Here is a 121120-nt window from a genome sequence, read left to right as displayed (position 1 = left end):
AGGTTGTATTTCCTGAGAATGCTCAGGGGACTGAATCTATCTCAGCACCTACTTCTGTCCTATTATCACAGTACCATCGAGAGTGTCTTAACCTATAGTATATTATCGTGGTATGGGAGCAGCTCTGAAATGGATAAAAAAAGCTTTACAGAGGATACTTAAAATTGCCCAGAATGTTATTGGGCTCCAACTACCAACCCTGGATGAGATCTTCACGTCTCGCAGCTTGAAGAAGTCACACAATATCCTGAGAGATCCCACCCATCCTGCTCACAACTTCTTTGAACTGTTGCCTTCGGGCAGAAGATATAGGACAATGAAAACACGAACCACACGCCTTCTGAATAGTTTCTATCCAAGAGCTCTGATTGCACTAAATAATGATCTCAGGGCCAGTTGCAAGAAATAGCAAGCAGGGAGTAGGAAGGAATGAGATAGGTTTTAGGTTATGTTATGCCTTTAATAGGTTATGTTATATTCTGGATTATGTTATGTTTTATAGATTATGTCTGAATAGGATGAGAGTGTTGGAGATACGTGCAAATGTGTATGTGAACCCGGTCTTTGGGTGTTTGATTTTCGTTGTTGTGTATACTGTGTATATACGGACAATGACAATAAATTTATCTAATCAAATAATCCATCTAATCTAATTTGGGGGAGGTGATGACGTTCCTCCCCCCCGACATCATTTGCATAACAATACCCCTGCCAATGCCTAACCACCAAAACCAGAAGTTGTGACGTTTGCTACAAGGTAGGCGAAAAAACCAAGTGGCTTCAAAATACAGCCAATTAGCCAAATGGAAAAACTCCTACCAGGCCCCTTGCGGCGACCAGCCGAAGCCCATAGCAAAGTCTAAATGCAAACCTAGAGGGCGGGTGGGTGGGAAATGCTGCTGCTGCAGGAAAGAAAAGGGGGCGAGTCAGGGCTGCCCTGACCTTAAGTGCACCCGGCAAGCCCTGCCCCCAGCGCCATCCGATTGGCTGGCGCTGTGGGTGATGAATATTCATGAGCTAGGGGAAACCCTTAGTCCCGCGGGGCTGACGCCAGCCCCGCGAGATTGTAGTAGGGGTCGTGAACCCGCAACCCCACCCGCTCATTAGGTCGGGAGTGGCTTTAAACCACAGAGCCTAGGACTTGTCAATCAGAAGGTTGGCGGTTCAGATCCCCATGACGAGGTGAGCTCCCGTTGCTTGGTCCCTGCTCCTGCCAACCTAGCAGTTCGAAAGCACATCAAAGTGCAAGTAGATAAATAGGTACCGCTCCAGCGGGAAGGTAAACAACGTTTCCATGCACTGCTCTGGTTTGCCAGAAGCGACTTAGTCATGCTGGCCACATGACCCGGAAGCTGTACGCTGCCTCCCTTGGCCAGTAAAGTGAGATGAGCACCGCAACCCCAGAGTAGGCCACGACTGGATCTAATGGTCAGGGGTTCCTTTAGCTTTACCTTACACTGATTATTGCTTTCATTTGATGGATCAGTGGTCTCGTTAGATAGTAAAATTCATTTTAAATTGCTGTTTTAGGGGTTGTTTTTAAAAGTCTGGTACAGATTAATCTGTTTTGCATGACTTTCTATGGGAAAGTGTGCCTTGGTTTTGGAATGCTTTGGTTTTGGAACAGACTTCCAGAACGGATTAGGTTTGAGAACCAAGGTACCACTGTATTAATTTTGTAAAAAGCTCTTATTGTGATTTATATGGAAATCGTACAATTTGGTTATGCACTTTTTGGTGTTTTGTTTATTGCTTATGATTATTTTTATTATGTTGTCATTACAACTAATTCTTCATGTGGTAAGCCAAACATCATGGTTTGAACTTGGAAAGGTGGGATACAAATATATGTATATATGTATGAGTGTATTTGCTTCACTAAGGAGCTGCAATAGGTTAGTGAAAAAGTCATTTGTGTGTCTGAGTTTGTGTTTGTTGGCATGCTTTATTCCATTGTAAACAGACAGATCTTTGCAGCTTTTCCACAGGAGAAGCTTGTGCAGAGGGCTCACTGGAACTTGAGAAACTAAACCCTTCTCCTTGCTATGCTGTTATTCTGTGTCCAGCTCTTTGTTTGTTGGTAGGTTTTGTCGCCGGCCTATAGAGCAAGATGAGCGCGTAACCCCAGAGTTGTCCACGACTGGACCTAGTGGTCAGGGGTACCTTTACCTAGGTTTTTTCACAGGGGGTTGTCCATTCAGACATGCAGCTTACTCCATCCCTTGACAACTTGCCATGTTACAGTGTAGAATAATTTTTGCATTTTAATTCTGCTGGTTGCAAAAATAAAAATAAAGAAATGAGAATGTCTTTGCTATCATCATTAGAGCCTATTATAATCTTCACTATTGTTATTGCATAGAATCACAGAATTGTAGAGTTGGAAGGGATTCCAAGGATCATCTGCTCCAACCGGTTGCAATGCAGGAATCTCAGCTGAAGCATCCATGACAGATGGTCATCCAATCTCTGCTTAAAAACCTCTAAGGAAGGAGAGTTCAATACCTTCTCAAGGTCTCTGTTCCACTGTTAAACAGCTCTTACTCTCAGAAAGTTTTTCCTTAGAATCTTCTTTTGCATAAGGGGGCATGGCTTGCCACGCAAAGGTCTTCTACAGACATCCTCTTGAGAGTTTGCTGGTGAGAAAGCTAGTGGGTAGGGGGAAAGCCAATTGGCTTCCTGCTAGGGAAGCCAATTTGAGGGGTGCTAGGGGTTTTTCTCTACTGGTGCTGCTGGGACCATCACTTGCCTTGGAAACCTGCATTGGCAAAAGGGCCTCGTAATGTCATGGGGTTTTTGTCTCTCTCCAAAGAACACCACCTGAGCAATGCTCACAGCTACCCTTTTAAGTTGAGCTGGCGTGAGAGCCTGTTTATAATGTGGTGCTTAGAACAGGGATGGGGTCCATTTTCCAGGCAGAGAACCACATCTCTCCATGAGCAGCACTCCCGGGACCATCTTTGAGTAATGGGTATAGCCACAGGCAAAAGCAGGTGGAGCAAAGATCAGGAGTCTTGCCTTTGTCAAATGGGGTACATTTTAGCGACACAAATGGCAGGATCATAATAAGCATTAGGAAGAACTTACCCAACCTGATGCTTTGAGATTCTCAAAGATTTCAACTCTCATCAGCCCTAGCCAGGGTGGCCAGTGGTTGAGGATTATGGGAGTTGGAGTCCTTTGGATCACATCTGTGGATGCTATAAGTAGTTCAAACCTTTTTCTTTGCTGAATGGGCTGGATGCAGCTCTATTGCTACTATTACTGGTGCCTATTAAGACCCTTTCTGCAGAACTCAATATTTTAGTATGGCAACACCTACACTTACCCGCTGAATTGCAGGAATTGGAAGAAGAAAAGGCTAAGGAGTAAAGCCTGCACAAATCCTGAGTCAAGTCCCTAAGACATTTGGATGGTGCTCTGTACGCTTCCCTTTGGATGACATCAGCAAGGCCGAGGACGTGGGTCTTCCCATCTGGGAGCCCAGGACCTCCATACACATTGCCCAGGTTTGTGCCACAGAGAGGTCAGTTCCATGCTGATAACACAGTGGTTTTACTTCACCCCCGGAAGTGCACTTCATTGTCTTTCAAGACAGATGGATGCCCACAGCAACAATTATTTCTTACATTTTCTAGCTACACTGCCTGTTGCAATTGAGTTCATCATGGCGGGGAGTCTTAAGCTACTCAGTTCCAGACAACCAGACAACCTCAGTTTGAATCCCTTTCTGCAGTGAATGGCAAGCAAACACAGGAACTTCAGAAACACCAACCTTGCTTTATTGATTTTTTCCCAGCAACAGGTACAGCAGAGGTATGATACATCCCATGATACATGACATCATTTTTGGGGAAACTTCCACCAGGAGAAATCAATCAAGCCATCATCAGTAATGTTTCCCAATTCAAGAGATAATGAAATGGGTTGAAACCTCAGGTGTTATTCAACCCCTGGGTGAAGGTGAATGGGTGAAGGTGTTAGATGGTATCCTGTCATGCAAAGGTAACATTCCCATTTGCTGCTTTGCAACCTTTGTCACTGACTAACCCCACTTTGGGCTCTGGTTCTTACTGTCAGACATATGAATATTACCCATTCTCTGTCAGTATTGCTGAGAAGATTCCCAGAGGATTTTTCCAAGCAAAATCTGCCCAACAACCATTGACAGACACTGGATAACATTCTCCTGATTGGCAGAATATTTCCTCCCATTTCTCTCTCATGAGAGCCCTCTGTCCAATTTCCCTCAAAACTAGCAGACTTGATGTTCAGAGGCAGGAATCTTCAGCCTGCCAACTCTGCTCCATTTGGATTTAAAATTTAAAAGAAACCAATAGCAGACTAGAGGAGATGACTCTAGTTGCAAATTTGAATTTCCAAAAAACAAAGTAACAGATCCTGACTTTACTAAATATTGAGGGGAAAATATCAAATGAAGGAATTAGAATCTGAAAGAGAAAGACAATGATTAACATTTTTCTTAAACATATCATTTCCCTGATTATATGCATGCAGAAACAAATGCATGCATTTAACAATTTTTCAAAATGAAAAAGAAAAGCCCTCAGAGAGAGGTGCTGAGAGATTTTGTTGACCCCTAAGAGCAGATAATCAAAACTGGTGCTGTTTTACATGTTTACTTCTGCAACCATAAGCATACAGCTAGGAAAGGGTTGCATCATACTCTGCATAATTTCTATGTAAGATCAATAATTGTAACTATTGGGCCGGCACTAAGGCGCAGTCACTTGTAGGCATTTGTTTTCCAGCAGGAGAGGACAAAGAGGACTCCTCTGTAGCCAACTAAATATTCTGTAAATTGAAAATATCAGAAGCCAACCACTAGGAGCTTTATGGCTTCTGAAAATTTCCACATATGCCATCAGTTATAGGGCAGGTAACTTTTGGAAATAGATTTGTGGGCTGAATTAGGACCTGTTTTAAGCCAAATTTGGCCTTTGGGTTAAAGAATAACCCACCACTGGCTGAGGAAGTGGCAGTCCCAGAAGTGCACCCCTTTTTGTTTCAGGCCAACTACCCACAAAATACTAGGGAAAATGAAGTGATTCATTTTTGGCATACCCCAAAACTGGAAGAGCTGCCCGGTTAGAAAAACCACTGCAGCTATCTTTCCATAGAATCCAGGATCTCAAAAGAGGTTTCGTTGCATTCAGTTGTCAACCAATTCTGCCATACCCCACCTAAAAAGAAATGGATGTTCAGTCCATTCTGATTCTTGGAGCTTTAGAATTTAGGAATATAGGGAACTGTCTTATACAGAGTCAAATTGTTGATCCGTCCAGCTCAGTATAATCTACACTGGGCATATGCAGACTGATAGCTGCTTTCAAGGGTTTCAGAGAAAGAGTCTGCACCTGAGACCTTCTGAATGTGAATTATATGTGTTACCATTATGCTTAGGTCCTTCTCCAAAGTAAGGAAAGCAGGTAAAGAGAAACACAGATGGTGAAATACAAGAGCCTGGACAGAGATAATTTTAAAGTACCATAAACCAGAGGAAAGAATTGGCAGCCTATTGGTATGTTATTTAGGGTTAAGCAGCTGCCGGTGGCAATGGGACATAAGTAGGTGGGTTAGAATTATCAGTAAAAGCCAGGTCACGGCAGTACAATACGTCATCCTTGCCAAAACCCAGCTTGTATTGCCAGAAATAAATGTTGGTATTTGGAGGCAGAGTGAAGCTGACTTTTTCAGAGACATCAGTTGCATCGCTCCATGTTTCTTCTGCGCTGTCAATACTTTTCCCGCCATATTGAGCTGACAGGGAGAATTGTGCTGCCAAAAGTAATTTGGTGAGACCTTCTGCCCCAACTGTAACAGTCGAAGATACACGCCAGTTGCGTTCCATGCTGTGCATCTCTTTCTTCGCATATCCAACCTTCTTGGTAATTTGCTGTTCCCAAGCAACACTTATTTTGGCATCATTTCTGACAGTTTTGACAGACTGCCATACACCAAATGCTTTACCATGATTTATAGACACGCCTCCTGGGAGGAAGTTGAGCACATTAGCATGGAAGGAAATTGTGGAAGGGTTTTTACCCAGCATGTCTTCGACTCGGTAAAACTCAACTCCCCATTTGTTATTTGGTTTCACAAGGTATATTTTGTCCTTGATTCCCCAGTAATACAGACCGTCTTTGAGAGTTGCGTAAATAGTAGATTCAATGGCATTTTGGTCTGTCTGCATATTGGTGACACGGCGGTACCACCCCCTCTTCTTGAATATAATGTAAAAGTACTTATCATAGGAGAAGTAATGGTCTCCGTTTTGGCAGTTGCGATGGAGAGTGTAGGTCTTACTATCACCGTCAGTGTTCAGGTTGGTTACTCGGCGGTAAGAGTTCCCCTTGATGATGTAAAAAAAGTCATCCTTATCGGCCAGATAGTGGTCTCCACCACGGACAGAGTTGTGCAGACCAAATATCTCCAGGTCTTTCCCTGCATGGAAATCAGTAGATCTCAAGTAGCAGCCCAGGTCAGAACGGACAATGTAATAATACTTGTCCACACCACAGAAATCAATTCCTTTAGTTTTGCTCTTGGGAAGTATTCCATGGACCTCTTTAGAAGGAAGAAAGAAATGGCTAGTTAGTTCTCTCACTTGGTTAATTGTTGTTCAGCGTCCTTGCACCAACATACCCCAATGCATATTTCTTAGAGAAAAACCTGTTTTTGCATCTAGTTACAGCAAAAGCCAGTCAGAAATTGACTCACCTGGTATAAGTCAGGCAAAGATGATATTTCTCTGCCATCCTCTAAATGCCCTCCTGCGGGACACTCCATTCTATTCCGTCTCCTGTGTGCTTTCCATTCCCCACATCCTCAGTCAACATTCTATGGCAATTCAGCAAGCTTAGGACTCACTGTGTTGTTTTCCCTCCCAATTAATTACACCAACCCACACATTCCTGTTATTTGTACTGTGAGAACGTTGGCTATTCTGTCGGCCTCTTGATATTTTCTGATTATTGTGCACAAATTGTGCTATTTCGCTACAGGAACCATCACTGCTTGATATTTTTTTATGAAATAGCAGTCTAGAATTTTTTAAAATTCAAAAAACCTATATAAAATTTAAAGGCTTTCCCCCACCCCTGCTCTAGACACTAATGTTCTGTTTAAAAGAAACCATTACCAAGCACATACTCACCGTTTGGAGCTGGGGCTGAAAGCCCCTGCTCACATATGCAGACCAGGAGGAAGAAGAGGATTTGCTCCATCTTTCTCTTCTTAGTGCTCTGAGGCGCTGCAGCCATTTATTAAATAGCAGGTGTGAGGGGCTGTAGAGGTGGGTCCTGAAAGATCCTGGCTAATCACATGGGCACATAACACACCTGGTCTTGTGGATCCAGATGGGCTGCATTTCCTGGCTGCTTTCCAGATCCAAAGGTATGCAGAAGTTTATTGCAAGAGGGCAGACAAAGAGGACCCTCTCATAGCAAGCATACCTCTGTTTAAGGCCAAGTTGGAATGCTGAGAGTAGCCTCCCACAGAGCATCCATGGGGTTGCCCCTTGATATTTCTGCATTCCCCACTAGTCACATGGGAAATGTTGCCTGTGGTCCCTTGCAGATGACCTGTTTGTTGTGCATACATTCTCTCTTGCCTCCTTCTTCCAGAAGGGTGATGGCCCAATGGCAGGGAACCTGCACTACATGCAGAACAACCCAGGTTCAATACCCAGGATCTTCACATAGGGCTGGAATATGTCCTGTGTCATCTAGTTACTTACGGTAACTCACTGGCTTAAGGGATGGGACATAGATATGCATTGCATAATTAATTCACTTCTTCATGAACTCAAGTAATCTCAAGTCACCTGGCTATGGTTCTATGCACCAGTTTTCACTGACAGGCATCTGTTGGCCACTCTGCGAATAGGAAGCTGACCTATTGTGGTTGATCCAACAGGGCTCTTCTGATGTTCTTCACTGGTTTAATAAATAATAAAAGGGGGAAAAAACCCAGCCAAAGACCAGATCCTGAAAATGAGAGACAAAGCATAAAGTTGTAAAATCAGTTGCGAGAAAGCAGGGAAGTAAAGCAGGGAAATTTCAGCAGAAGGTAGCAAAACTAGTTTTTTTTATGAGTGGCTCATGCTTAAGATTGATAACCTTTTGAAAAATGTATGTTGCAGTTTGAGGGGATGTCCCTCCGTTGACCAATAAAGTCATCAATGGGGCAGAGATCAAGTATGTCATTAACACATTGACCTGCACAGGAACATATACCAGACCTTCATGGTTGCAAAACAATTCTGCCAGATTTAATATAGTGTTAAATCTGGCAATGTGAAGCCCCCTCTTTCTTTAGCATCGGTCAAGAATTTATATTTTATTCTTGGTCTCTTCCCCTGCCAGATAAATCTAGAAATATCTTTTTGCCATTCCTTGAGGCTTCCTGTGCTGCTGATCACTAGTATTGACTGGAATAAAAATATCATACCTGGCAATGCATTCATTTTTATAACTGATATTCTTCCCCCAAAAGAGAGATTCATCCTTCTACAAATTTCTAAGTTTCTCTCTATTTCTTTCCATGTATTTATGTATCTGTCTTTAAATATATTAATATTTTCGATGTCAGTCATACACCCAGATATTTAACTTTCTTATGTATACCTATATCTGTAAATTGTTGTAAATCCTTTTTATATTGTTCTGTCACATTCTTCACCAAGGTCTTAGTTTTATTTTTATTTAATTTAAAGCCTGCTACCTGTCTGAATTCTTGGATCCTCAACAGAACCTTTGGTAAACCATTCTTATGGTCTTCTACAGTAACCACCAGGTCAGACCTTAACTGTTAAGATGGGGTACATCAATCTGGGAATGCCGCCCATCTAAAAGAAGGAAATCTCTGATCCTAAACCTCTACTGCCTCTACTGCAGGATAGCTTTGTGGGAAGAACAGGCTAAGGAGGAAACCCTACACAAATCCAGAGCGGAGTCCCTAAAACAGTCTGAGGCTGTATGACAACAAAGGCTCCATATTCGAAGCCAGAACAGATTTTTCTCCAGGAAACAAATTGCCTCTTTTGCAGGCTTTTCCATACCTCATAGTAACTACCACAATTTGGGTGGATAAGGCATTGGGCTGGATCCTTAGTCACATGGGTACACCATTAGAGGGATGCAGGGGAGATGACTCTGTCCATGAGTCCACGTGGGCAAATACACCTCTCCCAATGGCAGCCTGTGGAGGGTCATGGCACCCAATACATGTCGGGGGACGACGACTCCTGAACACGAGGCCGACCACAAATATGTTTCCTGTAAGGTAGCAGGCAAGCTGCCTGATGATGGCTACATGCCCAGCCCTTAGTCAAACCTACAGTTTTCAGTAATCATTAAATCGTGGCCTAATACAACCCAATACCAATCTCTGTGTCCATTTTTTAGGTACTCCCTGCACCGGTTTCCAGAATTTTGAACACTAGTGTATAGAACTTTAAATGACTTTAAATGAAGAACTATATATGTATATATAATCAAAGGTCCTCCCACCCCTGCACTAGACGTTCTTGTTCTGTATTAAAAGAATTTATTACCAATCCATGGCTGATCATCAATATTAATATTCACCCTTTGGATTTGGGGCCGATAGCCCCTGCTCATATAGGCAGGCCAGCAGGAGCAAGAGGATTTGCAACATCTTTCTTCCCCTTAGTAAGCAGAGCGGCTTCAGACCTTGCATAAATAGCCACAGTGAGCGGCTGTAGAGATGGGTCATGAAAGACCCTGGCTAATCACACGTGTCCATACCACACAGGGTCTTGTGGATCCAGATGGGCAGCATCTCATAGCTGCTTTCCAGATCCAAATGTATGCACAATTTTATTGCAAGAGGGCAGACAAACAAGACACTCTCATAGCAAGGATACCTCTGTTTAAGGCCAAGCTGGAATGCTGAGATAAGCCTCCCGCAGAGCATCCATGGGGTTGCCCCTTGATATTTCTGCATTCCCCACTAGTCACATTGGAAATGTTGATCGTGGTCCCTTGCAGATGACCTGTTTATTGAGCATACAGTGGTACCTCGGGTTACAGATGCTTCAGGTTACAGACTCCACTAATCCAGAAATAGTACCTCGGGTTAAGAACTTTGCTTCAGGATGAGAACAGAAATAGTGCGGTGGCACGGGGAGGCCCCATTAGCTAATGTGATACTACAGGTTAAGAACAGTTTCAGGTTAAGGATGGACCTCCAGAACGAATTAAGTTCTTAACCTGAGGCACCACTGTATATTATCCCAGTGCTTCCTATTTCAAGAGGGAACATGGGTCAGTGGCTCAGAACCTGCATGATGTGATCAACCTTCAAACACTGAGGCTGCTGAACCAACACTTGAACACTTGGTCTGGAGCAGAGTTGTGGGGAGAGGGGTTGTTGCAGGGGAAGGGGTTGTTATTGATTTTTTTTGTATTTTTTAAAGCTCTTATTATGATTTATGTGGAAATCGTTCGTTGTGCATTTTTAATGTTTTATTGTTTATGACTACTTTTTAATGTTGTAATTGCAAAATTTAGTCATGTTGTAAACAAAACTGTGTGTGTGTGTGTGAAAGAGCGAGAGCGAGAGAGAGAGAGAGGTACTTTATTCAGTTCCAAACAGACAGATCTTTGCAGCTTTTATATAAGTTGGAAACCACCAAGAGTGGCTGGGGAACCCAGTGAGATGGGTGGGGTACTACTAACACTAATGCTATCACTTACAACAACAACTACTACTACTATTATTAATCAATCTACAGACTGACCAAATGGTGTCCAAAAAGGGATATGTGCATAAATGTATTGCTCAAAGGACATCAGTGTGTAATCTCCAGGCTGGTTCATCATTGCTCAGAGTTAAGACACATGCTTTGCATGCATAAGATTCTAGGTCCATTCCATGCTATACCCACTTAAAGGATTTCATATAGGAGACTGGGGTATGATCCTTGTTTGGGGCCATGAGCAGCTGTTGCTAGCCCTGCCAGGGAAGATAACGCTGTGATGAGCCATTGGTCCAACTCAATGAGATTTGTGACCTTGGAGTGCTAACCTCTACAGTGCCTTCCAATTGAGTGAATCTATGGTTAAAGCTTGGGATGTAGTAAAGAAGAAGTAAAGAAGAAGTTTGATAGCTTGTCATGCTAGTTGGGGAAACCTAGGCTGGCATACTCTTTCATAAGGCAAATATAGGTGATGTGATGCCCTGGGAATAAAACAGTGGTGGTTCTTCATAGCTCATCTCAGTAATGACAAGGGAAAAGCCAATGGCAAGGAATTGCTATCCTGCCATGTGCAGCGGTATTGCTAAATGAACACAGCTTTCTTTCCCTCATCCGATGGGACAGGCAAGGCAAGGAGTCTTGGTGTGAAAAAGAACAGCCTAAAGTTCTGAATGAGGCAGAAGGAGAGGGAGAGAGGGCAGAGCTTTGGCCTGTGTGAGCATGTGATGAGAATTGAGCAGAGTGGGTTATGGCTATTGGAGTGCTGAAGCTAAGTTTCTCGATATAAAGAATGCAGATGGATTAGATCCATGGAACAGCTGGTTGAGCATACTGTCCTTACAATGGCCAACTGCACTTCCCATTATGGGAAGTCCTCAAGCAGGACCTGAGTGCAACTTGGGTGTGATCAACCTCTGGAGTAAATGCACAGTGTGCATGCTCCCCTCTCAAATGTATATAGAAATGAGGAAACCTTTTCCCCATGGCCAGCCTTCTGGCCTAACAAAAGCAGGCAGTACCAGACCAGGAACACATGCACCCATAGAGGCATAACATGCATACATGCGTAACACGCTTCACACATCATGTACTCCCACAAGCCTCTATCCATACATACAGCTGAACGAGCAATCACTGAGCTATGACCCTTTTGCAGACCCCCATAGGAATTCCGCAGTCACTTTGAATGCTTTATGTTCTATACCAATAGAACCCATAATCAATCCTGGTTGCTCAATACTCACTGTAACCCTCAGCCTATAAAGGAAGACCTGGAGAAGGAAGAGAATTTACAATATCTTTCATCTCTGTGTCAATCAGTGAGCCATTGATTCAATAGCTGAAGTGAGAGGTTATAGAAATAGGTCATCAAGGGTCCTGGTCAGTTACATCTGCCTGTAACACATAAATGTTTGTGCATTGAGATGGGCAGCATTCTATAGCTGCTTTCCAAATCAGGAAGTTTTTATATGAAGAAGGCAGATAAACAAGACCCTGTTATAGCAAACATGCTAATACCAACCTGGAATGTTGAGCTTTGTCTCCTACAGAGCAGCTATATCATTACCACCTGATCATCAACCTTCTCCATTAGCTGGGAAGGACAACTAAAGAGGATTATTTAGAGAACAGGTGGGGACCACTGTCAGGTGGGAGTTGCAGGTGGACAGAGCTTTCCCACTGCCCTGTCTGAAATGGCCACAGAGGCTGGTCAGGATTGTGATGTATAAAAAGGAGCAAGACCAGAAAGCATGGCAGAGTTAGGAAGCTGCTGTTGACTACCATGAGGATCTCATAGGCATATGTGTCCACACAGCCCAGCTTGATCAGTTCTTGGGATATCACAGAAGTTGTCCAGGACATTGGGCCCACAGAAGTTTGCATAGCCCTATTGTGCTCTGTCCAATTCCCAAGCAGCAGACCTTTTTATCCCAGTGCTTATTCAACCTCATTCCCAGGCCTCCTACTCATTCTTTTCCTTTTTTGCAACCCCCTTTCCACCTCCATTTTCACCTTCACTCTTTTTTACTTCTCTACCTTTCACCTTTCTCTTCTCAATTCTCTCTTTCTGTGTGATCACCATCATTTCCATACCTTTTCCAGGTGCTTTTTTTCTAAAAAGAAATGTTTAGGGGTACTCTCATTTTTCCTATCGTATTGAAATACTGCCCTTCAATGAGACCAAACTTACATTCACAAAATGTTTAGGGGTATGTGTACCCCTCCGTTTCCCCAGAAAAAGCACTGCCTTTTCCTATTCTGCAGCCCCCTTTGTATACACAACCCATACTGATATATGTTGCTCATCTTTAATATGAGAATCTTAAGAGCAAGCTGTGACTTTGCTTATTCAGATAATTTTAAGTTCAGTTGATGGATGTTGTATATATGTGGGCGTTTAAAATATCCTTTCTAAATTACTACATTGAATCTAGAACCTCATGTTAAAGACAATAAATGGTATCAGGAGTGATGTGAAATAAAGTGGTGATTTTAAACTGTGCTTTTCTTCTAGAAAGAAAGGTGTTGATACTTCATAACCTGGAGAATCCCCCCCCCCCAAAAGCCCTGGCTTTTAAACATGATATATTCTACTCAAACATCTTCCAGAAAAAGCTATGCAGAAGAGCAGTTCTGGGATAAATGATTCATGCATACAGAAGTGAATCAAAATTATTCCCTTCCCTCGGAAACAAATGAAAGCTAGTCATATTCAATCATTTCAATTGGTTTACTCTGAATGGGAACAACATTGGGTTTGGCTTTGGTTTACTTACTTTCTTATTCCCTGCCCTCTCTCCCAAATAAACCTATTTTATGACACACTGAGATAATTTCTTCAGTGAGCTGGCAGCTTAGAAAATATTTTTGAATGAATGAATAAAAAAACCCTGTTTCTTCCCCCCTTTTACAGGCTACATGGGGCACCTAAAAGAAAACCACACAAGAATAAATGAATTCCTCTTGATGGCCATATCCCCAACATGGGAGTCCCAAGCCATCCTCTTTGTGGTCTTCCTTCTGGTTTACACAGCTACCATAGTAGGAAATGCTGACAGTAACTTCTGACCTTTGACTGCAAACACCCATGTATTTCCGGCTTGGGAACCTCTCCTTCGTGTACCTTTGCTACTCCACAGTCACAACCCCTAAAATTCTGAGTAATGTTCTCCTGACAGGCAGAATTTTTCCTCCCTTTTCCACATAGGAAACTGAAGTATATCTAATGTTCTCTTCTCTTTATTCATTTTCCTCTCAAATGGGACCCCTTTGTCTCCCTGAAATCTGGCAGACCTGATATTCAGAGGCAGGAGTCTTCTGCCTGCCAACCCCATTCTGCTTCAAATCAAAGAAATCAATAGCAGAATAGAAGGAGGGACACTAGATGTAAGAAATAATGATATCCAAAACACAAATTAATGAATCCCAAATAATTGAAAAATTGATGGAAATTATGAAATAAAGGAATTATGAAAATATTTTAAAATCTGAAATAGAAATAGAATGATGAACATTTTTGTATTCTTTCTCTGATTATTTGTATGCAGAAACACAGAGTGGGTGAGATTTGCTGTGAGATTTAGTCAAGCCCTAAGAGGAGATAATCCAAGACTGGTGCTACTTTACATATTCACTTCTGCAGCCATAAGCATGCAGCCAGGAAATGGTTGCCTCATACTCTGCAGGATTCCAATGTAAGATCAAAAGTGGTAAGTATGGACCTGCACTAAGGCTCAGTCCCTTGAAGGAATTTATTTTCAAGGAGGAGAGGGCAAGGATAACTCCTCTGTAACCAACAAAATATTCTGTAAAATGAAAATATCAGAAGCCAACCACTAGGAGCTTTTTAGCTTGTCCATATATGCCATCAGTTATAGGGCAGGTAACTTTTGGAAATGGATTTGTGGGCTGAATTACGACCTCTTTTAAACTGAATTAGGCCTGTAGGTTAAAGGATCCCCACCGCTGACTGAGGAAGTGGCAGTCCCAGAAGTGCACCCCTTTGTGTTTCAGGCCAACTACCCACAAAATACTAAGGAAGATGAAATGATCCATTTTTGGCATACCCCAAAATGGAAGTGCTGCCGTAGTAAAAAAACCACTGCAGCTGTCTTTCTAACCTTTGGTTAGAATCCATAGAATCCATGCTCTCAAAAGAGGTTTCTTTGCATTCATTTGCCAACCAAATCTGCCATACCCCACCTAAAGGTAATGGATGTTCACTCCATTCTGCTTTCTGGAGCTTTAGAATTTAGGAATATAGGGAACTGTCTTATACTGTGTCAGACCACTGATCCACCCAGCTCAGTATTAGCTACAATGGGAACGGCTGGGCCTGTTGGGTGATGTAGTTCAGAAACAACTGCAGAGAACCAAAGTTTCCCCACACCTGGCATATATAGACTGATAGCTGCTTTCGGTAGTTTCAGAGAAAGGGTCTGCACCTGAGGCCTTCTGAATGCAAAGTATATGTGTTTCCATCGTGCTAGGGACCCTCCCCAAAGTAATGAAATTTGGTAAAGAAAACTCCCTGGAAAAGACCCTGATGTTGGGAAAGATGGAAGGCACAAGAAGAAAGGGACGACAGAGGATGAGATGGTTGGACAGTGTTCTCGAAGCCACAAACGTGAGTCTGACCAAATTGCGGGAGGCAGTGGAAGACAGGAGTGCCTGGCGTACTCTGGTCCATGGGGTCACGAAGTGTCGGACACGACTAAACGACTAAACAACAACAACAACCAGAGAAAAGAATTAGCAGCCTATAGGTATTTTATTTTGGATTAATCAGCTGCTGATGGCAATGGGACAAAATCAGGTGGCTTAGAATTATCAGTAAAAGCCAGGTCACGGCAGTACAATACGTCAACCTTGCCCAAACCCAGCTTGTATTGCCAAAAATAAATGTTGGTATTCGGAGGCAGAGTGAAGCTGACTTTTTCAGAGACTTCAGTTGCATCGCTCCATGCTTCCTCTTTGCTGTCAATCTTCGTCCCACCATATTCAGCTGTCAGGGAAATTTGTGCCGTCAACAGTAATTTAGTGAGACCTGCTGCCCCAACTGTAACACTCGCAGCTACTTTCCAGTTGTGTTCCATGCTGTGCATCTCTTTCTTCTCATATCCAACCTTCCTAACAATTTGCTGTTCCCAAGCAACACTTATTTTGGCATTATTACTGACAGTCTTGACAGACTGCCAGACACCAAAAGCTTTACCATGATTTATAGACACGCCTCCAGGGAGGAAGTTGAGCACACTAGCATGGAAGGAAAATGTGGAAGGGTTTGCGTTTGAAAAGTCATCCATTCGGTAATACTCAACTCCCCATTTGCTATTTGGTTTCACAAGGTATATTTTGTCCTTGATTCCCCAGTAATACAGACCGTCTTTGGCCTTTGGGTGAAGGGGTTTCTGAACGACATCTAGGTCTTCATGCATATTGGTGACACGGCGGTACACTCCCTTCTTCTTGAATATAATGTAAAAGTACTTATCATGGGAGAAGTAATGGTCTCCGTTTTGGCAGTTGCGATGGAGAGTGTAGGTCTTACTATCACTGTCAGTGTTCAGGTTGGTTACTCGGCGGTAAGAGTCCCCCTTGATAACATAAAATAAGTCATCACTATGGGCCAGGTAGTGGTCTCCACCACGGACAGAGTTGTGAAGACCAAATATCTCCAGGTCTTTGCCTTGATTGAAATTAGTAGATCTCAAGTAGCAGCCCAGGTCTGAACGGACAATGTAGTAATACTCGTCCACACCACAGAAATCAACTCCTTTAGTTTTGCTCTTGGGAAGTATTCCATGGACCCCTTTAGAAGGAAGAAAGAAATGGCTAGTTAGTTCTCTCACTTGGTTAATTGTTGTTCAGCGTCCTTGCACCAACTTACCCCCAATGCATATTTCTTAGAGAAAAACCTGTTTTTGCATCTAGTTACAGCAAAAGCCGGTCAGAAATTGAATCACCTGGTATAGGTCAGGCAAAGACGATATTTCTGTGCCATCCTCTAAGTGCCCTTCTGCAAGACACTCCATTCTATTCCGTCCCAGTGTGCTTTCCATTCACATACCTCCAACAGTCAGTCAACATTCTATGGCAATTCAGCAAGCTTAGGTCTCACTGTGTTGTTTTCCCTCCCAATTAATTACGCCAACAGGCATACTTCTTTTTTGTACTTTGACATTCTGTGGGCCTCCTGATATCTCCTGATTATTGTGCACAAATGGTGTTATTTGGCTACAAAAGCTTTGACATTCACCTTTGAACATGAGAAACTGTGTGATTTTTTTATTTTTTTAATGCTATGTGTCCAACCGGTTACATTTGCATCAAACACTGCAATGATATGGGGAATACTTGTAAAAATCTACCTCAATATACACTAGTGGCCAAAATTGTGAAAAACTTTATGAAAACCTGTACTGTATTTCTTAGCTTTGATGGCTATAACACCAGTCATTTTTACATAAATTTCATAAACTTTATATATCATTTGAAAGAGAATCTAATTCAGAATATAATGCAGCAAACTGTATTGAATTAAATTTATTCTGAGGACTGATGAGGCCAAACCATTCATCTTTCGTAGTGATGGAATAAATTATGTATAAAGAAGAATTGGAGGAGGTTTGTTTCCTGGATGTATTGTACAGTAACTACAATGAAGCATCCAGTCAGTGTTATAGTCTGGGGTTGTAGGACAGCAAAGGTGTGGGCAGAATCTGTGTGATTAATTCTACTCTATATGGCAAATTGTTACAAAATACCATTTATTGCGGTTTTCGGTATAGAACTTTAAACGACTTTAAATGGAGAACACTATCTATATCTATCAATATCTATATCATCTATCTATCTATCTATCATCTATATACACAGTGGTACCTCGGGTTACATACGCTTCAGGTTACATACACTTCAGGTTACAGACTCTGCTAACCCAGAAATAGTACCTCAGGTTAAGAACTTTGCTTCAGGATAAGAACAGAAATCGCGCAGCAGCAGCGGCGCGGCAGCAGTGGAAGGTCCCATTAGCTAAAGTGGTGCTTCAGGTTAAGAACAGTTTCATGTTAAGAACAGACCTCTGGGATGAATTAAGTACATAACCAGAGGTACCACTGTATATATATATATTCAAGTAGGTTGCCGTGTTGGTCTACCTAAAACAACTCAGTTGGCCTCTACGGTGCTACTTTATAATTTTAAAATTCTAATAAAGGGATTCTTTTAAAGACTTTCTTAGATCATATAACTTTTTTGAAGACTTGATTTTTTAAGGGTATTTGTAGGTTTTTAAGAAGTGTCTTTCTAACTATCTCTTTTAATAATTACACACACACATACACACACACACACACACACACACACACACACACAATCAAAGGCCCTCCCACCCCTGCACTACACATTCAAGTTCTGTAGTAAAAGAATTTATTACCAATCCATGGCTGATCATCAATACTCACCCTTTGGATTTGGGGCCGATAGCCCCTGCTCATATAGGCAGGCCAGCAGGAGCAAGAGGATTTGCAACATCTTTCTTCTCCTTAGTGAGCAGAGCGGCTTCAGACCTTGCATAAATAGCCACAGTGAGCGGCTGTAGAGATGGGTCATGAAAGACCCTGGCTAATCACACGTGTCCATACCACACAGGGTCTTGTGGATCTTGATGGGCAGCATCTCATAGCTGCTTTCCAGATCCAAATGTATGCACAATTTTATTGCAAGAGGGCAGACAAACAAGACCCTCTCAAAGCAAGCATACCTCTGTTTAAGGCCAACCTGGAATGTTGAGATTAGCCTCCCGCAGAGCATCCATGGGGTTGCCCCTTGATATTTCTGCATTCCCCACTAGTCACATTGGAAATGTTGATCGTGGTCTCTTGCAGATGACATGTTTATTGAGCATACAGTGGTACCTCGGGTTACAGATGCTTCAGGTTACAGACTCCACTAATCCAGAAATAGTACCTCTGGTTAAGAACTTTGCTTCAGGATGAGAACAGAAATAGTGCAGCAGCAGCGCAGTGGCAAGGGGAGGCCCCATTAGCTAAAGTGGTACTTCAGGTTAAGAACAGTTTCAGGTTAAGAACGGACCTCCAGAACGAATTAAGTTCTTAACCCGAGGCACCACTGTATTTTATCCCATTGCTTCCTATTTCAAGAGGGAACATGGGTCAGTGGCTGAGAACCTGCATGATGTGATCAACCTTCAAACACTGAGGCTGCTAAACCAACAATTGAACACTTGGTCTGGAACAGAGTTGTATGGAGAGGGATTGTTATTGATTTTTTTTTAAAAAAAGCTTTTATTATGCTTTATGTGGAAATCGTTGTGCTTTTTTAATGTTTTATTGTTTATGACTACTTTTTATGTTGTAAGTGCATAATTTATTCATGTTGTAAACAAAAGTGTGTGTGTGTGTGAGAGAGAGAGAGAGAGAGAGAGGGGGGGGGTACTTTATTCCACACTAGTCACATTGGAAATGTTGTGGTCCCTTTTAGATGACCTGTTCATTACACACACATTCTCCCAGTGTCTCATATTTCAAGAGAGAACATAGGTCAATGTCACAGAACCTGCATTATGTGTAGAAGGTCCCAGGTTCAATCCCCAGCATCTCCACATAGGGCTGGAAGAAACCTATGTCATCTAGTTATCTAGCTATAATCTACTGTACTTGGTTCACACATGGAACACATATATGCATGATATCATTAATTCACGTTTTCCAGAACTCAAGTAATTTGGCTGCTGTTCTAGGCACCAGCCTTCACTAGCCTCCAGATATTTTGGATTCTAACTCTCATTAGCTGTGATGGGAAGAGTTGGTGGAAGTTGGAGTCCCAAGCATCTGTAGGGAATCGAGTGCGTGAAGGTCCCTGTACATTCTTATCTGAGAGTAAGACCCATTGAACTGAATAATACTGACTTCCATTCCCTTTACGGTAAGCCTGCAACAAGTGCATTTAACAGATGCACATTCGGCTTAATTTGCTTAGAAACAAATAAAATTAACACTTTAAAAGAGGGCAGAAAGGGGTGGGTGTCTGGGGTAAAGAGGCTGGCCATCCTACCTGCCATTGCACTCCATGTGCGTTGACTGTACATGGTTTTGATTTTAAGTGTGACCCCCAAAACTCCTGCATAAGTTGTGTGCTTACTGTTCCTTTTAAAAGAAATCACTGAAGTGTTTTGATGTGTTTATATATTTAAAAAGAAACTTACAAACTGCATTCATTTGTTTATTATTTGATGGTAATTTTGGAAAACCTGTTACAGGGAGAAGAGACTCATGGATAAATTGAATGAGTTTTAAGATTACTTACCAGAAAATGGAGATATTAACAAAGAATATGACAATATAAGATCAAAATACTTTGATGGAGAATATACAGATTCAAAATGAGAAAATCGTAAAATACTTGGGTATTAACACGACAAATGCAAACTGAATATTGTTTAGAAATATGTTAAGGCATGGGCTGAAATTTTTAAAAGATACTTTAAGATGGGAGAAACGAAAATTGTCATTGCTAGGTAGGATTTATGTGATAAAGATGAAAGTTTTGCCTAGAATGACATTCATGTTTATTTTTACTATGGACACACCATTTAAACAATGGCAAAAAGACATATCTAAGTTTGTACGGCAGGTGGAAAAGGCACAAGCTGAACTCCAACTTATGCAAGATGCAAAGACAACCGCAGGATTGGGCTTGCCTGATTTAAGGGTGTATTTTGCAACCTGCTGTTTGGTATTGTTGAAAGGATGGGTGACACTGAGAAATAAGAGACTTTGGAATTAGAAGGACATGATTCAAATTTCGGATACAATGGATACATGTGGTATAATAAAGTAAATGTGGACTTTAGGAACCACTTTATTAAATGTGCTATATTAAGAATCTGGAATACATATAAAGCTAGGTCAGTCACTTTGAATGATTTATCTTCTATTGCAATGGAACCCATAATCAATCCTGGTTGCTCAATACTCACTGTTTGCAGGTGGTCCTAGGGGTGTGGCTGTAACCCCCAGCCTATAAAGGAAGGCCTGGAGAAGGAAGAGAATTTACAGCATCTTTCATCTCTGTGGTAATCAGTGGGAACAGCCATTGACTAAATAATTGAAGTGAGAGGTTATAGAGATGGGTCATCAAAGGTCCTGGTCAGTTACATCTGCCTGTAACACATAAATGTGTGTCGATCGAGATGGACAGCATTCTGTAGCTGCTTTCCATGCCAGGAAGGTTTTATATGAAGAGGACAGATAAACAAGACCCTGTTATAGCAAACACGCTAATACCAACCTGGAATGTTGCTCTTTATCTCCTACAGTGCAGCTATATCATTAGCCCTTGATCATCTAGCATTCTCCATTAGCTGGGAAGGACAACTAAGAGGATGGTGTAGAAAACAGGTGGGAGAACTATCAAGAGCTACTAGAGTGAAACCAAGGAGACTGTAAAACTGACTATAAAAGAAGGGAACAAATAACAGTGGAAGGTTATAACTTCTAGTGGTTTTCTCACTTACAACTAGTAGAGACATTTAAGTTGTCTTTGGAACAAAGTGAGATGGATTTTGAAATTTAACTGTAAGGATGATGAACAAGTTGCTTCTAATATATAAAAATATTCAAACTTCTGTTGAAATTTCAAATGGAAGAGGAACAAGTTAAAGAATGTATGATTAAATGGGCAAAAACCCCTTTGGTTATAACATAGAGATGGAACAGTGGGGACAGTTAAAATGCACATTGTGCTATGACTTGAAAGAGAACAAGGAGGTTTAAAAAATGCTTGGTGAAGGTTTAAAAAAGCTAAACAAATTGAATACAAATACACTGATACGGAAGATTTTGGAGATTAATATCCAACTGAAAGCAGTAAAGGAAAGGGCGGAAATGGTAAATGCCGAGATCTGAATCCAAAGTCCCTGATGTTTAGGGAGCACCCACAGATTGGCTGCCTACCTAAAAACAGGGTTTGAATGAAGGCAGGGCCTGAGGCGACCACCTCAGGGCAGCAGATCTGACACCCAACTCATAGTGCTACTCCCACTTAAATCTTCTTCTGGCTGCAGCCCACCGCTCTCCTTCTCTGGCCTTGACTTCCAGCTCAGCTTCTGACTCCTTCTTGATCAGAGGCCCCTGTGACGCAGCTACGTTGCTTGCTTTTCACCAAGGTTGGAGAAGGGTGGCAGCTGAAGGATGAGGAGAGGGAAAAGCCAAAGCCTACACTTTGCCAATGCTGATCTTCAACCCCACTACTTTTGTGCTCTTTCTCTTCCGCTTTCTCCCTCTTTTGGCAAAGATCCCTTCTTTTCTAGCTCCGTGCAAACTTTGCCTCCCCTCTTTCCCACCCCCAAATGCAAGCTTTCCCTCCACTCTTTTCATCCTCTCCATGCTAACTCCCCTTCTCTTCCTTTGTACTGAAAACTCCTGCTGCTACACTACTACTACTACTACTACTACTACTAATAATAATAATAATAATCAAGCTGCAGGCTTGCCAAGTCGTGTCTAGAAAGGGCTATATGCATAAACGTATTGCTCAAAGGACATCAAAGTGCAGTCTCCAGGCTGGTTCATCATTGCTCAGAGTTAAGGCACATGCTTTGCATGCATAAGTTTGTAGGTCCATTCCATGCTATACCCACTTAAAGGATTTCATATAGGAGACTGGGGTATGATCTCTGTTTGAAGCGATGAGTAGCTGTTGCTAGTTCATGGCTGATCTAGCCCTAGAATCATAGAATCATAGAATCATAGAGTTGGAAGAGACCACAAGGGCCATTGAGTCCAACCCCCTGCCAAGCAGGAAACACCATCAGAGCACTCCTGACATTTAGTTGTCAAGCCTCTGCTTAAAGACCTCCAAAGAAGGAGACTCCACCACACTCCTTGGCAGCAAATTCCACTGTCGAACAGCTCTTACTGTCAGGAAGTTCTTCCTAATGTTTAGGTGGAATCTTCTTTCTTGTATTTTGGATCCATTGCTCCGTGTCCGCTTCTCTGGAGCAGCAGAAAACAACCTTTCTCCCTCCTCTATATGGCATCCTTTTATATATTTGAACATGGCTATCATATCACCCCTTAACCTCCTCTTCTCCAGGCTAAACATGCCCAGCTCCCTTAGCCGTTCCTCATAAGGCATCGTTTCCAGGCCTTTGACCATTTTGGTTGCCCTCCTCTGGACACGTTCCAGTTTGTCAGTGTCCTTCTTGAACTGTGGTGCCCAGAACTGGACACAGTACTCCAGGTGAGGTCTGACCAGAGCAGAATACAGTGGCACTATTACTACCCTTGATCTAGATTCTATACTCCTATTGATGCAGCCCAGAATTGCATTGGCTTTTTTAGCTGCCGCGTCATACTGTTGGCTCATGTCAAGTTTGTGGTCAACCAAGACTCCTAGATCCTTTTCACATGTACTGCTCTCAAGCCAGGTGTCACCCATCTTGTATTTGTGCCTCTCATTTTTTTTGCCCAAGTGCAATACTTTACATTTCTCCCTGTTAAAATTCATCTTGTTTGTTTTGGCCCAGTTCCCTAATCTGTCAAGGTTGTTTTGAAGTGTGATCCTGTCCTCTGGAGTGTTAGCCATCCCTCCCAGTTTGGTGTCATCTGCAAATTTGATCAGGATGCCCTTGAGTCCATCATCCAAGTCATTGATAAAGATGTTGAATAAGACCGGGCCCAAGACAGAACCCTGTGGCAGGGAATATAATGCTGTGATGACCCATTGGTCCAACTCAATAAGATTTGTGACTTTGGAATGCTGACCTCTACAATGCCTTCCAATTTAGTGAATCTAAAGCTTGGGATGTAGCATACTCTTTCATAAGGCAATATATAGGTGATGTGATGCCATGGGAATAAAACATTGATGGTTCTTCATAGCTCATCTCAGTAATGACACGAAATAGCTATTCTGCCATGTGCAACAACATTGCTAAATGAACACATCTGTCTTTCCCTCAACCCATGGGAAAGGCAAGAAGTCTTTGTGTGAAAAAGAACAAAGTTTTGAATGAGGCAGAAGGGGGGGGGGAGAGAGAGAGAGAAAGAGCAGAGCTTTGGCCTGTGTGAGCATGTGATGAGAATTGAGCAGAGTGGGTTATGGGTATTGGAGTGCTGAAGCTAAGTTTCTTCACTTAATAAGGACAAATAAAGACTGCAGCTGGATTAGATCCAAGGAACACCTGGTTCAGCATACTGTCCTTACAATGGTCACCCACACTTCCCATTATGGGAAGTCCTCAAGCAGGACCTGAGTGCAAATGGGTGTGATCAACCTCTGGAGTAAATGGAAAGTGTGCATGTTCCCCTCTCAAATGTACATACAAATGAGGAAACCTTTCTCCTCATGGCCAGCCTTCTGGGGCCTGCATGCAAGTGGGCCTAACATAAGCAGGCAATACCAGACCAGGAGCACACGCACACAGAGAGGCATACATGCATACATGTGGCACACACTCCACACATTATGTACTCTGACAGGACTATATCCACACATACAGCTGAAGCAACTATAATTGATCTATGGCCCTTTTGCACAGACATCCATAGTAGTCACTTTGCACAGACACCCTGCAGTCACTTTGAATTCTTTATGCCAATAGAACCCATCATCAATCCTGGTTGCTCAATACTCACTGTTTGCGGGTGGTCCTAGGGGTGGGGCTGTGACCCCCAGCCTATAAAGGAAGGCCTGGAGAAGGAAGAGAATTTACAGTACAGTATATTTCATTTCTGTGGTAATCAGTGAGAACAGCCATAATAGCTGAAGGTCATCAAGGTCATCAAAGGTCCTGGTCAGTCCCATCTGCCTGTGACACATAAATGTTTGTGGATCTAGATGGACAGCATTTTATACCTGCTTTCCACATCAGTAAGGTTTTATATGAAGAAGGCAGGCAAACAAGACCCTGTTGGAGCAAACTTGCTAATACCAACCTGGAATGTTGAGCTTTGTTTCCTACAGAGGAGCTATATCATTAACCCTTGATCATCAACATTCTCCATTAGCTGGGAAGGACAACTAAAGAGAACAGGTGGGAAAACGTTTCCATGCCAGCTTTCATATTCCTCCCTTTTAGGGGTCCTGTGTCAGTAATGGGTGCTAGCATAGGCAAAGAGTGCATGCAGACATGGATGTGACTCTTAACTTTGTGCAGCAGCTTACAGTCCAGCCATGTAAATGTCATCTGCCCTATACAATTAAAGTAGTTTCATACCACTATAAACAGTAATGACTCCCCCTCCAAGAATCCTGGGAACTATAGTCCATTAAGAGTGCTTAGAGTCACTAAGCGACTCCCTCTCACAGTGACAATTCCCTGGGAAGATGCATTGATTGTTAAACTACTCTAGGGACTGTAGCATTGCTTGTCTTGATGAAGCACAAACCTAACCAACAAGGGCCAAGATTGGTGCGGAGAGGGAGGAATAATGGAAGTGACACTGTGCAAGCAACTAACTAACATTAAAACACAGCCAAAAAAATTTATGTTGTTTTATTTTTTACAATAACGAATAGGATTCAGTAACTTGAATAGAATGAAAAAGGGTTGGAAAACAAGCAAAAAAGTTTGGTAGAGTACGGTGCTTGTATGATAAACTAAAGAAAGACAAGTTGAACAGATAAATAAGGATAGGACTGAGATTGATGGGGAAGAGGAGGAAACAGGGCAGGTAGAGTACTGAAGTAGGAAGGACAAGCTGCTCCGATGCTTTCAATATGATTACAGTGGTACCTCGGGCTAACTTAATTTGTTCTGGAGGTCCATTCTTAACCTGAAACTGTTCTTAATCTGAGCTAATGGGGTCTCCCGCTGCCGCCGCACCGCCACCACACGATTTCCATTCTCATCCTGAGGTAAAGTTCTCAACCTGAGGTATTACTTCCAGGTTAGCGGAATTTGTAACCTGAAGTGTTTGTAACCCAAGGTACCACTGTATATGCATTTCACAAGCAAAATGAATGCTCATAAGTGGTGCTCCATTTGTTTGAAGTCAGATTGGTTATGATGTCTCTTAAGTACAACAGTTCCTTTGACACATCTGCTTCCTTTGAGGCACCGGGAGGAGTCTACAGTTGAGCCTCAACTTCCTCATGGCTTCCTTTACCTCTTGGTTCCTCAGGGTGTAGATGAAGGGATTGAGGGCAGGTGTGACCACCACGTAGAACACAGAGGCCAGCTTGTTGGTGTGGGAGCTAGTGAAGGGCTTGAGATACACAATAGCACAGGGCACGTAGAAGAGGCAGACCACTGTCAGGTGGGAGCTGCAGGTGGACAGAGCCTTCCCGCTGCCCTGTCTGAAATGGCCACAGAGGCTGGTCAGGATTGTGATGTATGAAAGGAGCAAGGCCAGAAAGCATGGCAGAGTTAGCAAGCTGCTGTTGACTACCATGAGGATCTCATAGGCATATGTGTCTTCACAGCCCAGCTTGATCAGTTCTGGGATATCGCAGAAGAAGTTGTCCAGGACATTGGGCCCACAGAATGGTAGGTGGGCAATCAAGACCATCTGGATGGTGGAATGAATGAGGCCCCCTGCCCAGCAGAGCATGAGAAGCCTGAGGCAGCACTGGCTATTCATGATGACTGTGTACCTTAGTGGGTGGCAGATGGCCACATAGCGATCGTAGGCCATGAGGGTGAGGAGGAGCATCTCTGCACCACCAAAGACATGGAGGAAGAAGACCTGGGCCATGCAGCCCCCATAGGAAATGTTATGGCCACAGTTCAACAGATCTGCAGCTAGCTTTGGAGCAGCAACTGAGCTGAGGGACATGTCAGCAAGACTCAGATTGATGAGAAATAAGTACATGGGGATGTGTTGTAGCTGTGTCTCAGACATCACAGTCACTATGATCGACAGGTTGCCCAGAATGACGATGGTGTAACAGGCAAACACCATGGCAGAAAAGAAGATCTGGGAAGGGTGGGAGGCAGAGAAGCCCAGCAAAATAAACTCTGAAATCGTGCTTCCATTCATGATGAGGGTGATTCTAGTAGAAGAGACAGAGAGAATTGGCACAAGGTGGTAATATTCCTTCAGCCCATGTTCATAGGGACAACCCAATACATTTTGCTGCCTGATGGGAAGGACATGAGGGCACCCCCCATTCCATAGGCAGAATCTGACTGAGCTGGCTGTTGAATCTCGTTTCAGCACTGGTGGTGGGGCAATATCTTCCACCAAATCTGAGGGGTGCAGGAGAACTTAAGAGATACGGAGCAGGAAATGTAGGGGACTCAATGACGATCATAGGGTAGAATGAGTGCCATGCCCTTTCATCAGGCTGTCTCACTTTGCCTTATGGGAGGACCGGTCCTTAGTCCTATCTCTTCTGTTTTATTCCCAAGTTACTGCATGCAACAAACTGTCTCAAAGTGATACTCATCTCTTTAAGAAAAAGACTCTGTTTAAAACAGCACTATACCTGAATTAGGCAGATTAATGAGTTTGCTGATTTACACACCCCACCCACATACAGAAACACACTCCTTTTGTTTCTGCTATGCATAAAGAGTTTGGGTAAGACTATAGAGTGCAGAAACCCAGTCCCTGACAGTAGAATATCACCTTTGGTATGCCACTAAGCATTTCAAGCATATATTTACAGTATTGAGATCTAGAAACTAGATTGTGAATGACAACTGAGAGTTTTCAGGATGTCAAGTTCTGTCTCTAGCAAAATTTTGGGGTGCATACAACTAAGACTATCCATAATATCGGGCACAGCAATGACCAGATCTGGCTTCTTTATTACTGGAGTTTTAGATGCAGATAAAAGCTTATCGTTTTTTTGTTTTTGGTTTTAAAAGGTGGGGATTTATGTATTTTTGGCAAGTGAGTTACTACTATGGTAGAAATGGTGGTGTTCTCTTCTGCTGTCCATAAAGCCCAGTTCTATTCATGTTTTCTCAGAAGTATGTCTCACTATGTTAAATGGACCTCAGCTCAAAGAAGTCTGCATAGTCCTGTTGTGTTCAACAACACTTTGGAATTTACATGCTAAGGATTCTACTGTTATCATTCTTCTAGTTTTTCCTATTTTTATTAATTGTGTTGGTCTTTCTTGCTTGCAAGTCACTTTGGGAGCTGCAAATAGAAAACAGATCCAAAATCTCATTAACAACAACTTAAATTATGACTACGAATTCCTTATCATCATCATCATCATCATCGTTATAGATTTATAAACAATCCTGCATCATAAAATCTCAGGGTTGTTCACAGAGTAAAATACAGGGTAAAAACAATAATAAAGAAATAAAAATAAATTCCCATTGCAGGGTCAAGGAGAAGAGACATAGTCTGCAATCCTAAATCAATTTACCACAGAACTCAGCGGGATTTACTTCTGAACAGTATTGTGCTGATAACTATGATAACAAAATGACTGGATGCAAGAGTCATGGCACTGCTAGAAATAACTACCGTGGTCACTTTCATAACAATAGAAGGCAATCCAGTGTCCATACCTCCTTCAATCTCTGCTATCAACACACTATTCCAAGGCAATCCTGAATTCTCCAAGTTTTGTGATCTTTTAAAAGTATCTAGGTTGGCACATCCAGGTGGACAAAAGGAGAAAGAGAGAGCGGGGGGGGGGGGTGAGGTTGGTTGGATGGATGGTTGGATGGTGACTATCTCCAGGATTCATTTGTGGGGATGGATGGTGGTGAGGAAAAACTGAGAACCTGAGTGGGGTGGTGGTGGGAATCCTCCATGCAATTGTGAATATTGAGAATATGAGTAAGAATGAGCACTTTCCTCAAATTTTTCCCAGACCATTTTGAAGCAAAGAGGTGGCATATCTCGGAGTTTCCTTTTATATACTCCTCCTGCAACAGATGTCTTTGGTTCCCCAACCTATGTGAATAAACATGGATTAACTCTTCTTGATGCTGCTAGCAGCCTAGAGAGAGTGTACTGGCTGCTGTATGGTCCCAAAAGGGGTAATTAAAAATCGAAGAGACTTAGAAGCTGTTTTAAAAGATCTTATCTGCTGCATAATATGTTGGGCTTCCCCTGCCCCACTTGGGAGAAGATCTGATGCTAGTAAATATTGGTGTGTTTTATTTGTTTTGTATCAGAACCCTTCAAGGGTCTCCAATGTTCCCATCTCATCTTCACAATAACTCTGTGAGCTAGCATGGCCCAAGGACAATAACCTACATAACCCAGTGGGCGCAGCATGACTGAGTTGGGATTTGAACTCATATCTCCCTTAAGAATGAACCAGTGAGATGTGATGGAGGTTAGTCCATGAAGAGGAATGGGGCACTGTCCCACCAACCACAATCTGCCCTCAGCCAGCCTCCACATGCCTCCCTTCCAACTTCACAATGAGTCCAGGCGGGCACTATCTGTTGGCTTCCTCCTTCATAGTCTCCATGTAGACCCCAGGGACTTCCTGCTCCCATCTCTTCTACTGTCACCTGCCAGATTATGCATTTTCTCAGAAGTGGGAAGGGGGGGGGAAATCGTCCTCCGCTTAAAAACCCAGATGACTTTAGTACAGTGGTACCTCGGGTTACATATGCTTCAGGTTACATACGCTTCAGGTTACAGACTCCGCTAACCCAGAAATATTACCTTGGGTTAAGAACTTTGCTTCAGGATGAGAACAAAAATCATGCTTCTGTGGTGCAGCAGCAGCGGGAAGCCCCATAAGCTAAAGTGGTGCTTCAGGTTAAGAACAGTTTCAGGTTAAGAACGGACCTCCGGAACGAATTAAGTACAGTGGTACCTCAGGTTACAGACGCTTCAGGTTACAGATGCTTCAGGTTACAGACTCTGCTAACCCAGAAATAGTACCTCGGGTTAAGAACTTTGCTTCAGGATAAGAACAGAAATCGCTCAGCAGCAGCACAGCAGCAGCAGGAAGCCCCATTAGCTCAAGTGGTGCTTCAGGTTTCAGGTTAAGAATGGACCTCCAGAACGAATTCAGTTCTTAACCCGAGGTACCACTGTACTTAACCCAATGTACCACTGTACCAGTCTCAAGAGGATGTATCCGATACTGCCCCATCTCCAATGTATTGATCATGACATATAGTGGATGTTCAGGTTGCGAACATGATCCGTGCGAGAGGCAAGTTCGCAACCCGAGGCATTCGCACCCCACAACACTTCGTCTGTGCGGGTTGTGATTTGGCGCTTCTGCACATGTGCAAGCGCCGAAACCCGGAAGTAACCCGTTGCGGTACTTCCAGGTTTCGGAGGGTCCGTAACCTGGAAATGTGTAACCCAAAGCGTCTGTAACCCACGGTATGTCTGTATATACAAATAAAACCTTCAAACTTGTTATTTCATGACCCTTTCTTCCAGGCTGTTTGATGTGTTTTCAACTCTGCCATGAATTGCATTCAGCAACACTCCAATGAAACAGTAAAACTGAGCAATTTAATAAAGCAGTTATGATCAAGATGGCAGCAGCGTTATTTTCACTAGCAGAAATGGAGCTCACACATACTACTTCAAGGAAAGGGCTTCCTTCAACATTAGTCATACTCAGAGGGGACCCATTGAAATTAATAGCCCTAAGTTAGTCATCACTATTAATTCCAACAGGTCTTTTTCAAGTATGACTAACATTAGATGCAAAGCAAAATGTTTGTGCAGTGTCCCTCCTTGATGCTCAGGTGGGAGCATTCAGAAATTTTCTTTCTTCACCCTGTCATCCAGAATTTTACCATCCAGCTCATGGGTATGGAACTTCAGACCTAGGGGCTAAATGTGGCCCTCTAGGCCTTTCTGCCTGGCCTTTGGAACGTTCCCCCGGCAACACACACCTCCTTAGGCCATGCCCTTCACTTGCTCTGCTTCATGCATAGAATGTTTTGGCCTGGCAAGAATGCATCTTTGAATTCTGACAATGCATTTTGGATGCCTGGATGGAGGATAGAAAGGGGTCTGTGAGTGTGTGTGGAAACTAACCTACCTTCAGGGCTGGAGTCGTAGGCAAGTCAGCATGAAAGACACAGGGCTTTCTTGTCAGTGAAGCTAACTTTTTATTCAAAGAAATAAAGAATCATGGATCCAATGTGTGGATGGGGAAGGGTCATGATCAATGGTGGAGCATCTGCTTTGCTTGCAGAAGTTCCCAGGTTCAATTCCCAGCATCTCAGTGTAGACAACACAGAACTATTTAGACCAATGGTCAGACTTTCTACAAAGCAGCTTTCTATGTTCCTGAACAGTTGCAAGCCATGCCACATTTTCCTGTGGGTCTCATTTGTTCTTGATGTTTTAAATAAATTGGAGACTGTTTTCAGGAGATGCATTCCCCATCTGCCCACATTCCTTGAGGCCTGCACATCAGCCATATCAAAGCAGTCTGATGTAACAAGAAGTCAGTGATGCAATAGGGGCTCCTCTGCCTTTGTTACCTACCTGCTTGCTCTGCCTGCCCTTGAACCACACAGGTGGTAACCCATGGGATGTCCTTGTGCAACAAATTGGATGAGCCCCCTGCAATAGAGGTCTATGAATCCTCTGTGAACACCTAGCGACCTTTCCTGAAAATTATTGACAAAGGTGTCAAAACTCCGGGGAATGCTTGCTACTGTTGAATGCCCCTGAGGGTAATTAAAAATAATGATTCAAGAATTTTTGGGAAATATTCAGCTCCAAAACAGTTCAGCATGTGCAAATATGGAGATTTGAGAGATTTCCCTGTTGGGGCACCATATATAGCACCCTTCCAATATACCTGAGCAGGCCCACCCTCTTTCTGAACCACTCTTGACCTTTCCTGCATCCAGTATTTTTTACCATGGGTTCCTTTTGGATTTGCCAGCTATAACATCTAACCATTTGTAGAAGCATGGGGAATGAATTTTCCCCCAACCATTGTGTTCAGAATAACGTTATGAAAATAGGAAGCTGTCTAACTCTAAGCCAGACCATTTGTCCATCTTGATCAGTATTGCCCATGTTGATATGGCACCTGCTAACCAGGAGCTGCCAGGGATTGAACTAGGAGTTCTACCTATCTATTGCATGTTTGTGATGCAGAGATACAACAGAAACGGTTTCCAAGAAAAATAAAACTAATCCAGCCAGTATTTTTGGTGTGTTTTTTTTTTGCAGGGGGGATATAATAGTACTTCAACATTCCCAGTTTCTTTAAATACGTTCTCTCAATTAGAAGGAAAATATTGATACTGTTTTGATTTTATTTGTTACTTATATTTATTCTGCTTCCACATCTCATTTAAATTTTGCTTTAGAAGAAATCCAGTGACAACATATGGCTATTGTCCTAATGCATATTGAAGAGTTGCAGATAAAGCTTTAAGTTAGACATCTGGAATACATATTGGCCCAGTGACAATATTTTAATGACTTTTCTTTTTCACAGAAAAGATTCTGTGAGACATGGAGTAAAGATGAGGGAGAAATTTGGTTTCGCTCACATTTTAATGCTCCTAATTTGCATTTACCAAAACAATACATGAACCAAAACACAGCTCTCCTTTGAAATCAATACTTCTCCAAATGTTGCAATGTAGTTCTTGAACCAAAAACATGTGTGCAAAAATGTGTACATTCATGAGAATAGCATATAAAAATGTATTTTATTAAGCTTCCAAAAATGTACATATTAAGAGAAACTAAAACTAAAACACTGACGAATTATTGTGAGGGCTTTGCAAACTTATATGGGAATGTTGTGAAAAATGAGGAACTGAAAGGAACCACAAATAACAGATTTGTTCATCCCTAGAATGTAGAGAACTTGGATTGGAGCCAGACAAAGTGAATCACACTTCAATCCTACTGATATTAATGTAACTAGAACCAAACCCCAAAAGTTGTAAATCCATATTCTCATATTAACTTTCCAGTTAACATTACAATTTCATAATACTATATCAGTAATAGTTTCAGATGTTTATTTTCTTCTTGTTACTCATTAGCTGCTCTCTTCTGTTCAGTTCAGGCCTCAAAAGAATTATGTATACTTTGGGGGAAAAGATGCAGCCCAACAATCCAGCACTGGAGGCCAAGATGGAGAAAATTTCTGCAGCCACCATGTATTTCCCTTTGGTGCTTAGATAAGCTGGAACAAAAGAGACCCACACACTGAAAAACACCAACATACTGAAGGTGATAAACTTGGCTTCATTAAAAGTATCCGGCAGCTTCCGAGCAAAGAAAGCTACAGTGAAGCTGACAAAAGCCAGCAATCCCATGTAGCCAAGAATATAGTAGAACATGTTGGCTGAGCCTTCATCACATTCCACTATGATTTCTTCAGGCAAGGAGTGCATGTCCAAATTTGGGAAAGGAGGGTCGGCACATAGCCATATCATGCAAATGCTTGCTTGAATACCTGAGCAGCAGAGAACAAGAGAGACTGAAAACTGGTTCCCAATCCATTTCCTTATCTGGGATGTAGGCTTTGTGGCCATGAAAGCCAGAACCACAGTAAGAGTTTTTACCAAGATGGAAGAAATGGACATGGAGAAGACTACTCCAAAAGCTGTTTGTCGTAGATAGCAAGTCAGCAACTGGGGACGGCCAATGAATAGCAAGGAACAGAGGGAACAGAGCAGGAGGGAGATGAGAAGAGTGTAGGTGAGGTTCTTGTTGTTGGCTTTGACGATGGGAGTCTTCCTGTGTTTGATGAAGATTCCAAGCACCAGAACTGTGGCTGCAGAAAAAGTCAGAGCCAAAATAGCCAAGCTGATGCCCAAAGGTTCAACAAAAGATAGGAAGTGTAGATCCTTTGGAAGGCACCCATTTTTATTGGAGTTTGGATACAGAGCTTCTTGACAAGCGAAACAGTCATCCATGTCTGGGGGGTAGAATGGACAAAGAAACAAAGAGATATGATCTCTTTACATGCCATTATTGTTTTATTCCATGCTGAAGGAAACAACTAGGTTTTCTTTCAAAGGCAGAATCCAACAAACTCATCTGATCAGTGCAAAGATTTACTCTTGCACAATGGGATTTCCACCTTCTCTTCTCCCTGGGTGTGCCCTGTAGTTTCCTCAGATCTGCTCCAGAGGGTTGTGGGAATTCCCAAGTTTTGATTTAGGATGCATGGGGAGGAGGGAGGATGGGGTAAGTTCTATGGTACAAGCATAAATCTTTACGCTAATTGAACATGTCAGATAATGTGCAGCATCTGGTTATGCCTATACAATCAGCATGAAGCATCATCATGCGGCAACTCCCTTGGAGATCCTTCAAAATGCAGGTCAGAATCAGAACAAATAAAGACATAGCTTTCTTAGAATTATTTCTGAACTGGCTTTGAGCAAAGAGGAGTCTGACCAACTAAAGTATATGCCACAATACATCTGTTAGTCTTGACATAACCCAAAGATCCTGCTGTTTGTGCTGACAGAGGGCAATAAACAACAGAATTATTAAATTCTAAAGGCAAATTATGATTCAGTTATCTTCTAAGTGGCAGAAAGTATAACAGGCAAATGGAAAATATGAAGAAATCTCATTGTTTTTCTGTTAAAGGTAAATTAAGTGTGTTCAAGTCCATGCAATGGGGCGAGCTCCTGTTGCTCTGTCACAGCTCCTGTCAACCCAGCAGTTCAAAAGCATACCAGTGCAAGTAGATAAATAGCTACCACTCCAGCAGGAAGGTAAACAGCATTTCCATGCACTCTGGCACTTGTCATGGTTTCCCATTGCAGCAGAAGCAGTTTAATCATGCTGGCCACATGACCTGGAAAAGCTGCCTGTGGACAAATGCTGGCTCCCTTGGCCTGACGTGAGATGGGCACTGCACCCCATAGTCAGGTTTGACTGGACTTAACCATACAGAGGCCCTTTACTTTTTTTTTTAAAGGCCTGGGAGTCCCTACCTGTGTTATAAAGTTTGTTGGAACCTGTTATGAGACTTTATGGGGAAGGATGGGAAATAAATCAGGAAGGGTGGGAGGAAGAATTGAAATCAATCAGAATTGAGCTATTTTGCTTATCCTACTATGTTTTTCTGCACTGAGCATTGCACATCCTACCCTTGTTGTCAGACATCTTCCCTTTTGGGCATGGAACACAATCATAGCAACAAAATGGCTGTCCTTCCTTCTTTGTTCTTCTGTAGCCTGGATGGCAGTTGTCATTGCACAAAGAAAGAGGCAGAACCTACACACACACACACACACAGAGAGAGAGAGAGAGAGAGAGAGAGAGAGAGAGAGAGAGAGATTGTATTTTCTCTTCTAGGGAGGGACCATAGTTTAGCACTACACATTGGTACATAATGAAACCAGGTTCACTTCATGGCATTGCCATTTACAAAGATGTTGTTCCTAGCTGGAATCCACAAATAATAAAGAGCAGAAAGTTGAAGATCAGGACCACAGACAGCTCCCTTTAAATAGATATGCAGGTTTAGGCTGCATATGAGAACTGCCTAGAAGCACTAGCCTGGATCTGACTGAAACTTTATATCAGGGGTCTGGATTGGGACCTCCTTCAGCCTGCATTCCTTTCTGGGCAGCCTTCTGAGGGCCACATGTTGTTGGTGGGTGGAAACTTTGTTTAGCTTTGTACAATGCACACACATACCAAGTTTTCCATGCTTCATCCAAACAAGGGGCCTTATCAGAGTTCAATGGCACATTCCAGCCAAGCAGAAAACTGAAGTAGAGCCAGTGAGCAGGTTGGGTTGGAGAAAGTAAGCTCCAGAAGCCCCAATTAGCCCCTGGGCCTGAGATTTCCTGCCCCTATTAATAAAGTCCTGCAGAAAGAGAAGAAGACAAACAGGAGGAGGAGGAGGAGGAGGAGGAGGAGAAGTTTGGATTTGATATCCCACTTTATCACTACTCTGAGGAGTCTCAAAGTGGCTAATAATCTCCTTTTCTCCTTCCTCTCCCACAACAAACACCCTGTGAGGTGAGTGAAGCAGAGAGACTACAAAGAAGTGTGACTAGCCCAAGGTCACCCAGCAGCTGCATGTGGAGGAGCAGGGAATCGAACTTGGTTCACCAGATTACGAGTCTACCACTCTTAACCACTACACCACACTGGTGTTGATAGCCTCACTGGATAGTGCCTGCTTGGATATTTCAAAGATTTTGCAGTTTAATATGCAGATGTAGACTCAAACAAGGTTAATGAGCCCCCTTCAGCACAAGGCTGAGGTGATCTAGCACAAGGTAACAAATGATGCTTCATGGCTTGGAGGGATTTGAACCTGGGTCTCCCCAGTCCTGGTCTAACACTCTCATCACAACACCATGCTAGCTGGTGAAAAGCCAGCCACATTCAAGTTAAAATGAAATGTCTAATACATTAAGTTTGTGCTCACAAATCACTAAATACCCCCCCCCCAAAAAAAAGCAAATTGAAATGTATATCATTATTTTTGTTAAGGCTTGTTCTTCGTATGAATTCAACAGGGAAAAGAGCACAGACAGATCCTGGAACTGTTGGCAAGATTCATATGCGCATAAAAACATTTTTGCAAGGGTTAAGTCCAGAGATTCAAGGATATTGTATAGAATTTACCCAGCATTCTCAATATGCCTTAGAACTACTTTGATATCCTACCTGATTATACGCGCTGTGCCAAGTGATAATATCCTCATTAATAGTGAACTCTCTGCCTGGTGCTTGGGAATCCATCCTTCCTACCTTCACTCTTTTAAAAGATTTGTTTGGGAAAGTAACCCAGTTTATAATATCAAAGCCAGCTGTCAACACACCATTCTCATTGAAAGATATTGTGTCCCCAGCACTGTTATTAAATGAGATTGTCTGAAGAAAAGGGTGAAGCTAGAATGAAAGTGAAGAAGGCAAAATATAGATGTTAATGGAAAAGGGCATGTGGGACACACTTCCCTACTTGTCATGTGATACCACTTCATGACTGGATTACTAGAATGCTGTCTCTGTGGAGCTGCCCTTGGGCCTCCTTCAGAAGCTCCAGCTTTTGCAGGATCCAACAGCTGAGGCTGCTGATGGGGCAGACATCTGCTAGATCATCTACACTGGCTGCCTACAGGTTTTCAACCCATATTCAAGGTTTTGGGTTGATATACAAAGCTCTGAACTACTTGGACCCTGGATACCTTGAGGACCTCTTGTGTGCTTATATACCAACTGAGATAATCCTGAGGAGCACTGTTGAGTCTTCTCTGTGTTACACTGGCCCGACTGATCTTAACTAGAAGTTGAGCATTTACTGTCACCAGTCCCATCTGCAGAACACTCTTCCAGCTGTGATCAAGCAGGCACTCTCACTTTGGAGTTTCAGGCACCTCTTGAAGATCTTTTTAGGCTGAGAGGGCTTTGCAGCCATTTGATTCTAGTTTTAACCTTATCTATGTTATTTATGTGACGCGGGTGGCAGTGTGGGTTAAACCACAGAGCCTAGGACTTGCCAATCGGAAGGTCGGTGGTTCGAATCCCCACAATGGGTTGAGCTCCCATTGCTCGGTCCCTGCTCCTGCCCACCTAGCAGTTTGGAAGCACGTCAAAGTGCAAGTAGATAAATAGGTACCACTCCGGTGGGAAGGTAATCACCGTTTCCATGCGCTGCTCTGGTTCACCAGAAGCAGCTTAGTCATGCTGGCCACATGACCCGGAAGCTGTATGCTGGCTCCCTTGGCCAATAAAGCGAGATGAGCGCCGCAACCCCAGAGTCGGCCACGACTGGACCTAATGGTCAGGGGTCCCTTTACCTTTACCTTTATGTTATTTATGTATTTATATATTTAATGAAATTTATATACTGCTTGATTGTACAAAACGTCACATGGTATAATGCTGTAAACCTAACAGATAGGTAGATGATAGAGATAGGTAGATGATAGATAGATAGGTAGATGATAGATAGATAGATAGATAGATAGATAGATAGATAGATAGATAGATAGATGATAGATGATAGATAGATAGATGATAGATAGATAGATGATAGATAGATAGGTAGATGATAGATGATAGATAGATAGATAGATAGATGATAGATAGATAGATAGATATAGATAGATAGATAGATAGATAGATAGATAGATAGATAGATAGATAGATGATAGATAGATAGATGATAGATAGATAGATAGATGATAGATAGATAGATGATAGATAGATAGATAGATAGATAGATAGATAGATAGATAGATAGATAGATAGATGATAGATAGATAGATAGATAGATGATAGATAGATAGATAGATGATAGATTAGATAGATAGATAGACAGATAGATAGATAGATAGATAGATGATAGATAGACATGGCAGTCTAGAAATACTTTTATAAATAAATAAATGTTCACATCCAAAATGGTGTAGCTATTTTGGAGGGCATTAATTACCTGCCATGTATGCAGCATTTCAGACTCCATCATAGCTCCATTGGCCACTGCTCTGCATTTGGATCTTGAGGAGTGCATGGAATGCAAAGCATGTGCTATGGCATACACAGCATTATAGATGCTGTAGCTCTGGCCAGTCATGCTCATTTCAAATAAAGGCCCAGGAAGGTTCTCCAGTTGTTCCTCCCCTGTGCAGCGTACCTCCATATCCTCTTCTCCAGAACCTGAAAGTAAACAGCTGAATACCTGCTCCCAGAAGACTCTAGTAAGAGTATCTCTTCTTGTTGAGTGGGGATTTAGACTTTGAAGGAAATGTTGAAATTCAGTCACCTCACTGGAGTGAATTGCTAAAGACAAGGCACCATGGAACAGATCTGTGTCAAATGCCCTTTGAAATGTCTGTAATTCAAAACTCCAGTGGGCAGTCATAATCCACACCTTGCCAGCATACACACCTCCCATATATGTCTCAAGAGATAAATAGCAGTTCAACCCAAGCATGGTCTGAATGTCTGCATTTACAATAAAGACACTGAATGTGGTGGTCTTACTTAAGAAAAAGATCTCATTCTTTGTGATATCAAAGTCGTTCACCATGTCTGAAAAGTATTTCATGATGGGTATTCTGTAAGTCAAGGCAGTGCAGATGCCATTCAGGGAAAGCTTTGCTATCAAGTTCTGCAAAAAAGTTTCACCTTTATCGTCAGCCGTTGCAATGAGCCCGACCCAGTTCCACTGGAAATGCAGAAGTAGTTGCACGATCCCTTCATACTGATATGCTTCATTGGGGACCATTTGGTATAAGAAAGGGAGCTTGGCTCGATCATTCACTGTTGGAGCAAATAAGCTATAAGTGACCTAAGAAAAACAAGGAACGGAGTGTGTGTTTTCAGCTGGGGTAGAGATTGTTTCACACTCATCATCACACACTCATCTTCACTAGGCAAAATCTCACATTAAAAGCCTGCTGGAATTGAAATGTTTCCAGTTTCTTTATGACTGAAATACAATGGTACCTCAGGTTACATACGCTTCAGGTTACATACTCCGCTGACCCAGAAATAGTGCTTCAGGTTAAGAACTTTGCTTCAGGTTGAGAACAGAAATCGTGCTCCTGCGGTGCGGCAGCAGCAGGAGGCCCCATTACCTAAAGTAGTGCTTCAGGTTAAGAACAGTTTCAGGTTAAGTACGGACCTCCGGAACAAATTAAGGACTTAACCCGAGGTACCACTGTACAGGAAAGGGGAAACCTCAGAAATCCTAAGAGGGGTGCTCCAGAGCTGCATCTCAAGTTCATTCACTTAAGGCAGGGGGCTGGGAAACTTGTACATCACAAAAAGTCCATATTGCCTTCTGGGCAAAGTTCCATGGGCAACATACCGGTGAGGGCTGGATCGAGAAGCAAAAGTGTGAGAAGCAATGATATATATTCATATATGTCATTGGGTTTATAAATGCAGTTACTTGATATATGTTTTATTGTATTGTGGAATCACTTGGAGATGCTTTGTAGGAAGCTATTCATAAATGAAATGAAACATCGCCACCACCAACAATTTATCTTTGTAAAATAGTCTACATTCTTCACACACTCCTTTGTCCTCCATCCAGGAAAGGAAGAGGCTTTGCCAGAGTCATTTGGACAGCACATACCATTTTAAAATTGTTTTTGTTCATGTCTTATTGTTGCATTTGTAGTCTAGCTGTAAATCACTTTGGTTCTTTCTGCCAGAGTTCAGTGAATTCCGATCTTCCCCCACTCATGGGAGACAGCCAAGGAAGGTAGACAAAGAAGCTCTGACCGAGTCTTTATTCAGTATTCACAGCAAGAGGCATAGGTATGCTGACTCTTAGGTTAATGGCATTGCTCCAACTGTGCTCCTCCCCCCTCGCTTCTGAGCAACAGCACTTACCATTACGGTGGCCAACAGGGGCTAATTGTCTCTGAGTCCTTTGTTCTTCCACTTTCAGTGCATGCCAGGTTATGGGAGAAGGGGGCTCAGGAATGCTTTCCAGTGATAATGTATCAGCTGGCTGCTCTGTCTCTGTCTCCCCCTTATCTTATCCCTACACCTCCCAACTCTTCTGTTCACCTCTCTCTGATCTGTGACCTTCCTCAAACCACTGCTGTAAATAAATACTGCCTTCCTCTTCTCTGGAAGGTTCAAGAGGAGGGGGGACGATCTCCACCACTCCTCCTCTTTTTTTTTTTATAAATTTTTTAATTGATTTTCCAAACACATAATAAAAGACATACACATTACAAAACAAAAACATACCCAACATTAAACATATACCGACTTCCCCATACCTCCCTTTCGCTGCATCCTTATTCCGAAGTTCTTTAGCAACCCTTTAATCAGTTTATCTACTGTTTCCCTTTCATTAAATTTCTTTAAACTTAATAATTACCGCTGTATTTCTCTACTTCTTACCCCTTGACATCTCAACACTCCTCTATTTTACAACAGTTTTTAAGATATAATTTAAACTTCTTCCAGTCCTCTTCCACTGTCTCTTTCCCCTGGTCTCGGATTCTGCTGGTCATTTTTGCTAGTCCCATGAAGTCTGTCACCTTTGTCTGCCATTCTTCCAGAGTAGGTAGTTCTTGCATCTTCCAATACTTTGCCACAAGAATTCTTGCTGCTGTGGTAGCGTACATAAAAAAAGTCCTATCCTTCTTTGGCACCAGTTGGCCAACCATGCCCAGGAGAAAAGCCTCAGGTTTCTTAGGAAAAGTCCATTTAAGGACCTTCTTAATTTCATTATAGATAATTTCCCAGAAGGCTTTAATCTTTGGGCAGGTCCACCAAAGGTGGTAGAAGGTACCTTCCGTCTCATTACATTTCCAACATTTATTATTGGGCAAATGGTAAATTTTTGCAAGCTTGACTGGGGTCATGTACCACCTGTAAATCATTTTCATTATGTTCTCTTTTAGGGCATTACATGCCGTGAATTTAACACCAGTGGTCCATAACTGTTCCCAGTCAGCAAACATAATGTCATGACTGATATCCTGTGCCCATTTAATCATAGCTGATTTCACCGTTTCATCTTGTGTATTCCATTTCAACAGCAAGTTATACATTCTAGACAAATTCTAGAATTTGTCCACCACTCCTCCTCGGTCCAGTCCCCCTCAGTCCAATCCCTGACACTTTCTTTTAGTGGGAAGTGCTGTATAAATTTAATAAACCTAACCTAAACTAGTGATGAATCCCCCATATACCATGCATGTGACCTACCTGTGGAGTCTTGTAAGTGCCTAAGATAGTGGCTATGTGGAGGGAGGTTTCCAAGTCCAGCCCCCCAATGATGGTTACCATCTTCTTCTCAGTGTCACAGGTGTAGTTGGGCACAATCTTATCCTGACCGCAGAGAAGCTTCAAGGTGTTCTGATAAGTGATCTTTGCATCAAAGTAGTTCTCATAGACATGGAAACCCAAAGTGATGTTGGGTAAGAGCTCAGAGTTCTCACTGATCTCCTTCACAGCAAACACCAAGGAGATGACATGCTGGTAGTTCTTTGGCACTGATCTGCAAGAAGAATCACATGTCAATTTTTGCTCTCTGTGAGCCCCTAAAGAAGAAGAGACAAAGGTAGAAACTGCCATTACCAAACCGAGCAGTCTTAGTGTCTATATCTTAATCAGCATTTGTTTGTTTGTTTGAACAATTTTGATACTGCTTAACGCTGTAATTTCTGAGCAGTGTACAATAAGGTTACAAAATGAAATGAAAAGTAACCATAAAAATGATATTAAAATACCCACTGATTATTTACTTATTTATTATTTAAAGTCTTCACTGGGGAAGGAGGCTATCTAATTTCAGTAAAGAAGAAGTTCCAAAGAACTGGGTCTACAATATTGATTACACAGCTTCTGCAAAACCATGGATAAAACAATAGCAGTGTCTGCACCAAAGACCTCAGGATGTAATTTAGTCCCACTCCCAAAGAACTGCTGTCTCCAAGTGCCTTTACTTACGCAAGTCCCTCTATCTGCTTCATTTGGGGTGGTCCATTGAACATTATGCTATCTGAGAAGAATAAGAGTTGAGAAGCAATTCCACCAATGATGAAGCTACTTGGTTGATAATACTGGTGCTGGATATGGACTGGATTGTCAAAAGTGCACATTGACAGATTTGCCTTACTGTATCTTTGAGGCTGAATAACTAGAAGGAACAGGAAGAGACCAAGCATTCTGGGGGGCAAACCCCTTTCTCCTGACAATAGTCCTGCAGTTTCCAACACAAACGTCACTGAGGTAGCAAACCTGCACCTGGGTTAATCATTTCACCTTCTGGGTGGGAAATCACATGGAAAACTATCAAAGGACTTGCCCACAAACTATAAAGCATGGAGAAAAAACTTCCAGAGTCCCTCCCCACCCAGTTCTGTATGGCAAAAGGACATTTTATATAAGCCTTCAGGATTGGTTATTGATGTTGACTATGATCTCTCCAAAGTCTGGTGAGAACCGCCAAGATTGGGAGTGAACAAGATGGGGAGTACATTCAGATAATTACAGGATTCATAATCTTCTCTCCAGAGGCACACTGTGTAAGAAAACATGTTTATCTAAGTATGCTGCATCTCTTCTCTCGGAAGTGACAGGAGGGTCACTTGTGCTCAGTTTCACTCAATTGTACCTTAATGTCCTTGGATGGAACCAAAGAGGAGGTGACCATTTCTGGAAGCATATGTTACATTGCTCACATTATTGATCCCCTTTGGGAAGAGGAACCCGTGGGCCACCAGATTTTGTTGGACTCCAACTCCCATCATCCCTGACCATTGTCTACACTACCTGAGGATGATGGCAGTTGGGGTTCTCATGGAGGGCCGCAAGTTTTCCATCCCCACTGTAAGGCTAGAGTCAAATGAATCAAGATTTCTGAAGTATCAACAGTGTTCATGTTAACTATTCAGAGGTGTGAGTTGATGTATCACAGGTTTGCCCCCACTGTCAGAATGGCCAGTGGCTGTGGGTAAATAGCAGCAAGAGAGTTATTGGCTTCATGTCCTGTTTGTAATCACCAAGGGAAAATAGAGTGCTAGACTAGATGGGCCGTTGGTTCAATCCAGTAGAATTGCTCTTACATTCTTAATCACATCAATTCACATGGTCCTAGATGTCCAAAAACCAGTGTGATGGTCATTCTCTCTGTTGCATGTCTGATAATAAAAATCTGGGACTCCAATTCAAAGTCCAATACTTAATATTAAAAGACCTAAATGGCTTGGCACCAGGAGACCTGAAGGAACACCTCCTCCTATATATACCTCTTTGGACCTTATGCAGTTGGTAAACCAGGGAAAGGGCCTCCTTTGTGGTGGTGCACTTTTTGGAATGCCCTTCCCAAGGAAAGACATATAACCTGGCACTGGGGGTGTTAAGTTGTGGGTGAACATATCAGACGACACAGCGATTCTTCAAACAGCTCTTGTTTATTCACAGGCCAGGACAGAACTCCACTGAAGGGCTCAGTCAGCCTGCTTCTATAGAGCTCCAGTACCACGTTACTGTAACAACTTTCTAAAACTATCCAATCACTTTCAACCATTCATTTGCATAACTATCTACAGTATCCCCCTGCTGGTCCAGGGTGAGAACTTCAGTACATAACAGGGCGGACAATGAGAGCTTGTTCATTAAGGACAACTGCTTCATTGCAGAGGGATAACAGGTGGCGAGAGGAATGTTAAACCGTCCCTCCCTGCACATTGTGGTCCCAATAAAAAAAAGTCCCTTAATACTTAAAAAAGAACCAAACATATTCCATGTTTTCCTTTTAGCAAAATATGTTATTTGACTTTAGAATGTTTCTCATCACACAAGGTACAAATTGTCTCCATTGACAACTATGGTGGTTTAGGATGATGCAAAAAGTCTTGTACATGTGCAGAAAATGAGCTTTCTGACACACAGAATAATGCACCCTCCCTGTACTCTTACCCTCTTGAGGACATGAAGTTCCTTTCACTTCCTATCTGCAAATGAGCACCGCACAGTCACAAATTAATAATTCCCTTTGCAACAAAGCTCTGGGATATGGTGTCACTAACTTCTCATGAACTATTAATTCATTGTGCTTGTTTCCTTTGCCTTCAGAAGTGATATATCAGCAGCCACAAACCTATTCCATCTTGGTGGAGTCTCTGTGTGGTGGGACCAAGAAATGTAACAGCTCCACACTCCTAAATGAACCTGCAAGTTAGATTGAAGACCACTAGGACAATGGAGGTAAATGCCTGCAAACCAAAGTCAATTAAGGCATTCTCATAGCTTACTACAGCATTTTGAATGGCTGTGCTAGTTGCTGAGGCTGTTGGATAGAATTATTGTCTTGGTAGACCTTGACCTGAAGCAGCAAGTTAAGAGAACCTGAGTAAGCACTCTTGTTTTGTAGACTTAAAATATGTAGGTGGGAGTCGTGTGTGTGTGTGTGTGTGTGTGTGTGTGTGTGTGGAGCTGTGTCATATAAGACAGGTGTTAGCCCATCTCTGATGTAAAACAATACTTTGTTGAATGGACATCCAGGTGGCATGGCAAGGTGAAACCTGATGAAGTCAAGTAGTTTGTGTATTTATTTATTTGCAATTATTCTATACTTCCAAAATGAAAAAAAATCACAGCATAATAGCATAAAATCAACAATAACATTACATAACTACAGTGGTACCTTGGGTTAAGAACTGAATTCGTTCCAGAGGTCTATTCTTAACCTGAAACTGTTCTTAACCTGAGGTACCACTTTAGCTAATGGGACCTCCCGCTGCTGCCGCACCACCACCACCACACAATTTCTGTTCTCATCCTGAAGCAAAGTTCTTAACCCAAGGTACTATTTCTGAGTTAGCGGAGTCTATAACCTGAAGCGTCTGTAACCTGAAGTGTCTGTAACCCGAGGTACCACTGTAGGAGCGTTACAAATGCTTACTATGTATCTTATCTGTCAATCAAATTGCTACTTATAATCAATGTAGTCATGATGCAGAGGTGTAGGCAGAAGTTCACCCCTCTTTTCTTTGTTTTAAAAGAAAAACAACAGCAACCTTAACTCCACCCTTCAAATTTTTATTTTTATTTTTTAAAGATAAGATAAAACTTTATTAGCATTAGCCAATGGCCATATCAACAGTAAAACATTACAGTATATGCAGAAAAGGAAGTTTGTTATAAGAGCACAATTTAAAGTCCTGAATCAGCCGTCAGTTAGTGGCCCTTATTCTGATTGCCCCTGCTATGAACCTAGCCACCTTTGCTGTTATCTGCTCATTTTGATCTCATAGAAGAAAGGACATTGTGGCAGTGGTTGAGCGCCCTGAGATGCTTAGTACGAGTGGGGTGATGATTTCGTTCCTCAGGTCTTTGTAGAGAATACAAGACAGGAGGACGTGTGCCGCTGTTTCGGTGCTACCATCTCCACAGGGACAAAGACGTTTCTGAGGCAGGATCTTTTGGAATCGACCCTCAAGTACTGCAGGTGGAAAAACATCCAGTCTTGCAAGTGTAAAAACACACCTGTATTTTGGGATAATACGTTTGTGCAGATATAGGGCCTGAGAATCAAAATGGAGAGGTGGAAAATGAACATACCAAGGGCAGATTTCCCTTATAGTGGCCAGGTTATTCTGATGCTCAATATTTCTTGGACATTGACCAGTTAGACTGTTTGCTTTAGTAGGGCCCATAGTGAAGCTTTGGATAGATGGTTTTAAGCCAGGTACTTTTATGGGAGTCTTGAAGTACTAGGGATAGTAAACCGGGAGGATTTGAATTTAGGCGGAGCCAGAAGTTAAGAGTTCTTTGCCAAGTCTGTACTTCTACTGAAGGGAGACTTGCCTCCAGTCTCAATGATGCGTTTGGGACGCATGGCGGTACAGAAAAAATCTGCCTTCGAAACTTTGATTGAACAGCTTCCAAAGTGCTAAGGTGGTTATCAGTCCAAATCTGAGCCCGGTATAATAGCTGTGCTAGGGGTTTAGCTTGGAAGACTTCTAGGGCGGATGGTATTTGTTTGCCACCCTTTGTATGGAAAAAGCGAGTCAAAGTCTTGGCACTTTGGGATGCTTTTTCTTTTGCACATTTTTGGTGTGCTCCCCATGACCCCAAAATATTTTGGAAGATAAGGCCAAAATATTTGAAAGCTTTGACCTGTTCGATTGGTTGATTGTCCATACGCCAACTGTGGGGCCTATATTTTCTTAAGAAAACCATAAGTTTGGTTTTCTGATAGTTTACGACCAGGTGTTCTCTCTGGCAATACACTGAGAATTCTCTTATCAATCTTTTTAGGGCTATTTTTTGTTTGGGATAAGAGGACCACATCACCAGCATATAATAGTACAGTGATTGGTTCTGAGGCCAGTTTAGGGGCATGGAACTCTGGAAATGTTAGGCACTGGACCATGTCGTTTATGTATAGGTTAAAGAGTGCTGGAGCTAAAATGCATCCTTGCTTGACTCCCTTTGTGGCTGGTACAGATCCTGTAAGTTGGCCATTTGTAGAGCAACGCACTTTCCGCACAGTGTCTTTATAAAGGCAGTTAATCAGATATAATAATCTTTTGTCTATGCTTGAGGTGTTCAGTTTAGCCCATAGTCTTACTCGTGAGACTGAGTCAAAAGCAGCTTTCAAATAAACAAAAGCAGCATACAGCACACCGTGAGATTGCTTGGCGTACTTATCTATGAGGTGGGTTAGGACGAAGCAATGGTCTATAGTAGATCTGCCTTGCCTGAATCCTGCTTGCTCTTCCGCAAGGATAGCCTCACATCAATCCAGTTGATTAATTTATTGTGGAGGTGTTTTGTATATAATTTACTAACTGTAGGTAAGAGGCTGATAGGTCTGTAGCTGGCCGGATCCGATGTGAGTGGCCTCTGATGTGGCACAGGGCAAATTTATCTTTCCCTCTGTCTCCAATATGAGCATAGCAACCTGCCTTATACTGAATCACAGTATCACCTTGTGGCTCAAGGTGCAAAGCAGATGCTCTACCATGGAGCCCTGACCCTCCCCTTAATGTTCAGGCTGTGAGTGTCATTGCTTATGTAACCAAAATAGCACCACTCATGAGAGGGAGGTACCAGAAGGCACAGAGTAACTTCAAAATGTTCGTGGCATTTTCGAAGGAAAGTATTCTAACGGAAGCGGACCCCAAAACTTCCCAGTGAGAACTGACCATTGTCATGGAATGCCCACGTGAAAAGGGAAAATATAAAATGGGAGAGGGGTTGGAATGAAGTAGAAACACTGGAGATCTAAATAGCAGCTCTGCCCACTGCAATTTTGTTGCAGTTCCTATGTTTTAAGAATGAGAGCAAAATGAGTACAGTGGTACCTCCTGTTATGAACTTAATTCGTTCTGGAGCTCCGTTCTTAACCTGAGGCGTGCTTTTGCTAATGGGGCCTCTGCTGCCACTGCACGACTTCCACTCACATCCCAGAGCAGAGTTCGCTATCCAGAGATTTACTTCCGGGTAAGCGGAGCTCGTTACCCAAAGCATTTGTAAGGAGGATGGTATGTAACCCAAGGTTTCACTGTACCCAGAAATACCACCAGCTGCATACAGCCCACAATGTGATACTTGTTTCCTGACAAACACACATCCAACCAATTCTATCAAGTTATAACTATAGATCAGTGGTAGAGTATCTGCACTCAGGAAGCTCCAAGTTCAATTCCCATCATCTCCAGGTAGGACTGAGAATGCCCCAGACTGAAACCCTGGACAGCCACTGCCATCCCATGTGGACAATACGGAGCTGAATGGTCCAATGGTCTGGACTGATATAATGCAGTTTCTCGTGGTCCTATCAAAATGTGATAAAACGTCCACAACATCAATGGAACAATTTTTCTTTATTTAATTTTTTCTTCTATAGCTTTTATTGATAACTATCCTGTATTCTTTCAGAGTCCCATCAGTGGGGCCTCAGCACACATGATGGAAGGAGAGAACAACACCACTGTGAGAGAGTTTGTATTTCTTGGGCTGACCAGCAAGCCAGAAGTGAAGGTCCTCTTGTTTGCTTTCTTCTTGGCTGTATATGGCACAACCATGCTGGGCAACCTCTTAATCGCTAGCCTAGTGGCTTATGCACCTATCCTCCATACCCCTATGTACTTCCTCTTAGGAAACCTCTCATTCCTTGATTTCTGCTACTCTAGCATAACTGCTCCTAAAATGTTGGTTGGTTTCCTATCAAAGACCAACACCATCTCTTATGTGGGTTGCATTTGCCAGATCTTCTTCTTCCACTTCATTGGCGGCATCAAGATCTTCCTTCTTGTCATCATGGCCTATGACCGTTACATTGCCATCTTCTGCCCATTGCGCTACATGGTCATCATGAATGGGGCAGTGTGTGGTGCCCTGGTATGTGCCTCCTGGACTGGTGGCTTTGTCCACTCCATCATCCAAGTGGCCATTATTACCCAGTTGCCCTTTTGTGGCCCCAACAAGCTGGACAACTTCTACTGTGATGTGCCACAGGTGGTCAAACTCGCTTGTACTAATACGTTTGTGGTGGAGCTACTCATGGTGTCCAACAGTGGCCTCGTGACTTTAATGTGCTTTGTGGTATTGCTTGTGTCGTACTCCATCCTTCTGGCCAAGCTCAGAGCAGGGTCTGCACCCAACCGGAGCAAAGCTATCTCCACCTGTGCTTCCCATGTCACTGTAGTGACCCTGATTTTTGGGCCTTGCATCTACATTTACATCCATCCCTTCCACAGCTTCCCCATGGACAAAGCCATCTCCGTTCTCTATACTGTCATCACTCCCATCTTGAACCCTTTCATTTATACCCTGAGGAACAAAGATTTCAAAGTTGCATTAGAAAAGCTCAAGGGAAAGAAGCAGAAGAAATTGACTCCCTGACAGACTTTGAAACTGACTCCCATTTGTATTGTGTATGGTTTCTTCACCATTCAAGGTGAAGCTGTGTGCAAATGACCATGTTGTGGAAATCAGACCATGGGAGAATCATTTGAAGCATATGCAGGGGCATCGCTTTATTTTCTGATATGCGTATCAGGAGAAAAACCTTGTACACCTGTGCCATAGGCGTTCTGAACATTGTAAGTGCAAAATATTTATACAGAAGTTGACATACGACAAGCACACAAGTCACTTTCTCAAATATACTGGAAAATTACAAAAGTTGAAAGAAGTTACTAAAATAGGTTTGCTCAGCAGCTTTCTTAGTGTTATGTGACAGTTTATAGTTATCCCCATCCTTTGTTTCATACAAATGTTAACTGTTGTGCGGAGCAAAGTTGATTTGTCAATTATCCAGAAATCTAGGCCTTACTGATTTCTCCAGCAACCTCTTGATTTTCTGCACCCTGTTTGGGGGGAGAGAAATTGGGGCTGCCACACCCCAGAATTTTCTAAGAGATAGGAAAGCAATTCTTTAATGTTTTCTCAGGGTTTGGGGGCCCTCACCTTTCCAAGTGGCACTAAGAAATAGCTCCCTTCTTGTTTTCCTGAGGTTACTTGTTTTCTACCACTGCTATGGATAACAAGTACTTGCACACCACTTTGCATCCACCACAATTTCCCAGACCTAGCATCTTTCCAGGGAATTGTGTGTTTGTAACAACATACAAAAAATTGCTACACAAGCAATGGCATTCACAGCCTGAACATTAAGGGAAGGGTTGCGGCACAGTGGGAGAGCATCTGCTTTCAAAACTGAAGGTCCCTGGTTTAGTCACCATCACCTCTAGGTAGGGCATGGAATGATTCCCTGCCTGAAATCCTGGACGGCTACTGTATATTACTGTACAATATTGTCTATGTACATCAATGTTGTAGGCAAAATTGATGGTGCCAAATATTTGGAGAATTTCAATGGCTCTCCTCTGAGCCAAACAAAATGATGTAATTATTATTAATAATACCAGTTCACTGGAATGGTTTACAAAAGATGAACAGGTTAAATCTGTAATGATACACTGAGTGAAAGATTTTGAGTATGATACACAATTTGCAGCATGGGAGAAGTTATGGAAATGTGATTTTACATTTACAGCAGGTTGTACATTTGAAAGAAAATTATATGAAAATGATGTATCGATGGTATCTAACTCCGAGTAAATTAGCAATAATGTATAAAACAGGATCAAATATGTGTTATGTGCAGAAATTCCAAGGGAGCAGAAAAGATTATTTATGTACACACTGATGGCTGTGCAGATGTTATTAGCCCAGAGCTGGAAAGAAGACAGAGTCCCTCCCAGAGAAGAATGGCAGATTAAGTTGATGGACTATGCCAGAATGGCAACAATGACCAAAAGAATCAGAAATCTGGATGACCAAGGCTTTAATAAGGAATGGGAGAAATTTATAATTTATCTTAAAAACCATTGTAAATGGTTAGTGGGATTGGAATAACACTTGTAATGTAACAATGAACTACGGACATAATGGAGATACACAAATTTGGATTAATATAAAAGATGCAGAAGGAAAGTATTAACAATAATACTACAAAAGGGAGGAGGGAAGTCCAAGGGATTCTTGGGAATCTTGTTTTTATATATTATGTTATTATGTGAATGTAAATATTAATCTGGAAAATTAAATAAATAGATTTTTAATATAACAACAACAATAGTAACAACAACAACACTACAACTCCATGTATGTTTTTTGTTCCAAGGTTGAGATAGTTGTGCTTTTTTAAATTTGCTTCTGCATTCCATTTTATGTTGTATTATACATTTCTGTTCTTCTAGGTTTTTATTACTATTATTATTACTGTAAGCTTCCTGGAAAACTTGGTTTCTTACATACCATAATTTTCCATGTATAAGACATCCCCATGTATAAGATGCCCCCTGTTTTGGGGGATTCAAATTTAAGAAAATGGGGGGAGGTGGCACATGTCACAAAATCCACCTCTCGTCTGTCCCCATTCCGCCAGAAGCTGCCAATGGCCCGCCCAATTGCTGCAGTGTCAGCCAACCAACACCGGTCATTGATGCAGCAACCAATGACATGCCCAATAGCCACTGACAGCCACGGCAGAAACCAATCAAACGTCCATCCTATGCACTACCCATGTATAAGACCCTCACTTTCTAGCATAATTTTAAAGGAAAAAAACTTAGTCTTATACATGGAAAAGTATGGTGTGTGTATTACTGTATTATTAAGAAACAGATGAACCAACAGCAAGCCACTCTACCTCCCATTCCATCTTAATCCCAAACCAAGCAGCTCCTGCTGAAATCTTAAACTACCAGTGCAAAAGATAAAGGTAAAAAAGGTAAAGGTAATCCTATGGAATCCTATGCAAAAGAGTACAACATTGTATTTTAGGGGAATGTACGTGTAAAACTGCATCTATTGGTGAAAAGAACATCGAAAAATACATTACATATTGTTAAAAAATGCATTACAGGTTGTTAAAAATGTGTTTATTTGGTAAACTGTCATTCCAATATATGCATATATGTATGGGGGAAATGTGCACTAAAATGCTGGCAAATTTCTGTTGTGACTTTTTTAAGGGTAGTGGTGGTTGTGAACTGTGGAAATGTGTGGAACTGAAATTAACACTGGGAAAATGAGAAACTGAGGGAAACTGAAATTGACAGATTTTTCAATCCCTACATAACACTGACAGACAGTGTGGTATAGTGGTTAGGACCTGGGAGACCATGGTTCAAATCCCCGCTTGGCTACAAAGCACACTGCATGACCTTGGGCTAGGGCCTGCTCCTCAGCCTAACCTACTTCACAGGTTTGTTGCGATGATAAAATGAATCAGACAGGGAATTCTTGGATGTTGGCCTATCGCCTTTCTCATCTCCCACTGTAACTATCAGTAGCCAGGGGAGCTCCTCAAAGTTTTTTCCTTCTGAGTAGCCCATGGGAAAACCCAAGTTGCACTTTTAATAATTCCCCTTGCAACCTGCATGTCGCCCAGAAGTCGCTCATGCTCTCTTGGGCCCCAACCGATCCAGAACTTCCAAGCCCATTAAGGGCATTGCATTTTGTAGATCAAATCATATGTTGCTAAGAAGATGCTCTCTCAGGTAGAGCAAATGCTGTGCTGGTGGAAAGAAGTGGCTTCACTTTAGCTGGTAGGTGCCATGCAGACTTAGGAAGCAAGAAATACCTCTTTGATTTCAGAAATTTATTTCTATAGCACTCTGCAGAATTGATGCTAGGACGTACTGTTTTTAATTTTTCTTGGATCGCCCCACACTAATGCGAGTTTTGTCTGAAGTAGGTCAGAAAAAGATGTGTGACTAAGAAGTGAGTATGGTGTGTGTACAGTATTAGTCAGGTATGACTGAAGGCTGACGATAGATATTAGGATGGAAAGAAATCATGGAGCAAGAATGTTGAAACAGCTGACTAATGGATGAGAAAGGACCAAATGAGAGGAGAGTAATAGGTTCCTATTTCAGCCAATTTGCCTGAGGTATTGAACACATCCTAAATAAGCTAAACCAGGAATGTTTTGAAATAACTGAGCACAGAATTGTTAACATTGGGGAAACCGTGAAACTGAAAGAATATTTGTTTATTTCACATTTATTTCATGAGTCGTCCAAAGAGTTTGTGGGAGCTCTCTTCTCTCCCATGTGAGGTCGTTTAGGAATTAGCGAATTCAACCCAGGCTTCCCATATTCTAGACCATTCATCCTCAGCCCAGGATATTGCTGGACTCCAGTTCCCAACAGCATCAGTCAGCATAGTCAATGTCCCAGGATGGAGGAACTTGTAGTTGTGCAACATCTAGACGGCACCTGGTTGGAGAAGTCTGTTTTCAACTGATGCTACGACACTGCTGAACTATTTGCTGTTCACCAAGGAATATATAAATAAGAAAATACTGAGAAAAGGAATGAGGTGTGAGAAAACCCACCAGTGTGGTGTAGTGGTTAAGAGCGGTAGTCTCGTAATCTGGGGAACCGGGTTCGCGTCTCCGCTCCTCCACATGCAGCTGCTGGGTGACCTTGGGCCAGTCACACTTCTTTGAAGTCTCTCAGCCCCACTCACCTCACAGAGTGTTTGTTGTGGGGGAGGAAGGGAAAGGAGAATGTTAGCCGCTTTGAGACTCCTTAAAGGGAGTGAAAGGCGGGATATCAAATCCGAACTCTTCTTTATAAATCTCTATAGACATGTAATTATTCTTGCAGCAAAATCAACCAAGAGTTTTGTGGCACATTAGAGACTGATACATTTATTATGGCATAAGCTTCTGCAGTCTTGAGTTCATGGAAGCCTATACCATAATAAAAGTGTCAGCCATTAAGATTGCACAAGACTCTGTTGTTGCTTTTAGGAAGGAGCTCTTACGGGGGTGTGACAGAGCGATGCTTGTGGAAGTGCTGCAGCTCAGTGACAGAACATCTGTTTGCATGTAGAAAGTCACAGGTTCAGCCCCTGACATCTTCAGATAGGGTTAGGAAAAATGGACCTTTCTGAAAATCTAGAGAGCTGCTGCCAGTCAGATGGACCTTTGGCTCCTGTGTTCAAGTGACAGCAAAAGACACAGAAGTAATCTCTGTTGTCTAAATACAGGAATAGCCAACATGGTGCTTTCCAGGTGTTAGACTTTCAGCTTCTATCATTCTTGACTACAGGTGGAGTTATAGTCCAACTACATCTGAAAGGGATCACATTGGCTGACTTAGAACATCTTCCATGAGGTCCTCAATATCAGGCTTGCCACTTTAATATAAAGATTTATAACCCCTGCCCATAGGAAGCTGCTCAGAGTAGCTTACAAATACTTTTCTGTTTTAATGTCACAGCTGCTGCTTTGATGAAAGGCAGACACACTCAGCACCACTGCTCTTCTCTGCCCTCCTACACACAATGACACCCAAGGGTGCCAACTTGAATAAAATGGTGGGGGGAGCCCAGGTAAGCCCCACTCATGAGATGCAGTGCACAAGCACCATTTGAATGGCAATGCCCATCAACTTGGGAGGGGAACTGAAAGGATCTTGGCCTCTAAGAGTTGGCTCCTGTGATGACACCAGCTCTCTCTTACTTTCCCTTATATTGGTAATTTGTTTGAAAATGTAAAGTGGAGCTCTAGGGTGAAACACCACTAAAAAGTGAAAATGAGGTTTATTTGGTGTGGTTGGCACCTAATCAGGTCCTTGGTGCATTAAGGAACAAAGGAAGCTGTGTTATGCTAAGTCATAGGAACACATAAATAAGAACAAAGGAAGTTGGTGCTGTCTTCTTTATGTCACCTTGAGTTCCTGTCAGGGGAAAAGGTGGGATATAAACATAATCATAATATGGGGTGGTGTGTGTGTGTAAAAAGACCAGGGTAAATTGATCTACTCATGTGTCTATTTATTGATCCAATCACTCACCCATCACTGCATAGAAAACAAGAGATATATGATCTATTAAAACATACAGAAAATTATAATAAAAGCAGCACAGCACTCATCCTTTCCTTAAAAGCAGTCAGGTATTTTCCTATTCCTGACTGCTTATTATTCCTATTGGAATAATAAAGCCTTCACTTGCAGGGAAGGAAAGAGCCAGTCTAACTTCTCCAAGGAAGGAGTTCCAGAGTCCTGGAGCAGCCACCGAGAAGCCCTTCTTTAATTCAAAGGTTAATAATAATAATAATAATAATAATAATAATAATAATAATAATAATTTATTATTTATACCCTGCCCATCTGGCTGGGTTTCCCCAGCCACTCTGGGCAGCTTCCAACAGGAGATTAAAAAATACATTCAGATATCAGTCATTAAAAACTTCCCTAAACAGGGCTGCCTTCAGATGTCTTCTAAACATCATATAGCCGTATTTTAAGCTGTATTTTAATTAACTGGTTTTTTCTTTTTTTCTATTACATTTTATTGTAATTTATATTCAGTGTTAGCCACCCTGAGCACAGCCCTGGCCTAGGAGGGCAGGGTATAAAAAAAAGTTGTTGTTGTTGCTGGTGGTGGTTGGTTGGTTGGTTGTTTCTTTGACATCTGATAGGAGAGCATTCCATAGGGTGGGCACCACTACTGAGAAGGCCCTCTGCATTGTGCCCTGCAACTTCACTTCTCGCAGTGAGGGAACTGCCAGAAGGCCCTTGGAGCTGGACCTCAGTATCCGGGCTGAACAATGGGGGTGGAGACGCTCCTTCATTATTTCCTCCTCTTTCCCCACTGCTCTTTCTTTCTTTTCTGGTCCCCCTTTCCTATCTAGGTGCAGATCACTTAAACTTCACTTGAGGTATGGAGGACACCACAGCAGTGGCCAAACTTAGGTTGCTGAAGTCTACCCACTTGGAGGGTCTGAGGAACAGCACCCAAGTGACTGAGTTCATCCTGACAGGACTGTCACATGAACGTGGGGTCCAGCTTTTCCTCTTTGCCCTGTTCCTCACTTTCTACATGATTGTCCTGCCAAGCAATGTGCTGATCATCATCACCATCCGGAGTGACCCTCATCTCAGCTCACCCATGTATTTCCTATTGGCCAACTTGGCATTCCTGGACATCTGGTATTCTTCCATCACTGCCCCCAAGATGCTAGTTGATTTCTTGGCTGAGCGCAAGATCATTTCTTTCTGGGGCTGCATTGCTCAGCTCTTCTTCCTCCACTTTGTGGGGGCCTCTGAGATGTTCCTGCTCACAGTCATGGCCTATGACCGCTACGTTGCCATCTGCCGTCCCTTGCACTACTCCACTATGATGGGCCGGCGCTTGTGCATCCTACTGGTGATAGCCTCTTGGGCTGGGGGCTTTGTCCACTCTCTCATCCAAGTTGTGCTGATACTCCGCCTTCCATTCTGTGGACCCAATGAATTGGACAATTACTTCTGTGACATCACGCAGGTTCTTAGGATCACCTGTGCCAACTCCTTTGCTGAGGAGATGGTCATGATATTCAGCAGTGGCCTCATCTCTGTGGTCTGCTTTGTGGCCCTCTTGGTTTCCTACGTCTTCTTGCTCACCATGCTGAAGAAGAACACCACTGGTGAGTCAGCCAGCAAGGCTCTCTCCACTTGCTATTCGCACATCACCATAGTCATTTTCATGTTTACCCCTGCCATCTACATCTATGCCCGACCCTTTGATGAATATGCTCCTGACAAGGTGGTCTCTGTCTTCCACACAATAATCTTTCCACTCCTAAACCCCATTATTTATACCCTCAGGAATAAGGAGATCACCACAGCTATGAAGAAGGTGGTCAACAGATACCTCCTGTGCAAGGAAACATGAGATCAATAGAATGGTAGTCATCCTGGGGCCTTCCTTGCATGACCAAGGGTGAGAAGATATGGTCAGTTTTAATAAGGAAACATCACTAGGAAACACCATGGCTTTCCAGTGGCTTCTTTTGCTTATGATTGATCTCCCCAACCCCTTTCTGCCTCTACACATTCACACTCTTACATGATTGAATTGAAATACATCTATATAAAATATTCTATTCAATTACCTCTTGAATAGTCATTTCTTGACTTACGCTGAAATTATAGGAAAATTCTAACTGAAAATGGCATATTTTTTTTGCATTAAAGCTGATCATGTAAATTCCAACTAAATTCTAGTGTGCTCTATAACAAATTTATTTCAAAGACTCCTGTGAAATAAAATTTTAGAAGCAGTCTTTTAAAAAAATCTAACAAATTATCAGTTGCCTTTCAACAAGTACATGGGATAAAATGCCTGTAAGTAAATTATATTAAAGATGTACATGTTGGTTAAGTGAACTATTAATAAGCTCTCTCTATTGTTCTACTGAGCTCAGTTTCATGGAGTAAGCTTGTTTTTTAAATGGTGTCAACGTCCTTAAGCAGTGTGAAATGAAGAAATCTTTTCAATGCCAGAATACAAAACCCTGCTGTGAAATAATAAAAACTGAGATGTCTACATTACCTGAGGCCTGCTGGAGAGTTTGCATAATGAAATTAAGATACCACAGACATTACACATTATGCCTGGAGAATGTACAAAATGGTCTGACACATGCACATCCGTCAAAGTCTGTTAGAGAGTATGCCTAATGTCTGGAGAATGTATAAGATGTAGCTGAGATATGCATGTCCCCCAATATGTATGGGAGAGGAGTACACACAATTTCCCATTCATGAACAGATTATGTGCATATCTTCCATGTGTTGTACAATGACTGGTAGTTGTACACAAATATACATTATTGCTCAATAAAAGATAAAGGTAAAAGACCCCTGGACGGTTAAGTCCAGTCAAAGGTGACTATGGGGTTGCGGCGCTCATCTCGCTTTCAGGCCAATGGAGCTGGTGTTTGTCCACAGAAAGCTTTCCGGGTCATGTGCCCAGCATGACTAAATTGCTACTGGCACAATGGGACACTGTGATGGAAACCAGAGGGCACGGAAACACTGTTTACCTTCCCACCACAGCAGTACCCATTTATCTACTTGCAGTGGCGTGCTTTCAAACTGCTAGGTTGGCAGGAGCTGGGGCAGAGCAACGGGAGCTCACCCCGTTGTGGGGATTTGAACCGCTGACCTTTCAATTGGCAAGCCCAAGATGCTCAGTGTTTTAGACCACAGTGCCACCCGTGTCCCGTGTTGCTCAATATACATTGCCATTAACATATATATTGTGAAAGAAGAAGAAGCTCGGGATCCAGTCCATAAAAGTGCAATAAGACCCATTTTTCTACATGACAGTGATCTGCATCAAGTTGTTCACGGCATAAGAAAGTGCCAGAACAATCTCCTCTTCTCTGTCTGCTGCTTGCCTCATAAACCCTCACCACTGTTTAATTCAGAAGGTGGAATTACCAGCTCAACACACGCAACTCTACTAAGTTTCCTTCCTCCCCACTTAGAAGCTTAAAGTGCAGTGCGTTCTGCAAGCAAATAAATGTTCTTATATGTCTTATCATGCACATCCAGTTATCCTAGCCAAATGTCGTTTCCCCAATGTGAAAGATGAACCCGTGAGCAAATGGGCTGAATGGCTGGTGTGGCTGCGCCTTGAGCAGCAAACCACGCCCCCACCAAGCCGCCTGATTGGGTGCTCAACCAGGGGCATGGCACGCCAGCCATGTGGATGGGGCAGGGGGCGTAATGCCCCCTGCGTGATGCGGAAATCGTCTCCTGCCCACAACACCTCCCCTCCGGAAGGAGGAGAGGCCTTTTCACTAAGCATAAACCTCTTCACAGGGTTGTTGTGATGATAAAATTGGGCAGGGCAGGGTGGGGGGAGAACCACAGAAGCTTTCCTAAGGTCCTTCGAGGAATGGCAGGATCAAAGTTAAATAAATAAATAAATAAATAAATAAATAAATATCCATCCCTGGTAGGGATAGGCAGACATCAACCTATAATTCAACACTTCTAATGAAGAGAGAGTCCAGTGCCTTCTAAGGAAGGCTGCTCCACTGTTGCACAGCTCATACTATCAGACAAGCCCCCTCCCCACCTTTTACTTGGAATACGTTGGTTTGTATCCTACTCTCCTGAGCAGCAGAAAACAAATTTCCTCCAACTCGGGCAAGGGGAGCTCTGGTTTGTGGGTTAATCTTGGCCTTCCAGGGGGTCCAATGCCCACTAGGGGTTTATCCTGTAGCTGAATCCAAGTTAAAGATTTGTTCTCTGTTTCCCCTGTTCTTTCCTTCTCTATCCTTCCTTCCTTGTTTTTCTTGAATCAAATTTTAGTCTGTAAGCTCCTTGGAGGCAAACGCCTGTTCTCTTTCATGATGTGAATCACTGTGTACAATGCTGATGAAACAAAACAATTTCTTGTAAAACAAGGAGGCTAATCCACTGCACAAATCTACTCCACTGGGTTTAGTGAGTTCAGATCAAATCTAAACGGGGCATGAGGATGAATTTGCTGTGCTTTGTAGATGGTGACAAGTTCTCAAAGTTTGTTTCCTTTGCCTCACTGGGGACACCAGAGCCAGATGTCAGAGTGGTAACTTTGGAAACAAACTCCCTTTGTAACAATGATCATCCAGCTCTTGAATGCCCATAGCACCAGTTTACCTTGCCAAGATCTAAAGGGATAAATCAAGCATCCTCTTCATTGTCCCATTTTCCATCTGGCATGGAGAGTTCAAAGTCATCAAGCAAAACCGGAATGCTGATTCTGAGACTGAGATTGGATCAGCTGTGGAAAGAAGTTCTCTGTGCAATCTTCAAGTGACCTCAGAGTGAGTGAGTAAGGGGCAAGTGAGATGGATGGGGCTGATGGGGTAGTTCAGATTCAAATTTGCTAAAAAAATTTACCCCCCTTCAGACACGAGCTGAGTTGCAAAGAAGGTTTAGAATCTATATTTTAATTCAGACCTTATCAATGCTATGCCTTTCACATGCTGCTGGATTAAAGGCAGCCCTCTTCAGTGAAGCTTTTAATATTTGATAAATTATTGTATTTTAAAATTTTGCTGGAATCCACCCAGAGTAGCTGGGGAAACACAGCCAGATAGGCGAGGTATAAATAATAAATTATTATTATTATTATTATTATTATTATTATTATTATTATTATTATTACTTCCATCATCGCTGACCATGTGTTGGCTGGGTTGGTTGGAGTTGATTAACATCTTGACAACATTCCACTGGCTATATCTATTCAAATTCTCTACCGTAGGATATGGGAGTGATAGATGATTTTGAGTTCAGAGAGGTCAGGCAGAGATTCTGTGGATTGTGACCATTCCACAATTCTGTCAATTGTCTACTGGTTCCTGTAAGCACAAAATGCTTTGCTCCTCTGTTTTCACCTTCACCTCATGCTTGCCTCACATTTTCTACAACCTCTCTTGCACACAAACCACTGCAAGTATCTCTTGTATCTTCCCCCTCCCAAAGACTTCAACATCTAAGCACTGTTTTCACATTCTGCCCAACTCCCATTCTGTATACCTTTCTATGCCAGTGCTTTCATATTCAACCTCATTCCCATTCCTCCTACTCATTCTGGGGTTTATTTTTTTTTGGGGGGGGCGTTGGCAACCCCCTTTCCACTTCCATTTTCATCTTCATTCTTTTTTTTAATCTCTCCACCCTTCTCCTTTCTCTTCTTAGTTCTCCCTTTCTGTGTGATCACCATCATTTCCATACCTTCTCCTGTTCTGCAGCCCCCTTTGTGTATACAACCCATACTGATATATGTTGCTGAGAATCTTAAGAGCAAGCTGTCACTTTGCTTATTCAGATAGAGAATCTCAAGTTCAGTTGATGGATGTTGTGCACATATGGATGTTTAAAATAGTCTTTCTAAATTACCACATTGAATCTAGAACCTTATGTTAAAGACAACAAATGGTACCAGGAGTGATGGTAGTAGATACAATGGAATATTAGTGGGCCTTGTATCCTTTATCTTTCCCACACGAGGCAACTGAGAAATGGAAGAGGGAAAAGTTTAAAACATCAATTTTCACTCTTCTTCATTGGAAATTCATTGGACTAGATGATTCTCTGAGTCCCTTCCAGCTCCACAGTTCTATGATTCTTTGATTCTATAACAGCAGATGTTTGCGCAAAGCAATGGTGAAGAGACACAGAACAGAAAATAGCAGTTTTAAATAATGGAAATGGTCTGAGCAAAGTGGGAAGGAAGGACAGAAGAAAATGCAGCAGCAGCAACAACAACAGAGGTTTGAGTAAATAAGGGATAAAGGGATCTGAAATAAAGTGGTGGTTTTAAACAGTGCTTTTCTTCTAGAAAGAAAGGTGTCAGTACTGCATAGCCTTGAGTACCCCCAGAAAAAATCCCTGGCTTTTTAACACGATATATTCTATTCAAACATCTTCCAGAAAAAGCTATGCAGAAGATCAGCTCTGGAATAAATGTTTCATGCATAGAGAAGTGAATCAAAAGTACCCCCTTCACTTAGAAGCAAATGAAAGCTAGTCATGTTCATTCATTTCAATTGGTTTACTCTGAAAGGGGGAAAAATGGGTTTAGCTTTGGTTTACTTACTTGTTTCCTGTCCTCTCTCTCAAGGAACCTATTTTATGATGTTTTAGCAATTTTATAGCACACTGAGATGATTTCTTCAATGAGCTGGCAGCTTAGAAAATATTTTTGAATGAATGAATAAAAAAATATGTTTCCTTTCCCCTTTTACAGGCTAAATGGGGCACCTTAAAGAAAACCACACAAGAATAAATGAATTCCTTTTGATGGCCATATCCCCCACATGGGAGTCCCAAGCCATCCTCTTTGCGGTCTTCCTCCTGGTTTACGCATCTACCATAGTAGGAAATAGTCTTATCATGCTGACAGTGACTTCTGACCTTCGACTGCAAACACCTATGTACTTCCTGCTGGGGAACCTCTCCTTCGTGGACCTTTGCTACTCCACAGTCACAACCCCTAAAATTCTAGTGGACCTTTTGTCCAAAAAGAAGAGCATCTCCTTTGATGCCTGCATGGCCCAGCTCTTTTTCCTCCATTTTGTGGGTGCTACCGAGATGTTCCTTCTCACCATCATGGCCTATGACCGGTATGTGGCTATTTGCAAGCCTCTGCACTATCCCAATATCATGAACAGGCAGCTTTGTAGCTGGCTGGTGGTAGCCTCTTGGACTGGGGGCTTCATCCACTCCACAGTCCAGTTAGTCCTCACTATAGGGCTTCCCTACTGTGGGCCCAACCAATTGGACAATTTCTTCTGTGATGTCCCACCAGTTATCAAGCTGGCCTGCACTGATACCTACGTCACTGAACTCCTCATAGTCTCCAACAGTGGCCTCATCTCAATCAGCTGCTTTGTCATCTTGGTGGCTTCCTATGCCACCATCCTGGTGAGAATCCGCTCCCCTGAGGGACGGCGCAAAGCCCTCAATGTCTGTGCCTCTCACCTAATGGTGGTGACATTGTTCTTTGGTCCTTGCATCTTTATCTACGGTGGGCCCTTATCCACTATCTCAGTAGACAAGCTGACCCCTGTCCTGTACAATATCAATATCATTACTCCCATGCTGAATCCATTGATCTACACTCTGAGAAACAAAGATGTTAAGTCAGCCATAAGGAAGCTGACAGGGAAGGAAACAATTTCTGATGGGAAGGTAGACATGTGATTCCCTGGATTATTACTTATAGAGACCTTCACAGCAGCATAGTTGGGTGTAGCATGTAATTGGAGAGTGTTGAAAGCAACCATTTTTGATAAAAACTGGACTGATCTTTAAAAAATGTGCTTTGGCACATTTGAAATATGAATTAAGTACCCATCATATTCTTTTTTAATGCTGAGGAGTTAGTAAGAAATCTAATTAACAACAAGAACATTAGGAACCTACAGGCTTAATCAGCAAGTCCTTTATCAGTAAGGAGGCTTCATTTTTAAAAACCATTATTATAGCACTATGGTTTTCATTTCCTATGCAAAAGCCCTGCTAGCTTCTGCTCAAATCCCTATTATTACTGCCTGACTGTAATGTAGATATCATTGGCAATCAAATAAAAAAGGGGTTAAATGCATGTGAATATAACCTGTAATTAAATAAACTTAGTATGTGTATTAAACAAAAATATCAGTTTTTGATATATAACATTTAATAAACCTGATAATGTGATATTTTAAGTTGCAGAACTGGGAACACTCTTGAGTCCAGAAACATATTTCATTGACACTACCAAAGTAATTATTTTTAAACAACCACCCTACTCCAATTATTTTGGGGACATGACATGCATGGTCTTTAACCCTTTCTCCCCACACTATGATTCTGATCCAGCTTGCCTGTTCTGAACATGGAAGGGGAAACTAGAAATCACTTTCTGTGAACCCCTTAGATCCCTATGCCCTTCTGTCACCTATCCTGTAGCCAAATCCAAGCAGGTGCTACTGAATCATTTACATGCTCTTTCCCTGTTTATCTCTCTCTATCCTTCCTTATTTTAAACTGTAAGATACTTGGAAGCAGAGCTCTTCTCTCTTTCATGTTGTAAAGCACTGTGGACAATTATGGTGCAACAACATCAATTCCTTTCACATTTTTAAATCAAGGTAAAGGTAAAGGGACCCCTGACCGTTAGGTCCAGTCGTGGACGACTCTGGGGTTGCGGTGCTCATCTCACTTTACTGGCTGAGGGAGCCAGTGTACAGCTTCCGGGTCATGTGGCCAGCATGACTAAGCCGCTTTTGGTGAACCAGAGCAGTGCATGGAAACATCGTTTACCTTCCTGCCAAAGCAGTACCTATTTATTTACTCGCATTTTGATGTGCTTTTCAACTGCTAGGTTGACAGGAGCAGGGTCCGAGCAACGGGAGCTCACCCCATCGCAGGGATTCGAACCGCCAACCTTCTGATTGGCAAGCCCTGGGCTCTGTGGTTTAGACTCTTAAAAACTAAGGAGTAGTCCCTTAAAACTATGGAGTAGGTTCCACCGAGATTTGAACTCGGATCGCTGGATTCAGAGTCCAGAGTGCTAACCATTACACCATGGAACCTTACACATGGCACATAATAAATGCCACTTAAAAGCAAACTGTACTAGGGAGGAATTTCTTTTACAAATTCTCAAATTCTTTCCCTCACTGGAGATATCAGAGCAGTAACTTTGGCAAGAAACTCCCTTTGCAGCCACAATCATTCAGCTCCGCCATACTCAGCATATCAGTTTGCCCTGCCAAGATAAATCAGAAAGTCTTTTCATTATTCTCACTTGCTGACTTTCAAAGGCATTGGATGACACTGGAATGCCACTTCCCACTCCCCAGTGCAAGATCTTAGTGGCTGTGAAGAGTTGTTCCCCATGTAACCTCAGAGTGAGTAAGGAGAGAGCAAGTGAGATGGACAGGGCTGATGGGGTAGACATGCTCTAAATTCACCGAGCAATTTCCCCCCTTAAAACACGAACTAGGCTGCAAAAAATGTTACAATCTGTCTTGTAATTCCCAGATAGGTGTCCTCCAGATGTTTCTGAACTACAACTCCCATCACCATTGACCATGTTGTGTGGGATTGATTGGAGCTGGGGATGAATAAGCCTTGGGCAACATCCCACTGGCTGCCACCAATTCTCTATTATAGGATTTGTGACTATAGCTACTTTTGAGAGATTTTAAGGAGGGGCATTTTGCATCTTGTGATTGTTTCATAATTCTTTCAGTTGTCTAGCAGTCCTTATCAAGCACAAAAGCAGGGCTGGCATTACCATTGGGCAAAGTGAGGCAATCACCCTCAGTGGCACATGTTGGTACCATTTTATAACTTGCTTTGGGTTAGGTTTTGTGAAAAAAGCAGCTAATTAAAGATACTTGTGATGGTGGTGATAATATTACTGCTATGAGGCAGCAGCTCTCTGGTTTTCCTCTCTCAACACCACAGACATTCTCCAAGATTGTTGAGGCAGACAAAAGCAAACCAAACTGGAATGAAAAGTATTTATAGGGAGTTGAAAGAGGAATCTCTGTTTGTGCTTTTTCATTCTTCTGGAATTCTTTCATTCTTTTTTGCATGCTTATATATTTGAAAAGTCTACACAACCTGTTAAACCAGATTGCCTGTGTCTAGTTCAATTTGGAAGGCGATCTCTAGAGGCTTGCTGACATTTTCCAATATATGTGTTTATTCAGAAATATATAGGCTAGATGCAGGTGAAGCTGTATCCTAAATATTCACCCAGACTGTCCAGGTCCAATGCACCTCTGTCAGGTTCCTGAGGAGCTGTCCAGCACCTCAATCACTGTTAAATCCCAGAGCCCCAAAGTCATTTCTCTGTCCCTCTGTCTACCCCACCCCCTTCTTTCTTTCACCGACTGCAGTTTCTTTTCTCAGACAGATTCTTTTCACCATTCTTAGCTGTGTTGGAGAGTAGACAGTGTGAGCCCACATGATTTATTCGAGGGGAGGTTAGGTAACATTGCATCAAGGAAGTGTTAATTCATATTTTTGTCCATCCCATAGCACAAAAGTGTAATATTTTTTGGAGGCATGTTTGTTGCACAAGACATCCTAATCACCTGTAAATGCACAACCTGAATTTGCTGGCATGTGATTGAATCCTACCTGAAGATGGTGATACTCTAGTAGTGCCCAAAGAGAGATTTTACTTCTTGGCCATTCAAAGGGGCAGCTATTGATAGCAAGCAGCCACACACACACCTCTCCACAGTCAAATGAGACATTTGGCATTTTTTCAGGACTGATAAGGCTTTATCCAACAGCTTTTCCTGGTTCCACCAACCATCTCAAGTCCAGCCAGCACCACAACCCCCAGTGTACGATATAGATAAATATTAAAATTTATTGATGCAGAACTACTGATGCTCTCAAAAGTTAAAGCAAATCCTGGTACATAAAGGATGCAATTCAGTCTACCCTTTCCCTAGTCCAAGTCCTATTGAACACACCAGATTTGATCTAGACTGACAGTGCAATCCCATCCATATCTACTCAAAAGTAAGTCCCATCCACAGGCATGCATATTTTAACTGTCCCTTCATATTTGCTTGACCTGTATATTTGTAAATAAAGACAAGTATTCTAAAATGAAGATTTATTTTATTTTGTTATAAATATATTTATACACTGTTGTATCATAGAAATTTATCATAGTGGTTTATGATAATTTAAAATATGAACCATACGGTAAAATCATTTTACAAAATAAAAACAAGTGAAAAGCAAAAGAATAAAAAACACAGGAATGTTGGCAATCAAGGAAACAAATTTCTGATGGGAAGGTAGACATGTGATTCCCTGGATTATTGCTTATAAAACCTTCACAACAGGAGCGGAGACGCGAACCCAGTTCACCAGATTACGAGTCTACCTCTCTTAACCACTACACCACACCACTCTGTAGGCAGAGTCTTGGTCTATTCAATACTGCAAAGCACCATGAACACTGGTGTTGCAACACTGTGGATTGCTTTCAGATTTATAAAGCAAGAAGGTGGTTGCAATGTACAAATCCATTCTAATGAACTTGCTAAGTGAAGATTAAAGGAAAACTGGGTTGAAGAAGAATTTCCTTTGCAAGTTCTCAAAGTTTACTGCCCTTCTCTCACTGGGAATACCAGAGCAGTAACTTTGGAAAGAAACTCCCTTTGCAACCACACTCACCAGCTCCTTAATGCCTACACATATGTGCCAAGACTCAAAGAGATAATTAAATAAGACTTTTCATTGTTCCCATTTGCCAGCTTTCAAAATCATTGAGTGACACTGCAAGGCCACTTCTCACTTCACACTCCAAGATTTGATTAGCTGTGAAGAGATGTTCCCTGTGCAACCTCAGAGTGAGTAAGGAAGAGAGTGCAAGTGAGACACACAGGGCTGATGGGGTAGACCTGATATAAATTTGCTAACCAATTTCCCTCCTTCAGACACAGACTAGCTTGCAGAAAAGGGTTAGAACCTGTCTTGTAATTCACAGCTAGCTAATGTGTTCTCCAGATGTTTCTGGACCACAGCTGCCATCCTTGAGCATGTTGCCTGAGACTGATTGGAGCTAGGGTTGAATAAACCCTGGGTGGCATCCAATTGACAGCCCTGTTCTAATTCTCTGTCATAGGATTTGTGATGATAGATGCTTTGGGGTTGAGTGATTTTAGGGGGAGATTTTGCATTTTGTGATTATTGCATAATTCTCTCAATTGTCTTGTGATGCTTGTCAAACAGAGAAGCAGGGCAAAGTGAGGCAATCACTTGAGGTGGCACATGGTGGTTTCATTTCAAAGTTGCTCTGGGTCACATTTCGGGGGGGGGGAGCCAAATAATAAAGGATAATGGTGGTGGTGATAATGCTGGGGATGAGTGAAGAGCAACCCTGTGGCTGCTTCATTTCACACACCACATCCAGTCCCCAAGATTGTTGAGGCAGACACAGTTGAATCAAACTGAGACAACAAGTACTCATATGGAGCAGAAGACAATTAGAAAGGAGGGTCTGTGATTCTCCTATTTTCTTCTCTCTGGGATTGGGTTTATTTCTCTTTCTACAAGTATGTGTATTTCAAAAGTCTGCCCAGCCTCTTGAACCAGGTTGCCTGGGTCTAGTTCCTGTTGGAGGGAGATCTCTAGAAGCTTATTGGCATTTTGTAATATGTGTGTTTATTTGCAAAAATATAAGCTGAGCATAGGTGCTGGAATAGCTTAAACACCCTAATAGACTGTCAAGGACCACTGCACCCGCCAACATCAGGTTCGCAGGGAGCAATCCAGTACCCCCCAAACCCTGTTAACTCTCGAGTCCCAAATTCATCTCTTGCCTTCTCTCTGTATATGTTTTTCCCCTCCAAATGCAGTTTCTCCTCTTAGGTAGGCATCTCAATTGCACAATTCTTAGCTAGGGTGGGGAGGAGAGCTTCTGGGCACTTGCAGAAGACCTGTTTATTGAGCAGTCAGCCCAATTCATTTGTAATTTGGTTAGGCAACATTGCATCAAGGAAGTATTGCCACATACTTTCCTCTGCATTTTTCTTATCAGAGAAAAAGTTAAATATTTGGGGGGGAAGCATGTCTAGAGTGTAAGATTTCCCAAACAACTGTAAATGTACAATCTGAATTCGCCATAAAGTAACTGAATCCTACCTGAAGATGATGACACCCTGAAAGGGCCCACAAAGAGATCTTACTCTTAGATATTCCTTGGACCACTATTGCTATTGATAGCAATCTCCCAATCACCTTATTAAAGGAGACATTTGACATTTGTCAGGACTAATAAGGTATTATGTGACAGTTTTATTGATTTCATTAGCTCTCTCTTATCCCCATTCCCCACCCCCAATGTACAACATGGACAGAATTTTAAAATGTCCTGATGCAGAACTACCTGGGTCCTCAAAATGCAAGGTATAATTTTATGACATAAAGTTTGCATTCCAGTGCACACTTTTCTAGGACTGTGGTGTTAATCATGTTTGCTAGAGTTACTGAAGATATCTTTAAAACTGCTTCATTAGGAGAGTGCTAAATGATACCCACTGCCATCATGAGTGATCATTAGAAGAGTTTTCTGTGTAAGGAACTGAATACAGTGGTACCTCAGGTTAAGAACTTAATTCGTTCTGGAGGTCCGTTCTTAAGCTGAAACAGTTCTTAACCTGAGGTACCACTTTAGCTAATGGGGCCTCCTGCTGCTGCTGCGCCGCCACCACACAATTTCTGTTCTCATCCTGAAGCAAAGTTCTTAACCCGAGGTGCTATTTCTGGGTTAGCAGAGTCTGTGACCTGAAGCGTCTGTAACCCGAGGTACCATTGTATGCTGTGAAAATTTAGTGAAGAAGGCATCCCACTACTAATTGTGTTAGCCTATCTGTAAGGGTGCTTAGAACAAGCGGTGTCTTGGCTCTTATTGATGCTTCTATTGGTTTTATGGTATTAATTAGACTATATACCACCTTACTATATTACGTATGAAAATGCTGTTGATGAATGTGTAAATAAAGAAAACAGAACTTGTTACCCTTATCCTGTTTAAAGCCCTGAGTAGTTCCAGGGATGTAGTCCTTAACTGGATCTAGTTTCTATTGGAAGTTACTAGAGGTTTATTGGCATTTTGTAAAACTTGACTTTGTAGTTCCCTAGCCAATTGTGGAGGGGCAGACCTTGGTAATCTTTCATAATAAGAGGCCTTTATGAGGCCACATTTGGCACCCCCAAATATATATTATTATTTTGCATCCCCTCAAACTGATATAGAAATGTAGTGAACTGGATGCTGCAAAAATGGGAAATTGCTAAAATGAAATTGACAGTTTTACCAATTCCTACACCTTGTATACACCTTGACATTCTGGAGACCAGATACATAAAATGATTGAATGGACAGACAGAGAGATATTACCCAGTATACCTAAAATGTTGTTGCTATTGACATTCAACCTGTGAAACTTGGCAGTCCCAGGCAATTGCTGTTAGTGTCCAAAAGCTTACACCAGTAAATGACTCCAGTCACCTATACAGTATGTGTAGCGTGTATGGCAGAAGAGTGGGGAAATAAAAGTCTTCAGATATTGATCAACTGTATCTGGAAATTCAAATGTTCACATGATTTTGAACTTTGGGCCTGATATTGGACTTTTTGAACTGCAGGGATAATGAGTGTCAATTGGCAATTATGCTTAAAAACCACCTAGAAGCCCCATCATGGGTCAAAGAAACCAGGCAGGAGTCAGGGGTGGCAGGACTAACAGGGCCCTATAATGTATTTATTATGGTTTTGCCAGGAAAGGAACAGCTTGGCCACAGTCGTGCAAGCCTTGGCAACTTCTAGAATGCATTATTGCATGGGTAGGCAAACTAAGGCCCGGGGGCCGGATCCAGCCCAATCACCTTCTAAAGCTGGCCTGCGGATGATCCGGGAATCAGCGTGTTTTTGCATAAGTAGAATGTGTCCTTTTATTTAAAATGCATCTCTGGGTTATTTGTGGGGCATAGGAATTCATTCATTATCCCCCCCCCCCAAATATAGTCCAGTCCCCCACAAAGTCTGAGGGACAGTGGACCGGCCCCCTGCTGGAAAAGTTTGCTGACCCCTGCATTATTGCAATGCACTCTATGTAAGGCTACACTTGAAACTGCAGCTAGTGCAGAATGCTGCATCCCAGCATTTGGCCAGAGCACCTCCTTATTAACATACTACAATGGTGCTGAATGCTGTGCACTGTCTGTCATTCTATTACTAGGCCCGAATATTACTGAGCTAACCAGGCATTATCTCAGCTCCCCATCAGACACCCAGAAGAAGAAGAAGAAGAAGAAGAAGAAGAAGAAGAAGAAGAAGAAGAAGAAGAAGAAGAAGAAGAAGAAGAAGAGCAGCTCTGAACAACTGCAAAGCATAGTTCGATCCTTGCTTACATCCTATCAGTGATGGTTTTTCTGTAGACACTAGTCATTCTTATCTGCTATACAACAACAATTCATTTAGGAATCTGCCTTAGTCGGTAACTAAAGTCATCAAAAGCAGGGGGGAAGGATCACTTTAGCAGTATTTATAAGGATGGGGCAAAATGTTACCAGCCTGAAGATGGTGAAGAAGAGGAGGTTGCGGCCAAAAATAAGAAGGTGTTTCGGACAGTTTGTTTTAAGTATGAACACTGAGCACATTCTACCCTGATTTAAGTTGCGTATATGCCATCCAGATTCTAGGTCCAACTACACACTTTAAAAAGTCCCTTGGAGGTAACAGTATTATTGTTAGTGAATAAAGTGCTTAAACAACCTGGATCCAGGTTACTCAAAGTACCAAATTTTCCCTAGTGTACAGGTTAGAACAGTATAATCACTTGGCCAAGCCTTCCTGACTGTTCCACAGTTATCTCCTGTTGATTTATTTTCTGTACCAACTGAAAGTTTTTATGGTAATGGCTACTTGTCCATCTGTTGATAATATTTTTAGTTTCACCAAGCACTTATAGAGAATTGATTAGATTCAGTCTTGATAATCTGATCCATGTTTTGTGATTTAGGGTTGAATTCAATGGTAGTCCTATTCAGGGTAGAGCCAATGAAAATGGCAGACCATTCATTTGAATGGCTCTACTCTAAGTAGGAATAGCATTGGATACAGCACATATTTAGTTAGTTAGTTAGTTAGTTGGTTGGTTGGTTATAGCTTGCCATTCCCGCCCCCCCCCCCCCACAAGCAGCCAATTTTATATGGTTTTCGTTATTTTATTTTCCACCCCCATGATCTGTTTTAATGAATTGGCCACTTATCAATATTCTTATTAAATAAAGAAATAATTAAAAATGCTTCTTTCCACTTTTGCAGGCAAAATGGATCACCTGAAAGGAAACTACACCAGAGTCAATGAATTCCTCTTTGTGGCCCTTTCTCCAACATGGCAGTCCCAAGCCACCCTCTTTGTGTTTTTCCTCCTAGTCTATGCAGCCACCCTAGTAGGAAACAGCCTGATCATGCTGACAGTGACCTCAGACCCTCGACTGAGAACACCCATGTACTTTCTGCTTGGGAACCTCTCATTTCTAGACCTTTGCTACTCCCATGTCACAACCCCTAAGATGTTGGTGGACTTTTTGTCTGAGAAGAAGAGCATCTCCTTTGATGCCTGCATGGCCCAGCTCTTTTTCCTCCATCTCTTGGCCGCTGCTGAGATGTTCCTCCTCACTGTCATGGCCTATGACAGGTATGTGGCCATTTGCAAGCCTCTGCACTATCCCAATATCATGAACAGGGAGCTCTGTAGCTGGCTGGTGGCAGCCTCTTGGACTGGGGGCTTCATCCACTCCATGGTTCAATTACTCCTCACTATAGGCCTTCCCTACTGTGGGCCCAACCAATTGAACAACTTCTTCTGTGATGTCCCACCGGTCATTAAGCTGGCCTGCACTGACACCTACATCACTGAGCTTCTCATAGTCTCCAACAGTGGCCTCATTTCAGCCAGCTGCTTTGTTCTTTTGGTGATCTCCTATGCAACCATCCTGGTGAGGATCCGCTCTCCTGAGGGACGACGCAAAGCCCTAAATGTCTGTGCCTCCCATCTAATTGTGGTGACATTGTTCTTTGGACCCTGCATCTTTATCTACACTGAGCCTTTATCTGCTATCACAGTAGACAAGCTGACCCATACTCTTTACAATATCAATCTCATCACCCCTATGCTGAATCCGTTAATCTACACTCTGAGAAACAAAGATGTGAAGTCAGCAATAAGGAAGCTGACAGGGAAGGAAACGATTTCTGATGGGAAAGTAGAGACGTGATTCTAAAGACCTTCACAGAATATCCTCCAAAGAAACTATCTAAACAGCCATCCATTTGCTTTTATGGAGAAAGGTGGATGACAAATTTAAATAATGACAGCAGCAACAACATACAAATGTAACCAGCAAATGCTTAATCAACAATGACACTTCGTTTTAAAACTGATATTATGGCACTTTGGTTTTCTTTTCCTATGCAGAAGCTTGAGATTGAATCACAGTTATTACTCCCTGACAATGATGAAAACAGCCTATGGAATCAAGTAAACAAAGAGATCAAGCACATGAAAATATAACATGAAATCAAATAAACTGAGTATGCATATTTAATCAAAATATCAATGTTCAAATAAATAACATTAATATACAGGATAATACAATGGTGTAGTGTGTGTGTGTGTGTGTGTGTGTGTGTGTGTGTGAATGATATGTTGTATGTAACTTAAAAATGTGATATAGTTGGTGAGCTTCTCCATAGACCAGAAGACTAGGAGTGGCTCTGCAAATATTTTGGGGTGGGGTGGGTGAGAGAGTCAGCAGTGAAATCTGAAGTGGGTAACATAAAGACATACAGACATAATTTTATTTGTAGCATCACAATGCTTGGATAATTGTCAAGGTTTAAACCCTCCCACCCAGCCCAACTCTGTGATGGAAAATAATGGCAGAGCCCTAACCTTCATTATTTATTTGTAGCATCACAATGCTTGGATAATTGTCAAGGTTTAAACCCTCCCACCCAGCCCAACTCTGTGATGGAAAATAATGGCAGAGCCCTAACCTTGACATTTTCCAATTTGAGTAAAGTGGAAAAGGAAGGCAAAGAGAACAAAGGAAGCAGTGGGGAAATCCATTTAAGGTATAATATGCAGATTGACTCATGAGAACAGTGTCATCAATAAGCTACAGTGTTAACCCTCTCATGACTGATTTCATCTGGCAAAGTTACAGAGGTGGAGGCTTAGTCATTGTTTCAGAAACTATATCTCTCCCCTCCCCCCCAATCACTCTCTCTATAACCAATCCTCACTAGGGGACTACATTTTTTTAAAGCCAAAACCATTTATTCTCTTTATCCACTTCTGTCTGTATCATTCTGGTTTGTATCTCACCCCAAAAACCCACCTGTCCTGCCCATTTTTCCCTTCAGCTATGTGGTTCTCTGGCACCACCCTCAGATCTACTTCAACCTCCCTGTACCCCACTCTCTCTAAGTTGCAGAGCAGTGAACTGGATTGCTATTAGACCTTTTAAAAATTATTTATTTTTCTGCCTTCGCAGATACTGAATGAGTCCCACCTCAGTCAGCCCACAATTTTATTGATCACAGAGATAATAAATGAATTTACGATAGTTCAGTGCAAAGGAGCATATGGTTTCGGTTACATACTTAAGATATGATTTCGGTTCATGTGAACATTCCTACCTACTCTACCATTCTAAATATATCCAGGCTAAATATACACTCACCATTTGTCCCAAAACCATGACCATTAATAACACCAACCCCACTCTATCTCACTAATGCTGCCACAGCTCCCCAAACACTTGACCCCACCCCATGAAACTCCAACTACCACTGTTCCTTTCAACTAAAACCCACCAGTAGTCAATTTCTCTATCTAAATTCTTATCCGGATACTATTTACTTCCAACTTTCCAAGCACAATCTCTCCCTCTCCCAGCCTAACACCTTAATTGTATTATACAACCTGAAAAAAGAGACAATGCACACACTTTTGTAAACCAAGTAGATCATTAATAAACATTACAGTGGTACCTCTGTTTACATATGCTTCAGGTTACATACGCTTCAGGTTACAGATTCCGCTAACCCAGAGATAGTGCTTCAGGTTAAGAACTTTGCTTCAGGATGAGAACAGAAATTGTGCTTCGGCGGTGCAGCAGCAGCAGGAGGCCCCATTAGCTAAAGTGGTGCTTCAGGTTAAGAACAGTTGCAGGTTAAGAACAGACCTCCGGAACAAATTAAGTACTTAACCTGAGGTACCACTGTATTTGAAATGCACTGCACTGGCTTCCAGTGCATGTCCAGAAAGAAAAAAAGAAAGAAAGAAAGAAAGAGAGTTTGGATTTGATATTCCGCTTTTTCACTACCCTAAGGAGTCACTACCCAAAGGAGTCCCAAAGCAGCTAACAATCTCCTTTCCCTTCCTCCCCCACAACAAACACTCTGTGAGGTGAGTGGGGCTGAGAGACTTCAAAGAAGTGTGATTAGCCCAAGGTCACCCAGCAGCTGCATGTGGAGGAGCGGAGAGGCAAACCTGGTTCACCAAATTAAGAGTCCACTGCTCTTAACCATGACACCAGAAAGAAAGAAAGAAAGAAAGAAAGAAAGAAAGAAAGAAAGAAAGAAAGAAAGAAAGAAAGAAAGAAATTATACTCACCTATATATTTAGCAAAATATATATACTATCACATACTAGTTTACTGTAATTATTCTAATATTTACACACTTTCATTTATATATACACCAGAGCACCACAGGCTCCCACTCCCGTCAGTCCCAGGAGGTATGGCCAATGGTCATGGATGATGGGAGTTGAAGTCAATACAGCATATAAAATGTCAAACATGAAAAACAAGAAGCTGGTTGCAAAGTACAAATCCACTCTACTGGACTTCAGTGCAAATTAAAGGTAAATTGGGATGAGGAGGAATTTCCATTAAAACTTCTCAGAGTTTTCTGTCTTTCCCTCATTGGAGACATGAGAGCAGCAACAGCGGAAACAAACTCCCTTTGCAATCACAGTCATGCAACTCCTTAATGCCCAGAGCACCTGATTGTCTCGCCAACATCCAAATGGATAAATTGAGATGTCTTTTAATTGTTCTCATTTTCTGGCTTGCAGAGAGCATTTGATGTCATTGAGCGACAATAGAAGACCACTTCTCACTTCTCATTCCAAGATGTGATCAGTTGGGGAGAGACATTCTCCATACAACTTCAGACTGAGTAAGTAGAGAGCAAGTGGAATGAACAAGGCTGATGGGGGAGACCTGAAACAAATTTGCTAACCATTTCCCCCCTTCAAAGAAAAACCATCATGTCCTCCAAATGTTACCAGACTACAACTCCCCTTATCATTGACCATGTTGGCTGGGACTGATGGGAGTTGGAGTTGAATAACATTTAAAGGGCATCTCATTGGCTATCAATGTTCTATTTCTGTTATAGTATTTGTGGTGATATATGCTTTTGGGCTGAAAGATATTAGGGGTAGATTGTGATTATTCCATAATATTGTCAATTGTCTCCTGTCAAGCACAGAAGAAGGGCTGGCCCTACCATTAGGCAAAATGAGGCAACTGCTTCAGGTGGCCAACTAACTCAGGATAATAATAATGGTGATTATTATTATAATGATGATGGGAGGTGGTAGCAGCACCCATCAGTTATCTCCCTGCTTTGGAGATCACAGCTGTGTGCCACACAGCCTGCCTTGCAAGAGTGAAAGAACAACCACTTTGCATGCAGAAACTCCCAAGTTCAATCCCTGGCATTGCCAGGAAGGGTAGGGAAGCCCTAGAGAGCCACTGCCAATCAGTGTAGACAATACAGAGCCAGATTGACCTATAGGTCTGAGTCAGTACAAGGCAGATTCCTATCTTTCTATGCAGTCACTAAAGTAGTCTGCTGTCATCCGGTACAATGAAGGAGGATACTCTCCCATTGCCAGAGTCAACTGCTAGCCCAGTCAGTTTGATTCAGAGAGAAAGCAAGACAGAGAGGGACACACATAGAAAGCAGAGAGTGACCTGTAAAACCATAGCAACACTCTAGAAGTACCAAAATAGCAAAGTCAAAGGTAACTATGGGGTTGCACATTGCTTCAGGCCAAGGAAGCTGGTGTTTGTCCACAGGCAGCTCTCCAGTTCATGTGGAGAGCATGACTAAATGACTTCTGGTGCAACGGAACACCGTGACGGAAACCAGAGCACACAGAAACACTGTTTCCCTTCCCGTCACAGCAGTACCTTTACCATAACCATGTTAGAGTCCTGACTGTCCCCAAAGGTACCTGATCCCAAAGCAAGGGGCTTTGAATTCTTGTTGTCCAGATATTTTGGACTGCAACAACCATCACAGTACAGCCATGCTTACCTGAACAGACTGGGATGGTGGAAAATTGAAAACACCATGAGGCTAGGAAAGGCTGCCTGAGAGTGTTTCGACACTGAGTCTCTGACTTATATGGTTGTAAGTAAACACACACATTCCAAAATGATATCAACTTTCAGTGACTTTCTTCTAAAGGAAATCAAAGCTGAATAAATGGTACACTTCTCAAAATTCTCACTACTCAGGGGCATGAAGTGATTGTGACAAAAGGAAAGGAAATGGGACAAGATTTTTGATATAAGCAAAGTTAAACCAAGCAGAGACAAAACATTCTCACAGGGAGCTGAAGGCATCTGGCAGAGGGGTAGCTGCTTGTGATATTTTCATCTTTCTGGGATTTGCAAGCTTGTACATTTCAGAAACCTACACAGCCTGTTGAACCAGATTGCCTGGATTTGGTTCCCTTTGGAATGAGATCCCTGGAGGCTTTCTGGCATTCTGTAATATATGTGTTTATTTAAAAAGATACAATCTGAACAGAGGTGAAAGTAGGCATACCAGCAGACTGTCAATGTCCACTGTACCCCGCCCCCTCTGGTTCCCAGTGAACATTTCCAGACTTGTTTATTGTGCATGCATCCTGATTTAATAGTGGGAAGGTTAGGCAGCATTGCATCAATGAAGTGTAAACTCACACTTTCCTCTGCATTTACTTCATCACAGAAAGTGCAATATTTTGGGAAGTGTATTGTCCTGCAAGACCTCCAAACAGCTGTAATTGCTCAAGATGAGTTTGCCAGAATATGACTGACTCTAATCTGAAAATAGCAACACTCTAAAAGTGCCAAGAGAGGGATGCGGGTGGCACTGTAGGTTAAACCACAGTGCCTAGGACTTCCTGATCAGAAGGTCGGCGGTTTGAATCCCTGCTCCTGCCAACCTAGCAGTTTGAAAGCACGTCAAAGTGCAAGTAGATAAATAGGTACTGCTCCAGCAGGAAGGTAAAAGGCGTTTCCATGTGCTGCTCTGGTTCATCAGAAGCAGCTTAGTCATGCTGGCCACATGACCTGGAAATTGTATGCCGGCTCCCTTGGCCAATAAAGCGAGATGAGCACTGCAACCCCAGAGTTGGTCAAGACTGGACCTAATGGTCAGGGGCCCCTTTACCTTTTTAATAGTGCCAAGAAAGAACTCTTCATCTCAGATATTCCTTGGTAATTTAAAAGGTCGGTTGTTGATAACAGTCAACCAATCTTCCAAACAAATGCAACATTGGGCTGCTTCATCACGACTAATACGCAATTCTTTGGCAATTTCTCCTGGCTCCATTAACCCTCTCTTCTCCAGCCACCCATCTCCCCCATTGTACAATATAGATAGAATTTTAAAATATCTTAAGACAGAACTATATATGCTTTAAAAAGTCAAATCAACTGCAGGTGCATAAAGGATGCAATTCGGTTCACACTTTTCCCATCCCATTGAACACAGTGGAATCAATCAAGACTAACAGTGAAATCCTATCCATACCTAACCAGAAGAAACAGGGTAAAACAGAACCTTGAAATGGCCCTTGACACATCTCAGCTATTCCTATTTCTGGAAAGGAATAGCTTGGCCATAATGCTGTAGGCTTTGGTATCTTCTAGACCATATCCTCCAATTGCCAAAAAGATGGAGGGACAATCACGAAAATGTTTAAGCCATCAAGGGACCAGGTTATTTTAAGCAGTATCTTCACCAAATTAAGGTTTTTAGCATAGTGGCACCAGGATTTTTGCAAGACTGTGACTATCAAAATCAGACAAGCACTTACCATTGAAGTACTTGGTCACCTTCTAAAAACAAGAATTTTTAAATAAATGGTTTGATTAAGCACTGGCCATTTCTTCTGAATTTTATGTTTTCTGGATTTCACTAATCATGGTTTGAATGCAATGCTAGTGCTCCTCTGAGCAGACCTATTGAAATATATTGTCCTAAATGAGTCGTGTTCATTTATTTCAGTGGATCTACTCTAAGTAGTTTTATTTTTTATTTCCTGCCTTTTCTCCCAAAGTAGCTCATTTTATGATGTTGTAATGATTTAATTGTATATCACCAAGATATTGCTTAATGAGCTAGCAATATATATAAATCTTTATTGTGGTCCAACAACCCATAACATGGATTCAGAATAAAATACAGATTCATACAGACAACCCCCCCAGGGAAGGGAGACCAAAGCATTATTTGTTTAGCCATGTTGATCTTTGATTCGTATGACTACTGAAAGAAACTTTGCCATGGCCACTGTGATATCTTTGGACTTGTCATCCAGAAGATATTTGGTATAATAGGCTTCAGATTGACCCAGTCGATTTGCCAATAGTGCTTTAATCAATAGTTCCCTAGCTTGATAATATTGTCCGCAATGCAATAAAATGTGCCTCATGCAGTCGAAGTCCTGAGAGCATACAGAGATCCTATTTTGATAAGGAATACCTCTCAGTCTGCTATTTAACACTTCTGATGGGAATACATTTAATCTGGCTTTGGTGAAAAGATGTTGGTACAGACAAATTTCTAAGATATGCAGGTGTCTGAAAATTGAAGCCATAGTAAATTCCTACTGCTAATGGGCCACAGATAACATGAGATTGAGATTGGAGATCACTATGTGATATGCCTTTGCCTCAGAGATTCAAGGGCAGTATCATAGCCCAGATGGTACAGGAGAGAAGGTGGCATACCAATTGAAGTGGTTTTTTTAACCATAATTTTCATCCATGAGCTGGTAAACTCCTTGTTGTTTAGGTATGGAAGTAAGCCCTTCCCTAGGCCAAAGACTGAGATCTTGAGCCAGTATCTCAGGGCAGCCCACCATGCTTTAGTTGATAGAGGACATTCACCTCTTTCTAAAAATAGTATTGCACTTGGAACACATTTTACCAGAGAAACTTTGCCTGGAAGCCATCAAACCTGGAGAATGAGCATTGAACCAGACGTTTGAGGCGTAGAGGAGTTGAGAGACAGATTTTGCATTAAATACCTTAATGGCTGGTGGAACATAATAGCCTCCCCTTGGATAAAAGAATCAAAGTATAGCCAGTTTGCTTACCTCTGCCTTTTGAAAGGCTGTCTGCCAATGATGTTTCCAGGACTTGGAATGATGGAATAGAAGCCCTAGGTACCGGACGAATTTGGTCTGCTCTGGTACCCATTTAGTCAGGGAGAATCTCTTCTCAAACACCAGGACTTTTGATTTTTCATAATTGACCCATTACCAGAGCAGTAGTCTGAGAATTTCCTTAGTTGGTAGTTCAGGCCAGGTCTGGTTCAGGAGAGGATGGCCATGTCATCCGCATACAGCAAGAGAGGGGTCTTTCTCATCCCCGTTTTTGGGAGATGGCCATCAGGGTCCATTAAGCTTGCCTCTAAGTTATCAAAAACAAACTGAACAAAGTAGGGGCCAAAATGCATCCCTTTCTCACTCCCCTGGCCATCTCAATACAGTCAGAGAGCTGGCCCTGCAACCTGCACCTAACCTGCAAATTGCTTCCACAGTACAGGGCTTTAATAAGATGTAGGAGGCATTTATCCTTAGTACTAGCTGTAATTTGGACCATAGTTGGAATCTGAGGATGGAGTGAAAGGCAGATTTCAGGTCCATAAAGGTCACAAAGAGTATTCCCTGTAGAGGTCTGGTGCACTTCTCAGCTAGGAGGGACAGCATTAGACAGTGATCTGACGTTGAGTGGTTCTCGAGGAAAGCTGCCTGAGCTTCAGATAGTATATTATAGCAGTGTTTCCCAACCTTGTGCCTCCAGCTGTTTTTGGACTACAATTCCCATCATCCCTTGCCACTGGTCTTGCTGGTCAGGGATGATGGGAGTTGTAGTTCAAAAACAGCTGGAGGCACAAGGTTGGGAAACACTGTATTATAGTCATTTAGAAGAGTTGTCAGTTTGTTACAGAGAAAGCGGGGCCACAGCTTTCCAAAATTGAAAGCAGACTGATTGGCCTATAATTAGAAGGCACATTTGGCTGGCCTCTCTTAAAGGTTGGGGCTACTATTGCATGTTTCCAGCTAGATGGTAATTTGCCCGAGTTATTTACTATCGTAAAAGTGCCACCAGAAGAGGAGCCCACCAGTGCTGATTTGATATGATCAATTCAGCTAAGATAAAGTCATTTCCAGGGGCTTTACCACTCTTCAGGTTCCCAATTAATGTGTAGGCTTCTTCCACTGTAACCAGGCTCCACTGTGGGAGCAGTGACAGTTCTGCCGAATCTTCATCATAAAAACTGGAGGGGAGATTTGAATTTTTCATGAATATATTTCTAAAATGGTTCTCCCATACCTGAGCTGGAATAGCACAGCTAGGAGCTGGAGAGCGATTGCTCAGGAAGCCAGAGACCAGTTTCCAGAAGAGTTTTGTTTCATTGTTTAGTGAGGCATTCAGTAAGAGAGACCAGGAGTTTTGTTCAGACTGCCTTTTCTTCGAAGCCAAAAGGGTTTTGTACTCTTTTTAAATTTTGAAATAAGTTGGGGGTTAATAGTTTAGGCCAGCATTTCTATAGGCCAAATAAGAATTCCTTAAGGCTTTCTTCTTCGTGCAGCACTCTTGGTCGAACCATCTGCACCCCTTAGCTATATGGGGCTTGCTGGCTGTGTTTGTGTTAACAGAGACCACATCCTGCAAGAACTCAATGAGATTATCGTAAACCATCAGGGAGGAATCTGTTGATAGGTCATTGATTATAGTTGATCTTAAATTAATTGCAGTTTGCGAATTCAATCCGGTCTCAACTACAGTAGCCAGCTCAGGTGTCCATTTTTTCCTATACAATGCTGGAACATTAGCTTTATCAATTTTGCCTTGTTCTATGTGAGAGCGCTGAATTGAATTTTGGCCAATAGTGGAGATGATTAGAGGCAAATGATCACTGTTATTGATATTGAAGTTTTTGATTAATTAAAAGGTCTCCCTGTTAGTGAGACAGTAATCTACTCTGCTAGCAATTTATAAATAACTAAATAAATCTCTCTTCTCGCTTTCATAGGAAAAATGGAGAACCTGGAAGGAAACTACACTCGGGTCAATGAATTCCTCTTGGCAGCCCTTTCCCCATCATGGCAGTCCCAAGCTGCCCTCTTTGTGGTCTTCCTCGTGGTCTACACAGCCACCCTAGCAGGAAACACCCTCATCATGCTTACAGTGACCTCTGACCCCCGGCTGAGCACACCCATGTACTTCCTGCTGGGTAATCTCTCCTTCCTGGATCTTTGCTATTCCACCGTCACAGCCCCTAAGATGTTGGTGGACTTCTTGGTTGAGAAAAGGAGCATCTCCTTTGATGCCTGCATGGCTCAACTCTTTTTCCTCCATTTTGTGGGTGCTGCCGAGATGTTCCTCCTCACCATCATGGCCTATGACAGGTACGTGGCCATCTGCAAGCCGCTGCACTATCCCAATATCATGAACAGGCAACTCTGCAGCTGGTTGGTGGCAGCTTCTTGGACCGGAGGCTTCATCCACTCTACAGTCCAGACCATCCTTACTATGAGGCTGCCCTTCTGTGGACCTAACCAAGTGGACAACTTCTTCTGTGATGTCCCACCTGTGATCAAGCTGGCCTGCACTGACACCTATGTTATTGAACTCCTCATGGTCTCCAACAGTGGCCTCATCTCAAGCAGCTGCTTTGTCATCCTGGTGACCTCCTATGCCACTATTCTGGTGAGGATCCGCTCCCCTGAGGGACGTCGCAAAGCACTCAATGTCTGTGCCTCCCACCTAACTGTGGTGACATTGTTCTTTGGTCCTTGCATCTTTATCTATGCCAGGCCTTTCTCCACTTTCTCAGTAGATAAGCTGGTCTCTGTCCTTTACAATATCATCACCCCCATGCTGAATCCGTTGATCTACACTCTGAGAAATAAAGATGTGAAGTCAGCCATGAGGAAGCTGAGAAGCAGGGAAACAATTTCTGGTGGGAAGGTAGACATGTGATTCCCTGCATTCTTCCCTATAAAGACATTCACAGCAGCTAAGATTTACACAGTGTGTTAACTAGAAAGTCTCCAAAGTAATTATCTAAACAGCCATGAACTGATAAAATGTGAGATGCTTTGACTCCTCTGATATATGATTTTATGACCCACCCTGTTCTTTGGCTAGTATGGTGGATGGTTTATAGGAAATCATTATCATGATCACTGCTATTTTTCTAGAAAAAGAGATGCTGGAATTCACCCTGAACACCTCCATTGTTGTCTTATGACAATGGTGCCCGAGAGCTGCTGGAACTGAGTTGTGATGAGTTCCAGCTGAATAAAAGCCCTGATATGATTATCACGTTACACTGAAATCTATGCTATTATCACTCTACACTGAAATCATTAATTTACTCAAGCCATAGGGAAGTCTCTGAAGTTTAATACATTTCTGAGTATTCCATCATGTGCTAGTTTGGGCTGATGAGAGTTGTCATCATCTGGAAGGCACTAGGTTGGGGAAGGCTAGCATACATTTCATTCATTTAACGAAACTGTGTTATTACTACCCATAGCCCATAGCCATATATGTATCATATAATTAGTTCGTGTACAAACAAAGACAGCTATTATTTACATTGTGTGCTGAGGTTTAATAAATAAGACAATTAAATGGGGAAGTGACTAGAAAATGGGATTGTCAAAATGGGACCATCAATATCCTTGAAGCACCACTGAAATAAAAGAAATTGGCTATTGCTAACTTTTATAATGAGGTCCTTTGGGATCACTGGAAGGTGTTTCTTCTGGGCTCAGTATATCCTTGGATGCACTTCTTTGATAAGCAATATAACTATGAGGATGAGGAAGATTTCTTCTGCCAGAAGGGCTGTCTGCAAATTGAAGGGCAACAAAGGGTAAATGTTTGTCTCATCTTTGCTTTTTTTACATTGTCTTTTTGCATGGCTTTAGTTTTCCTCCCTTGTTCCTCTACTGATCAATCAGCTCACTTTGGATACCAGTTGCTGGAAGCCACAGGAGAGGACAGTGCTGTTGACTTGCTTACTGGCATCTGGTGGGCCACAACGAGAAGAAGATGCTGAGCTAGATGGGCCACTGGCCTGATCCTGCAGACCCTTCTTATGTTCATATCTTCCTTGCTAATCACTACTAAGGAAGCAAAGAGAACACAGAGGAGGGGTGTGGTGGAGGATCAGGATGGGAGGCATGGTGGCTGCTTTTTTCTGACTGCCTCAAGCCTTTATGGCAGAGTTGGCTAAACTGCAGTCCTCCAGCTGTTGTTCAACTCTCACCAGCTCCAGATACCATGGCAGTGGTCAGGGATGGGGACAGTTGTGCTCCAGCAATATCTAGAGGACTAGTGGCTCCCTACTCTTGCTTTAAGGGGACAGTCATTACTTTCAATTAGAAGGAATTTGTATTAAAATGCTGATTGGTTTTGATTAGGACTCTTTTTCTAAACAAATATCAAACTGATGTTGAAATGTGGGAAACTGAATTTAAGATAGGTAAAATGAGAAACCAAGAAACTGAAAATGACAAATCCTTTTGTCCCTAGTCCCTGAGCTCTGCATGTATGGCCAGCACTACCATTTAGACAAATTGAATAAGCTGCCTCAGGTGGCAAATGCTGGAGGGCGGGAAATGTGGAGGGCAGAACTGTGTGTGCCATATGGTCTGCCCTTTGCATCCTAAGCTAGTTGAAGTTGAATATTCTCTGGTATCAAAGTAAAGTTAAGCTGCCAATTTTGTCAGCAGCTGAGTGTGGTATTATGGGGTGGGGAGCACCATCTTATTCAGACTTCCTCAACCTCGGCCCTCCAGATGTTTTTGACCTACAACTCCCATGATCCCTAGCTAGCAGGACCAGTGGTTAGGGATGATGGGAATTGTAGTCTCAAAACATCTGGAGGGCTGAGGTTGAGGAAGCCTGATCTAATTCATCTCTTCAGGCAGCAAAAGGGTTCTGCCAGATCTGCTCGTGGTCTTGAGAATCTCTGTGGTTGGAGGGAGGAAGGTGTAGGGTCCACCACCAGCAGCAACAGCACTGGATCTTTGTCTTGTTAGCCTTAGATTTGGGAAATGAGCCATAGTGGTAATCTGCTTTGCACTTCAGAAGGTCCCAGGCTTAATCCATTCAGATAAGTGCAATTTTCAAAGAATAGTTGTTATTTGTTTATTGTTTCTGAAAGTGCATATGTGGTCAATTTGGCTTTAACTGCACACTGAATTGAATTTCTCCTCTTCACTATCAGTGACATCATGTTCAGATCACAGAGGACTCCATGTAACTCATCTCCTGGGTTTAGTTTTCTGAACAATATGCAAACCAAAGAAAAGACAACCTTTGAAATTTGCACCTGTTTGAATTTTGTAGTGTAGGAATTATAGTCACCTAAGTCCTACTCAGAGTTGACCCATTGAAATTAATAAACAAAAGATTGCCATGTCCAATAATTTCAATGTGTCTGCACTGAGTAGGACTAGAGGTGAATACCATCCTAATCCTACACCTAAGTAATATGTACAGAATAGCTTATAATATAGCAAAATGTGCATTAAAATTCATATAAGTTAAAATAATATTTAATCAAATTGATTAGATCAAAGGAAATTGTTTTGCAGAAATCTGTGTATATTTTGCAAAATTGCATACAAAAATATTTATACTAGGAGAAATTTGCAATAAAATGATGATAAATATTTATGTGGTTTTCTTTTTGAAAAAACCATGGAGTGATGTGTAAATATAGAGAATTTAAGATTGGAAAAATGAGAAAATGAGAGAACCTGAAACTGATAGATCTACCCATCTCTACCTGAATTGCAAAGGAAATACTTTTCCTATTATCATGACAATATTCCTTGTATAAATTTGGCCGATTGTGAACAGAAAATGAAGTATGAAAAAAGGAATAGTGTCATCAGAAGGCAAAAACAAACACAGACATGTATGCATGATGCATTTGCTTCTATCAATGTTGTACTCTTGCATCAGTGCTGTATGTGTTCCTGATTCCCATTTCTAGGTAAATGCAAAACATGTATATAATTGACAGAGGTGTTATAACACTTGGGAATAGAGAACAACAAAGAAAGGGTTGTTTTGTTTTTTGTTTTGTTTTGTTTGTTTGCATTTATGTTCTACGTTCCATCCAAGGAGCTCAAGAAGGCATAAATGGTTCTCCCCCACCTCATTTAGCTCTCACTACCTTGTGAGGGAGGTACATCGGGATTAATTGCTGTTGTTTGAGGCTCAGATGGCTTCAGTGATGCAGAGTGCCTTCCATCATCTTCAACTGGTGACCCTGTGGACAGGGATAGCCTAACATCTGTTGTCTATGCTCTGGTAACCTCTAAATTAGATTAGTACTACAATGTGTTATATGTGGGGTTGCCACTGGATAAGGTTAGGAAGCTTTAACTGGTGGAGAATTCAACAGTCAGGTTGCTCACCAGGGGAAGACGGTTTAAGCATGTAACACTGATCCTGGCCTGACTGCACTAGCTATCACTTAGTTGCCAGACCCAATTCATAGAATCTTAGAATTGGAAGGCCATTCAACCTCTGTTTAAAAAACCACAAGGAAAGAGAGTCCACCACCTCTTGTGGGAATCTGTTCCACTGCTAAACATCTCTTAGTGTCAGAAGGTTTTTCTGAATGTCTCACAGGTATTAATTCCACACTCTAAACACTACAAAACACTGGCTCTGTTATGTACTAAGCTTGGATCCTAGAACAATAGGCAGGTAGGAGCCTAGAATGCAACAACTGATTGGCCTGCAGGAAAAGACCAATCAGGCTCCAGGAGGGAGGCAGAATCAGCCATTCAGACAGGACTCATTGCGTAAATAATGTACAGTGGTACCTCAGGTTAAGTACTTAATTCGTTCCAGAGGTCCGTTCTTAACCTGAAACTGTTCTAAACCTGAAGCACCACTTTAGCTAATGGGGCCTCCCGCTGCTACCGCGCTGCCAGAACCCGATTTAAAAAGGAGTAGGGGTATTGCAATCATTTATTGTTTAACAATCTGAACATTATTGTTTTTCAGGCCTATATCTGCAAGGATGGAAAATGGGAATCACACTGTAGTGAAAGAGTTTGTTATCCAGGGGTTGACACAGCTCTGGGAGATGCAGTTGTTCCTCTGTGTTCTTCTCCTGCTCTTCTACATCATCATCCTACCTGCAAACTTTGTCATCATTGTTACAATCTGTAAGGACCCCCATCTGGGATCCCCCATGTTTTTCTTCTTAGCCAACTTGGCTTTCTTGGACATCTGCTACAGCTGTGTCACCCCACCAAAGCTCATGGCTAACATATTCTCTGGTTGCAGGACTATATCATACCTGGGATGTATCACTCAGATTTTTTTCATTCATTTTCTTGGTGCAGCTGAGATGTTCCTTCTCATTGCCATGGCTATTGACCGGTATGTGGCCATCTGCCAGCCACTGCGCTATGCTACTGTGGTGACCCAACTAGTCTGCTGGGGTATGTTGGTATGTTCATGGGTTGGAGGATTCCTGCACTCCATAATCCAGGTCATTCTCATCATCCCTCTCCCATTCTGTGGCCCCAATGAGCTTGACAACTTTTTCTGTGATATCACCCAGATCATTAAGCTGGCTTGCACCAACACTTACACATTAGAATTTGTCATGTTTGTTAGCAGTGGCCTTGTAAGCACTGCGTGTTTCATCCTCCTCCTCATCTCTTATGGGGCCCTGCTAATAAAGGTGAGGACAGGCTCAAGCCATGGGAAGAACAAAGCCTCCTCTACATGCATCACCCACATCATCATCGCCTGCATTATGTTTGGTCCAGCCATCTACATCTACTGCCGTCCCTTCCAGGACTTTCCCTTCGACAAAGTAGTAGCCTTTTTCCACACTGTGGTCTTCCCTCTGTTGAATCCCATGATCTACACACTGAGAAACAAGGAGATAAAAGTTGCTATGTGGAGACTGTTGAAGAAATATAAAAATTAGTGATTTCACAATCAGTCCCTCTTCCCAAGATTCATGGGGCACAGGCTAGACAGCACCCTTTTCTGACACTCCAATGAATGAATATAGGGGAACAGGTGACCATGGATACTGTTTTGTGTTCCTTGGAGGAACCATGGTATTAACATAAAATAAAACAAATAAATAATGCCAAATAAAAAAGACCCCACTTTTTTCCCACTGAGGAAACAAAACCTTTATAAAAAACAAAATAAAAGCAATAAAGGTCTTGGTGTTTTGGTCATTGTTCTAAAATATGTGTTCTCTTTGGGGAGTGCAGAAATGGAGCAAATCCTTTTCCTCTGTACTGCCCCCAGAAAATCATCATGGCAACCCCTCCTTACCATACAACCAGTCATTTCCCTTCTCTGTAGATCAAAGCTGTCTTGCAAGAGTCATAGCTCAGTCAAAGAGCATGTAGACACTCCCAGATTCAATCCCTAGCATTGCCAGGAAGTGTAGGGAAGCTCTGGAGAGCCACTGTCAATCAGTGTGGACAATACTCCCCCCCCCCCAATTTTTAAAATTAATTTTCACATTAGTCACATACAAAAGAAAAAGAAAAAATACAAAAGAAAAACATTACAATACGCAAAAAACCAGAAAAACACATAGAAAAGAATTTTAACTTCCAAATCCTGATTGCATTACATTGATGACTGACTTCCTCAAATCCCCTGTAACTGAATTTCATTTTATCACCTAATTAGCAGTTCTCCAAATTCATATTTCTAATAATATTAACTTCTTTAATTTACTAACTTCTTCTCCATTATTAATATTCCAATCATTTGTATTTTTAACTACATCAACTTATTCTAACCCTAGGCCTATTTTTTTTAGTTCCAAGAGATTTCTCTTTATTTTATATTAGAAGAAGAAGAAGAAGGTGAGTTTGGATTTGATATCCCGCCTTTCACTCCCTTTAAGGAGTCTCAAAGCGGCTAACATTCTCCTTTCCCTTCCTCCCCCACAACAAACACTCTGTGAGGTGAGTGGGGCTGAGAGACAGAAGTGTGACTGGCCCAAGGTCACCCAGCAGCTGCATGTGGAGGAGCGGAGACGCGAACCCGGTTCCCCAGATTAGAGACTACCGCTCTTAACCACTACACCACACTGGCTACCAGTATTTCTGGTTGCGGATTCTTCCAGTCAGCATGGCCAGCTCCAAAAAGTCCAACATCTTCATCTGCCATTCTTCTATTGTTGGTATCTTTTGTGATTTCCAGTTTTTGGCTAATAAAATTATTGCCGCTGTAGTGGCATACAAAACCAATCTAACATCTTTTTGGGGAAATTCTATTCCTATTATTCCAAGAAGAACGGCTTCTGGTTTTTAATAAACGTATTTTTCAACATTTTTTTCAACTCATTATAAATCTTCTCCCAGAAGTCTTTCACCTTGGGACACGTCCACCACATATGGTAGAAAGTACCTTCTTTTTCTTTACATTTCCAACACAAATTATCCTTTGTTTTTTTTTATAAGATATTTATTAAAAATTTTAGAGGTACAAAAAGAGAAAACAAAAAAAACATCATTTTAAACAAAAATAAGATAAAATACAAAAAGGAAAAAATAAAAATAAAAAAGAGCAGAGAATTAAAATCCATTAAGCAAAAAGAAAAAAACAAGGAAAAATACAACAAATCTTCCCATTACTTATCTTTCATTAGCTTATTTCCCTGACCTCGCACCTCCCTTTTTTGTATTCTAGGTCAATTATCCATTTCAGCAAATCCTTTCCCTCTTTTCAAATTTTTGTCCTGTAATTTATCTTGATATTAATATTACTTTCCCTCATTTCACCAATTAGCAGTCTGTTTTTTCCTAAATCTTTGTAACATTTCTGCTAAAATCACATAAATTCATTCCAACATCATTCTAACATTCATTAATTTTGCAATGTTTCTGTAAATAGTCTTTAAATTTCTTCCAATGTTCCTCCACCGACTCTTCTCCCTGGTCTCCGATTCTGCCAGTCATTTCCGCCAGTTCCATATAGTCCATCACCTTCATCTGCCATTCTTTCCGGGTGGGTAGATCTTGTGTCTTCCAATACTTTGCAATAAGTATTCTTGCTGCTGTTGTAGCATACATAGAGACAGTTCTATCCTTCTTTGACACCAATTGGCCAACCATGCCCAGGAGAAAGGCCTCTGGTTTCTTCAGAAAGGTATATTTAAATACCTTTTTCATTTCATTATAGATCATCTCCCAGAAAGCCTTAATCCTTGGGCATGTCCACCAGAGGTGAAAGAATGTACCTTCAGTCTCTTTACATTTCCAACATTTGTTATCGGGTAAATGATAAATTTTTGCAAGCTTGACTGGTGTCATGTACCACCTGTATATCATTTTCATTATATTCTCTCTTAAGGCATTGCATGCCGTAAACTTCATACCTGTAGTCCATAACTGTTCCCAGTCAGCCATCATAATATTATGTCCAACTTCTTGTGCCCATTTAGTCATAGCAGATTTCACCGTTTCATCCTGAGTATTCCATTTCAACAGCAAGTTATACATTCTTGACAAATTCTTAGTTTTGGGATCTAACAGTTCTGTTTCCAATTTTGATTTTTCCACCTGGAAGCCAATTTTTTTACCCAAGTTATATGCCTCCATTATCTGATAATAGTGAAGCCAATCTCGCACTCTATTTTTTTAATTTTTCAAAACTCTGCAGTTTTAATCTGTCTCCCTCTTGTTCCAAAATTTCCCAATATTTCGGCCATTTAGCCTCCATATTGAGTTTTTTCTGAGCCTTCGCTTCCATTGGTGACAGCCACCTTGGGGTTTTATTTTCAAGCAAATCCTTATATCCTATCCAAACTTTAAAAAGTGCTTTCCTGACAATATGGTTTTTAAAAGCTTTATGTGCTTTAACCTTATCATACCACAAATATGCATGCCACCCAAAAATGTTGTTAAAACCTTCTAAATCCAACACGTCAGTGTTCTCAAGAAGCATCCATTCTCTCAGACAGCAAAAAGCGGCTGATTCATAATAAAGTTTTAAGTCTGGCAGGGCAAATCCACCTCTTTCTTTAGCGTCAGTTAATATCTTAAATTTTATTCGAGGCTTCTTGCCCTGCCAGACAAATCTAGAAATATCTTTCTGCCACTTCTTGAAACACTCAATTTTATCCAAAATTTGCAATGTTTGAACACAAATTATCCTTTGTATGATACATCTTTGCTAATTTCACAGGGGTTAAGTACCATACACCATTTTCATAATGTTTTCTTTTAATACCGTACATGCAGTAAACTTAACCCCTTTCTTCCATAGCCTTTCCCAATCTTCCAACATTATATTGTGTCCAACATCTCTTGCCCAATCAATCATCACAGATTTAACTTGTTCATCCTTTGTATGCCATTCTAACAACAAATTGTACATTTTAGAGAGATTTTTTTAACATTAGTACCTAACAATTCCGTTTCCAATTTGGATTTTTTCTGTTGCAAAACCGTTTTTCCTATCCAATTTATATAATTCATTAATCTGATAATATTGTAACCATCCATCTAATTTGTCTTTGAGTTGGTCAAATGGTCTTAGTTTAAATTCTTCATTTTCTTCCACTAGTAAATCGTCATATTTCAACTATTTACTCTCCATATTCAACTTTTTCTGAGCCTTAGCTTCCATTGGTGAAAGCCATCTGGGTGTTTTCCTTTCCAAGAGACCTTTATATCTTATCCATACATTATATAAAGATTTTCTAATTACATGATTTTTAAAACGTTTATGAGCCGATATCTTGTCATACCATAAATATGCATGCCAACCAAATACATTGTCAAATCCTTCAAAGTCTAACACATCAGCATTATCTATTTGAATCCATTCCTTAACCCAGCAGAAAGCTGCTGCCTCGAAATATATCTTCAGATCTGGCGGGGAAAATCCCCCTCTCTCTTTTGCATCTGTTAATATTTTATATTTAATTCTGGGTTTTCCCCCTGCCAGATAAATTTAGACAATGCTTTCTGTGATTCTTTAAAACATCTGACATTATCAGTAATTGGTAAAGCTTGGAATAAAAACAACATCATTGGCAGTACATTCATCTTAACCACCAATATTTGGCTCATTGATGACAATTTTAAATTTAACCAAATCTCAAGATCTCTCTTTATTTCATTCCATAATTTCTCATAATTGTCTTTATATAAATTCAAGTTTTTCACTGATAAATTCACACCCAGGTACTTCCCCTTTTTCACAAAAAACAAGGCCTGTCTTTTCCTGAAGGATTTTTCTCACCTCATTATCTATTTTTTCCCGCCAGCACTTTGGTTTTGCTTTTGTTTAACTTAAATCCTGCTACTTGCCTGAACTCTTGAATCAACTTCAGTGCTTTCACTGCACTGGAATCTGGGTCTTGTAATGTTAACACCAAATTGTGAACAAAGGCTTTTAACTCATATTGTTTGGATCCTACTGTTATACCTTTAACCTCTTACTCTTTCCTTAGCATGTTTAGCAAAACCTCTAGGACCGAAATAAAAAGCAGAGGGGAAAGTGGACACCCTTGCCTGGTTCTTTTCTCAATTCTAATTTCTTCTGAAACCACATTATTAACTATGATTTTAACTTTTTGCTCAAAATAGATCACATTAATACCATTTAAAAATTATTGTCCAACCTCAATATTTTCTAAATTCCTTTTCATAAAACTCCATGAAACATTATCAAAAGCCTTCTCAGCATCTACAAACATTAACATTGCTTTAGAGTTTTTTTTTTAACTTCCAATCTTTCTAACACATCGATTATATTCCTAATGTTATCTTTCATATGTCTCCCAGGTAGAATTCCTGCCTGGTCCTTATGAATATAATCTGTTAGTACCTTCTTCAACCTGTTGGCCAGAATGTTAGCAAAAAAATTGTAATCCACATTGGGTAATGAGATCAGCCTATAATTTTCCACATTGGACCTATCTTGATCTGGTTTTGGAATCAGGGTTATAAAGGCTTCCTTCCGGGTTTCAGGTGCTTTGTCCCCTCTTAATATCTTATTAAGATATTAAGCCAGTGCTTCAAAGTTTTATAGTATTTTGCTGACAAACCATCTGGCCCTGGTGTTTTACCAAGCTGCATCTGATTTATTGCATTCTCAACCTCTTTTCTTGTGATCAATCCATTAAGTAGGATCTTTTTTATTTTCAGGAATTTTTTGCAATCCGTGTACTTGGATAACTTGCTCGATTTTACCGTTAGCTTCTTTTCCATTTTTATACAGTTGTTTATAGTATTTCTAAAAACATCTTCTTATCTCTGCAGGATTCTCCATAGACTTTCCTTCTGATACAATATAAGTAATAGTACTTTGTTTCTGTCTCTTTTTTAACTGCCAAGTCAGCAGTTTTCCACATTTATTTGCCGATTCAAAGTTTCTCTGTCTCATCATTTTTATTTTCCATTCTATTTCCTGATTTATAATCTGGGAGTATTGGATCTGTAGTGCTTTAATTTCCTTTTGAATCTGCTGATTCTTCGGATTAGATCTCAAGTTCTTCTCTTTATCTTTTAATTGAGACAGAATATTGTCTTTTTTCTCATTCTGTATCCTTTTCTTGATCAAATTTTGTTGTATGAGGAATCCTCTCATTACTGCCTTACTTGCATCCCAAACGACTCTTATTTCCACCTCAGAATTAATATTTGTCTCAAAGTAATCCTTTAGAGTCTTTTGGGCCTTCCTTCTGCTCATTCCTCAATAAATCATCTTTCATTCTTCATCTGTAAGACCCCCGCAGAGACAATTTTATTTCCAACAACACTGCATTATGATTGGAGCAGGTCAGTTTGGACAATACTGAGGCAGATTGACCTGTAGATCTGAGTCAGTACAAGGCAGATTCCCATGTTTCTACACAGTCACTAAACTAGTCTGCCGCCATCAGGTACAATGGAGCAGGATACTCTTCCATTGCCATATTTGGATTTGATATTGAATATGTAAATAGTTTTTTTTTTGTTTCCATTTTTCCTCTTTTTCTCTTTCCCCCCTTAAGAGACCTTTCTTGATGTTTATTTTTTGTGATGTTTGTTACTGAGAAAATTAATAAAAATATTTTAAAAATAAAAACAAAACTGTGTTATTACTACCCATAATCCATAGCCATGTCTGTATCATATAATTAATTCATGTACAAAATAGGAGAGCTGTTATTTACTCTGTGTTGAGGTTTAATAAAAAAAATGACAATTAAACGGGGAAGTGACTAGAAAATGGGGTTATCAAACCTCATGCTGATTATCAATATCCTTGAAGCACCACTGAAATAAAAGAAATTGGTAGCCTTTTTAATGAGGTCCTCTGAGATCACTGTAAGGTGTTTCTTCTGGGCTCAGTATATCCTTGGATGCACTTCTTCCATAAGCAGTATAAGTATGAGGATGACGAAGATTTATTCTGCCAGAAGGGCTGTCTGCAAATTGAAGGGCAACAAAGGGTAAATGTTTGTCTCATCTCTGCTCTTTTTCACATTGTCTTTTTTGCATGGCTTTAGTTTTCCTCCCTTGCTCCTCTATTGATCATTTGGTTCAATTTGGATACCAGTTGTCCTGCTTGCTGGCATCTGGTGGGCCACACTGAGAAGAATATGCTGGACTAGATGGGCCACTGGCCTGATCCTGCAAAGCCTTCTTATGTTCCTATCTTCCTTGCTGATCAATACTAAGGAAGCAAAGAGAACGTGGAAGGGGTCTGGTGGAGGATCAGAATGGGTGGCTGCTTTTTTCTGACTGCCTCAAGCCTTTATGGCAGAGTTGGCTAAACTGCAGTCCTCCAGCTGTTGTTCAACTCTCACCAGCTCCAGATACCATGGCAAGTGGTCAGGGATGGTGACAGTTGTAGTCCAGCAATATCTAGAGGCCTAGTGGCTCCCTACTCTTGCTTTAAGGGGACAGTCATTACTTTAAATGCAAAAAATTAGAAGGAATTTGTATTAAAATGCTGATTGATTTTGATTAGGGCTCTTTTTAAAACAAATATCAAACTGATGTTGAAATGTGGGGAATGGAATTTAAAATTGGAAAAATGAGAAACTAAAAAACTGTAAATGACAAATCCTTCTGTCCCTAGTCCCTGAGCTCTGCAAGTATGGCCAGCACTACCATTTATGCAAATTGAGGAAGCTGCCTCAAGTGGCAAATGCTGGATGGTGCGAAATGTGGAGGGCAGAACTGTGTGTTCCATATGGTCTGCCCTTTGCCTCCTGAGCTGGTTGTAGTTGATGTATAGTTGAGGATTCTCTGGTATCAAAGCAATGTTAAGCTGTCAGTTTTATCAGCAGCTGAGTGTGGTATTGTGAGGTGGGGGTACCATCTTATTCAGGCTTCCTCAACCTCAGCCCTCCAGATGTTTTTGGCCTACAACTCCCATGATCCCTAGCTAGCAGGACCAGTGGTTAGGGATGATGGGAGTTGTAGTCTCAAAACATCTGGAAGGCTGAGGTTGAGGAAGCCAGATCTTATTCCTCATTTCAGGCAGCAAAAGGTTTTCAGTCAGATCTGATCATTCTATCATGGTCTTGAGAATCTCTGGGGTTGGAGGAAGGAAGGTATAGGGTCCAGAAGCAGCAGAACCAGCAGCACCACTGAATCTCAGTCTTGTTATCCTTAGATTTGGGAAATGGGCCATAACTCAGTGGTAATCTGTTTTGCACTTCAGAAGGTCCCAGGCTCCATACAGTCTGATAAGTGCAAGTTTCAAAGAATAGTTGTGTTGTGGTTTGTTTATTGTTCCTGAAAGTGCAAATGTGATCGATTTGGCTTTAACTGTACACTGAAATGAATTTCTCCTCTTCACTATCAGTGACATCATGTTCTAATTGCAGAGGAGTCCATGTGACTCATCTCCTGGGTTTAGTTTTCTGAACATATTTTAGCCATCCAGTCCAGCTGGACCACATATCACTGATACCTCTAACCCATACAGTGCTGTTAGGCAATCATCAATTCTCTGTGCAAAAGCCACAGAATCTGAATGCAACATGAACCCATGAGCTATTTTGATCTGCTCCTGGCCAGCCTACCAATTGGTTGCATTTATAATAAGGTGTATAAATGGGGGCGGTGGGATTGCAATCATTTATTGTTTAACAATTCAGATATAATTGTTTTGCAGGACTACATCTGCAAGGATGGAAAATGGGAATCACACTGTAGTGAAAGAGTTTGTTATCCAGGGGTTGTCACAGCTCTGGGAGATGCAGTTGTTCCTCTGTGTTCTTCTTCTGCTCTTCTACATCATCATCCTACCTGCAAACTTTGTCATCATTGTGACAATCTGTAAGGACCCCCATCTGGGATCCCCCATGTTTTTCTTCTTAGCCAACCTGGCCTTCTTGGACATCTGCTACAGCTGTGTCACCCCACCAAAGCTCATGGCTAACATATTCTCTGGTCACAGGACTATATCATACCTGGGATGTATCACTCAGATTTTTTTCATTCATTTTCTTGGTGCAGCTGAGATGTTCCTTCTCATTGCCATGGCCATTGACCGGTATGTGGCCATCTGCCAGCCACTGCACTATGCTACTATGGTGACCCAAGTAGTCTGCTGGGGTATGCTGGTATGTTCATGGGTTGGAGGATTCTTGCACTCCATAATCCAGGTCATTCTCATTATCCCTTTGCCATTCTGTGGCCCCAATGAGGTTGACAACTACTTCTGTGATGTCACCCAGATCATTAAGCTGGCTTGCACCAACACTTACACATTAGAATTTTTCATGTTTGTTAGCAGTGGCCTGGTAAGTGCTGCATGTTTCATCCTCCTCCTCATCTCTTATGGGGCCCTGCTAATAAAGGTGAGGACAAGCTCAAACCATGGAAAGAACAAAGCCTCCTCTACGTGCATCACCCACATCATCATCGCCTGCATTATGTTTGGTCCAGCCATCTACATCAACTGCCACCCCTTCCAGGACTATCCCTTTGACAAGGTGGTGGCCTTTTTCCACACCATGGTCTTCCCTCTGATGAATCCCATGATCTATACACTGAGGAACAAGGAGATAAAAGTTGCTATGTGGAAACTGATGAAGAAATAAAGAAATTAGTGATTTCACAATCAGTCCCTCTTCCCAAGATTCATGGGGCACAGGGTTCTCATGGATGTGTAGATCTTATGCAAATAGGGTAGACATCATCGCTTTCTGACATTCCAATGAATGTACATTGGGGAACATGGATACTGTTTTGTGTTCCTTGGATGAACCATGGTATTAACATGACAAAAATCATATTAATATAAAATCATAAAAAGCATATATAAATATTTCCAAATAAAAAACACCCTTTTTTCACTGAGAAAGCAAAACCTTTATAAAAAAAAACAAAAACAAAATAAAAGCAATAGAACTCTTGGTGTTTTGGTCATTGTTCTCAAATATGTGTCTCCTTTGGGGAATGTAGCAGAGGAGAAAATCCATAGCCTGTGTTCTGCCCCCAGAAAATCATCATGGCACCCCCACCTTACCGTACTTTCCTAAGCATGCTTATGCAAATATATTTACTTCCCAACAAGTGTAGTTAGGATTGCAAAATGGGGTTGTCAGCCACAAGCTTCCAATCCTTGAAGTAGCCTTGAAGTATTGAAAATAAATGAAAAATAAGTTTGGTTTTTAATAAGGCCCTTGGGAGCCTGTGGAAGGGTTGTACCCAAGGGCCCAGCTTATCCTTTGATACACACCTCCTCACCTTCAGCTCTCCCAGGGCCAGAAGTAATATAGCTAGGGAGGATGAGGAGACCTGCCGCTGCCTCAAGGGCTGTCATACGCTTGGTAGCAGCAGGGGGTAAGTGACAGCTACATCTTCACACTTCAGCCTTCTCTGTCTCCCATCATACTCCTTCCTTCCTTCCTTCCTTCCTTCCTTCCTTCCTTCCTTCCTTCCTTCCTTCCTTCTGCAAGAAAGCAAGAGGAGCGATAAAGGAATAGGGTGAGGGAGCTGAAGTGGCTGTATTCACTCCTGTAGCCACAAGGTCTTTGATGGGATGGGCAAGGTTCTGAATTCTTTCTGCTACCAATAGTGAAGTGGTACAGAGGCCACAGAGTCAATCCCTGGGTTCTCCAGGTAGGGAAGACTCCTGTCTAAAATCCTGGAGAGCAACTGCAGTCAGTGCAGATAACACCAAGCTAGATAGATGAATGGTCTCACTCTGTATAAGACAGCTTCCTATGTTCTTTATGTTCCTGTGTTCCTGTGTTCTTATGTTCTTTATCTAAACTGTTTTTCTCTCGTTAGTAGTTTAAAAGGAAACATACATTCATTGTTTTCTATGTTACAAAAGATAGTCTAAAACTTGCATACATTTTAATGAGAGAAGAACAATCATACCTTTTCTCTTGGAGGTACCGGATTTCAGAAAAAGAAAGGCAATATGTTGAGGTCCCTCTTCTGGAAAACTCATGTGTCTGCATATTTTCTACTTCACAGGTTCATAATGTGGGTATCTGAGAGAGAGCCTTTATGTATGTGTATCTATTTCCTATGTTTATTCAGTCCCATTATATATACATGGAATGGAATGTAAGGTTCAGCATATTTGCTTTATTTACAAATATCCAAGCAAAGAATGATGGAAGCAAGCAGGCACTCCTAAAGCAGGGAATAAATCTTTAGAGAACAACTTCTGTACTCAACTCCCTTTAGGCACTATAAGCACAGGATCTCTCTAATCAAATATTTTTGCTCGTTCTCTCTACCCACTTCTGCCCACAGCTGGATATTATCTCTTCCTGATCTGATGGGTATCTAATTCAAAAGATGTATATATCTCATATATATTGCCCAGAGGAGAGAGAGAGAGAGAGTTTGTTACACACTGAGCACTCAGCCTAAACTATTAGCACACCAGTAACCTAACAAGGAGGACATTAGTAGCCAATCATAACATTATTTCTACTGCATTAAGTTGGGCAGCAAGTGAAAGAGCTCTAAAATATGAAATGCACAGATGAGCCTCAAACTGATGCTTATTAAATAGAAATTTCACCACTCTATTTTTCTCATTTTTTATTTCAGTCAATGACCAGTAGAGAATAACCCTCCTTGCAATTCTTTCACTAGAACAGGGAGGGAAAACCTGTGGTCCTTTTGGTGTTGCTGGGCTTCATCAAGGCCCAGACAGTATGGACAATGGCCAGAGACTATGTTGTTGGCATTTGGAGGTGAATTCTCAGCAGAAGCTGAACTGAATACTGAATCCCTCTTAGAGAAGCATGCTTTCCCCCAGATATAATCACACTGAAACTCTGCTTTTAGGAAAACAAGGAAGCCAGAGTTTATTAGAGGAAATGCATGTTTGGTAAAAAAAGAGATTACCAAGCTTTAGTCAAGAAAGTGCATCTATTCCTGGCACTTTGAAAACTATACCAGTATGATAAACTTCTTTTCAATTGAAATTGACTTTTCATTTGCCTTTTGAAAAAGCAGCAGCTGGACAAGATACCCAAATGATAACTGGACCACTGGTTTCTTACAAACCAGCCAATCAATGGGCTGTATGCACTGTTTATATAACCTTGAGATGAAAGGGGGGAGAGGGGAAACCCACCTTGTAGATTTTTCCTGTTTAACATCTTCATCATTATTTGACTGCAGAGCTATGCACTCTAAAAATGGACCAATGGAACCATACAGTAGTGGAGAAGGAACAACTGAACTATACAGTAGTGGCAGAGTTTGTTCTCCAGGGATTATCACAGATCTGGGAGCTGCAGCTGTTCCTCTGTTGTCTCCTCCTGCTCTTCTATGTCATCATCCTACCTGGGAACATCCTGATCATTGTGACCATTTTGAAATATTCCCATCTGGGATCCCCCATGTTTTTCTTCTTGGCCAATTTGGCTTTGATGGACATCTGCTACAGCTGTGTCACCCCTCCAAAGATGATAGCCAACGTCTTGGCTGGCTGCAGAACCATCTCCTACAGGGGCTGCATTGCGCAGCTTTTCTTCATTCATTTTCTGGGTGGGGCCGAGATCAACCTCCTTATTGCCATGGCTGTGGATCGGTATGTAGCCATCTGCCACCCTCTGCACTATGCCACTGTGATGACCAGAGTGGTTTGCTGGATGTTAGTTGTAGGTTCATGGGCAGGAGGATTCATACATTCTATAATCCAGGTGATTCTCATCATACCACTTCCTTTCTGTGGCCCCAATGAACTGGACAATTTCTTTTGCGACATTACCCAGATCATCAAGCTGGCTTGCACCAACACTTATGCATTAGAATTTGTCATGTTTGTTAACAGTGGTCTGGTCACTACTGGATGTTTCATCCTCCTCCTCATTTCATATGGGGCTTTGCTGGTCAAGGTGAGGACAGGCTCTGGTCAAGGGAAGAGCAAAGCCTCCTCTACGTGCATCACCCACATCATCATTGTCTTCATCATGTTTGGTCCGGCTATCTACATCTACTGCCGCCCCTTCCAAGATTTCCCCTTTGACAAGATAGTGGCTTTTTTCCACACTGTGGTCTTCCCTTTGATGAACCCCACGATCTACACACTAAGGAACAAGGAGATCAAAGTTGCTATGTGGAGACTGATGATGAAGTATAAAATTTAGGCAGCTATCTGAAAGGAAAATAGAGTGTAGTGCTTCAGTGATCACTTTTTGTTTTACTTTATCATCCCAGTTTCTTGGACTAATGTTGTAGTAACACAGTAGTGTCTTTATAGTGAGTGCATATCATCAAAGGTAATTTTAAGGTTTATTTGAAATGAAGTATTTCTATGAAATAAAGTGATATAAGTGAGTGAAATTGATTTTCAACACTGTAGTCTAATTAACTGTGTAGTAAAGCTAGCACATATTTTTTAATAACTTTGGAATAACTTGCCAAAACCAATCTTCATGCTGGAAAATGTTAGCTATTTTTGAGTCATTCAGATTTGTGCTGCAGTTTCACCCAAAACCTTCGTAGTAAAATAGACTCCTTAAACAAAACTTGAAGATGAATCTTTACTTGTTAGGTTGGCAACAACTAAACAAGCTGTATTATTTATATATTGAGTTTAATACAATTTATTTCTCTCCCTTGAGCCCAAGAGAGGGTTTGGTCTTCTTGTTCCAAAAATACAGACTTTCATAGCAATGCATAAATCGTTAGTCCATTGCATGCCTGTCTTCATAATTTTTTTCTGGACAGAGCCTGCTTGAAGTCTTCACACTCCCATGTTCTCAGGCAAAATGACAGCAAACACCCCCCACCCTCACATTTCACACACACACACACACACACACACACTTTTTAAAGGCAGTTAACAAGTTAAAAAGGCAATACAATTTATGCTTTGTAAAATACATTTTCTTTGTAAAATACAGTACAAAACTAACAGGAAACACTTCAAGCACATTTGTTTCCTTCACATCTTCCTACTTACACACACTTCCAAGTGTTGGAAATGTTGAGAACATTCTCCTAATAATGATGAGTATTTGTAATAAGTTATCAACTTTTGTTCCAATCATTAGACATTCTAGGAATATTCAAGTGTAATCTATGGAGCAGAGGTGGGTACGTTGTGACCCTCAAGACATTGCTCGACTCCAACTCCCATCATTCCTGACCAATGGCGATGCTGGCTGAAGCTGATGGGAGTTGGTGTCCAGTGACATATTTAGGGTTTATGTGCCCAAGCCTCCTATAGAGGAACCCTGTATTATTAAAATTGCACAGAAAACAAAAAAACCTGATACATTTCTGTGCAATCCAAACTCATGATCTACCTATATTGAATGCCCTGATATCCTTTTACCATATAGCTGTGAGTTTGCATTTCTTAGTACAGAAAGTATTGATCTGATATGTAGAGATCTTTCTTATTCTAATTAATTCAAGATGGTTTCTGGAAGCTTCTCTGTGTGAAAGAAACAAGCAGAAGGTTCATGATGTTTGGATTATTCCTTCAGAGAAGCTGAACCTGGGTTTCACTTTCCTTTCCTGTCTTTCTTTGCTTTTGGTGTGGTGTTCTGTACATAGTATGCTTAGTGTTAATGTTTAGACTTATTATAATTTATTATAAGTTTATGTTAAGTCTGCTGCAACTAGAGTTCTTATGGACAGTGCCAGTCCTGAATGTATTGGATTTGTGACCATTGTGCTACTTTGCCTTCAATAGCAGTAAAGCTCTGCTGGATGAAATACAATTGCCTCTTGTCTATTTACTGGGAATCCTACAATTCTACAAGTTTTTACTCTGCTAACTATACATTGGAGTTCTGCTCTGGGTGATATTGAGTAGAATTTCATGACAATAGCCAGTCATATTTTACTATTTAACAGCACCACAAAGCCAAATTAGGCAACACTAATCTAAATGACCAATCACACAACTTCCCTGTAAGGTATGGCTACATAAGATATGGCAATTAGAATAAGATCTGTTATTTGATTATTGATGTAAATCCCCAAAATGTATTTTTTATTGTTAAGTTTTTACCTCTAACTTCAGTACATTTTATTTTAATGCTTTGGCTAGTGGCTGATGCAAATAAAGATTCTTCTGATTCTACACGAACATGTTGCAGTGCCAGTTAATAACTGGCATTCTGTCAACGTGGAAAAGAGCAAATTTCTTCACTGCTGATAAGAATCCAGGGCAGGCCTGACAGGATTTCAGAGCCCATCAAGCAAAAGCAGAGTCATCAAGAAAGGCAGGAGTCAGAGATTGACAATCCAGCTAACAGTTGCAGTCAGTGCCGGATTTACGTATAAGCTAAACAAGCTATAGCTTAGGGTCCCACTTTCTTGGGGCCCTCAAAAAATGTAAAGGAAAAAAAAACTGGATATACATTTCCAAAATATAAGATAAAAAACAAATAAAATAAAACCTACATAGAGGAAAAGTGTTTTGTGTTGTGTATGGACCTATTAGGTCCATAAATTACCATACAGCATGTATTCAACACGCAAAAGACATCAACAATTTGTTGTTGATAAAGGACAGCTAGACATATAAAGGGCCCTATTACCTTCAGTAGCTTAGGGCCTCATCAAACCAAAATCTGGCCCTGGTTGCAGTAAGCTGATCAAAAGTAGATGAGAGAAATTAACAGTAATGCAACAATCATGTCTACCAAAGGAAGAGATTGTTCAGATAAAATGCTATCACAATCATGTCAGCAAAGCCAGGGATTATTCAGTATCTAGTGTTGTTGGGCAAATGTTAACTCAGGGGTAGGAAACCTCTGTCCCATGGGTCAGTCTTGCCCCTCCCAGGAGTCCAAGATAACTCATGAGGCCATATTCTGCAAACCACACCCACCTGTCCATCATCTGATGTAATTGGGTGACATCACCTGATGGGTGGAACAGTGTGGTTCAATCCTGTTGGGGGTCTGCTTTGTCAGCATATTGCCTGAAGATTCAAAGGGCAGCACGAGCTGTTTGAAATCCCTGCTTTAAACAGGCCCATGCTACTTCCGAGCCTCCAAAAACTGATAATTTATAGGACTTCCAAACTTCCCTGCATTGTACTTTGAAGTCCTGGCAGCTGAAGCTTCAAAGCTGACTTTTTAATAAAGTTCTTGATGCTAACTTTTTAATAAGGTCCTTGGGAGGCAATGGAAGGAGCTGCTCCTAAGGGCCCTGGATGTCCTTGAATAGGCAACTTCTTCTCCCCACTTTTGGCTCTCCTAGGGCCAGAAGCCATATAGCCATGGAGATGGATGAGGGAGCCTAGTGGTGCCTCAAGGACTGCTAGAAAATTAGGGAGGGCAATTGGGGACTGGTAAGAGGCAGCTTTCTCTCAATTCTACAGCCCTTTCCTTATCCTTCCTTGTTCTTCTGCAGCTCTTCTTACCCCTTCTTCTCCTTCTCACTTGTTGTTGTTGTTTAGTCATTTAGTCATGTCTGACTCTTTGTGACCCCATGGACCAGAGCACGCCAGGCACTCCTGTCTTCCCCTGGCTCCCCCAGTTTGGTCAAACTCATGCTGGTAGCTTCAAGAGCACTATCCAACCATCTCGTCCTCTGTCGCCCCCTTCTCCCTCCTTCTCACTAGTCACAACTAAAGAGGAAGGAAAGTAGGTTGGGCCACTGGCGGAGGAATGAGGTAAACTGAATTTTTTTCTTCTCCATTCTTTCTGCCACTGTAGCCCTTCAAGGAATAGGCACATTCCCTTCTGGACAAGGACTTTCTGGACAAGCACCCACAACACTTTCACCCATACAGTATATGAGTATTGGCACCTCGTTTTTAAACAAAAGAAAGCATAGATATTGGGAGGGGGGAATACTTGCATAAATATGAAAAGTGGGAGAAATACATAGAAAAATGTGTACAATGTACTTTTTTTAAGGAGAGTTCACATACTGGTGTGGAAACTGGGGGAATGAATTTAATACTGGGGAAATAAGCATCAGAGAAAGAAAAATCAACAGATCTATCCATTTCTATGTTACCCAGAGCATAAGCATACAAGAGTGAAGATCTGATCAGGAAGGAAACTAGGGATCATTTTCTTCCCCTATAATGAGGAGCCCATTGGCTGTTGTTAGGTTGTATTGATGCAGGGTGTCTAAGAGCTGAACTGTCCTTGTTTCAAATGCTAGATTTGCTAAGTTATGCCATAGAGATCCTTGTGCTGTAGTTCCTATAGGCTGAAATAACACACTTGTTTCTGGCTGAAATCACTACTAAGAAGGTTTAAATTCCACGAAGAGCTTGCCTCTTGCTTTGCCATTTCTGTGGACAGGAATCACACATGGGTGCTGGAATCACACAAGAGTGATCCTGACCTGCTGTATTTATGAGCTAAAGCTGCAGAGACCAAATGGATCGACATGAACCTTTTTCCTGCTCCCTGCTGCTTGGAGTACTGCAACACACCCAATTTTGGGGGGAATTGATCAGCGCTTCTTGCTGGCACTTGCTGGAATGGTATAACTTGCAACACTCTCAACTTTTGCACCTGGGTGGAGCACACAAAAGAATAATCAACCGCACCACTGGAGTACCTGTGAGTAAGGCCAAGGAACACACTCTTTCAATACCACATCTAGACCTTGAGATGAGTGGGAACGTTTGAAGTGGGTGGCAACTTTATGGATTTGTCTATGTTAATTTATGGTTTTGCCTGTGTTACTAGTGTCTTGCTGCCATCACTTGCTGATTTATATAAATAGTGTTGTTTGGCAATACACAAACATGATCAGGTTTAAGAATTAAGGGCACTTACGATGGAGCTTTGAGGAAGGTGAGGGCTCATTTGCAGAGAGGAGAATAAATTTTACCAACAGATGGAAAGAGCATATAGTTTATGGATCCCACATTAGTTAACCTTCGCTCTTCCCGATGTTTCTGAACTACAACTCCTGTCCTTCACTGACAACATGGCTGATGGAAGTTGTAGACTAACAACATATGGAGGCCCACAGGTTGCCTAACCCTGATCTAACGATCCAAACTCTCTCCATTTTTAAAATATGTTCTGGAGTTATAAGAAGCATAAGATTTTGGAAGTTCTAAAACAGATTGTACAGGTCTCCTTATCTGCCAACTCATCCCTTCCTTTTCAATAAATGGCATCCCACAGAGATGTGCCACAACATCTACACTTCTCTGTGCAAAATTGAGTTGATCCAGACATAACTTAGAAGGTTCATCTTTTCTTGGCCAGCCTACTAACTGGCTGCATGTAGAGGAATGCATACAAGTGAGGGGGAGGGAATGCTGTGATTGTTTTCTATTTAATGTCTTCATCATTGTTCCACTTCAAGGCTATAATCTGCAAGGATGGAAAATGGGACTCATACAGTAGTGGTCGAGTTTGTTCTCCAGGAAATATCAGAGATCTGGTTGGTGCAACTGTTTCTCTGTACCCTACTCCTGCTCTTCTATGCCATCATCCTACCTGGAAATGTCCTCATCATTATGACAATTAGGCATGACCCCCATTTGGGATCCCCCATGTTTTTCTTCTTGGCCAACCTGGCCTTCATGGACATCTGCTACAGCTGTGTCACAACTCCGAAGATCATAGCCAACTTCTTGGCTGGCTGCAGAACCATCTCCTACAGAGACTGCATGGCTCAGCTTTTTTTCATTCATTTCCTCGGTGGGGCAGAGACCATTCTCCTTATTTCCATGGCTGTGGATCGCTATGTGGCCATCTGCCACCCAATGCACTATGTCACTGTGGTGACCAGGGTGGTTTGCTGGGCTATGCTGGTGTGTGCATGGGCTGCAGGTTTCATACACTCCATGATCCAGGTCATTCTCATTGCCCCACTGCCTTTTTGTGGCCCCAATGAGTTGGACAACTTCTTTTGTGACATAACCCAGATCATCAAGCTGGCTTGCACCAACACTAATACATTAGAGTTTGTCATGTTTGTTAACAGTGGTCTGGTCACTACTGGATGTTTCATCCTCCTCCTCATTTCATATGTGGCCCTCCTTGTCAAGGTGAGGAAGGGCTCAAGCCAAGGGAAGAATAAAGCCTCCTCTACATGCATGACCCACATCATCATTATCTTCATTATGTTTGGCCCAGCTATCTATATCTATTGTCGTCCTTTCCAGGACCACCCGTTTGACAAGGTGGTGGCCTTTTTCCACACTGTGATCTTCCCTGTGATGAACCCCATGATCTACACACTGAGGAACAGGGAGATCAAAGTTGCTATGTGGAAACTGCTGAAAAAAATTCAAAATTTCCAGACAAGTGAAAGATAACTATGGCATAGCATTGCAATACTTGCTTTTATTCTTATGCTTCCTTGCACTTAATCATTATTCATTAGATTTCTTCCACACCCTTTGCTTAGTGAATTCCAGAGACGACAGTAGATTAACAATACATATTTGAAGAGCAAAGAAGAGGACTCTAGAACAACTCTTATTTTAAATGCTTCTGCTATATGTAGGCTATAGAAGCTGTGATACATTGCTGAGGGGGCCAGGAGAAGAGAAGAGGAAAGCAAGTCTTCAGGCACCAGTTAAGTCTATGTCTCATCCAGAAATTATAGCCAAAGACATTTTTGCAAATTTTAAAAAATCCATCCAGACAGAAACTTTACCCCTACAAAAGAGGACATGGCCTGGAAAAAGAGGACACATGGCAACCCAAACTGAGTAGATATATTCAGACCATACATTTAAAGCACATTCAGCACACGTCTACAGCACATGACTTCCCCCAAAGAATCCTGAGAACTATAGTTTGTTATGGATGATAGGAACTGTAGATCTGTGAGGTGGAACTAGAGCTCCCAGGAAGCTACAGTATGTACTTTAAACCTGAAGAAATGTGAGCTTTGCGTTCAAGTTTAATTCTAGTTTTTATTTTTATTTTTTTAAAAAAATTTATTGGGTTTTCAACTTTTTTCACCAGACAAACATACACATATAAAACAAACACAAACACAAATCAAAACATCATAACCTTACTTTCATAATCTTCTTTCCGTGACCTCCCCACACTCCCCTACCCACCTTCCACTTTCTTTGATATCTCAGCAAATTATTTGTTCATACTCTTAAATATTATTCATATCCTTACTTAAAATTTATCATTTTTACTTATCATAATTTTACATATCCCATTTTACACATTAAATCCTTTCTTTGAGGTCGGCCTAATTTCTCTCCCACAAATTCTTCCCTCATTATATTAAATTAATATAATGATTTAATTTAATTCTAGTTTTTACATCATCATCATCAGGCTGGGAGAACCGCCACGTTTGCAAAAGTACAACTATAAAATGCAAAATAACCTTAGGGGAAGGCAGTCCCCCCCCCCAAAAAAAAATAAACCCTGCTGAATAAGTACTGAGCATGTTCACCAGCCAAGGGATTTTAAATTCCTTTTTGAGTGGAAAGGGGAAAGAATGGAATATCCTGAAATAAGGCATGGCTAGTTGAAACAGTGCACAAATGGTTGTAAATTTTTCTCCATGGACACGCTCTCCTGCCTTATTCCTTGGATAAATGGTTGTTGGACTAGCGCCCAGATCAAGGCCTACTGCTTCACCCTTTCCATTCCCATCCCAGAGGTCACCTGCACTCTCTCTCTCTCTGATGCACAATGCAAACTTTTTAATGAGCTCCCTTAAGACTGATAGCTGGGGTGTCTCTGCCTTGAGTCTCTGGAGCTCTTACTATGGCAGCTTCCAGTATCTGTGTGCCAAGGCCTTTAGATGAGCAGGGAAGTATTTTGTTCTTCCCAAGGAGGAAAAGAAGGTGACCCTTTTCACTGCCCTTTACCCCTGAGGAAGAATAAAGAATTAGCTCTTGTTTCTTTCCTTCCTCACAATGTTCAGATGTTAGTTATTATTTTCTCAGGTTTCAGGGCTAGATCTTCAACAATCAAAAGCATTTTGTCCTCACTCACACATCCCTGATCACACATGCATTATGTGTTAACTCATGTGTAAGCCCATGCTGCCACAGAGGTGTGATATGAGCAAGATCTTGGGCCCACAGTTTTGCCACAAGGCAGGGGTGTTGCAGTGCACTTCAGCTATGTTAGTCAAAGATAAAAACAATGGGGGGAAACAAAGAAAGCAAGGCAAGCTGTTGATCATTATTGTTCTGTTTGAAAGCAGTCTCCCACTGTCCATGCAAGGAGATGAAGAGCCCAGAACAAAAGCATGTTACAATTTTTTTAACCCTCAGATAGTACCCACCCTTGTAACAGAAAAGCTACCCCCCAAATGGCAGCTTTAAATGGCACAAAAAGGGTTCTACCTGTAAATCAGGTCATGCTCAGAGTTCATGTTTCTCCAGCATATTTAAGAGTCTGTTAATCAAGATGCTTGCAATGCCTGCTATTTGCCTTTTCCAAACCAGTTTGAGATACCCTTTGAAATAGTGAATACATTGACTCCAGAATCCATTATCAAGAACCTGTTTCCTTCATACAGAGATAGCTGCTCTTTGGGCAAGTCTGTGGAAATAGTTATCAATACTTGTTAATCCAGAGGGGAAACTCGGGAAGGATTTCCTGCTATGTGGCTGGAGGAGTCTCGATGCTCACTGTGGGTTAAACATGGCTGTTGTATTGCTCTCTGTTTTCAGCTCAGGTTTTACTGGTAAAAGTGATATTTCATTAATTTTTCCATAACAGTTACAAGCTGGTCACTGAGGATATGTGCACCATATATTTTTTTAAAGTACATTTAAAGCACATTTCTCCCCTCAAATAATAATGGGCCCTGTAGAACAGTGAGTAGGTTACTGAGAGCTATAACTGTGAGGAGTAACAGTGCCCCAAATTATTTGTGGGAAACAATGTGCTTTGAATGTACTTTAAAGGTATAGTGTGTATGTAGCCAGAATCCCCATTAAGGTTAAAGATAAATTGGCATATTATTACAAAGCATCAAAATGGCATTGGAAAGTCAAATGGCTGTCACAGGGCTTATAGATGCCTGGACTGTGTGAAACATGTCGATCTGGGATTACACCTTTTTATCTCCTTCAGAAATAACCATACTCTTGGGTAAATAAAACTCTGATCAACATAGATCTTCAAGGTAAGATTCTGGAGGCAGAACATGGAATCATTTAAATGTAGTGGTCCAGTATTTGTTGATATAGCTTTAATGGAAGGGCAACAATGATTTCCCATCTCCCCATAGCCCCATAGACCAAATGGTTTAAGGCTAGGGACATTTTTAGAGCAGTGAACATTTGATCTACCACTCAGAGGTCTGTGTTTTGGGTGCATGGGTACATGCATGTTCCTAGTGACATATGTAACAGGGTTGCCAGATCACCTGTAAAAGGTAAAGGGACCCCTGACCCCTATTTATCTACTTGCACTTTGACATGCTTTCAAACTGCTAGGTTGACAGGAGCAGGGACCGAGCAACGGGAGCTCACCCTGTCGTGGGGATTTGAACTGCCGACCTTCCAATCAGCAAGTCCTAGGCTCTGTGGTTTAACCCACAGCGCCACCCGTGTCCCTCCCAGATCACCTGAGCACCTGGTTAATGATATAGCCACAAAATGTCTTGATAATATTAATATCATATACAACCTTCCTTTCTTCTTTGAAGATTAATAGAATTGGAGATTATTCAATTGTTTGAGTGCACACGCACAGTTCGGAGATTACCCTGTTTTTGATCCCTTGCCACCTACCCAAGAAACCAAATGAGAAGTCAAACCAACATGCGATGCACCCCTGAGGACAGCTGTGTATCACATCCCTTAGTGACAAAATATTGTTTTCTTCTCTAGCACCATTGGAGCAGATAACACACCAACTAATGCAGTCAAGCAGATATATCATCCACATAGATATTGTCATCCTCACACCAGCCACAGGCAGAAGAAGGAACTGGATCAAGAAGCTCCATGCTGATGCTGATCAGGACAGAAGAAGTTGCTGTAGCAACCTCAGGGAATTTCTGTTGGATTTTGGAGGTGGGTGAGAAACCACTTGAGGATGTATTGCATTTTTCCGGAAGGCAGGTGCAAAACAATGGGAAGAATGACATATTGCAAACATCTCCAAGGAGCTCTCCAGCCATTTCCATCAACTAATCTTCTCTTTCCCATTCGCTAACTCCAGCACTCCAAATGCCTTTTGGTGGATAGATTGCTGGGTAGTGTGAGGACTGGTCAGCATTATTATCGTGTAATTGTCCACCCAGAACACTGAAGACTACATACTATACCCAGTTTTTGATATGATGGGCCTCTAAATGCTGGGGAACAGCTGTGGGAGAGGTCTACTGCACTCATGTTACATGTGAGAAATTAGAACTGTCATTCTACATCAGACAGCAGCTACATACCCATGGCAGTTTCCCTGATGTTTCCCTGTTAATTTCTGCATGTAATTAGAGCTTTCACATGACATAAAAGCCACTTCAAGAACTATAGAGGAATATAGTGAATATTTAGTGCTCATTTCCATATTAGATGCAAATGATTTTTTTCCCTGGAAAGGAATAACGTGGAAACTAGGACTAAATGGCACTATAGTTCTGGAAGTGATATTTGCATCATGTGAATGCAGAAATTGACAGTTCGCGAAATGGGAAATGGAATAAACTGTAGTGTGATTTCAGCTTGTGACATCAAGCTGAGCACTCTGTCTTCTTATGGTGACTAACCAGATGTTACTTTGGAAAGGAATCACAAAATAGGGGAAACTAATGCATCTGGCCTATTAATAATTCAATCAGAGCAACACAGTTTTAAGGTGTGTGCACAGTGCTGTGATGCAGTCTCAGTCAAACACCCTGCCGGTGGAGCTGATGTTAAATGAAACCACTGCGTAAGGGCACAAGACAGCTACTGCTTTTTTCTCCATGGGCTCTTCTCTGTGGTAACTTCTCCTTGGAATCTCCTCTGATCTCCTTCTGCAGCAGATCTGGAGTACCCAAATGGGTAGTTCTTCAGATATTGTACAAATTTAGATTGTATTTTGGAAAGTGGTCTGCTTCTTAGCAAGATAGATAGTTGGAAAGATGGTGTGTGTGGGTGTGTGTTGTAGAAGGCCAATATATTTTAGAGGAGCTGCATTGATGGGGAAGGGTCATAGCTCACTAGTAGAGCATCTGTTTTCCATTAAGAAGGTCCCAGGTTCAATCCCTGGCAACTCCAAGTAGGAGTGTGAATTTTCTCCTCTAAATCTCTGAAAAAACACTGCCAGTTAGTGTAAACTATACTGAGCTATATGAACTAATGGTCTGACTCAATATAAGGCAGCTTGCTGTTTCCCTAAAAGAGGCGTGTGTGTTCACCACAGCCCTTCAGATATCTGTTGAGCTCCCACTCCCATCAGCCCCAGCTAGCTTGGACAATGGTCACGGGTAAGGAGCTGGACTCTGTACGGCCACAGGTTCTCAACTCCTAGTGTAGATAATACTGAGTTGGATAGAGGAATGGACTTCCTATATATATGTCATCTTCCTATAGATATGTCATCTTCCTATGAATAATGTGTGAACAATTAGGACTGGGGTCCCAGGACCCAGTCAAGAATACAGCGGTACCTCGGGTTACAGACACTTCAGGTTACAGATGCTTCAGGTTACAGATTCCGCTAACCCAGAAATAGTACCTCAGGTTAAGAACTTTGCTTCAGGATGAGAACAGAAATCGTGCGGCAGAGGTGGCAGCGGGAGGCCCAATTAGCTAAAGTGGTACCTCAGGTTAAGAACAATTTCAGGTTAAGAACGGACCTCCAGAACGAATTAAGTTCTTAACCCAAGGTACCACTGTAATGGCAGCTGACACATAGCTACACCCTTTGCTAAGGCTACAATGGAAGTATCTCATTACCACCTTTTTCTCCCTTTCCAGTTTTTACAGTGATTTGCAGAAGACAATGGCATGGGGAAACCAGACAATGGTGACTGAGTTTGTCCTGTTGGGCCTCTCTGAAACTTGGGAGGTCCAATTGGTCTTCTTTGTCTTCTTCCTCCTCCTCTGCATGGCTACTTTGTTCATCAACATTCTCACCCTCTCAGCTATTTTCAGATGTCGCCACCTTTCAGACTCACCCATGTTCTTTCTCCTGGGTCATTTGGCTTTCCTGGACCTCTGCCTATCCTCCTTTGCCACTCCAAGATCTCTTTTTGATTTCCTTGCCCAAGACCATGTCATTTCCTTCCATGGCTGCATGGCACAAATCTTTTTTCTTCATCTCTTTGGAGGCAGTGAGATGCTCCTGTTGGTAGCCATGGCCTATGACCGGTACATGGCCATCTCTCATCCTCTCCATTATGCCACACTCATGAATCGGCGACATTGCATGGGGCTTGTGCTAGCCTGCTGGACTGGTGGGCTCCTCCACACCACTGTGCAATTGGTTTTTACAATTAAGGCACCTTTCTGTGGGCCCAATCTTGTGCACAATTTCTTCTGTGACCTCCCCTTTATCATCAAGTTGGCCTGCACTGACACCTACCCCCTGGAGGTCATGATGGTCACCAACAGTGGCATTTTGTCACTGGTGTCTTTCGTTGCTCTGCTTCTCTCGTATGGATTCATTCTTCATACCATCTGCTCCATGCCCCACTCTAAAAGGACCACAAAGACTGCTTCCACATGTACCTCTCACCTCATTGTGGTCACCATGTACTTTGGGCCCTGTATTTTTATTTACCTGCAGCCATACAGTCAATTCATGGCTGATAAAGTGCTCTGCATCTTCTACACCTGTTTCACCCCCTTGCTGAACCCGACTATCTATGCTTTGAAGAACAAGGAGATGAAGGCTGCTATGGGAAGCCTGCTGGCAAGGTTTTCTGGGAAGGTTTCCACTCAAGGCCAGCCCTATCATTAGTCAGCATGAGATGGCCACCTCGGGCAGCTTATTTTGGTTGTCACAAAAGAGGCAAAATCAATAGTTATTTAATTTACTGCTCACAGTGTGGAGAACCCAATTATCTATGCATTAAAAAACAAAGAGGTGAAGGCTATCATTGGCAGTCTGTTGGCAAATATTTCTGGGCAGGTCTCCACTTAGGGATGAACCTACCACTAGGCAGCACAAGGCCGCTACCTCTTGAAATTGAATTTGGGTGTTATGAAAGAGCAACAAATTTAATTTACTGATCTTCTTGCATTTATACATGGGGTGGAGAAAGCGGTTAGAGAGAAGTTTTTCTCCTTTTCTCCTTATTCTAGAACCCGGGCTCATACAGTGGAGCTGAAAATGAAGTGCTTCCTTACACAGCACACAGCTGATAGGCGGGGAAGCTAAGTTTTTAAAAGTCTTTTTAAGAAACCTCATTCAACATTAGCTCCACCCCACCCCTAAACTGATTTGGGCCTGGATGTAGACCAGATGTTCTCTGGGTAGCCCCAGGTCAAATGGGGTGCTGTGTGTCATCCTAGGATTTCTTTGATTGTCTACCTCAGCTACCAAAATAACTTGACCAGCCACTGATATGCAAAGACCTATGCAGCTTGGGGACCAGGATACCAGAAAGACCATCACACCCCTTATTTACTATGCCAGGGCATCTGGCATATATCATCTTATCAGGAGGTCCTGAATATTGTTTTTAATCCAATCAGTATTTATTGACGTTTTAATAAATATTCTATTCTCCTTTACATCTACAGGTGTGGCAGTTGATGTGCTAGACCAGTGTCTGGCTTTGGTAATAGGCTGAATGAGAGACAATAAGCTGAACGTCAATCCAGATAAGACAGAGGTGCTGTTAGTAGGTGGTTCCCTAGACAGGATGGATGGGAGACTGCTTCATTTTTTTTGGGGGGGGGGGTTATTCTCCCTCTGAAGAAGCAGTGACATAACCTGGTGGTGCTCCTGGACCCATTCACTAGGAAACGTTCTAGGTATCTGGGGGTACCAATTACCCATAATTTGAACAAGTTGTTGTGGTCTAATTAGAGAATGGTTTGGAAAGGTATAAATATGGATATAATACATCAGAAAAAAATAAGACTTTCCATTTTGGACAGACCATCCACATCTAAAATTATGATTATACATGATTGATTACTCATTTTTTTTTTGTTCCAGGATGCTGCCAGTTTGAATACCAACAGTTCATCTGCACAAATGGAATAAAAAACTTAATAAGTTTATATTTCAATCACACTGATCGTGTATAAAAAATATTTATTATATCTCCATTCATTGGTTGGCAGTTGGGGCCTTCCTAATTTAAGTAGCTTTCAGGAAGCAAGCCAACTTAGCCATATGATGGAATTGATGTCATCAAGTAAGAGAAACCAGTGATCAACACTGGAGGATATAGAAATTGATGGCATTCCTATAGGGGCATTAGCACTAATGAAAAAGAAGCTTTGATCATTAAGATGAATTACTAACCCCCATGCACTCAAATCATTTAGAATATGGGAAAAAATGGACAAAAGGTTTTGACCCCAGACTGTCACCTATAATTCTGATACAACATCATCCTTTACTTCAAAATAAATGCAGATCATATAATGGGAATGCATGGAAAGAACACCAGTTATATTATTTGAAAATTATTACAGCAAGAGACGGCTTCTTGCAGTAGCAGAGATGCAGGAACGTTTAGAAAATCATCGAATCTCATGGCTGTTAGCATATCAGTTAAGTTCATTTCTTACAAATATACAAATTAAAACTGAAGCTACAAGAAAATGTTAGTAGCCAAAACTTGGAAAACCTTTCAGTTAATTAAGATTGACCACTGGTATAATATACTCTGGCAAACAGCCAAAAGGAAAGTGGCAAGGAGACAGGAAAAAAAGATAATGTTTATACTGATTGAATATTCAAATAAAACAACATATATTGCAATATGGCATAGATACGCAGGCAATACTCGTTAGCTCACTCCTATTGTTCTGTGTTTACCAAATTGATTTATTGAAAAATCCATTGCACTGGTTTACTGTAATCACGTCATTATTATGTACTATAATTTATTTTTTACCTGCACGGTGACTCATTTTTTGTCAATCATGTCATGTTTTATTATTTATATGTGTAAAATTTGGAAACAGAAAAATAAAATAGACGGGGGAAAGTATAAACAAAAATCTTATTGATGATCTTGTTGTCTACTGAAAATCCTGCAAAACTTCCACCTCCTCCTGGGTGGGCTACCTTCCCAGGTCTGCCCCTTATTTCCCTCTACAGCAAATTTAGAAACTGCCTTCTTGACCACTGGACCCATTATTGCTCTCATCCGCTCAATCTGCAGATGTCTTCACATGCAGTGGGTAACAAGTCACTAGCTCACTAAGAATTGAAGACTGATTGGCTACCCACAACTAATTTAGCCAGCTGGCTTGTCTTGTCTTGACTGAGAGGTGATTGGGACCAAGAAGGCAGTGATCAAAGGGAAACAAGAAAGAGACAATGGTGGGGCTGGAGGGAGGGAAGGAAAGAGAGGAAGAGGAAAGAGAATGGGTGAGAAGAATTTAACGTGTCTTCTTGAGTGATCTTGCCGGTGCAGAAGTGGAAGAGCCAGGAGTCCTCCTAACCTCCTTGTCAAGTAGGAGGCCTCCCATCACCAGCCATGAGGGGGAAGCAGCGCCAGCACAGACCTGAAGGCCCAGCCCATGCACAGCTCATCTCCCTGTGGTTCTGGAAGGGAGCCTTGGCAAGGGAGCCTGTTGTAGGGCCACTGGGATGCACCCCCTCAGAAATCTGGGGCCAGAGAAGCCACCCCCGAGCTCCATACCACACAATGCTGCTGATTGATTGACTTTAGCCCAGATGTCACACTCTTTCCATTGTCTCTCAAGACAAATCAATGTCATCAAGTAAGTGAAACCAGTGGTCAACACTGGAGGATATAGAAATTGATGGTGTTCCTATAGGGGCATTAGCATTAATGAAAAAGAAGCTCCTCCCCTAATTAGAGGTGGATATCATTCCATTGGGATAGGTGGTAGAATCACACACATTTGGGACAGGGAAAGAAAATCACACCCCTAATTATCCCCCCTTTTTATCTCTTACCATCTACCCAGAAAACCAGACCTGAAGTCAAACCAATGCACAATGCATTCTTGAGGGCAGCTGCGTAAATCAATAAAGCAAGTGACAAAAGTATTACGCCCCCCCCCCACCCCGCGCACTGTAAGAACAGATAAGGCACCAACTAAAGCAGCCCCCGGGGGGGGGGGGAATGAGCAATTAATTACACACACATACCACTGTCTCTTGATTTGCTCTTTAGCCTGCCTTTCGAGCAGAGATCACATCCACATAGATAACTCATCCCCACACCACTCATAGGCAGAAGAAAAAACTGAATCAAACAGCTCCATGCTGATGCTCAGCTGAACAGAAGAAGTTGCTCCAGAAAACTTCAAAGAATCTCTGCTGGGATTTGCAGGTGGGTGATATAGACCATTTGAGGGGGTGTTAGATTTGTCCAAAGGCAAGTGCCTTTGGGAAGAATGACACATTGCAGACTCCTTCAAGGAGCTCTTCAGCAGTTTCTGTCACCTAAACTCATTTCCAACTCCAGCACCCCACATGCCTTTTGGTGGTTGAATTACTGATGGAATATGGGGCAATGTGGGAACTGGACAGCATTGTTACGACATACTCATTCATCTAGAAGACTGGAGAATATATATTATATTAAGTACTGGGGTGACATGCCTCTGATTCCTGGGGAACAGCAGCGGGCGAGGGCTTATTACATTCATGTCCTTTTTGTGGGTTTCCCATAGGTGCCGTCAGAAGGCAAAGCACTCAGTTATATTGGCACAGCCTGATCAATAATGGTTTGGGCCCAGCATGTTGTTGGAATCCTGAGGTTAAGGAACTGGTGTTCCCTGTAAAGTGAAATATAAGATCTTAAGAAATCAGAGCTACCATTCCAGATCAGACTGTGGCTTGTATATGCATGTTTATTCCACTTTCCCAACAGTTCCCTAACTGTTATTTTTTACATTGTATTTGAACTTTCACATGATGCAAAATCCACTTCCAAAATTATAAATATAGCATATGTTTAGCACTTATTTCAATACTATTTCCAATGATCCCCCATTTTCTTGTGTAGGTCTGAAAGTGCCTTTTGCATTGTATGAAAACTCAAAGATAATGTGAAAATTAACATTTAGAGAAACATTGGAAAAGGTGACAATCTAGATGAGGACTCCATTTTCTGACAGTGCCTAACAAGATGCTCTTTTGTAAGAGAATAACAAAATAAGACATCATAATGCATCTGAACCTGTTAATAATTCTGTCAGTTTGCTTCTGCCTCTGAACATGGTGCCATGGATAGAAGTCATTGAGATACCCGTGTGTGTGAATATAAGTTTTATTCTCTTCTCTTCTAGTCTATTCTATTCTTACTGAATATCACAATATTCTGAGACAATAACTCCTAGGGTATGACCAGCCTAGCTAGTTCTTCTTACTTTGCACAGCAGAACACAATAGTTATAACATCTGTAATGCTGTCTAATAGTGATCTTGGCACCAACAGGGCTGTAGCCCAAACAGGGCTGCTGAGGAAGAAGAGTGTATCAGCATCCTCAATGGAACCCCAAGGTTAACAGAAGTGCCACAAATAAAATAGGGAAGCACCAATGAAGCTGAAAGGGGAAACAGATGAAATAAAGTACTTCTGGAATACTTCTTTAAAAGATCATTCAATGCATTCATGGAGGACAGGGCTATTAGAGACTGCAAGTCATGATGGCTATGGTCTGCCTCCATGGTCAGAGTCAATATGCTTCTGAATACTAGTTGCTGGAAGCCACAGCAGGGGAGAGTGCTCTTGTGCTCAGGTTCTGCTTACAGGTTTCCCGCAGGAATCTGGTTGGCCACTGTGAGAACATGGTGGATGTTGTAACTCTACTTACACTTCCAGCAGTCCTTCATGGAATGGGTGAGGAAGAGAAAGACCAGGGCTTCAGCTCACCAGCTCACATTTCCTTAAAAAAAAGAGGTGGAGGGTGACAACTAAAATCCTAACATGTAGTCACTGCCACACACCCTGGTGGTGGAGCTGCCACTAAATAAAGAGCTGTTGAGGGCACAATGCAGCCCTGCTTTCTTCTCCACAGTTTTCTCTGAATGGTAACTTCTTCTTAGAATATCCCCTAATCTAAAGAACCCAAAAGGATTGTGCTCCAGGCAGTGCTATTTTTCTAGAAAAAGAGGTGCTGGAACTCACCATGAACTCACTTTTTCTCTTAGAATGGCAATGACACCCATTGTCATTGTTCTGGAACACACCTGAGAGGTGCCAGAACTGATTTCCAGTGAGTTCCCTCTGATTACACTGGTTTTTTTGGAAAGTGGTCTACTTCTTAGGAAAATGGGTAATTAGGGAATTGTGGTGTATGCATGAAACTATGGACACAAGGGCAGTATATTTTAGATGAGCTGATAAGATGAAGGGTCATAGCTCAGCTGTAGAAAGTCAGGTTCAATCTCCAGCATTCCTCCATTGTCAAAAACCCTGAAGTACTACTGCCAGTTACTACAGACTATACTGAGTTAAAAGGAACAATTATCTGACTTGAAATAAGACAGCTTGCTGTCATCCTAAAAGGTTGGTCTCTCTGTGGTTGCAGGGGACTCCAACTCCGATGAGCCCCAGTTAGCATGCTCAGTTTTTGGGATGATGATGTGAGGTGAATAACACCAACTTCTGAAGAGCTATAGGTTCCCCATCGCTTGTGAAGACAATAGTGTGCTAGATGAAGTGAGCTTCTGACTCATTATAAGTCACCTACATATGTTCCTGTGATAATGCATGAAGCACTAGGCCAGGAGTCCCAGGACTCAGACAAGAATAATGTCAGATGATACAAAGGCACACCCTTTGCTGATTTAACCTAAGAATGTGATGGAAGTATCTCATTATTGTCTCCTTTCTCCCTTCCAAATTTTCACAGTGATACGCAACTACTGTAAGGAATGTCAACAAACCAGACAATGGTGACTGAGTTCCTCCTGCTGGGCCTCTCTGAAACCTGGGAAGTCCAAATCTTCTTATTTGTTTTATTCCTTCTCCTCTACATGGCTACATTATTCACCAACATCCTCATCCTCTCAGCAATTTTCAAGGATCACCACCTTTCAGACTCACCCATGTTCTTTCTTCTGGGTAACCTGGCTTTCCTGGACCTTTGCATGTCTTCCTTTTCCACCCCAAATCTCTTTGATTTTCTTTCCGAACACCATGCCATTTCCTTCCATGGCTGCATGGCACAAATCTTCTTTCTCCATCTCTTTGCAGGCAGTGAGATGCTCCTGCTGATAGCCATGGCCTATGACCGGTATGTGGCCATCGCCCATCCTCTCCGTTATACTTCATTTATGAGCCGGTGGCATTGCATGGGGCTTGTGCTAGCCTCCTGGGCTGGTGGGCTCCTCCATGCCACCGTGCAATTGGGTTTCATAATTAATGCACCTTTCTGTGGGCCTAATCAGGTGGACAGTTTCTTCTGTGACCTCCCCTTGATCATCACATTGGCCTGCACTGAAACCTACCCCCTGGAAGTCATGATGATCACCAACAGTGGCATTATGTCACTGGTGACTTTTGTTGGCTTACTTCTCTCCTACGGATTCATTCTCTACACAATCCGCTCTCGGGGGGCATCTGAAAGGAGCACCAAGGCTGCTTCCACATGTACCTCTCATCTCATTGTGGTCACCATGTACTTTGGGCCCATTATGTTTATTTACCTGCGTCCATATGCTCGGTTCATGATTGATAAAGTGCTCTCTGTCTTCTACATGTCTGTCACCCCCTTGCTGAACCCAACTATCTATGCTTTGAAGAACAAGGAGATGAAGGCTGCCCTTGGAAATCTGTTAGCAAGGCTTTCTGGGCAGGTTTCCACTCATTGATGGCCCTACTGTTAGGCAGCTTGAGGCAGCCACCTCTAGCAACTGATTTTGATTGTCACAACAGAGCAGTAAATTGTCAGTTGTTTATTTTACTGTTCCTGTTGCATTTATGCATGATGTGGAGAAAGTGTATAGGGTGGATTTTTTCTCTCCTTCTCTTGTAATTGTAGATCTTGGGATTATCCAATCAGGAAAGGAAGTGCTTCTTTACACAGCAGCCAATTGAAAAATAGATTTTGCTACTTCTTCGCCAACAATTCTTAGACCACCTATGTATCCCAACATGGAAACCAGAGACAGAGGTTATATGCTTCTTATTACTGGGGAGAGACCAGCAGCTCACCAAGACAGTAGCCAAGTTCCTCTATTTGATTTTCTGCCACCAAAGTATGCTACAGGACCCTGCCCTTGCTGGAGTCCCACAGAGATGAAATAGAGTGCTTGCCTCTTTTTCCCTTTGGCAAATGACTGTACTGTTGAAATGGCGACGAGATCGCATTGACCTATTTATTCTGAATGTTTGTAAGTGATGCCAATAAAGGTTTGATGATGATGATGATGATGATTTTGCTACTACAAGGGATGACCACCACTTTGGATGCCTTAAATGCATTAGAAAAAATCCTGGATGACAAGGCTATCAATGGCTACTGCTGATGATAGCTACATTACCTGCAGTATCCAGAAAATTCTACAGTAATTACCAATATGTTGAACATGAGGTGAATCACACAACAATGTTAATACCATTGTTGGAGTTCCGTCTGAATCGCACCAGCACAAGTATACACATGTAGAGTTGTTTTTACATATTTATTTTAGAAGTATTTGGACTGTTTGGTATTGAAATATTGAGTTGTGTATGTCATTATTATTTTGGCATTGGAGATATCATTTAAAATTCCATGTTTTAGAAGGTGCTGAAATGACATTTATTACTGTTAATGAATTTTTGTAAACCACGTACAGAATTGTTCAGTTTGTGTTTTATCTCTCTGTATTCCTCAGTCATCTAGGTTTGGGGCAAGTACTCATTGGTTAGAGAACCCCAACAGAGATTTAAAATCACAAGAAATGCAGCAAAGTAAAATGTGGCAATATAGGCTGTTAGACTTTTAAAATGTCCCCTTTTAAGATGCTCCCAAAGTTCCCATCTTCCCTCAGCATAGAAAGAGCCCACACATTTGTTAAGTTACACATGGTTTGCTTACAAACCCTTCAAAGGTCAGGTTCATGTGCTTTTCCATACAGCAGTCTGAAAACATGGGCATTAAAACTTAGGTTTCAAAGTGGTGATTGTTTTTTAATCATTTGTATATAAATCATTTGTATATATATTGTTTAAGCCATGTGGTCTGAGTTTGGTACTAGTAGGGTTCACATGGTGGAATGAAGGCAGAACAAGGGGCTTGATAACCTTTCCTACAAAGGTGATGGTGAGTGACTCTAGTTAAACCTGGCAGGACAGCTTATTTTATGGTTTTAACCCCTTTATGCATCAATTAGACTTAAGCAAGCAAGTTGGTTACAAGGGGCTGGTTATCCCACACCTTCTTCATAGGAAGGCGGGAACCTACCTTATATTGAATCAGACCATTAGTCCATCTCCACAGTACAGTGGTGCCTCACAAGATGAAAAGAATCCATTCCGCAAGTCTCTTCGTCTTGCGAAGCAAGCCCATTAGCGGCTTAGCGGCTTAGCGCTATTAGCGGCTTAGCGGGCTTAGCGGATCAGCTGATAAGCGGCTTAGTGGCTTAGCGGATCAGCTGATAAGTGGCTTAGCGGATCAGCTGTTAAGCGGCTTAGCGGATCAGCGGCTTAGCGGATCAGCGGTTAAGCGGCTTAGCGGATCAGCTGTTAAGCAGCTTAGCGGATCAGCTGATAAGCAAGCCCATAGGAAATTCGTTTTGTGAAGCACCTCCAAAATGGAAAACCCTTTCGTCTAGCGGGTTTTCCGTCTTGCGAGGCATTCGT

At 41.8% G+C, this 121120-nt stretch overlaps 10 protein-coding genes across 18 annotated transcripts; all 10 read left to right on the top strand.

The window, feature by feature from the left end:
- Positions 1-48036: 48036 nt before the first annotated feature.
- Positions 48037-48972, top strand: LOC309354519 (olfactory receptor 4D5-like; the record flags this gene model as incomplete). Its single annotated transcript, XM_081884698.1, has 1 exon — positions 48037-48972. The coding sequence occupies one exon, from the start codon at positions 48037-48039 to the stop codon at positions 48970-48972; it is 936 nt and encodes a 311-aa protein (XP_081740824.1).
- A 6128-nt stretch (positions 48973-55100) lies between these two features.
- LOC309354525 (olfactory receptor 4M1-like) lies at positions 55101-57924 on the top strand. 2 transcript variants are annotated; one of them, XM_081884710.1, is made up of 2 exons: positions 55101-56062; positions 57750-57924. In XM_081884710.1, the coding sequence occupies exons 1-2, from the start codon at positions 55318-55320 to the stop codon at positions 57776-57778; spliced, it is 774 nt and encodes a 257-aa protein (XP_081740836.1). In that variant the 5' UTR covers positions 55101-55317; the 3' UTR covers positions 57779-57924. The 2 variants fall into 2 exon arrangements, with proteins under 2 accessions (XP_081740836.1, XP_081740837.1); XM_081884711.1 differs by lacking the exon at positions 57750-57924 and adding an exon at positions 56244-56408.
- LOC309354517 (olfactory receptor 4Q2-like) lies at positions 56238-62207 on the top strand. 2 transcript variants are annotated; one of them, XM_081884695.1, is made up of 2 exons: positions 56238-56358; positions 61171-62207. In XM_081884695.1, the coding sequence occupies exon 2, from the start codon at positions 61176-61178 to the stop codon at positions 62124-62126; it is 951 nt and encodes a 316-aa protein (XP_081740821.1). In that variant the 5' UTR covers positions 56238-56358; positions 61171-61175; the 3' UTR covers positions 62127-62207. The 2 variants fall into 2 exon arrangements, with proteins under 2 accessions (XP_081740821.1, XP_081740822.1); XM_081884696.1 differs by lacking the exon at positions 56238-56358 and adding an exon at positions 59182-59243.
- LOC309354513 (olfactory receptor 4Q2-like) lies at positions 56273-71975 on the top strand. 7 transcript variants are annotated; one of them, XM_081884685.1, is made up of 3 exons: positions 59097-59239; positions 66203-66298; positions 70780-71975. In XM_081884685.1, the coding sequence occupies exons 2-3, from the start codon at positions 66277-66279 to the stop codon at positions 71733-71735; spliced, it is 978 nt and encodes a 325-aa protein (XP_081740811.1). In that variant the 5' UTR covers positions 59097-59239; positions 66203-66276; the 3' UTR covers positions 71736-71975. The 7 variants fall into 7 exon arrangements, with proteins under 7 accessions (XP_081740814.1, XP_081740811.1, XP_081740815.1 ...); XM_081884691.1 differs by having other exon boundaries at positions 59191-59243; positions 70891-71975; XM_081884686.1 differs by having other exon boundaries at positions 59195-59243.
- A 558-nt stretch (positions 71976-72533) lies between these two features.
- LOC309354518 (olfactory receptor 4Q2-like) lies at positions 72534-81944 on the top strand. Its single transcript, XM_081884697.1, has 3 exons — positions 72534-72594; positions 74606-74709; positions 80863-81944. Exon 3 carries the CDS (start codon positions 80868-80870, stop codon positions 81810-81812), a length of 945 nt encoding a protein of 314 aa, XP_081740823.1. The 5' UTR covers positions 72534-72594; positions 74606-74709; positions 80863-80867; the 3' UTR covers positions 81813-81944.
- A 3943-nt stretch (positions 81945-85887) lies between these two features.
- Positions 85888-86894, top strand: LOC309354520 (olfactory receptor 4N2-like; the record flags this gene model as incomplete). Its single annotated transcript, XM_081884699.1, has 1 exon — positions 85888-86894. The coding sequence occupies one exon, from the start codon at positions 85888-85890 to the stop codon at positions 86809-86811; it is 924 nt and encodes a 307-aa protein (XP_081740825.1). The 3' UTR covers positions 86812-86894.
- An 8101-nt stretch (positions 86895-94995) lies between these two features.
- LOC309354521 (olfactory receptor 4N2-like) lies at positions 94996-95910 on the top strand (the record flags this gene model as incomplete). The annotated part of the gene is made up of 1 exon (XM_081884700.1): positions 94996-95910. One exon carries the CDS (start codon positions 94996-94998, stop codon positions 95908-95910), a length of 915 nt encoding a protein of 304 aa, XP_081740826.1.
- Positions 95911-97960: 2050 nt separating this feature from the next.
- LOC309354516 (olfactory receptor 4N5-like) lies at positions 97961-99484 on the top strand. The gene has a single exon (XM_081884694.1). The coding sequence runs from the start codon at positions 98482-98484 to the stop codon at positions 99433-99435; it is 954 nt and encodes a 317-aa protein (XP_081740820.1). The 5' UTR covers positions 97961-98481; the 3' UTR covers positions 99436-99484.
- A 5125-nt stretch (positions 99485-104609) lies between these two features.
- Positions 104610-105551, top strand: LOC309354491 (olfactory receptor 4N2-like; the record flags this gene model as incomplete). Its single annotated transcript, XM_081884641.1, has 1 exon — positions 104610-105551. The coding sequence occupies one exon, from the start codon at positions 104610-104612 to the stop codon at positions 105549-105551; it is 942 nt and encodes a 313-aa protein (XP_081740767.1).
- Positions 105552-111342: 5791 nt separating this feature from the next.
- Positions 111343-119145, top strand: LOC309354717 (olfactory receptor 4K14-like; the record flags this gene model as incomplete). Its single annotated transcript, XM_081884980.1, has 2 exons — positions 111343-111619; positions 118643-119145. The coding sequence occupies 2 exons, from the start codon at positions 111343-111345 to the stop codon at positions 119143-119145; spliced, it is 780 nt and encodes a 259-aa protein (XP_081741106.1).
- Positions 119146-121120: the final 1975 nt, after the last annotated feature.

This window comes from Podarcis melisellensis (genome assembly GCF_964234715.1).
Source record: "Podarcis melisellensis genome assembly, chromosome: 13".
Taxonomy (NCBI): Eukaryota; Metazoa; Chordata; class Lepidosauria; order Squamata; family Lacertidae; genus Podarcis; species Podarcis melisellensis.
Note: the sequence above shows the minus strand (reverse complement) of the source record. Positions and strands in the feature narration are given on the sequence as shown.

Excerpts from the sequence above, each read along its gene's own strand:
- LOC309354525 (XM_081884710.1), top strand. The coding sequence starts at position 55,318 with ATGGAGGACACCACAGCAGTGGCCAAACTTAGGTTGCTGAAGTCTACC. Across the intron at positions 56,063-57,749 it reads GCTGAAGAAGAACACCACTG|TGATCTGCATCAAGTTGTTC; the intron begins GTGAGTCAGCCA and ends TCTACATGACAG.
- LOC309354516 (XM_081884694.1), top strand. The coding sequence starts at position 98,482 with ATGGACCAATGGAACCATACAGTAGTGGAGAAGGAACAACTGAACTAT.
- LOC309354518 (XM_081884697.1), top strand. The coding sequence starts at position 80,868 with ATGGAGAACCTGGAAGGAAACTACACTCGGGTCAATGAATTCCTCTTG.
- LOC309354513 (XM_081884685.1), top strand. The coding sequence starts at position 66,277 with ATGTTCCCTGTGCAACCTCAGA. Across the intron at positions 66,299-70,779 it reads GTTCCCTGTGCAACCTCAGA|GCAAAATGGATCACCTGAAA; the intron begins GTGAGTAAGGAA and ends CCACTTTTGCAG.
- LOC309354517 (XM_081884695.1), top strand. The coding sequence starts at position 61,176 with ATGGGGCACCTTAAAGAAAACCACACAAGAATAAATGAATTCCTTTTG.